The 141164-nt window shown below is 40.3% G+C and overlaps 14 protein-coding genes across 16 annotated transcripts; 5 read left to right on the plus strand and 9 right to left on the minus strand.

Annotated features, from left to right (window-relative positions):
* Nucleotides 1–20555: 20555 nt before the first annotated feature.
* Nucleotides 20556–27905, minus strand: tmem150b (transmembrane protein 150B). 2 transcript variants are annotated; one of them, XR_009395488.1, is made up of 7 exons: nucleotides 27583–27905; nucleotides 26475–26534; nucleotides 26288–26355; nucleotides 23571–23698; nucleotides 23285–23462; nucleotides 20752–21290; nucleotides 20556–20659 (listed from the first exon to the last, which is right to left on the minus strand). XR_009395488.1 is itself a non-coding variant. In XM_059348450.1 (6 exons), the coding sequence occupies exons 1-6, from the start codon at nucleotides 27699–27701 to the stop codon at nucleotides 21079–21081; spliced, it is 765 nt and encodes a 254-aa protein (XP_059204433.1). In that variant the 5' UTR covers nucleotides 27702–27905; the 3' UTR covers nucleotides 20745–21078. The 2 variants fall into 2 exon arrangements, 1 of the variants encoding a protein (XP_059204433.1); XM_059348450.1 differs by lacking the exon at nucleotides 20556–20659 and having other exon boundaries at nucleotides 20745–21290.
* Nucleotides 27906–29039: 1134 nt separating this feature from the next.
* On the minus strand, nucleotides 29040–38559 carry adsl (adenylosuccinate lyase). Its single transcript, XM_059348196.1, has 12 exons — nucleotides 38316–38559; nucleotides 35886–36089; nucleotides 35006–35050; nucleotides 34659–34738; nucleotides 34346–34517; nucleotides 32955–33001; nucleotides 32612–32702; nucleotides 32371–32440; nucleotides 30835–30982; nucleotides 30543–30723; nucleotides 29332–29508; nucleotides 29040–29242 (listed from the first exon to the last, which is right to left on the minus strand). Exons 1-12 carry the CDS (start codon nucleotides 38457–38459, stop codon nucleotides 29156–29158), a joined length of 1446 nt encoding a protein of 481 aa, XP_059204179.1. The 5' UTR covers nucleotides 38460–38559; the 3' UTR covers nucleotides 29040–29155.
* Nucleotides 38560–38761: 202 nt separating this feature from the next.
* si:dkey-110g7.8 (GTPase IMAP family member 8) lies at nucleotides 38762–47800 on the plus strand. The gene is made up of 7 exons (XM_059348768.1): nucleotides 38762–38779; nucleotides 39774–39891; nucleotides 40942–41497; nucleotides 42575–42672; nucleotides 42789–42920; nucleotides 43209–43799; nucleotides 44860–47800. The coding sequence occupies exons 1-7, from the start codon at nucleotides 38777–38779 to the stop codon at nucleotides 44931–44933; spliced, it is 1572 nt and encodes a 523-aa protein (XP_059204751.1). The 5' UTR covers nucleotides 38762–38776; the 3' UTR covers nucleotides 44934–47800.
* Nucleotides 47801–53789: 5989 nt separating this feature from the next.
* Nucleotides 53790–59518, minus strand: LOC131982808 (zinc finger protein ZFP2-like). Its single transcript, XM_059347429.1, has 4 exons — nucleotides 59500–59518; nucleotides 59047–59391; nucleotides 57200–57544; nucleotides 53790–55236 (listed from the first exon to the last, which is right to left on the minus strand). The coding sequence occupies exons 1-4, from the start codon at nucleotides 59516–59518 to the stop codon at nucleotides 54083–54085; spliced, it is 1863 nt and encodes a 620-aa protein (XP_059203412.1). The 3' UTR covers nucleotides 53790–54082.
* A 64-nt stretch (nucleotides 59519–59582) lies between these two features.
* On the minus strand, nucleotides 59583–66308 carry LOC131982809 (zinc finger protein ZFP2-like). The gene is made up of 4 exons (XM_059347430.1): nucleotides 66097–66308; nucleotides 65244–65684; nucleotides 63231–63575; nucleotides 59583–61478 (listed from the first exon to the last, which is right to left on the minus strand). The coding sequence occupies exons 1-4, from the start codon at nucleotides 66266–66268 to the stop codon at nucleotides 60103–60105; spliced, it is 2334 nt and encodes a 777-aa protein (XP_059203413.1). The 5' UTR covers nucleotides 66269–66308; the 3' UTR covers nucleotides 59583–60102.
* Nucleotides 63776–65154, minus strand: LOC131983970 (zinc finger protein 25-like). The gene has a single exon (XM_059348818.1). It carries the CDS (start codon nucleotides 65089–65091, stop codon nucleotides 64297–64299), a length of 795 nt encoding a protein of 264 aa, XP_059204801.1. The 5' UTR covers nucleotides 65092–65154; the 3' UTR covers nucleotides 63776–64296.
* Nucleotides 66309–71268: 4960 nt separating the features above from the next.
* On the minus strand, nucleotides 71269–74113 carry atf4b (activating transcription factor 4b). The gene is made up of 3 exons (XM_059349012.1): nucleotides 73957–74113; nucleotides 72725–73180; nucleotides 71269–72611 (listed from the first exon to the last, which is right to left on the minus strand). Exons 2-3 carry the CDS (start codon nucleotides 73074–73076, stop codon nucleotides 71644–71646), a joined length of 1320 nt encoding a protein of 439 aa, XP_059204995.1. The 5' UTR covers nucleotides 73077–73180; nucleotides 73957–74113; the 3' UTR covers nucleotides 71269–71643.
* A 12219-nt stretch (nucleotides 74114–86332) lies between these two features.
* Nucleotides 86333–94853, plus strand: napsa (napsin A aspartic peptidase). The gene is made up of 9 exons (XM_059347794.1): nucleotides 86333–86491; nucleotides 86845–86998; nucleotides 88743–88866; nucleotides 90360–90478; nucleotides 90631–90830; nucleotides 90922–91044; nucleotides 92129–92273; nucleotides 92379–92477; nucleotides 94121–94853. The coding sequence occupies exons 1-9, from the start codon at nucleotides 86424–86426 to the stop codon at nucleotides 94280–94282; spliced, it is 1194 nt and encodes a 397-aa protein (XP_059203777.1). The 5' UTR covers nucleotides 86333–86423; the 3' UTR covers nucleotides 94283–94853.
* A 2680-nt stretch (nucleotides 94854–97533) lies between these two features.
* Nucleotides 97534–101279, minus strand: mief1 (mitochondrial elongation factor 1). The gene is made up of 5 exons (XM_059347793.1): nucleotides 101144–101279; nucleotides 100756–100909; nucleotides 100453–100633; nucleotides 99729–100000; nucleotides 97534–98931 (listed from the first exon to the last, which is right to left on the minus strand). The coding sequence occupies exons 2-5, from the start codon at nucleotides 100900–100902 to the stop codon at nucleotides 98092–98094; spliced, it is 1440 nt and encodes a 479-aa protein (XP_059203776.1). The 5' UTR covers nucleotides 100903–100909; nucleotides 101144–101279; the 3' UTR covers nucleotides 97534–98091.
* Nucleotides 101206–102732, minus strand: LOC131983158 (mitochondrial ribosome and complex I assembly factor AltMIEF1-like). The gene is made up of 2 exons (XM_059347795.1): nucleotides 102642–102732; nucleotides 101206–101455 (listed from the first exon to the last, which is right to left on the minus strand). Exon 2 carries the CDS (start codon nucleotides 101416–101418, stop codon nucleotides 101206–101208), a length of 213 nt encoding a protein of 70 aa, XP_059203778.1. The 5' UTR covers nucleotides 101419–101455; nucleotides 102642–102732.
* A 2048-nt stretch (nucleotides 102733–104780) lies between these two features.
* Nucleotides 104781–109013, minus strand: LOC131982810 (uncharacterized). The gene is made up of 3 exons (XM_059347431.1): nucleotides 108888–109013; nucleotides 108526–108680; nucleotides 104781–108366 (listed from the first exon to the last, which is right to left on the minus strand). Exons 1-3 carry the CDS (start codon nucleotides 109011–109013, stop codon nucleotides 104781–104783), a joined length of 3867 nt encoding a protein of 1288 aa, XP_059203414.1.
* A 12974-nt stretch (nucleotides 109014–121987) lies between these two features.
* On the plus strand, nucleotides 121988–126913 carry si:ch211-256m1.8 (uncharacterized). Its single transcript, XM_059347432.1, has 3 exons — nucleotides 121988–122251; nucleotides 122576–122730; nucleotides 122890–126913. The coding sequence occupies exons 1-3, from the start codon at nucleotides 121988–121990 to the stop codon at nucleotides 126470–126472; spliced, it is 4002 nt and encodes a 1333-aa protein (XP_059203415.1). The 3' UTR covers nucleotides 126473–126913.
* A 2269-nt stretch (nucleotides 126914–129182) lies between these two features.
* LOC131983956 (thiosulfate sulfurtransferase-like) lies at nucleotides 129183–134771 on the plus strand. 2 transcript variants are annotated; one of them, XM_059348803.1, is made up of 3 exons: nucleotides 129183–129810; nucleotides 131553–131859; nucleotides 134406–134771. In XM_059348803.1, the coding sequence occupies exons 1-2, from the start codon at nucleotides 129222–129224 to the stop codon at nucleotides 131846–131848; spliced, it is 885 nt and encodes a 294-aa protein (XP_059204786.1). In that variant the 5' UTR covers nucleotides 129183–129221; the 3' UTR covers nucleotides 131849–131859; nucleotides 134406–134771. The 2 variants fall into 2 exon arrangements, with proteins under 2 accessions (XP_059204786.1, XP_059204785.1); XM_059348802.1 differs by lacking the exon at nucleotides 134406–134771 and having other exon boundaries at nucleotides 131553–133733.
* Nucleotides 134772–137035: 2264 nt separating this feature from the next.
* LOC131983551 (3-mercaptopyruvate sulfurtransferase-like) lies at nucleotides 137036–139829 on the plus strand. Its single transcript, XM_059348281.1, has 2 exons — nucleotides 137036–137895; nucleotides 139051–139829. The coding sequence occupies exons 1-2, from the start codon at nucleotides 137307–137309 to the stop codon at nucleotides 139347–139349; spliced, it is 888 nt and encodes a 295-aa protein (XP_059204264.1). The 5' UTR covers nucleotides 137036–137306; the 3' UTR covers nucleotides 139350–139829.
* The last annotated feature ends 1335 nt before the right edge of the window (nucleotides 139830–141164 follow it).

Genomic DNA, 141164 nt, shown 5'->3' on the forward strand with positions numbered 1-141164 from the left:
ACATGAAAGTTTATTTTGAGAAGATAGTGTATCAATGTAATGACCGTTAGCTAAAGAGGTGTACAGGCATACATATAGCCTCACAAGCCCTTTTCATACTGGAAAAAATCATTCATTTCGCCTTGGAACATTCATACTGATTCTTCAACAGCGTAATATTGGCGTCCATTCACATTACAATCTGGTATTGTGGAGCGTATTGGGAGGAGACGGTAGTGCCGTGAAACAGCGCAGCAGTATTCGTGTATGATAAGCGACAGCAGCAGCGAGTGCATTCAACACAATGATGGCGCCCGTCATGCTGTTTCTCACTGTAGAGAAGTTGTTCTGCATTTTGCCGAACATGATTTGATTTGTGTCTGACTCGTGAGAAGCATGTATCTGATGATGCATCCCACTTCCTTTCTTATATCCCGAGTGTTGATCGCACAAATAACATATGTCACATTGTTAGAGTAAGTAAGTAAGTAAGTAAACTTTATTTATATAGCACCTTTCACAGACAGAAGTCACAAAGTGCTTCACATAAAAAATCATACACATAACATAAAAATGTACATACAAGTTGTAAAAGACCAAAACAACAGCAATTTAAACAACAATAACAGTCCCAAAACAATTAATCAAAAGCCTGAACAAATAAAAATGTCTTCAGTTAGCTTCTAAAAGTGATAATAGAATCTACTAAGCGCAGTGAGGGAGGGAGGCTGTTCCAAAGCATGGGAGCAACAGCCTGGAAAGCTCGATCACCTCTGGTTTGAAAACGGGTGCGTGGAACCATGAGCAGATTCTGATCTGCAGACCTCAGAGCCCGAGTGGGGGTCTAAGGCTGTATCAGGTCGCATATGTAGGGTGGAGCCTGGCCATGTAAGGCTCTGAACGTTAAAACCAGAATTTTAAAATTGATTCTAGAAAAGACAGGGAGCCAATGTAAGGCTTTAAGAACAGGGGAAATGTGAGACCACCTATGGGTGCGGGTCAGAATTCTCGCTGCAGAGTTCTGTACTAATTGCAGACGCAACAGCTCATTTTTGTTAAGACATGAAAACAAACTATTGCAGTAGTCTAGCCGAGAAGACATCAGGCCGCCCCCACATCCTACATGCAGCCCCTGCCCCTTTTGTCCATGCACTGCAAAAATAGAGCCATTTATCATGTCAAGGTCATTCCCCGATTGCCACAGTAGGTGGCGTATTGGAGAACAGCATGTGTAAATGTATAAGTAGAGGAAGAGGCAATTACTCCTCAGGTGTGCTGCTTACCGGGAGAAGCACACAGTTTTTGACTGCCGTTTGACTGCCAGCTAACCTTTAAGCCCTTTTGTTTGTTTTATGCCAGTTACTGATGTAAGTGTGTGTATAGCAAAAGCTGTAGTGATACATGGTAGTAAATAAATACGTCTTAAGCACAAGTTTGCAGATGTTTGATTGACTACATGGAGCCGCCGCATGACGAAGCATCAACTACGTATCAGTACCAGCCCCTCATTGTGGCTTATAGGTTTTTTGTTTTGTCGAAATCAAGTCACTACACACATATTTTCCGTCTTGCCGGCTCCACCGGTTCACATTGATCCCCTCTCGAACAGTCTAACAACTTTTACATCTCTGTTACTGCCTCCAAAAGCGTTTCAGAGCCGGGATCACTTGGTCCCCCATCTGGCCTCTGGGTCATTCAGACTACGAAAAGGGGCTTCAGTTTGAAGTGTAGGGCCACTGACCAAACTTTCATACCTGACAAGTTGGGTGTGAGGAAGTATTAATGGGGAACATGACAAAAATGCTAATTCTGCAATGAGAGATATGTGTGATTTGTTTCATTATTATTTTGGTCACAGTTTGGTCATTATGTGCATTTCGAGCAAGAAACAGCAATAAACTCCAATTATTCCACGACCTAACAAGGCGTAAATTCAACTTGCATTTGGTGTTCACACAGCGTGACATATTAGACATACTGACAGTGTTTTAGGAAACACAAAAACTCAGTATTAGTAATAACTCTGCAGGAAGGTCAGGTAGCAACTGTTTTCCTCCATTTAAGCACCTGTTGTAAAACTCTTCACACATGCCTGCTGGTTAGTAACTATCACCTATAAGCACCTCAGTGACCCTATGAATCTGTGTTAGGTCTATTAAATGGAAAGTAAAGACTCTAAAGATCCACTGAAAAAGACATAAAATAAAAGGTCAGGAGGTGGCGGGTAATTAATGTGACACACCCGCACTTGACACCTTTGTAATTTGGTAGCGCTTCTCTTTGTTGCTTTGCCATGCAGCTGCTCGCTGAAAGTTAAAAATCCTTAGAGCGCCGTAAATTTCACAGCTGTCAAGTTCTCTGCACAGATTCTTGGAAGGCGTTTATACAGTCAGTGTGCACACCTGCATTCACAGCCACATGGATAATGTACTGCACAAACATGTATGCACACCCATATGCTGTACAAGCACACACACACACACACACCTACAACCATCACTGCAGTCCACACACACAGTCTCTGTACGGTATCTCACACATACTTAGTAGGAAGTTTTAATACTTTAGTGGAGCTGAGGACCCTGTAATCAAAGCGAACAATCAGACAGGTCCAGACAGCACAGGAGTGGTGCAGAGGGAACACTCAGCGAATACCAAACTGCATCCGAAAATGCCTTAAATATCTCTGCCGTACCTGCTTATTACTTTATAAAGGCAATTACTTATCCGATGGATTTGGTGGTGGCGAGTAAAGAGAAGAGAAGGAAAAGAGCAGGCAATGTTGCCACTTTCTATCTCTGTGATTGGTGGTAGAAAGACACAAGAATATGCATATTCATAAATGAAAATGTGCTGGTACCACAACCTCAAAACTAAGGCTTGGGATGTGTTTATAAGATCAGGGATTTTGATGAGAAGATTTTAGTCAGATTAGATGAAAGATGGAGGTGAAATTTACTGTTATAAGTTTCAATATGTAATGCCAGGAGGAAGGGTTCAGGGCAGGTAGGCACAGAGGAAAAGAGGAGGAGGAAGCTTTTTGAATAAAAGGACATAATGGTTTAACAGGGGAGGAGAGGAAATGAGAGGAGTGGTGCTAAATGAGAGGGTGAGATCGAGGCGTTAGTTGTTAAAGAGCTAGGGAGAGTGGAAACGGGGAAATCCAGGCTTTACCTCCCAGAAGATGGGAGGGGTGGAGAAAGGGAGCATGGAGGGGGGAGGGAGGGGGGAGGCAAGAAGACCTGCAACTGACTCTCAGCTGCCGACGAGGGTCGTTGAGTACAAAACGGCTTGGCGTCTACCGCGGCAGTGATTTCCATCCCCTCCTACTCCAGATACAATGAAAATTGTGTCTGAAAACAATGCCATCTGCAGAGACAGAGTGGGAAGAAACTTTGGAGTGGCCCAGTTCAGCTGCATGGCAGCCAGGGAACTGTGTCAAGGATGTGATGTCTGCACAGCGACAACAGAGCAGGACCTCTGTGTGACTTCTTTCTGAGGAAGGGCCTGTCTTTGTGTCAGTCAGATTTTTTTTTTTTTTTGCAGGGTCAATAAAAACAATTGTTATGGTTATTCCTGTTTTTATATGGTATTGTAGTGTTGTTTGGGTCCTGGAACAAACTTACACTTTCATAGACGCCCTTGGACCAAAAACTGTCCGGTCGCCATTGCCGATCGCTGCCACTCGAATCAATGAGATAATAACAAATAAAAATAACAAAATAAAACACAATACGCAGTTCTTGCAGCCTAAAACTACTTCACATCAACATTATGTTATGACCGAGGCACCAGATCAGCAATCAATCAATCAGAGGATCTCAGAGGGTCGGCGACACGGACAACAAGAGACTGATTGTTAAAGTGGAACAGCATACAATAATTTATGACATAACACATTGTTTTTATAAGGATAGATGGTCAGATCAACAGATCTTCCACGCCAGAGAAGCAAAGTAAGCTGTTGGTTGTTGTTGTTTACTTTATACACACAGTTTATCACGGGCAGAAGACGGAGCAAAACCGTGGCGGAGCCATTCCGCGCCCGGTGGAAATCCCCAGTAAAGCTCTATTCTCATGGGACTATTAGGCTTCTACCTGTGGACCTCTAGCAATGACAATTGCAGAGGTCGTCTGTAATCTACATCCTGTTCAAATCTGCCATGTCCGTAATTTGTCAGGTAAAAATTCTACTGCAAATTACTTCTTCAATTTATCAGAAAAATCTCAAAATATGATGAGATGGATGACTTGCATGGCAGCTTGCAGTAGAGACGTTTTTCTACCTTTCAATGACTCAACAGGTAATATGTGGTAGCCTATTAATAGCAACCAATGTGAGCCGTGACATGAAATCCTGGCAGATCATTTCTAAATCACACGAGATCCTCTGGTAATAGGAGTTGTGTGAATAGGGTTTAGGATTACTTCTTAAACTGCTCTGGTCACTTCTTCCAAAGCAGCCTAATCTCAGTGATGCTACACTGGCGTATAAAGCGGAACTCTCTCTTCCTCGGCCGTCTTCCTGGACTCCACACGGCTCCAGCAGCAGCTGCTCAGTCTCTCTCTCTCTCTCTCTCTCTCTCTCTCTCTGTTTAATTCCCCTCCTCATCCTGCCTCTCCTCTCCCTCTTCTTCCTCTTCCCTCCTCTGGGTTTGTTTGTTCTCCCTCAGCTCCCAGGTGTTTTCCTGCGCGGCTCCATGTTCCGCTGAGCAGAGGGCCGCTTAAGCTCCTCTTCCGCTCTGACTCAGGTACAGCATACCGATGGCTTCCTCTGGCCGCAATACACAACACGCTGATCAATACACACGCGTGTGACACACTGGTCACATATTTCAACCACTGATATTAATCACATAGACATAATGTAGAACACCCCCCCCCCCACACACACACACACACACACACACTGGCTTATTCAAGCTCCCTCACTCTTTATCCGTCATCCAACAATAACACAACAAACCTTGCTTCCTGTGTGTGGGGGAACAATAGTGGGATAGCTTTGATGGCCAGAGGTGGTTTGTTGTAGATACTCCCTTATCGGCCCCAACATCAGCAGATCAGCTATAGATCCTGGCAGCATCCGACTGTATGGAGCAGCTTTATCCTCTGACCAGTGTCAGGATGTATGGACGACGTGCAACTGCATTTACAGACAGCACATAAAAAACGGCTTATTGTTATAAGCGTTCTTTTATGAGCTTCAGGTGATTTCAACAGCATGTGTGTACGGATCTTTTAAAGATAAATATCGACTCTATGTGTGCTACGGCTTTGTTTACTTCCATAGTTTTAACTTTATTTTATTTTTTTCTGTCATTCACAGTTTATTTCCTCTTAAACAGCAGATTATCTGGTTGCTTCATGCCTGTTTGCACTAAAGATCAGGTTTATTTTTTTTATAGTTTAGTTATTTAATACTTTTATAGTTTCTATCCTTAATTATGCATTTTCAGGATCGCTCCAAACAACATTTCATTGTACTCAAACAATGAAAATAAAGGCACCCTGAATCTTATTATATGAGCTACTTGTACCACTTTAATTAAACTCATTTGTAATGTAATCAATAGTTCTATATTAAAAAATCAATCAAATGACTTTGTATAATGTGATAGGGTTTGCATGTAGTAATGAACACACAGAGAAATAGCATCTGACTGTTTCCCACAGCTCTATGAAGCATTTTAGCATATTTCAAGTTTTATTATTTTAAAATTTTAAGTATTTCAAATTCAAGTTTTTTCTTTGTTTTTATAGCCCATAACTTTACTGTTTTAGGTAAGTTTCACCAATTCTTCAGCTCTGATAAACTGCTAAAGAAAGTGGAGCATTTAATCAATAAAAAGCTCCTCATATCTTTACGACAGAATAGGTAATTAATGATTCTCAAAATGTCATACATAATCGTTCTATTTAACGTTATGAAACAGTTGCTTGGTGGCAGATTTAAACACATGTTTTGGAAAGAGATTGCGGTCAGGGTTAAAATAACAACATGAGGCAGTACGTAGTTAAAAACTAACCCAGTTACATTCATTCATTCATTACCATTACCCGCTTATCCGCATTCGGGTCGGGGGGGCTGGAGCCGATCCCAGCTGACATTGGGCGAGAGGCAGGGTACACCTGGACAGGTCGCCAGACTATCACAGGGCTGACACATAGAGACAGACAATCACACTCTCATTCACTCCTACGGGCATGTTCTCCCCGTGTCAGCGTGGGTTCTCACCGGGTACTCCGGCTTCCTCCCAAAGTCCAAAAACATGCTTAGGTTTAATTGGTGACTCTCAATTGCCCAGTTACATACAAAAGTTAAAATGATTCATTATTAATGACTTAGATTTACTCTATATGGGACACAAACAATGACTCGTAGGTCAAAGTCCTGGTTGTTGTTTGTTTGATCCATCCACCCACCCAGACCACATTAACACATGGAATTTGTCACTCTTTATAGTATGTCACCTGACTCCCTTCTCGTTATTACTACACCCACTTGAGGTTGCAGATTAACAACAAATCTGAATACGTGTCTTAACAAGCTGCTTGCACAGATGACCAATATTTTTTTCGGGATGTTGGAAGGAGCCACTTGGTCGGTACCAAAACAAAGCTAAAATGAGAGTAAAAATCTGGCTGAAATTGGTAAATGGACTGCATTAATATATCGCTTTACACTACAGACAGCACTCATTCACCCATTCGTAGCCAAGGTTACCCTACATGGTGCCACCTGCCACCATCAGGAATTCATTCACACACCGATGAACGCAGCATCGGGATAGGGATCGAACCATCAACAATCCAATCGGTGGGTGACCGCTCTACCCATTGAGACACAGCCGCCCCAAATTGGTGGGATGGTTTTCCCTATTACTACCACATAGTAGCTGTTGTGAAAAACCCTTTCTATAATGTTTGTATAAAATACAATTAATCCTGGTTGAAGGGAGTGATGTCCTCACAAGGTTAGAGAATACATATGGGCAGTATCTGGGACATAGACAAACACAACACACACACACTCTTTCCACTTTTCATCTCATCACACACACAAATATGCATTTTCAGCTTTTTGTCAAAAACAATAAAAGTACACAAATATGTATAAACTCAGTGAAACATACAGACTCAGCGACTAATCACACACACACATGAACACACACACTGTCCTTCTCTGTCCTCTCAGTTCTCTGTTGTCTCACTCTCTACATGCGTATCAATACTACCATTGATTCAATAAGCCACAGGCGTTACCGGGGTCAGCGCTGTGTTGGGATATCAGTTGCCCGTGGCAACTTCTCCATCAGGCCGCCCCCACATCCTACATGCAGCCCCTGCCCCTTTTGTCCATGCACTGCACTGTATACCCAATGATGCACCGTGTGTTTGTGTATGTGTGCATCACTATGGAGCCCTGGCCGACAGCAGCTGTGTGCGGCTGTTTAAGTATTTGTGTGTGAACGGCTGTGTGTGTGTGTGAGTGTGTGTGTGTCCTGCGTGGGAGAAAGGAGGCGATGAGTCATAGCGCACATACCACCAGGACACAACAGCTCCCCCTGTTGCCGGGGCAGGGGAAGCCCCGGAGGTGTGGGTGTATTGTCTGGGAGAACAGAGCTGACCGTGACATCATAGGACGTCTCGCTCCTACACCAGTCAGTGGAGAAGGTCCGGAGGAGGAGGAGGAGGAGGAGGGAGGGGGGTGGGAACAGGTGGAGGCACTGCTTCTTTCTTTTTTTTTCTTAACATTAGAAACAGGCTGATGAAAGCAGAATCTGTCACTCATTCCTGAGTTGTAGTAATACTTTGATAACTGCAGCTATCATCAGCTATTAACTTTTATGAATGAGCCTCACTGTTAACAGTCTGTTTTTTTTCAGCAGGATTTAGCAAAAGCATTGACTGAGATTTAATGCAGAGGGAAGAAAATTCAGACTGGATCCCACTGCTACTTGCTGTGTGTGTGTGTGTGTGTGTGTGTGTGTGTGTGTGTGTGTGTGTGTGTGTGTGTGTGTGTGTGTGTGTGTGTGTGTGTGCAAGCTTTTTTGTGCACTTCCAGTCTGTTACTGTTGACATTTCTGTGAGATCATATTCATTCATTCTCCCTTGTATATGTCATATTGTTAATGCTCTTTTTCCCCACTGCTACTGATACTTGTTTTCATCTTGTGTTGCTGCTAGATTGTTTGCTGCTAATTGCTTATTTGTACATCAGAATGCACTTCAAGTGCTGTTCATACTTTGACTATCTTATGTTTACTTTTTAATATCAGGGAGGCCATTGTAATTCTGTTGTGTTGTTGTCTTGCAGTATACTGCAGTATTAGTATAATGATAATTAAGTTTCTTATCTCATCTCTGTCATCTGCTTGCTCATCACTGATGATCATTGTTTTGCATTGATACAATAATTTGTGAATTGTGCTTAAGTGTAATTTTGTTCGCTGGAGTCATCCCGACAACACTCCACAGATTAAATAATTTTTAAATTTCAAGGTTCAAAAATAAATAAATAAAAATAAAAGCTCCTCCAGTGAGATAATGGAGGACAAAACATTTTTACAACATGAAGGCTGTTTCCTTGTAGTAAAATTAAAGTTACTACAAGGAACTTTCATTTGTGTTTCCATGAGCAGCCCTGCCTCATGTCATAAAGATCTGCAGCTGCCAGACTCCCTTTAGAAAACCAATCTTTTTACTGCAGCAGAGTCCTACCGTCCCTACCAGTGGTGGACTCAGACTGTTTGAAGGGCAGGGGCGAAAAAATAAAAAGGGCACATTCTGCACAACATGGGGCCCCACCAGCACGCAAAAAGCTATGATGCATCATGTATGATGAAATAGTCCTCATCCTTGATTACGATTAGCATTAAGTTAAAAGGAGATCCAGATCAAAGTAATTATTGATATGGTACTGACAATTAAAACCATTGAACCAAAGCATTAAGTAAAATGCATCAATTTTTTCAGATTTTTTTTCTCATAAAAGCTCAAATTTAGTGGCCTCTCACACATTCTGATGCCACAATTCCATGATATACATTGATCTTGATCATTGCATATTTTAATTAATTATTTAAAGGAGAATAAGAGCTGTTTTATGTTTTATTTCAGGAATCTTATTTTGACAGTATTCTTGTCATTTCTGTTGTGGATTCTGTTAACACACTGTGCTCTAATTTTGAAAGCTGCATGTGTTTAGCCACAGAAAGCAATAGTAGCTTTTTGTGATTAAAACAACTTTAATTGTTAGCTAATGTTAGCTCGCGGCTACCAAACGGTATATAAAACAGTGTGTTTGGATCACCTCTGACCAGCCTGGACAGGTTACTAGATTTTAGTTCACTTGATGTAGCTGTTCGTCATAGCGACGCCACATGAAAGCAACGCCTCTTTTGCATTCCCGGTTCGTCGGCTAACAAAGAGAGGAACGTCTGCACCTCATTAGCTAACCACAACATGTTTTTTCGGATTGCCCTTTTCTTGCTCTAGAGGTCACATCGCCATAATTTATTGTATGAAGGGGCACCCTAGAGGGCGCCAAATGCCAATGAGGCACTTCCCCTCGTGTTTACCACTCTTGAGGACGCCACTGGTCCTTACATTCTTCCCTGCTCAGTTTTGGTACCTGTTCCTCTGTGCCTCACTTCACTCTAGCGGGCCCAGCAATACGGTGCAGCCCTCTAGAAGTGTGGTGATCTGCAGCTTCAGACCCACACCATTGCCCTGCTGCAGCTTCTCTTCATCTGCACGTTGCCAGCACACACAGTGGAACTTTCCGTCAAAGTTGAAATGCAGGTCCTCCTGATCACCACCTTGTCTCTGGCCAGTCCCAGCTGGTTTAGCGGGAACCAGCCAGGGGAAGCCGTGTTACCATGCACAAATTGTAGCCAGATCTAGGTCAATCTGCAGCCCAGCTGGAGAAAGAGCTAAAGGAGTTAATTGTTTAGTCTAATTTCTTATGCAGTTTATATAGAGGCATCAGTAAGAAATTAAGACTGCTTCATAACCATGTCAAAACTCCCTGTAGTAACTTTAAATGACATCACCACATGGTGACAACAGGTGATTCAAGAGTATGTGAGTATATGAACTTTTTATCAAACATTGAAATCAGCAACCATGTGCATATGTGTGTGTGTGTGTGTGTGTGTGTGTGTGTGTGCGTGTGTGTGTGTGTGTGAGAGAGAGAGTGTCCAGTAAGTGTGAAACAGCACGATCACTCGTCAAGCCTCTGCACCTTTGTTGTACGCCGGTTCAGTTCACTAAAACACAAACACACACACACACATTTATACACAAGGACAGGACCCTCGCACACGCATCAACTCATGCACATGTGCGCACACGCAGCAGGGAGAGGAAACTGCAACACAATGATAAGGTCTGGGAACACAATGGGCTCAGCAGTGCACAGACAGAAGCCAGGACCAGTTTAGCTCTGAAAGGTCAACAAGCCTCTCCAAGCTTTCATTCAGTTCCCCCAGTTATTATTGTTCAACATTATAATGATTACTCTGATGGCCTTTATTTTGCAAATGTGGGAGCCATCCGGAAATACCAGTGAAATATGAAAATGCATGCCAGACCAGAGAGGAGAGGGGGGAGGAAAGGTTACTTATTTGGGAGGGTGAACTTCTTTGACGTCAAGTTTCCCATGGCCTGGCCCAGTCTTGGATTGGACTCCAGGTTCATCTGAGATCTCTGGTGAGGTGCCAATTTAGTGCTCATCTGCTTATATACACACAATAGACTAATGATTCCTGTCAAGATGGTGAATGTACTCGATGACATATGAGCGCTTTTTAGCTTGTTGAATGTGCTAAACCAATATGCAGAGCACAAATTGTGAACAAATGTCAGAATAAAATATACTTTAGAGCTGCAGTTTGAGACTTGGTGCACCCTCACACTAGAGCAGAAATAACAGAGAATCCAAACTTCTTGTTAGTCTATCAGCCAACATGGTAACCAGAATGTTAAATAATTTTACTGAAATTATAAAGTTAGACAACAGAGAGACTAGAATAAAGATATTTCCAAATGGAAGAGCATGCAGAGCTTCTCTTTTGAGCTTTTTCCACTATATAAATAAAATAATGATTTATTGATCAACAAATATACCTAATTATGTTGTTCATTTTTTGTCCCCGCAGCCTTATTTTTTTTAATTATTCTGTCATATCAGCAACAACTTATAAAGACATGCTTCCCGCTTCATGTGTCATGCAGTGCTATTTAAAGGTAGAATGTGGAACTTTTTCAAATTCCGATGTTTAAAAAACCAGTAGACTGGTATTTTTTTTTTTTTTTTTTATGTCCCAAATGTTCCCAACAATCTTCAAACCCAGAGAAATCTGTTATTTTAACTGAAGTAATGGTCGGTTTTTTTTGACCATGAGTTAGCGTTGTGGTTGTCTGCCATAAATGAAGTTATTATCGTGTTTTAAGCCACATTTTTAGGCTACACTCTCTAGATCTTGGTCGTTTTTTGCTAAGTATTTTAATCTGGTGAGAAGTTATCAAGGAAACAAGCTGAGCAAATGGTAGTGGCAGCTGTCAGAATGAACAGCATTAGAAAAACACTGATTTTGAACATGAAACTGCTTTGTTCAGTGTTTTCACTCATTTTAATCACCTGATCTGATTGTTTTGTAGAGAATGAGCCCTCTGCAGTTAATTCTGCTCCTGGTAAAAACCTTGTGAAACGTCTAGGTCTTAAGTTTTTTGAGAGAAACTAAGCCAACTTTAGTAACAGCTGTTCACCAAACACCATCGGAGAAATGCATTTCTGAGTGTAGAACGACTTAAGCTTCATGAGGAATAAAAACGATTCAGTGCCAGTCTGCCAAATTAGGTACCGTGTGGCATTAATAATGATGTCTTTGTTATCTATCACCACACAGAATGAGCCTGTGACGAGCCTTTCTACAGTAACTATTGATGCTGCATCAAGACATCAATTCAGCCCACGAGTGGCGCCGACCTCGGGGGTCCGTCTGACCGAATGTCTGACTGATCCTCAAAGCAGTGAAGGAGCAGAGCAGGTCACAGCCCACTCCGAAATGTCACAGCCCTTACATAATCCCTGCATGTATTTTCTGTCGGGCAGAACAGTATAGCTGCCGCTCTGAAGTCTTCCAACAAGACAAAAAGGTCAAGACATTAGAGAGGGGAGAATGGTTCTGGCATGCTCGCCTAGCAGCATGCAAAAGGTTAGCATGGAGAGTGGGAATTTGGAAAATTAGAGGATGACCTTGACTCTCTCGTCTCTGACCTTGAAGCTGACTTATTGATTATGTCACAGTTGTTGTCTGTAAGTGACCTATGAAGTCTGGCTTTGTTAAACTGGTGTGTTGAGTGGGCAACGGGAAGTCTGTAACCTCAGAGGATGGCTCAGATCATTGTCATACAAAGTGACTCATTTGTCAATTTAGTCATTTTATATCGCCTCATTTAGTCATCATTAAAGGTGCAGTGTGTAAGATACAGCCCCAGGCCATCCTGTCCCTTAATAGCCTATCACTTGAGTCACTGTAACATCCAGTCTGCTATCAGTCCAACATGAGAGGACAAAGACTAGAGCTGCCCAGAGGGCTTGTCAATCATGTTAAAGGTACAAGTGCTCTGTAGTACAGTAATCACAAATTTGGCTGAAGCTCTTTGCAAGCAACTTTTGTCGTATTAGAAGCTATACACAGGTATACAGGGTATACCCACCCTTCTTTCTGGCGAGTATAACTACCTATCAGTCAAAAAAGCCATCAGAACAGACAGTATACCCACTTCCTCTTTGGTTACCGACCCATCTATATGTATAGCAGGTACACCCACGTCATCAACTACCACTACACCACTGTATATCACCATCCCACCTATGTGCTCTTAGCAAGAAAACCTTGTTCAGCTGCAAAGAAAACAAGTGATATAAAAATAAGATGTGGCTTTGCACCACTGGAGACAGCTGGTGGTGAACTTGATATGTTTTTTTCAGGCTAAGTGGATGGAAAAACATTGCTAAATATTGTAGATATATAATTTTTGATGTAGTTGTTTTCTTGCTACTATAGTCTTGCTAAAATTAGCCATTGTTACTAGCTAGAATTGTAGGACCTTGGCTGGAAATTTGACAGTCAGCTAGCCAATGTTAACACTTTAGCTTTAACAGATAAATTAACTTCTTTTAGGCTTATTTGCATTTACATGCTAATCTGTTTATTAATAAACCACTAAAAATCATGACAGCACTGGTTGCCTTAGTTATAAATACTGTTAGCATGGTGGCTAACCACCCTTCTCCCTTATGTCTCAGTCTGGCCTTTCAGCTGTCAGCTAAGACTTCACATACTTACTTCTAATGGTTGTATTCTCATAAACATGGCAATCAGCAAAAAACAGTTTGCTAGTAAATTGCTAAAGAGTTGTGGTAGCACTGGGTGCTGTAGTTAACAAAGCTGTTATAATGGTGGCTAACCACCCACCAAGTTCTGACATGTCACCTTAGCTGTGCATTCAAATTTCCAGTCCCAAGCCCCTTTCATAATTTCGTTTCATGCCGGGACATTTACGGCTCTGTAACGTCTCGCCTCCACTATGAACGCGCCAGAAGGGTGATGCCAGGATCAAGTGATTCCACCAATTTTCCACCTCCAGAGGTAGTTATAGAGGCGGAAAATTGGTGGGACTGTTGGAAGTGGGACCACTGTGAAACAGCAATTCTGGCAAGGCGGAATATTTGACGTTGCTTGTGACGTCTAACATACACCTCCCACTTGGTCCGACAGTCATCGAATCACTGTTCAGCAGCTGCACAATAACTGTGGCCACAGTCGCTAACCGTTACTGTAAACAAACCGGCATGCTAACTGTGCACAGAGTGTCCACCGCTGATCTTAATCAAACCGGCATCACTAACTGTGCACAGAGTGTCCAGTGCTTGTTGTAAACGGAGGTCGCTAAGTGAACACATACTGCTGCAGCACATACATACTGTACGGCTACAGAGCTAACTGTGTAGCCTATTAGCGCTGTGCTACTGTGCACCACTGCTGCTGCTCTGTCACATGACAATGTTGTCTCTTCCAACAATCCTCCCACCTCGTTCCGCGATGCAGGACTGCACTACGAAAGGGCACGAAAAGCCGGCAGAGATCTTTTTACAGCATATAGCGTGACATTTGCGGGACCACACTATGAAAGGGGCTTAACATGACGTGCCATGATAAGACAGTTTTATTTTATCTTTAATTCCATGCCAATAAACCTGACCTCTGCCCAATTATTTTTTTTCCTCTGGAAAATGTTTATTAGAGCTCCAAAGCAATGCAATCCTCTGGGGACAAACAAAGCTTAAGAAATTGTTGCCAACATCTAAAAACAGCATGATTAAAAACAGAAAGTCTTAGTAATGGCTGCCATTTCTACATAGACACTAGTTTCTCACCATATCAAAAACGTCTAAAGCCCAAATATAGTTCTGCAGCACAGAGTTACATGTGAATATCTGCTCCAAGCTGGATGAGAATCTGTAATTGAAGAGGGTTGTTTTTGTTGCCATGAGAGTGATACTTTCTACCGTATGAAGATCTGTTTTTTCCATGTGTTCAAAAGCAGTAATCTCACCAAAGAGACAGACAATTGGAGTCTCTTAAGTGCTAATGACTGTTTGCTGATGTTTCAGGCAAACAGTCGCCTGCGGTAAAGCGAGACAAAGAAATTCTTTTTAGTTCCTCATGTGTGTCAGACAGAAAACATCAAAGCATGTATGCATGTGTGTACAAGGAGAAATGCCATATGGATTGTGCCATAAACTGATTCTGCATGTTTTAGCTCATTAACTATGACGGTTCACATTATGTTTCCAAAGCACACCATGCATTCAGATTGATTTTCTACCCTCCAGAAAATGGATGGTTGCCCAGAAGCTAAAAATCAATCTAAAAATCTATGCTGTGACTTGAAAAATGGTCCGAAGTCGTGTAAATTAAGCATGGAAATTGAAAGTTTAATGGCTAGCCACCCAAGTTCAAGTTGTGTTTTGAATGAGCTGAATGACTCTTGAATGCAACACATTCTGTTTTGTTCTCTTGAGGATCAGGAAATTGGGGACACTAGAACGTTTAATCATAAAATAAGTCCTGGGAAACACTAAACATTGCAGACTGTTGATCTAAAGCAGTGTAAAAGCCTCAACACTGTTCATACTGGCACAATGTGAATTTTAATAGGTTTGAATAGATTTGTGCAAGCAGCGTCTTGCAGTCTGTCAGAGGTAAGTTGTTATATAGCCTAAGCTACTGTAAGCTATGCTCTGTGTGAATTTGAGTTCTGACTGTATTTGTCTAAGACTTTTATTGTGAAAGGTAGGAATGAAAGGAGTCTGTGTTGTTTTATCATTTCCGAAAAGACCGGCAAAAACTCGTGACCCTCAGCTACACTAAAGTGTACATTTTAATATGTCTGATCTGCACAACGTGATTGGATGTTATCTTTATTCGCTGTGTGAAAGTTCAGGAAAAAATTCTGAAAAAATTGGATGCACACCGTTGTGAATGTGCAAGCTCTGCTACTGGGATGTGGACACAGTGCTTTTATGACATATCAGATGCCTGGTGTTTGCCGTAAGTCTCTGGCTCTCCATGTTGATCTCAAAACAAATACCACATGTATTTGGAAACACTGAAGGAAGTGTTGTTTGGGTTTGTGTGTGTGAATGAATGTCCAGTGGCTCTACATCAGTGCACATGCATGTAAGTGGGAGGGGAGCCATGCTTCATTGTCCATGTGCTTTTCGCTCGCTCGTTAAAAGCTAATTTCTCCCCCCACCATCTCCCTTCCCAACACCACCCCCCTCCTTCTTCCCCTGCCTCTCTGTCTTGTGTGATCAACAATAGTCTATTCTGTGCTGTCCCGTGCGAGTGGAGACACACCCAAAGCCAAGGCCACGGTGCGAGGGGAGATTGTTGGGTGCTGGCCAACTTAGCGGGACACTGGCTCAATTCTCGTCTGGGAGCGTGGATCCTGCCTCGACAAGAGGGAAGAGGTGGTCTGTTTGGCAGTTCTAGTGGTCATTTAGCACAGAGATTCCCCAACCAGGGGTACTTCTGCAGCTGCCAAGGCCACAGAAAGATTAACAAATAGCTGAACTCATTTGAAAAAATACATATTATAACTTTATATATTACAAAAAATATAACTATATTGAGTCAACTGTAACACCTGAGCACCCCCACCTGTTCAGAAGACATGGAAACTATTAATTATGTGTGCAGAAATGTTTGAACAGTTAGCTAAAAGTAATGAATAAATGGTTAGCATAGGTAGCTAAAAGTAGGCTAATTGTAATGGACACAAGTTTTTTTTTTTTTTTAAACAAAAGGTCAAATGAGTGGCTTAATGTCTGAAATTAGCTAGTTAGCTAGTGACCTTAGTTAGCTAGACGTAATGAAGAAATTGTCAAAAAGCAGATAAATAAACAGCCAAATAACCTAAAAGTAGTGCATAAAAGTTTAAAAAGAGTGGACAAATTGTTGAAATGGCATTTGAAATTTTCTAAAATAGCTAGTTAGCTAAAAAGAAAAAAAGAAGAAGAAGAAGAAAAGACAATAAAAGTACTGGAAAATGGTTTGAATTGGAGCGGAAAAAATGGTTGAAAGTAAAAATTGTAAATTGTTTAAAATAATTAGCTAAAACAAAAAAAGTACTAAACTGTGAAATATATCGGGTAATGAATGATGAACGGATAGTTAGCTAAAAGTAGTCTGATGTAGGCCTAACGAAGTTGAAGGCTAGAAAAAGGACAAATGGCTGAAATGGGAAGTTTCTGAAATAATAGCTATTTCGAAGGCAAAAAATACTGGATGGTTAAAATAGTTAGCTAAAAGACTGAGCAATAGATAAACATAAAGTGGTTATACTGGATAATAAGTGAAAAAGATAAAAGGGTGGACAAAATAGTTAAAATGACAAAGTTAAATGGTTGATAATAGCTAAATTAGCTTGTTAGCTAAAACACTAAATAAAGTATTGGATAAAGTATATTGAGCAATGGATTAACAGATAACTTAAAGAAATGGATACAAGTTGGACAGGCTAAATGCAGACAAATGGTTGGAATGGCAAAAGGTAAACTGCTGGAATTACCTTAACAAAAAGAGTAATTGATAAAAGGTTGAAATAGTAGTTGAAATGCAACCCAAAATTACTTAAAAACAGACAGTTTGCTTTAATATGTAATAATTGTGACAATGTCCACTGTTACACAATCACAAGGGTTAAATATCCAGCAGTGCTATCCATTTAACTTCATCTTCTATGTTTCTCACCTCCTGTCTGGTTGTCAGAGCCCCAAAAGTCCCCACCTCTTCACATCCCAACACACATACACACCAAGGCTCAGCCACAATACAGGCCCTGATCTCAGCCGGGCCACAGGCTAAAGGTCATTCTATTGACCCGTTATTCTCTATCATCACAATCTGTTCCTAAGTGCCACAGCTGGAGCCCCCACACACTCTGCTGCCTCCTCTGATAAGACCAGACTCTCTTCATTGTCCGATAACATAAATATGACACACCAACACACCATCTGAGGGTCCCTGTCTGCACCAGCCAGCCTAATTATATAATTATCCCTTGTCTGATTGTGCCTGTGCAGCTGAGACGAGGGAGGGCCTTTGTGTGGCCGGTGGAATGTGGTGCGCTTGGCATTTTTCAGCGAAAGGGCAGCTTTTTGGAAGCTGCTGCCAGAGCAGAGGAGAGGAGAGGAGAGAGGAGAGGAGGGTGAGATCACGGCTGCTGGTGCCCACTCTTCTTTTTCCCCTCTTTTTCTGTCTCTATCACTCAGTCCATCTTTCTCTTGCCTGTCTCTGGGTCTCTATATCTGCATCTGGATCTAGAGCTCTCTCACTTCTGGACAATTCCATCTCTCTTCTGTCATTCCCGCCCTGTCGATTTCCCCCCTGCCTCTTCACCTCCCTCTCCCCAGCCATTCTCCCCAACACTTAACTCCCCGTTCCTCTCTAAACCTTCAGGTTTGGCAGATCCAGCTGTCTTGCAGATAAAGTGGCCTTTTCGAGATGGAATGCACAGGATTTGGCTCTCCGATGATAAGAGCTTGACAGACTGTTTCAGAGAAGCCGAGCGCCGATGTCTGATAGTGAACTTGGAGGCGACCGCTCCGGCGCATGATAGGAACGCTATTGCTATTGTTTCTGGTGGAGAGCTGTTGAGGGGATAAGAACGACTAGAGCACAAGCAGGTGTTAGGAGAGATTACAGCATAGGCCTAGAAAGCATGCACCTCGTTCTTGAATCAAAGTCAAAAGCAACAAGGCGGGCGTCACATAAACCACGTTCTCCTGCACTACAATACAGGATCCAGACCTTTTTCTGACATTTCCATCAAAAGGGCCCCCCAGTCTTTACATGTCGCTACAGGTGATTTTATGAGTTTTATTACTTTATCAGATGCCTTTTATACTCACTAATGAAAACAGCAGGGCCAAGGGTATTTCGGCGCCAATGCTTTCCCTCTGAATTCCTTCGTATGAGCTCAAGAGCAAGTTGTCATTTCAGCAGATAGCCAAGATAGAGTGCAGTTCCTGAGAAAATATTCACACTTAGTGAACTTATGTGTCAGATCCTTCAACTAGCTCAAAAGTTTTTAAGCAAGGTAGGATGAACCAAGTTCCCTCAACTTTTGGAGTAAATACAGGCATCAGAAGAGCGACCAGAAGTTCATGTTGCCAATCAGCTGCAGTCAATAAGTTTATCAAAGACCTGACGCAGCATTGTTTAACCACAAGTGTAAAACCTGCATGTTGTTTGCAGCTGAAACACTGGCAACCAACAGCACTTGAGAAATTCCCATAGAATTCCAAGCTGTCCGTCTGATCCCTGTGCCCGCCCGTCAAAGCCCCCCTCTGGTGATCACACAGCATGGAGTATGTGAAAGAATGCTGCCGGGACATAGCGGGACACTGGGGGCCCAGTATTCCCAGCTTAAGCTTCCCTACATGCCCCCAGTGATTTGATAATGACATTAATAGAAGATACAAATAAAAGTGAAAATTTGATAACAAAGTACAAGTGAAGACAGTGCCAACAGACCCCGAGACAAAATGTTTAAATAAACAGAGTTGGATGAGAGAAATAGTTTGCGTGCTGGAGCCAAGAGTAGGACCTCTCCCACTATCGGCATGGCTGTGAGAGCTCCATTGTTTTGCCCATCTCAAATAGCCCTGACAAATTGTGCTGAATGTAGAACCTCTGTCTAAACTAGAGGCATCTTCCAAAAACATGCTGGCACCGTGCCAGAGCAGCATTTTCCCATCAGTGAAATGATCGTCAGCCAGGATGCTCCACAGTGCCCCTGCTGGTCAGTGCAGTTACTGTCGATGTAAATGTGTAGATTAAATGTTAAAATGGACTAATATCTAATCATTTTGGGTGGTATCATAAGGCTTTGATTAGCCATTTTTGCAAGACCCTTCAAAATAAAAGCTTAAAAAGTGTGTTTCAGTTCTCATGATATATTATGTCATAAGGAAACTTTTTTTCTCTCTTGCTAACAAAACTTTTCCTGCAAACCTCCATCCTCCTTTTCTGTTCCCCTTCCTCTATTGCGTACCCAGCTGACAGGTGGAGAGTGAGGGAGAAAAAGACCAGACTTTTCCTGGTATTCACTGTCTATGCACTAATCATGAGCTCATGTCACATTGTAAAGATGAAGTCTACTGTATGTTACAGAGTATGAAATACCACGCTGGGAGAGAACAATGAGAGGGGTTTATTGGGCAAAAATATCAGAGGTAATAATGTGCATGAGTAATGATCTGTGGATACATTGTTTATAAGTAGTTCCATTCAAATGGGGATTATAGAATAGACATCAAAACTCTGAGCGTGAATGGCAGTTGAATGGTGCCACCATGTGATAGTTTACATTTATTGCAGGTATGATTTTATAAACTCATTCCCATTACATGCAGCTTCCATTATATGTAGAGCTGAAATATATGGTCAAATAATCAATAACAATTCTTATCTATTTTGTGTATTTTTTTCCAGTAAATATACAGTACTGTGCAAAAGTCTTAGGGAGGTGTGAAAAAAAACACCTGGATGAATGAATGCTGGTTTGATGGCAAAGGGTGCTCACACCAAATATTGATTTGATTTAGATTTTTCTTCTCTTCTCTCACTTTGCATTTTGTTATTTGATTAAAAAAAAACTGTTAACATTCCTATTTTTATAAAGCATTTTTATTTAACCTGCCTAATATATATATATATATATATATATACATATATATATATATATATATATATATATATATATATATATATACATATATATATATACATATATATACATATATATATATATATATACATATATATATACATATATATATATATACATATATATATACATATATACATATATACATATATATATATATATATATATATATATATATATATATATATATATATATATATATATATATATATATATATATAAATCATATATAGGTTAAATTTTATGCAACCTCTCTTTAAACAGATTTATGTAATATCAATAATTAAAAAAAAAAAAAAAAACTCTGATCCGAGCAATAAATCTGAATTGAGCACTAATGGTTGCAGTGTAAACGCAGCCTAAATATCTAGGAGACAAACCAAACTATCAATTTGATTACATTCACTTTTTTTTAAAATACTATGATGAGTATTTTTTTTCCTATTTAAAAAAAAAAACTATTTTAGGGCAAACACATAATTAATAAAATGTAGATAATAGATTATTATTTAAAAAAAACTGGAAAATAACGTGGATAAAGGTAGTAAATCTTATAAAAGCACAAGATAAAAATATTAAAAAAGTTTGAAATACAGCTTTTGTTAAAACTATCAAACTAATTTGTTATTAATGCATCTTTCAAAATGGCAAATACAAAAATACTACAATATCAGATACTGTATATAGCAATGGAATGTGTACATTATGGCTTTGTACCTACATCCAAGACATAATGGTAATTGTAGGTATAAAGATCATTTGTTCGTTAAATGTACTTGTGTGTGATCAGCTCAGTGTATTTACAACATAACCATTAATTTCTATAGTGGAAGGCCTGCAGTCATTCCCGAGAGCTTGTTTCTGTACAGTGAGGCGATGGCAGTCGATGTGTCTGAACTCAGCTGCAAAAAGGCCAAACAGGCAGAAGAAGAACATGACCAGGGCCCACTCACACACAGCTGCTTCAGAGCGGAAGCCTGTGTTGCTGAGTACGGTCACTGAAGGAGGAGCGGTCAAGGAGCAAAACACTAAATAAAATGCACATCATGGTGTATTAAACAATAAATAAAACATGTTGTAAAAATGACGCGTGAGATCTAGTTCATGTTTGTTGTACCTTCTTCTTGTACCTGTAGTTTGTGGTTGAATGGTCGTTTTTTAATCCATCATTAAAAAGACTTATGAAAACAAAAACAGCCATTGCATATTTTTTAAGCAACATGATCTCACAGAAATCCGTGAAATAGCCACGGATTTCGCTTAACTCAAAATCCGTGGAATAGCCACGGATTCGCTCAAATTTCCGTGAAACTGACACGGATTTCGCTACAATGCAAGTTAATGACAGTCATATCCCGTGGCTATTCCAACATACAAAGTGATTATGTACATTCACTGAGTGAATATTTAGAAAATAAAACATATATTTCTTGCTACAAATGTGATAAAAAATCATTTTTTATGCAGAAACTAAGTCAAAATATTGATTTTTCACTAAAAATGAGAGAACTGTCCGCCATGTTTTTTGTTCTGACCGCTGGGACCTTGAAAGTCACGTGACTTGGAACAAACCAATAGCCACGGGATATGACTGTCATTAACTTGCATTGTAGCGAAATCCGTGTCAGTTTCACGGAAATTTGAGCGATTCCGTGGCTATTCCACGGATTTTGAGTTAAGCGAAATCCATGGCTATTTCACGGATTTCTGTGAGACCAGGTTGTTTTTAAGCGATGTTAAAGAGTGTGAAAACTGGCGAGCAATTGACTTTGGAAGTCAAAACAGTCAGTTAAAGTAATGAATACATGGTTGAAATAGTCAAGTAGTAGATGAATGATTGAAATAATACGTAAATTAAGTAAATGGTACATGCTAAAACCACTAAAGATAATGGACACAGGTAAAGCGTATAAAAGTTGCAGTCATAAACTGTATAAGAGAAGTCGATGTAGCCAATGCAGAAGTGTCTAAATCCTGCATTCTTTGCTAACAGAAGTCTAATTATTTAGCAGTCTATGAGAAAATCACCCTACTTCTCATTTGATTTATTACCCCATTGAACATTTTCCTAATGAGTTTATGGTCTTCATTGTTAGTTTTCAAGTCTTCTTTAATAAAGCATGATTTTAATTTAGTAAATTATGGTCCAATTTAGAGTAAAATAGACTAAAAATAAAACTTGAGGCAATGCTACATTGTGATTGACAAGTGACTACAGCGGATCACCCCTTCAATCAGTTAAGAGGCGTAGCAATGCGTATTCATGGTGTATACACTGTGTATAGTTTTTGGTGTTGTATTTTTACCTTTAAAAAGTTATGAAAGTTATTTGTACCATTGAATGTACGGTTCGGTGTTCGATTGTACTAAAAGACATTCTAAGGAGTCAGCTGTTCATTTTTCAAGATTGTTTTTGCTAGCCAAAATTAGCATCACAATTCATATCAGTTTACATAAATTATGGGTGCATCTTGCTAACTAAGCTACAGTGGTGGAAAAAGTATCCCTTATTTGAGTAAAAGTTTTATTACCACACTGCAGAATTACTCCACTACAAGTAAAAGTCCTGCATTCAAAATTTACTCCAGTAAAAGTACAAAATTATCAGCATCAAAATGTACTTGAAGTATCAAAAGTAAAAGTACTTGCTATGCAGAATGGACCCATTTAGATTGTTATATATATTCTAAATATATTATTAGATTATTATTATTATTGATGCATTTATGTAAACAGTGTTTGAATCTTCTCAAGGCAAGGCTGATTTTAATTACTTAATATACTGTTATGAGGTTTAATTTAAAAAAAAATGTCTGATCACTTTAAATTGATCATGTGTTTACTTAGTTATATTCCACCATGCTAAGCTAGCTAGCATTATCTTAGTAATCCATGTCTTACTCCTCCTCCTCCTCAAGGACTCATCACCTTACCTGGACATTACACTTACACTAATATGTTTCTTCTTAATGCAACCTAAAACGAAGGATACTAGCGATGACCAGTATGGTACAGAGGACGCAGCAGGTCGCTCTGGCAGGTCCGACCCAGCATCGGTCCTGAGACGGCTGACCTCTGTAGGTCAGAAACAGCTGGACCCAGAAGTAGGCCAGGCCCACGAAGAAAGCCAGCATGGCTCCCAGAAGGTGAATACTTTTTGACACTGATTGCTAAGTGGTGACATCAGAGGGAGATTTTAGTGAGCACAGAGTGATTATTATGAGTTAGAAAAAGAGTAAAGTTCTTTATTATATTTATTTATTTTTGGTAGCTGCTACCTGGAAGTTGCCAAGGAGGGAGATTCCTACAGAGGAGATGAATCCCAGAAGGATGCTGGCTATGTTGACCTTTCCATGGTCTCCAAAGTCCCTAACCTGCTGGAAACGGATCACCACGACCCACAGGGCTGAGAGCCAGAGAGAGAGAAACAGAGAGAGAGAGAGAGAGAGAGAGAGAGAGAGAGAGTATTTAGGAATTTAGGAATAAAATTAAGTTCAACTGGACACTTTAAGGATGCAGTTCATGAGCTGAGAGAGAAAGCACGCCGGGCTTTCTATGCTATAAAGAAAAATATACAAACTGAAATACCAATTCGAATTTGGCTAAAATTAATTGAATGTGTTATTGAACCAATTGCACTTTATGGCAGTGAGGTGTGGGGTCCACTTACAAAACAAGAATTTACTCAGTGGGATAAACACCCCATTGAGACCCTGCATGCAGAGTTCTGTAAAATCCTTCTACATGTCCAGAGGAAGGCCACAAACAATGCATGCAGGGCAGAATTAGGCAAATACCCACTAATAATCAAAATACAAAAAAGAGCAATTAACTTTTGGACACATCTAAAACTAAGTGACCCCCTCTCATATCATTTCCAAGCCCTGCAATACCAGGAGATGAGCAACAGGAGCCCCCTGAGCCAGCTGGTCCTGAGGCTGAGGTCACAAACCTGCACCACAGACACAGCCCAGGGACAGAGCACTGCACCAATCAGACCCAACCAAATTACAAAACAGCTAAAACAAGACTACATCACCTATTGGCAAACACAAACCAAAACACAGAGCAAAATGCAGTGCTACTTGGATCTGAAGCGACAGTACACCACAGCAGATTATTTGAGCACGGTGACGGATCCACAGCTGAGACGAACCTTGACAAAGTACAGAGTGAGTGAACACAGACTGGCTGTGGAAACAGGGAGACACAGGAAGAGCTGGCTCCCTGCAGAGCAGAGGCTGTGCTGCCACTGCAGCCTCAGTCAGCCTGAGACAGAGCTACACTTCCTCACCAAATGTCAAAAATATGAACTAATTAGAGAAACATATTTCCAAAAATTTGAATCCGTCAAAAAAGGTTTTTTAAAATGGTCAGATGAGGAAAAACTGCCGCTCCTCCTCGGGGAAGGGTCACAGAGCTCTAGATTAGCAGCACTCTATGTTTCTGCCTGTCACACACTGAGAGACAGCCAGTGACACACAGCTGTTGGTTGTTTTGTTTTTATTTATTTTTTAAATTTTACTTTTCTTATTTTTTTTGCTGGGACAGTTAGATTGTATAAATTATATGTTGATTGTAATTCAATGATTGTAAATATTGCTTTCTTTTATTGTTATTAGTTTTTCTTTTCATCTAAAATGAATAACAGAATTATAATTTATTGTAAATATTGCTTTCCTTATCTTGTTATCTTTTTTCTGATGCTTGCTTTGGCAATATATACATTGTTATGTCATGCCAATAAAGCCAATTGAATTGAAAAAAAATTGAATTGAGAGAGAGAGAGAGAGAGAGAGAGAGAGAGAGAGAGAGAGAGAGAGAGAGACGAATTCCTTTAAAATGAATGATAGAATTATAATAAATTTATTGTAAACATTGTTTTCCTTACTGTTATCTTTTTTTTAAACTTCTGACGCTTGCTTTGGCAATATGTAAAGTGTTACGTCATGCCAATAAAGCCAACTGAATTGAATTGAATTGAATTGACAGAGAGAAAGCGAGCGAGAGAGAGAGAGCGAGAGAGAGGAGAGACAGAGAGCGAATGAGAGAGAGCAAACGCGAGAGAGCGAACGCGAGAGAGCAAACGAGAGAGAGCAAACGAGAGAGAGCGAACGAGAGAGACAGAGAGAGAGAGAGACAGAGAGAGAGAGAGCGAGCGAACGAGAGAGAGACAGAGAGAGAGAGAGGAGAGGAGAGAGAGCGAACGAGAGAGAGCGCAAACGAGAGAGAGCGAACGAGAGAGAGAGCGAGAGAGAGACAGACAGAGAGCGAGCGAGCGAGAGAGAAAGAGAGAGAGAGAGAGCAAATGTGAGAGAGAGAGAGACAGAGATCGGGCGAGAGAGAGAGCGAGAGAGGAGAGACAGAGAGCGAACGAGAGATAGAGAGAGAGCGAGAGAGAGAGACAGAGAGAATTATAATAATTTATTGTAAATATTGCTTTCCTTACTGATATCTTTTTTTTCTGACGCTTGCTTTGGCAATATGTACAGTGTTACGTCATGCCAATAAAGCCGATTGAATTGAATTGAATTGAATTGAATTGAGAGAGAGACAGAGAGAGAGAGGAGAGCGAACAAGAGAGAGTGAGAGAGAGGAGAGAGAGAGAACGAGAGAAAGAGAGAGACAGAGAGAGAGCGAGAGAGTGAGAGACAGAGAAAGAGAGAGACAGAGAGAGCCAACGAGAGAGCGAGAGAGAGAGAGAGAGAGAGAGAGAGAGAGAGAGAGGGAGAAGAGGAGGCCAGAAGATGGTGGATGAAGATGCTCGAGAAGTTACTTCAGAGCTATGAGTAAAGTTAATTTCAAAGGAAGCCTTAAAACCCTCCTAACGCTGAAATAAATAAATAAATAAAGACTTCAAATGGAGACTTGAATACTACTGCCCTGATTAATCGTAGCTTTAATTAAAGCACCAAAGCTAGAGCATATGATGGACAGTACTTCAGTAAACGAAGGCTCCAAGGACCAAGAATGGCATGAATATATCTTTCATTACCTAAGACAGAGCAGACGTTGCAGATCTGGGAGAAGAGACAGCTCTGAGGGTTGTAAGTGCCACACTGACTGATGGGAGGATGAGAAAATATGATCATTAGCATCCATTCGTTTTAATTGGGTCGACATGTTGTTGTTTTGCTTTGACTGCTTCAGGCTTCATCAGGTCTCAGTGGAGTCGTACCAACCTGATGTAAGGGAATCCTTCTGTGAGGTTGACGGATCCGTTCGTTACAGATACAGCAAACCTGAAGGGAAGAAAACAACTCTATTGTGACCCAGTGTCCAGTGGTGTGTGTGTATGATAAACAAAACTCTTCATAATTATACTTGTATTAGACACTTGTATAGAAACATTTAAGCAAAAATTTTAAGAGAGATAAAAACATACACCTGTTGGCTTTACTTTAAACAACAGCATTTTTGTATTAAACTCAGGAGCATTGGGTTATTTTAATGTATTATAATATAAATTATATTTTAAAAGTATATATATATATATATATATATATATATATATCGAATACTAAACAATTATATATATAATTGTTTAATATTATATATATATATATAATTGTTTTATATATATATAATTGTTTAATATTATATATATATATATCGAATACTAAACAATTTATATATATATATATATATATATATATAAATTGTTTAGACATGGAATCTCATTTTATTCAATATTATAGCCCAAAGTAAATAAAAAATAAAATAAATGGGCCAATAAATGTATATATATATATATATATAAATATATATATATATATATATAAATCAATATAGCTCAAGAACATTTAGCAAAGGATTGCTTTTATTTTATATGAAACATTTTATTTATTTGTGATATTAATGTTTATTATTTTTATCTATTACACATTGACAAATTTTTAGATTTATATCTACATTCACGTATTTATTTCAGGGTTTATTATATAGCTATATTATTTATTTAATACTTAATAAAATGACACAGTAAGTTTAGTTATTTGTTTTATTTATTGGCTTGTTGCGGCTGTGTAATAATGTCAATATTGCCACCAAAAAAATTAAATATAAAAAGATGTATTAACAAGTTACATAAACAATACTACGCTAAATGTTGCATAGTAAAACTTTTTTAAATAAGTCAGTATATGTTTTATTCAAGTTACACTCAGAAGTTTTCTCAATAAAGCTGACTTCCTTTGTGGTTGAGTTTTGAGGAATGAGATAAGATGATAACAGACAGATTCTATGACAGCAGCAAGAACGTGTTAATGAAGGAGGAAGCTCAATACTCACACAGTCCAAATTCCCACAGTGCCAAATAGAGCCAGACACACAGGGAGCAATGCCCACAGCCACATGTTGCTACAGCTGCTGCTGCTGCTCGGTTCATGGAGGGAAACACACACACACATGCACACACACGCATACCAATGACCTTACACACACACCTCTCCCTTACAAAACAAAGAGGTCATAGCAGGTAAAGTAAAAATACATAGAGGGAAATGGACATATGTCAAAGTGAAAGTGTAAAAATAAAACATAACATGAATGAACAGTGCGAAAGACGTGTACTCACTGTTTGAGATGCAGCTCTCTGTGAAAACTTAACCCACAGGAACTTATTCCATCTTTACTATTACCTTAATGACACTAAACGCATGGTGAGCTCGGCATGCAGTGATAAGTCAACTTTATGTCAGCAGTGTATGATCACAGTGGTTTTAAGTGTGGCGGGAGGAAGGGAGGAGACTGAGAGGGTGAACACAGGGAACATATAGAGATTTAAAAAGTGGAGATACTTGAAAACAAACCAAAAAAAACATCTCACTTAATTTCCTGTAGTGGGAATTATGGAGTGGTGCACTACACCACACGTTACGGTAACATGCCTGGGGCCGGGCTGGACTTTGAGCTGGAGTTTTTTAGATTTATAACCTCTTGAACTAGTTCCTCCCCCTTCTAACAGCGTGTTTCCCCTCCTCAACAGCTTACCTTTTCCTTTCTGTTAACAAAGCAAACCACAAAGTCAAAACACTCCAAACTGGGTCGTAAATTTCAAACAGTTTAAATAATAACAAGTGAAATGCACGCTCAGCAGCCATATTCAGGCTTTGGTACAATGTTAATGTAATAAAGTGGCGGATTAATAATTCACTTAAGTATGTAATTTGCTTTTTTTATTAACAGAGAAGGTTGTAAAAGCTGTTACCGCACACGGCCTTTGGTTCCTGTCAATGATAAGAACGTTACTAATATAATTTATGACCAAAGTATCATTAATGGTTAGAATTGTGATCTATTCAGTGTATGATTTTAAATATACAGTACAGGCCAAAAGTTTGGACACACCTTCTCATTCAATGTTTTTCCTTTATTTTCATGACTACTGACATTGTAAATTCATCAAAACTATGAATGAACACATGTGGAATTATGTACTTAACAAAAAAGTGTGAAATAACTGAAAACATGTCTTATAATCTAGGAAGCAAAGGGTGGCTACTTTGAGGAATCTAAAATACAAGACATGTTTTCAGTTATTTCACACTTTTTTTGTTAAGTACATAATTCCATATGTGTTTATTCATAGTTTTGATGCCTTCAGTGAGAATCTACAATGTAAATAGTCATGAAAATAAAGAAAAACGCATTGAATGAGATGGGTGTGTCCAAACTTTTGGCCTGTACTGTATTTCATCCTGTTCTGTCGTTATTTAAATGCAGAAATTAAAAGATGAGAGATGATATGAATTAATTCAGCGATTGTTCTTTATTGAGTGGCATCGTTCAGCATGGTCACACACCATGATGAAGTCTCATTCTCTTGGTTTGTGTGTAGTCATTGTGTCCGTGTGTGTGTGTGTCAGAGCTCGAGCTCGATCTTGACGTCCATCTTAGCCTTGTACGGCTCCAGCAGGGGGCGCACCTCTTCAGACAGGAACCTGGCCACCTGGAGGACAGCAGATATAAGACAGCGTTAGTGTACAGACGGCAGGATGGCAGCTAGATTAAAGACGGGGGGGCTGTTCATTGTCGTACCTGCTGGGGAGCGCGGCCGATAAAGGTCTTTGGCTCCAGTATGGCGTCCAGCTGCCCCAGAATGGGGGCGAAGTAGGGGTCTTTCTGGACTCTGGCCAGCAGGTCGTTATCGCCGCCCTCCTGTTTGACCACAGCTGCTGCCTCCTGGGACAGGACACGAATCTTCTCGTGGCAGTCCTGAAGGAGCAGAGACGTGATATTTTCAGCACAAAAGGTTAATTAAAGGAGGTCAGGACACACTGGGGCTGTGCCCAGTGTCTTCTATTGTGGTTTTTAAATGAAGCTTACAATGTGCTGTCATAAATTAGGAAAAAGGTCTTCAATTTAAATCAATTCAAAATTATTCTCCTTATTGTAACTAACAGTGTAGGAGCTGAAATAGATTTTTATGATGTTTGTTTGCTTGTGGTATAAATGCACAGGTGCATCTCAATATATTAGAATATGATGAAAAGTCAGTTTCCAGTAGTTCAAGTCAAACAGCTCCAACCAAGTATTGAGTCATATAGATGACATACTTTTCAGATGCCAACATTTCCATATTAAACATACTTTTTAAAATTGGTCTTTTGTAAAAAAAAAAAATAAATAATAATAATCATTTCTGAGACACTGAATTGTAGGTCTTCATTAACTGTAAGCCATAATCATTATAATTAGAAGAAATTAAATAAATTGAAACATGAACTGTTTCACTCTGTGTAATGGATCTATATAATGTGTTATTTCCACTTTTTTAAATTTAATTACTGACATAAGTAAACTTTCTATGATATTCTAATTTATTGAGATGCACCTGTAATGCTGTGGTTGATTTTCTGTTAAACCAGCTGTTAATGCAGTTGTGGGCTACAATCTGAGTAGAGCAAACGTTTTTTTGATCCAAGTGAAAATGTTGTTTCTGAAAGGCAAAATGGCAACAAATATGTAGTAAAGGAGAATATTTTGTTCTGACAAAAATGTGAATTTTGGAAATTATTACATCCAACTCTTTTAGTTCTGTCAAAATAAAAGTTTCTGGCTGTTTTTGGCTGATTTCCTCCCGAAAACGCTCGTCTAAACGCGGAATAAAAAGTGATGACGCGACGCCACTTTTGCGTCTTCTGTTCAGACCGTCATCGTGTAAACGTAGCCAATATCGATATAAAAGTCATCCGGTAGAGCCCACAGGAAACAGTGAGCTGCTGTTACAATACAAACAACACCAGTACCTGTCTGTTTCCTCCGGCCTGCACCATCGCCATGATGATGTTCTCTGTGGCCATGAAGGGCAGCTCATGGCGGATGTGCCTCTCGATGACTTTGGGGTAGACCACCAGTCCCTCTGTGACGTTCTGCAGAGTGCTGAGGATGATGTCGGCTGTCAGGAAGGACTCGGGCAGGGAGATGCGCCTGCACATGAGCGAGGGGTAAAATGAGTGAAGCAAGCAAGAGAGAAGCCTCAGGGCAACAACTTCTGTAATATCTCACACATGCATGTATGTGTGTGTCTGGGGTGCTGACCTGTTGGCGCTGTCGTCCAGCGTCCTCTCCAGCCACTGGACCGACGCCGTCTGCAGCGGGTCGGCCATCAGTGCCACCAGATGTCGGGCCAAGCTGCAGCAACGCTCTGCGCGCATGGGGTTCCTCTTGTAGGGCATGGCACTGGAACCTGGAGGAGGAGGAAGAAAAAAAACTATCATGCTCACATTGGCCCTCATTTATCAAACGAGCATACGACAGAAAGTGAGCGTAAAGTGGGCGTACGATCATTTCTACAAGCCTCGGCATTTATCAATTTAGACGTGAGCGGAGGGTACGATCAGATCTCAGTCTGCTCTCAGCTCGTGTATGCAAATTTGAGTCAGCGTGAAGTGCACACGTCTGGGTCGGAGAATTGATCTTAGACTATTGTATCGATGCCTGGAGCTGATCAAACTCTGCCGTGTTTTGTTTTTTAATGGTGACAAACCAACATGTTTAGACTACATAATTTATCATTAAAACATAATCCAAAATTAAATACACCCTGCGATCGTGAAATTCTTTAAACAGAATACCAGCCGAGGCTATAAAATGTTGTTGTCTTCTGCTATTAAATGTTTACTGTTATCCTGCTCCGACACCGGAGCGTCAGCGTCTCCTTCACCAGCGGTGCTGCCCGAATAGAAACATTTCCAATCAGCGATGCCACATGCTCCTCTGACTAGGACATCATTATTAGTAAATGTAAAGAGGTGAATAATATATCTCCATCATCATAATGATAATGATATTTGGATATTATATAGGCTTTTAGGATTTATATATCACAATGTATAAATGAATTACTCAAACCTCGACGGGACTTTAATAGTCCGCTACTCTGCTGACAGCACCACTGATTTCCTTCCTTTTCACTTTTTAAGCTGCCAAACAAAATTAGTTTGTTGTGTTGCAGCTGTTGGACGTCAGCGTTTCACTTTCTGACTCTGAGAAATTCCCCTTCTTTTGGGATTAAAACTTAATTTAAAACATTGTTTACCTCCTTCAAGCAAAAAGCTGTGAAAACTTCTAAGTCTGTGCTCCAAATGTAAAATATTCACTAAACTTGTTTGAGTTTATAACTATAAGTACTTTTATTTCATAAACCTCTGTTGCTGCGTATTTCTTTAATATGTCTATATTGCCCCTATTGTTAATTGTAACGGTGCACTTTGCTAATAAAGTTGACTTTAGGGGGGGAAATCCTCTTTTTGGCCGTATTGCGTCCTTCGGTGTCGTAAACTCTGGAGGCGAGTCATCTGAATCGGGTATATATTAGGGCGTGACATTTAAATTACGCTTGTTTCGAGCCGCCACATTTATCAACAGCCGATCATTCTTATGCTGTGATTGGAGAGATACGATCGTTTGATAAATCCCACGTGAACCCGGTCGTAAGACGAAATATACACTCGGATCTGCGCTGGTTTCTACGCTCGCTTGATAAATGAGGGCCATAGTCTGTAAAGATACCTGCATTACATTATGTGTCAGAATGTGATCCCACTGTATAAGGCGAGTAGTGCGTGAATTTACCAATCTGCTCCTTCTCAAAAGGCTCCTCGATCTCCTTGAGGTTGGCAAGCAGGCGGATGTCCGTACAGATCTGCAGCAGACAGACAGATCAAAAATAAGCTTCATGGAGTTTCATGCTAATTTCAGATCCTACTTTAAAAGTCAGGTGAAAGAGCAGGTTTATTAGAGCACTTGCAGAGTTCCCATTAGACACCACTAGATGGCAGCGTTACTCTACGTGTCTCCAGCTCCTGCAGCGTACCTTATGAACAGTAGCTCCCAGACTGGCCAGGCAGGACAGAGAGTCCACGTCCACCTTACGGCTGTAGGTCTGTCCAGTTACCAGGTAGGATCTGTGTAGCATGGGACAGCATCATCAGAGCCAATAATAAGAAGCAAGTCTGCATAACCTGTTAAATAATACGTTTATACGGTAAAATCTTCCCAAATGTGACAGGTTTGGGTATCAAATCCATGCTTGTTTGTCTTATATTATTAATAATCACATTTCTTCCATGATTCTGGGAGAACAGATGATATGACATGATTCTACAGAATATTAGAGGCAGGTATTGTGAATCTTATTATTTTGGTACATAACATACTTTTTGAAACCGGCCATCTCTGTCACCATTCTGTCAAGGTCTTCCACCTGGAAGGAAAATGATTAAACATGAGAATTGTTTCACTTAAATACACAATAATAAACTTTTTTTATGGAAAATCAAATCACCATTGTATCTATACCGGGGTTACAATGTACTGGGCACATGGGAGAAAATATGGTCATTTTTAATATATATTTTTTATACTATTTTTGAACTATTTTTATAAAAGACTAACATTGTCAAATCATGTAGATTTGTTTATTTTTATGGATGACTTATGCATTTTATTTCAAATTAAATAAGTCCCATCAATAGGCATCACATGCTTCCTATATTATATATATTTGCTTCTTTTTTTTGTGAGACTGTGATGGGGTACACCTCAGATCTTTTACGAGATTCAGGGGACATGCTCGCCCGAGAGAAAATTTAGTACATTTTGAAATGAATTGGATCAATCTGGTGCAAATTTAAGAGGCTACATCTATGGAGAACTTTTTGCTTTTGTAAACAATTTTGGTAAACAAGATGGTGAGCCATCTACCCGGGGGCCGACCTGGAGCCGGTTGGAGTGAGCCACCACAGAGGAAATGTCTGTGACGAGGGTCAGCTGGTTGATGTTGAATCCCCCTGGGCAGACTACGCGAACCCCACCCGTTGAGAAGTTTAACAATATTTTAAGTTCATTATGAAACCGTAGCGGGACAAATGAGATCGTGTTGGGCCGCTTCAGTATGACTGGAGAGATTTAAATGTATCAGACTTCAACAGATTTTCCAAGGTTTAAAACTGGTAATTACCCAATAATGGAAACTAGGGATGGGAATAATTAATCGATGACTGATTAATGGTCGTTAAGAATTTGGTCGATCACATGGAATTTTTAATCCATCTGTGTATTTTTTTATTTTATTTTATCTCTGATAATTTATGACTGCGTATCAGTACTTACTGAACTGAAACATGGCCAGGCGTTCAGTTCTGCGGCCGTACGTGAATAAGCCAATGAGCTTGAGTTGGATAAAGCTACAGTTTGCAAACTGAAAGTTGCAATAACAATTATAAAACACACAGAAATAAGAGTATTATTTTGAGCAAAACTAGCTTACTTATTAAACCTTGCTAGCATGAATTAGGTTAGGTTTAATTTGATCCAAAACTCATTTAAACACAAAACACTCAGGATCAAGATTCTTTTCGTCCTTTCAAAATAAAAGCATCTGTTATCAAAACAGGCTGTATATATCTTTTATTTTGCCAATGTATGCATGCAGCGATCAGATTAATTGATCGTTGACTTTATAGATAATCAAGTTGGCAGGTTTCTTCCAAACGCCCATCCCTAATGGCAACCCTGGTCTACATGACAACGTATTGATGATGTTTACCTTGTCATGGTCCCCCTGAAACAGCTGCAGGAAGCTGGCCTGGGTGCCAGTGGTCCCCTTAACCCCCCGGAAACGCAGGTCATCACGGGCTCGCTGCAGGTTGCGCATGTCCATGGCCAGGTCCTGCAGCCACAGACATGCTCGCTTTCCTACCGTGGTGAGCTGGGCAGGCCTGTGGGCAAAGGAAGGGGAGAGGGGAAATGTGTAAACACAGCATGTTCTTCAATCACAAACACCAAGCTAAGGAAACATTACTAACAAGATGTATGTGATGAGGCGCCCCTCAGAGAGGTGCAGCTGTGTTCAGACTCACTGGTAGTGTGTGAAGCCAAGCGTGGGGAGGTCAGCGTACTTTTCTGCAAAGTTTGCCAGTCTGTCAATGACTCGGGCCAACTGTGGAAAAAAAAGAGTTTAGCAGTGAATTATTTCATAACACACTGTTGATTTTCAACCCTGGCATGTTGAGCTTATTCATGTATTCCATGTGTGGTGTGACAAAAAAAAACTGCAAAAGAATTACTGTGGTGATTATTTCTACATTGTTGACTTGTTACTGAACAGCTGAGGCTTGCAAAGGAAAAAAAAAAAAATCATATACCAATTTCATAGATGCACAACTGGATGTGTGTGCGTGTTTTCTGGGAAACAGCTGAGCCTCACCTTAGGCAAGAGAATGTCAAATCCGTCACGCAGCATAATCAGATCCTGAGGAGGAAAAACAAAACCACTTAGAGAACATGAGAACTTTTAAAGAAAGCACTACATGCATAACCCCAATGCAGTATTGTGTTCTCCAGATGGGCGCCGTGTTTTCAAGGGCACAAAACAAGTGATCCATGTTATTTTAATCATTAAGCATACACTGTATAAAAGAAGTGGGAGAAGCCATCGTGATTGCACCTATTGGTGTGGACTACCGTTATGAAGCCCCAAGTTTGGTGTTTTAGCTGCCACCATCTTTGTTTTTGAAGAGTTTGGATGAGAGAGTGGAGCTGGGGAGAAGCGAGGGCTGGATTTAATTGAGAACTCAAATGCTAATTTATCAGCTAAGGCTAGCGCCACTCAGCTTGGTTAACAAGGTGTATCCATAATTCACATTAACTTTAATATTAATTGGGATGCTTATTTTGATGAGTGTAAAACAGGCTTAAAATAAAACCCATACCCTGCTTTATCATCTGTTTTACTCTAAATGGGACCATCATTTACTAAATGTATTGAAGATGACTTCAAACTGGCAATTGAGATCATAAACTCTTTAAGAAAATGCTTACTGAGGTAATAAAACAATTGAGAAGTAGGGTAATTTTTTCATAGATTTGTTTACAAACGGACTTGTTTTTTTGTGACCTGTGGAGCCGCCCCCTGCTGGCCATTAGAAAGAATACATGTTTAAGGCTTTTCAGATACAGACACTACATACACTTCTTTTACACAGTCTGTGTCTACAAGACAGGTTGGAGAGAAAAAAAATGAGATTCCTGTCCATGTAACTGAATGAATAATGCAGGCTACAGTAGCCCTGTTTAATTATAATTACAGTGTTGTCTCCCACGTAGCAGGAGGTGGCACCGAGGTGGATGATGGGAGCAGCGGCGGGGCAGCAGTGTGCAAAGGTGTGGACGTGAGCCATGACATCGTGCCTGAGCTTGCGCTCCTCCTCGGCCGCCATGGCGAAGTCGATGTCCACTTGATGGCTCTCCATCTCCAGAATCTGGGCATCTGTGATGGGCAGACCCAAAGCCTGAGGAGGACAACAGTGAAGACAGGGAGAGAGAGGGGAGACACGGTAAAGACTTTGCTGCTAGTCCTTTAGAGTAAACCTTGTTAGATAATGGATTTTATTATCCTTGTTACTTTGATTGCTTTTCTCTTCTTATTCTTTTAAGATAAAAAATAATCAGGTTAAGATGTTTGGAGGAGACGGCCTGATGACATTAGATGTCCTACTGTCTCTTCCACAGTCTTGAAAGGCATGTGCCCTCCTCGTGAGATCCTGATTAGATTGGAGGGTTTTTTTATTGGGATGGAGCAGTCATGTGATGGGACTAAAGAACGAGATAATTGGGAAATTGAGTATCCGCCTCCCTCATGTTACAACACAGCTCAAGACCTAAAAAATATAAAATTCTGAATGTGAGCAGATCATTTCCAATTTCCAGGCAAATGGTGACCCAACATAAGAAATTACATAAAAAACAAAGAAAAACTATAAAGCGTGCAGAAGTAAGGCTGGGCTCGGCTCAGGCTGTTAACATGCAGCCACTCAGGGCTTCCAGTTACTGTGACATTCTCTGCATGCTATTTCCACACATGAGCCACACAGCGGCAGCCACAGGCCTCACGAACTCTGCAGGGAAACTGCAGCAAAGCTCAACCCCTGAAGAAGAACTAAAAATACAGGAGAAGTAGAAGAAATGGACTCTGATGAGCTCTGATTAGAGTGTGTGTGTGTGTCATGTGAGTTAATACATATGAGAGGGTCTGTCACTAGTTAACCCCTGCTGCCCTCTTTAATATGACATATGCAGAATTCGTTTACAGGAATTATAAGATTTGCATAATTAGTGTTTATGATATCCAGAGAGTAAAGTTAATAGATGCTATGAAATCAGCAGCAGCCGCAAAATACTGCTTGGTCTTTCTTCTGTCTTTCTGACAAACCTTCTCCACTGTGTGCTGAACATGAGCTGAGGGATCACATGCATGTTTGGTTTGAGAGCTAAATGTCAAGATGTTTCAGAGGGTATTTTCTAAAGGCAACTGAAGCCCAGAGTCACTCCGTGCGACCAAACACTGTTCAAGCCGACATTAGGGCAGAGTTGTTTATTAGAATTTGATTTTTAAAAATGCAATAGGAGCTTATGTTCATATAGCTTTGTGTCAAAATAAGTACTGTGGTGCTACAGAGATGTCCCAAAATACAAATTATATTCTACAGAGTATGAAACAAATCTCATGTAACAGATCCTTAACATAAAAAAGATAAATACAATTGTATGTATATAAATACAATAACTATATATGATATATTTATATTAATTCCCTCCCAAATTGTGTATCATGTCCCAGGTGCAATATCAGTCAAAATAAACGCAATAAGCAGTAAGGACTCAGCCTTGAATGGGGTGCAGGCCCTGTCAGCTACCAGACATCTCCAAAAATGTTTATAAAATGATGCTATGATTTTCTCTGTCAAAGGACAGATGGTGTCTGTAAAGCCCTTTGAGGTGAATCTGTGATTTGTGGTTCTAGATTATATAAATAAAATTGAATCGAGTTTGCAGTGTTTGTAATCCCTAGATAGCTTTAAAAAAAGATTTTTGATTGCTAAATTTGATATTTATAATGTAAAATGTCAGGGAAAGGGGGGAAATTCATTGCACTTATCAGACGGATTATGCAATACATTCACTTTCACAAGGTTTCTGTGTAAATTGAAGCTGTTATAACTAAAAACACTTTAATAAGGATAAATTATCCCCAGCCCCTCCCACACCTAAAGCTGTTTATTGTTATTGTTTATATTTCATAAAGTGTTTTTATGCTATTTGTATGTTACATGGGGTGAAGAGAGATAGAATTCTTTGTCTTTTTACTTACAACTAACTTTTTCTACTAGACCTTCAACAACTCCAGAACATGTTGTACTTAATAAAAGCTTATGTCTTTTTTTGCCTCTGGGAATTTACTCCTATGCACCTATTACAAATATTTTTTGAAGGTGTGCATTAACCTTCACAGAGAAGAGAGTGGTCCAAGCAGTAGACATGTCTCTGCCCAGTTCAGGCTCTTAAATGGGGTCCCCCTTAAAACTATATTTAGAGCAGGGAACTTGATATGGCTCTCTGAAGGTCGCAATCTTTAGTTCATAAGCCTTACAATAAAGCATGTTAAAAGTGTGCATGAAAACAGAACAAAAGCGAGGACTCAGGCTATGTTTGCTATTCTGCAGCAACATGTGTCAAACCTTCTCAGCCTTGGCCAGGTAGATCCACAGCTTTCTCCAGGTTGTGAATTTCTTCCTGTCACTGAAGTTGTAGGCCATTTCCTTGCTGGCATACCTCGACACCAGCGGGGAACGGTACTTCATGAACTCGTCGGCTCCCTCCATGTTTGTAAAAGACGAGCTGCTGTCCGCTAAAACACACAAAAGTCTGCCCTGCACCTTCACCTCCACACACTAGCTCCCCAAGTAGCCGCGCCGAGCTCTGCTTGTATCACATGGGCAAAGATAGCTTTTTTTTACGACACTACGAGCCGGAGTACGGCGTGAGGTCAGAGTACGACACTTGTGGCGGGGTACGGTAAAGTGGCGTCATCGCCTAATTGCTCTTCAATTGTTTGTTCAAAACAGCTGCGACGCTACAGAAATAAAACAACGCCCCTAAACGTGAAAGTACGACAGCAAACGTTACAAAGTGTCTCAAAATGGTAATGATTATATTTAAAGTGCATACAAGTAATGTTTTTAACCTTCTTTTCCCTGATTTAGCTTCGGTCAGTGAATGTATCTCGCCATATAGCGTACATAATTGACCTGTTTAGGTGCCAAGGATGAGCTCAGACTTTCAGAATTATTTATATATTATTTCGGCTCAGAAATGACTCACACTAACAGTGCTTTGAATTCAATGCAATTAGACAGCGTCTTAGAGTCATGTGCTATTTATGGGAGCTGTAATGTATTATGTAAGCTGTGCCAGCATGTCTTATATCAATATTTAAATTTATTCATGCAGTATACATTCCCTCTCTGCCTCACAATATTTTTATGTCTGCAGGCATCATATAAATAGTTGTGTTTGTGCATGATGCAGCAGCTGGGGAATACATCCAGCTGTAAACAGAACACAGTGCTCCCTCTCTCTCTCTCTCTCTTTCTCTCTCCCTCCCTCTCTGTCTATCCATCTTTCTATCTGTCCTTCTGACTGCAGTCTGCATACAGTGCCACGCTGCTGCTGCTGCTGCTGCTGCTGTGTGATACGAGCAAGTGGGAGGAACAGCTTCCTCTGTTTTGCCTTAAAAAAATGACAAGACATCTTCCTGGAGCTGCTGCAGCAGGGGTGGATTTGGCTTCCAGTCTCCTGCATTGCACAATCTTTCCCCTCTGCTTGGACAGATAAATAAGACAAAAGACGGAGCGCTGGGAGACGAGGCAAAAGGGGAGAGCAGCTACAGAGGAAAGGACGGGAAAGAGGCATAGTGGGGGCGAGGGGGTGTGCAGGATAATAGATTAAAAAAAAGAGGAGGGAGAGGTTGAATGGCATAGGAGGTATGAAGAGAGAGGGAGAGAGGCAGGGTTAGACACAGGAAACAGAGGATAGAGTGAGTTACACTGCAGTAGAATGAGAGTGAAAGAGAGAGCCAAGAAGCATTCGAGCTGCCAGCCTTTCGCACGCCACTCAGAATCTGTCGCTTTCTGAAGGGGCAAGAAGAGGAATCCACCGTGGAGGCGAGAAGGAGAAGGAGGAGGGGGGCTGAGGAGGAGGAAGCCAGAGGTTCTACACACAAGATGGCTGCTGTGTCCTCTGCCTCTGACACTGGTAAGTGGGTTTTCATCCTTTGCTGCACACCTCGCCGCAGGTCCCCCCTCCCCATCATCATCATCACCACCATCCATTCAGTCCAAGCATCTGGGTTTAGAGCCATTTCATGTTACGACCCTCTATACTGGGACACTGTTGCTTGTGCAACTTCCTGTGTTTAGCAGCTCACATGGAGTGTCAGTCAGTGGTGAGTAACAGCGGTAAATTAATAAACTTCCTTCTCCCCCGTCTATGTTCTCCCGTCTTGTAATCCGAGCAGAGCGGACACCGTTCCTCTTGCCATCCTCTGAATATTAATATTCTCCTGTGATGCTGTTTATCAAAACGTTTACCCTCTTTATGTAACTTTTATTAAATCATATTCTGTCCACATGCCACCCGCTTTGGAAGGAGTCCAAGGTTCCTCCTCTCTGACCCAATTTTTCCAAAGGCTAAGGGCAGAGGAAAACAAAAGAGGAGGCATGCTGGGAGGGAGAGAAGGGGGAGAGAAGGGGATAAGGACAAGAGTGAAAGAGGAGGCAGTTAAGGAGAACAGGTATCAGGTAACAAGGAGCTGAGATAAGAAGGGCACACAGGAAATCTAAGGAATGAGGACAAATGAGGGAGAGTGAGTGAGTGAGTGGGAGATGGATGTTGCAGTGGAAAGAATGCAGAAGTTTCCTCATCTCCTAAAAGCACTTTGTGAACAAGACCACACTTTAGAGACAGAACAGGGGATAAAAGAGGACAAGAGGGCACTCTTGGCCAAATGCCACATCTTGCATAGTTAACGAAAGGGAAAAATAAGAATTGTATCCACCCTGTGATTCAGATCCACTCCAAAATGTAATGGGTTCTTTTTTGGTCAATGCTGCACCCTTCCACCAACTTTCATGCAAATCTGTCTGGTAGTTTCTCCGAATCCTGCTGACAAACAGACAAACGAACCAACCGAACCAAAAACATGACCCCATGGTGGAGGTATTAAAAGATAAAAGATCATTTCCTTTGAGGATCAACTGCCATCCTTGTGGGAAACCCCAGTCTAATCTTTCTGTGTTTCAACAGGGGACCCCAGGGGTCGGCACCCCCCAGAGCGCAGGCTGCTGATCCTTGGGGGGCCCCAGTCCGGTAAGACCTCCACCGCCAACAACATCCTGGGGGATGAGGTCTTCGACGTTGGGACAGAGACGACTCACAGCAACGTGGGTCAGACGGAGATCTACGGCCGGCGGGTCACTGTGGTGGACACCCCGCCATGGGCCATCCCCAGTGACCCGGAAGACAGCACAGAACCTGACAATAATGACGACGCCGGTGCTGAATCGGACAACCCAACGCGGCCACCGGCCAGCCTTGATAGCGAGGGGCCATGCATGGGGGCTATTCTCTGCCCTCCAGGACCTCACGCCATCCTGCTGGTGGTGTCGGTCACCCAGCCCTTCGCCGACACGGAGAGGAGGGCCGCAGAGGAGCAGCTGGGGGCCCTGGGTGGAGGGACCTGGAGGTACTCCATGGTGGTCTTTACTGGGGTGGACAAGCTGCCTAAAGGGGTCTTCATTGAGGAGCACATAGCCAACACTGGAGAGGCCCTGCAGTGGCTGGTGGAGAGATGTGGAAGCAGGTATGATGTTTTCCTCCCTGTTTAACCTCTATGAGTTCATAATCACAAACTAATAGGGCCCTTGGAGAGTGCAGACCTCTACCAAGGCCATGCCCTGTCTCAGTGTTAACGAAAGTGAAAAATAATTATTGTATCCTCCCTGGGGTTTGGATCCGCTCCAAAGTATAATGGGTTCTTCTATGGCTCATGCTGCACCCTTCTACCAAGTTTTATGAAACTCAGGCCAGAAGTTTTTTGCATTATCCTTCTGAAAAAATAGACACAAAAAAACAAAAAAAATTTAAAAGTAGATTTTATACATCAGAGTCTCTGTACAGATCTTTGGGAATATCACTGCATATGTGAAAAAAATACATAATGCCTTATTTTATTCCGTTGTAATGCAGTAGTCAAGTGAGCAAACAAGCCAGCAGACAATTTGGTGGAAAACAACCGTGGCTAATTACTGGTGGTAATGCTCCATCCAGATGCAATTTGCCGTTAAAAAGTAAAGTCCAGTAAATCCACAACAGCATTGCTCGATTTGCGACAACACAACCAGGTCAAAATTCATGAACTATGCAAGTAAGTACATTGTGTACACAGTACATTGTGGGAATTGTAAGCGGACTACTCTTTTTGCAGCCTGACTACTGCATCTGTACACATCTAATCTTTAAAAACATAAAATTTTGTTGGTATTGACTAAAGATGTACTCCAGCGATTTAGTATTGCATTTCTCTAAAGTTGGGGGACTTACAAGAGATAGATCTAAAAAATAAAAAATAAAAAAGCAGCAAAGGCTGGGTATATCCTGGCTCTAGTCATTTTAATGTATGTTTTAAGCTCCAAAAATACTCAATCCTACAAGTTCCATTTGATAGTGTCCGGCTTAAGCCCAAACTGCGATAACCCCGATGACATCACCATAAGTTATTATTAAAAATTTTTGAAAAAGCTTGCTGAAGAGCCCCAGAAGACATTATACAACAATTTTCACAGACCGAGTTAGACTTTTTGTGATTAGTAATGTATGTTTAATATGTTAAAAGGGTGGCATGCACCTTTAAAAATGCTTTTTTTCCCCCCACCTGCAGGTACCACGCCTTTGATAACACTCGGAAAGACACAGAAGACAACACGCAGGTACCAGAGCTGATGGAAAAGGTGGAAGAAATGATCACTGACAACCAAGGTTTGTTTTTCAACTCATATTAATATTAAGTAATGTTATTACATTATTAATGAATGCGCCTATTGTGCCGTAGAACTGGTTGAAACAATGTATAATTTATTGTTGCTGTCCCGCAGGCTGGTACTTTGAGGTGAATGAGTTGATTTTACTGGAGGAAGAGCAGGCGAGGAGAGCTCTGGAAGAGGAGAGGATGAGGATGGAGGAGCACGCCAGACAGAGGGAGCAGATGATTGGAGGACCTCCCAGAGGTATGACTGGGCTGTGTGTGTGTGTGTGTGTGTGTGTGTGTGTGTGTGTGTGTGTGTGTGTGTGTGTGTCAGTGAGTTAGTCATGCAGTGAAGGAGTGAGATGGGTGCATATGTGTCATAATGCTGCTCCAGAGAAAACAAAACTCCATAAGTGGTGTTCAAGGAAACAGCTTACTCATTCTAGGCAATCAATGTTTTCTTTGTTTTCTTCCTAATGGTTTCTGATTGTCTAACACTTCTTTCTTTTCATATCTCCCTCTTTCTTTGTCTGTCCTTGTGGGTTTACAGAGCTGCGACTGCTCTTGTTAGGCTGGAAGGGCGTAGGAAAGAGCTCGGTGGGGAACTCCATCCTGGGCCGTCGGTACTTTGAGTCGGGCCAGGAGACGGAGCTGTGTCTCAGGAGGCAGGCGCTCGTTTCCGGCCGTCGGATCACAATCGTCGACACCCCTGGCTGGGACTGGTTCTCGGTGAGGCGGACCCCAAAGCGCATCCGCCAGGAGTCCCAGCGTGGAGCTGCCCTCCTGCGACCCGGACCCCACACCCTGCTGCTGGTCCTGCCCGTCGTCTCGTCCCTCACCGCCAGGAAGAGGCGGACGCTCCTGGCCCACATAGAGACTCTGTTTGGGGACAGTGCGTGTCTCCATACCATGGTGCTGTTCAGCTGTGGTGACTGGCTGGGCCGCACGCCCATCGAGGAGCACATCCTTAGAGGTGGGAGGGAGCTGCAAAGACTACTCGAATACTGTGGGAACTATTACCACGTCCTGGACAGTAAGATTCCTGGGAAGGACAGGAGTGTGTCAGTCCTCCTGGATAAGATGGAGGAGATGATCAGAGAGAACGGGGACAAGGCCTTCCTCCCCATTCAGACCGAGTGGTGTAAGTCAAGTTTATTTTCATGTATAATTTGCAAAGTTAGATGTAATCAGGGCAGTGATACTCAACGGAAACTGGCCTATAATGGGGTGCCAGAAGACCCACTGATCACTTTTTAATTCATAATGAAAATAAATGAATTCACATTTTTTTTCACTTGCCAGAGAGCCACACAAAAGTATGAAAATAGAGTTTGTTGATTAAAAAAAAGGGGGGGGGGGGGGGCATGGGTATTTTCACACAGATATTATGGATAATTTATTTAAATTTCTTTTTTTTTTTTACATTTCTGCACTTTTGCACCACAAATAATGACATCTAACAATGACGTTGAGTTGGATACATTTGATGTTTATAAAACAACAACATGGAGGCTCTGTCTCCAAACCAAAACAGCAAAACTTTAATTAATTTTCATCCTTGAAAAAAAGCAGCGCAAACCACATCCATTTCTTCTGTTTGTACCTTTCACAATAAAAGCCCTAAACATGTAAACTGTTTAATTATTTACCAGAGGGAACTAAAATTTACTCATGCAAATCTATTCAAATCTTTTATTGAACAAATGTCACAGCCACTGATTTGACAGGCATTTTCACAGGCAAGTATTTCATATATTTGAATAGTTTTCTTTGTCACCCACACCCCCCAGGTGTCTAAAAACCGTTAGGCTCGAAAGCCCTCAGATCCAAGACACACACCTGACCTGCAGTAAAAATAAAAATATCTTATTTATCTGTCATACAGGCCTTGTGTCAATCCTTGCTAAGTTAATTTGAAAATAAATGAAGTCTAAAAAGGATAGATGACATATAGGCCTCAGGCTTCATTTAATTTGACAAATATTATTCATGTTTGTTTTTTTTATAAACTGGCCCCTGGCTTCTTGTCATTTTTCAGAAGTGGCAAAGCAAGTTGAGTATCAGCGGGGTTCAGGGTGTTAGTGGCTGATTGACAAGGAGGAAAATAAAAACTATACTTTACTGTGTGTGTGTGTGTGTGTGTGTATAATCACTGAAATGTCACATTATGCATCTGCCTAATATGCCCTCTTGTGTTACAGTGAGCGAGGAGAGCTCTTACTCTTCTGACAACACTGAGCCCGAGGATGACTGTCGAGGATGCCAGCTACAGTGACACGACTGCACTAAAAAGGGAAGTGGTCCGGCTTTTTATCCTTGTTCTGAGCCTCCAACAGGCCCAAACACCACCTCACATAACTTAAACCTCATCAAAAAAGACCCGAAGAACTGATCACTGAGCAAAAGCTCGAACCTGGACTGAAAGTGCAAACTCTCCTCCAAAACCCAAGAGGAAGAGAAATATTCTGCTTCTGCTTCAAGGGACCAGAGCTCGATCCCTGTCCGCGAGCATGTACACAGATATCAACTGCTGCTAAAGAGACCCTGTTTCAACACTGCAGAGTAAAGAATTACTCGTCATTATAACTATATGTTCAGACCGCACTGATACAAGCTGAAAGCATCAAATCAAAACCAAAAGAAGACAATATTATCAAGACCAGTAGGACTCGTATCTGCAGTAAGTTTGTCACTCTTGGTTATTATAAGACTGAGAGTAATGTCTCTGTGTATGACTTGTATCATGAATTTGGACTGGACTTTATAATATAGCCCCCTCCCCCCTTCTACATCAAGTGCCATTCCTGTCATTCGCTTAAAATTAGTTTGAATTAAAAAGGATTCAAAGGAAACCGAAACATGGACAGTGTGACAAAAGATTATAATGTGAACTGTGCTTACAAATGTAAAAAAAAAAAAAAAGGAAAAGGTGAGGAGAGTCTTGTGTTGTTGTGGCCATACGGTATCTCAAAAGAACACATTCATGTGATGAGTGATATTAAAACTCTCGTCATTAAAAGAATACTTCATCTTTTAAAATTCCCTTTTGTAAATCAGTTTCTCAACCTGTGCTACCTTGAATTCTTAAAGAAAAACTTTTTTTCCTGCAGGCCTCCATGGTGAATCTGAAAACAGAGAAAATCCTTCATGAATTCAAGTAAATTGCCATTTCAAAAAGGCAAAACTGAATGAAAACATCTGTTTCAAACTCTCACACAACTGGTGCAGGAAAATCCAACTCTTTTATCCAATAGTATGCTCAGTACTTCCCAAACACATGCATCTTTTAACAAAATTGTACTTACTGCTACTCATCTGGACTTATACAGACCAATTATACATAATGTCATGCCTTAATATGAAGGTAAAAGCTGAGTTATATAAAAATCTACCTCCCTCAGAGTTCTCATGAAGAGGGAAATAAGCTATAGAGACCAAAACAGTTTTTTGTACCAGGCTGTAAACATGTTTATTTCTGCTGTAAAGTTGGGCATTTTAACATGGGGGTCTATGGGGATTGACTCTCTTTTGGAGCCAGCCTCAAGTGGCCAGTAGAGGAACTGCAGTTTGGCACTTAATGTGTGAAAATACATGTTTTGGGGAAGTAGTGAGCATATGACTGGATAAATGAGACTTGGAGCACAACTTTGTGAGAGTTTGAAATGGATGTTTTGATACAGTTTACTGTTGTTACACCTGTCCCTCATTTACTTTAATTCATTAAGAATGTACTATGTTTTCTACTGTTTTCTGATTCTTTGTTTACCGTGTAGACATGCAAGAAAAACAATGTTTTCTTTTACAAATTCAAGGTAACGCGTTGAGTAGCTGATACACAAATGATCATTTTAAGGGTGAGGTAATCCTTTAACATGTGATCTGTTTCTGCTCAGGGAGTCAGGGTTGAGTTGCTTCCTCCAGGGCAAAATCTGGTACATTAACAGAAACGCTGATTAATGCTGATTGCTAAACTGCAGACGTAAGTCACATATTAATTCAGAGTGGAGTATTTGCTTTCGTTTGCTGGAAATAAAAGAGAGCCAGTGTTTGCACTTTGCTTCTTTCGTGCTGAAAAACTAAATTGAATCCATCTACAGAGGTAAATATTCTGATCCCACCTCTGCTGTAGCATTCATAATGAGAACAGTTACAGGAAAGGCTGTATTGAAACTGTGTGCAGTCTCAGATCCCTGCAGAGCAGCTCGGGGCTGGTTCTGCTTCGCTGTTTGCAGTCATGCATCCAGTGCATTTATATCGACAAGGTAGATTCAGCTACGTGCCTCAGCATCAAAGCGTGAGAGTGGGAGTACTGTGCAGCCCTGCGGCAGGGCAGTATCCTATAGGCTACATCAAGCTTTCGCATGCTACAGAAACAACATAACCTCATGAACCATTGGAGCTCACATAGGGCTTTTAATACCTTTTCTACATCAGTGAGACATCTGTTCCTGTGATCACTAGCGAAAAAATTAAAAATATATATTCAGCTCTCAGAGGCATGTTAAGACGACGCATGCAGATAAACGAGTGCCTATAGAGTTGAAGGCAACCTCACTTCTTATTCCTCTGACTCTTGCCCGAGCAAGGCTTTGTGAATTTCTTGTATGACACATCACATCCCTCTACCCTTACGACTGCAAAAAATAAAAGAAAAAAGTGGAAAACTCCCACTCTGAAAGGTACAAACAAAAGCATATATAATATGTGACCGATACCACTGCCATGCTGTAAAATGTTATTTTCTACAAACGATGTAGCCTCTAAAAAGAAACCCTGACACTGCTTCCCCTACGCTTTACTGACTCTGTGCTTCATCTAGTGATGTAGGCTACCGCAGCACTTTGTGTGACAAACGCATGACTTTACAATTTGATATGAGGATGTTTCAAACATTCATTTGGAGTCTTAGAGTCCCACCTCACCTGTGAATATGTCGTATAAGCCGTGTATATCTACAGTGTCAAACATGTTACATTGTACGCTTTTAGCGAAGCATTTTGCACTGTGTTTAAGTCCTCTACCACTTTACTGTGGCCAAAGTGATGTTACTTCCTGTGTGGTCCCTTCCTAAATGGTGATTGCATCATCAGTATTTTGCTCATCCTCAGACAACAATAAAAGATATGGATATATTGTTGTGTAGTTTTGGCTTTTCATCTTATTTCACTTTTGTCTTTTTACTTTTTGTGTACTTTGTTCCTACTGATGGGCTGCAATACCTGTGGTGAGATTAACAAAGTTAACTAACTTTTACTCAACTATTGTACTTAAGTACACATTCTAGGTACTTAACTTGAGTATTTCCTTATTTATTTAACTTTATACTTCTACTACAACATCTCAGAGAAAAGTCTAACTACATTTGTCTGACAGCTTTAGTTCCTTTTTCGAATTATAGTTTCAAACCACTTCAGTGAAAACCATGTATCTCCAAATGTGTTTATTTTGAATGTTTATGATGAAAGGATGACCTGTCTTGTATGTGTTGAGAAAAGTCTTCTACTTCTTCATATTCCTAAATAAACTATAAACTTGGATCAGCTGGAAAATGCATCGTCACAAAGCTTAAAACACGGCTGTCTTTCTGACATCTGAGATTCGTGGTTATCACAGGACAGCCACGCTACAAACATCTGATGAGTTTATAGATTATGATGCTCTGCTGTAGTTTAATCCACTCAACAGAATATAGAGGACCTAAAATAAGAACAAACTTAACTTAAAATGCAACATTCACATCAACACAGCAGTAATATTAATCCAGAAACATCATGTATAATAGTAAAAACCCTGACAAGGAATGATTCACAGCAGAAAGACTACTTATCTTTAAGTACTTAAGATACATTTTGCTGATTATACCTATATACTTTGACCAAAGAACAGATTATGAAACAATGGGTCCCTGGATACACACATGCAAAAGGCCCCACCATCTTTCCTGCAAAGGTGCAAGACTCACAGATTTAATAGTTGTGTAGCTCCTTTTTGTTGTAGCTTTTGTGTGTCTCTTTGCTGCTTTTTTGCATGTCATTGTAGTTGTTTTGGTCTCTTTGTAGTCTTTTTGTGTCTGTTTGTAGTAGTTTTGGTTTCTCTGTAGTCGTTTTGGTCTTTTTTAGATATTTTGCTTTGTGGTCTTTTTGGTCTCTGTAGTCTTTTTGTGTCCCCTTTGTAGTCATTATGGTCTATTTGTAGTCATTATGGTCTCTTTGTAGTCATTTTGTGTCCCTCTGTAGTTGTTTTGATCTCTTTGTAGTCATTTTGGTCCCTTTGTTGTCTTGTTGTGTCCCTTCATAGTAGTTTTGGTCTCTTTGTAGTTGTTTTGATCTCAGTGTATTTGTTTTGGTTGTTTTGTTTTTGTTTTGTTTTTTTGTTTTTGTTTTTGTTTTGTTCAGGAATACACCCAAGTTAGATTTTTAGTGTAGGACAGTTACTTGTACTGTAGTATTTTCACAGAGTAGTATTAGTATTTTGCTTAGTAAAGGACATGAATACTTCTCCCAACACTGTGCAATATATGCTACCTTCATGAATACTGTACATTATGTGTGAAGTGGACAACTGTGGTGGTAAGTAGTACTTCTGCGCTATCGTCACTAGGTGGCACTGCAGCAAGCTGATTTGTCTGCCACCATACAAGCAGAATACTAACCATGAGGATAATTACAGTAGTTTTTAAAATATGCTGTAATATAATACATCCTGAATATGATCTTTTATGCCTTTTTGTTCCATTAATGCTCAGGCAGTAAATACATCAAGGCCAATAAAATCAAGCCTTTTCTAACCTTTCACAAAAATCAATCTGATGTTTACCTTGCCAAAGAAATGCACACAGTAGATGTAGTCTGTAGGGTTTTATTGACCTTGGCTGCCATATGCTGTATGCTACGATGTCTAAACTAACTCTAAAAGAGGAAAAGAAAGTATTCATCTTGATTCTGCCTCTTGCTCTCAAATACAACACTTGAAGAGCGGTATAATAGTGCAAGATAAATCTACAATCGCCCAAATGTGCCCATTTTTCACACTGTACTCTTATAGTGCATGTTTAATATAATTCCTAAAGTAATAATAACAATGTTCTAGGTCATCTGACACCAAATGTTTCCCTTGAAAAATGAGGGCATTTAAAGAAGTAGACCCCACAGCCAAGTTTTTTTTTTTCTGGAGGAAATGTTGAGCTATTGTAAGTGGCTCTGCACCATCTTGACTTTGGCGTGCCTCCAGATAAAGATCGTCCCTAATATAAGCTATCTGGACGAAAGCCTGGACCAATTACAGTGCACACAGCCTGGGACAGTAGTCGGTTGAACGCACACATTTTTGTTGGTAATATTATTCAAGCTGTGCCTAGGTCAGCACTCTCTTTATCTCTCTCTCACTTCTGTTCTCCCACAGACTATGATGAATGCATATGTTGTCTATATAGCACATGCTATACACTTTAGCAGTTAAAGGGACAAAACACACAAACAAGACCTCTTTTTTTTATGATCTGAAACTGGTTTTCCTTGTACTTAAACGTTGCATTTTTTACCTCACATGACTTAAAGTTGATTGAATGCATGCGTCTGTAGCATGCTGCCGGTCAGGCGGGCTCCATTATCCTCCTCCCTGTTTGTTTGTTTGTTTGAAAGAGGCTCCACCAAATGGACATCCACAGCCGCATTGTAGTGTATTATCAGACAGGAACAATGACTGTCTGTGTGCGGGACAAGGTTACATTCTGAAAAGGCTCTCAACACTGGTCATTAACTTGTTTTTTGGTCCATTAGAGCAGAGTGGATCTTCGATCAGACACAATCAGAAGATGACAAAAGCTGCAGAGGATGGCTATCAATATATATAATGATGGCAGAAAAATAAAAGTTAAAGACTACATTGTTGGCAGAATCCAGATTTGCGCGGAGAGTCCCCAATGGATTTCTAGATCATCTCATTAACCACTCGGCCAGGACAACCAGATGCCTGAGATTTGTTTATCACACTACTTCTATATGAGACAAAATACAAAATATTTTATTGCCAGCGAGTTTGTGAAACTTTAAATTGTCATTTAAATCAATTGATTTCACTTAAGGTTCCACTTTAAATGGTTGCCATTTTATTCTCTAACATAAAATTTAACCAGAAACTCATTTGATTAAGCTAACATAAGATATTCCTTTATTAGTCCCACAACGGGGAAAAACCTCATGGTTCCAGAATTGTCATTTATAAGATGACAATGGCACAAATTTGGTCAGACACGTAAATGGGGTAATTTATTAAGAGTGCGGCCCGGGTTCGAATCCGACTCGGAGCCCTTTCCCGCATGTCTTCCCCTCTGTCTCCCCCTTCACTCTGTCCTATCAATAAAGCCCAAAAATGGCCAAAAAAATATCTTAAAAAAAAAAAAAAGATTGCAAAAATAAGGCACATTTCACTCCTCCAAGAATCGCCACCTTAACACGGTGGAGGGGTTCGTGTGCCCCAGTGACTCTGTTGTCGGGAGCAATAGCTCCTGGTAGGGTCTCCCAAGGAAAAGTGGTCCCAGGGGAGGGGCCAGAATAAGATTGATTCAAGACCCTTATGAAGCAGGAACATAAGAGTCGGAGTCGGCGGGCGGATACTCACAAGCCCCTGGCTGATCGCCGCTGTGTTGGAATTCTCACCAAGGAGAGGGTCGCCTCCTTGCGACTGCGACTGCGACTGCGACTTGCGACCCGACCGGGGACTGCAAGTCGCAGGGAGAACGTCTCTGACTGTTGTCTCTGACTGTTGTCTGTTGACTGTTGTCTCCAAACAGCAGTCGGAGAACCCGGCCTTCTTGGAGTCTCTGAGTGGTGTCCTGGAAAGGGTAGCGCCAGGGGACTCTATTGTTCTTCTGGGAGACTTCAACGCTCACATAGGCAACGATGATAGTACCTGGAGGGGGGTGATAGGGAGGAACGGCCTGCCCGATCTGAACCCGAGTGGTGTTTTGTTATTGGACTTCTGTGTTAGTCACGGATTGTCCACAACAACACACCATGTTCAAACATAGAGTTGCTCATAAGTGTACTTGGTACCAGAGTACTGTAGGCCAAAGATCGCTGATCGATTTCATTATCATATCGTCAGATCTGCGACCGCATGTTTTCAACACTCGGGTGAAGAGAGGAGCAGAGCTGTCAACTGATCACCACCTGGTGGTGAGTTGGATCAGGTGGCGGGGGAGGATGCTGGACAGACCTGGCAAACCCAAACGTGTAGTGAGGGTGAACTGGGAACGTCTAGCAAAGGCCCCTGTCTGCAGGGTCTTAAACTCACACCTCTGGAAGAATTTCTCCAGCATCCCGGGTGAGGTTGGTGACATGGAGTCTGAATGGGCCATGTTCAAAGCCTCAATTGTTGATGCGGCTGGTAGAAGCTGTGCCCTGAAGGCCGTCGGTGCCTGTCGTGGCGGCAACCCAAGAGGGAGGGAGGCCGTCAAGCTGAAGAAGGAGGCCTTTTGGGCTTGACTGGCCGAGGGGTCTCCGGAAGCAGCAGACAGGTACCTGTTGCCAGAAGGGCTGCAGCTGCATCAGTCACTGAAGCAAAAACATGAGTCTGGAGGAGGACTTTCGGTCGGCCTCAAAGAGGTTCTGGAAAACCGGGAAGGGAAAGCAGGGCTTGGCTCAAGCTGTGTTCACTAGGGGAGGAGAACTGCTGACCCGACCTGGGGATGTTCTAAGATGGTGGAAAGAGCACTTTGAGGAACTCCTAAATCCAGCCAACACGTCCTCTGTGGAGGAGGCAGAGTCTGAAGACTCATCCCTGACAGAAGTCACCGAGGTAGTTAAAAAGCTGCCTGGCGGCAAGGCGCCAGGGTTGGATGAGATTCGCCCTGAGATGCTGAAGGCTCTGGACACTGTTGGGCTGTCATGGTTGACACGCCTCTTCAGTGTTGCATGGAGGTCTGGGACAGTGCCAGTGGATTGGCAGACTGGGGTGGTGGTTCCCATTTTTAAAAAGGGGGACCGGAGGGTGTGTTCCAATTACCGTGGAATCACACTGCTCAGCCTCCCCGGGAAAGTCTACTTCAGGGGGCTGGAAAGGAGGCTCCGGCCGATTGTCGAACCTCAGATTCAGGAGGAACAATTCAGCTTCCATCCTGGCCGTGGAACAAAGGACCAGCTCTTTACCCTTGCGAGACTTCTAGAGAGGTCAATGGAGTTTGCTCATCCAGTCTACATGTGTTTTGTGGATTTGGAAAAGGCTTACAACCGTGTCCCTCGTGGAGTCTTGTGTGGGGTACTGCAGGAATATGGGGTACCAGGCTCATTGCTACGAGCCATCAGGTCCCTATATAATCAAAGTGAGAGCTGTGTCCACATACTGGGCACAATGTCAAACACGTTCCCAGTGGGAAACGGTGGTAGTTGGCCTCTACCAGGGTTTCCCCTTGTCTCCGATTCTGTTAGCGGTTTAGTGCGGCATCAGCAGGGAAGTAGGGTTTGTACCAGACCGTTGAGGTGAAGAAGGCGCTGAGCCTGAAGGCAAAGCTCTTGATTGACCGGTCCATCTATGTTCCAACCCTCACCTATGGTCATGAGCTTTGGGTAGTGACCAAAAGAATGAGATCGCTGATTCAAGCGGCTGAAATGAGTTTCCTCCGTAGGGTGGCTGGGCTCAGCCTTAGAGATAAGGTGAAGAGCTCAAACATCTGGAGGGAGCTCGGAGTAGAGCCGCTGCTCCTTTGCGTCGAAAGGAGCCAGCTGGGGTGGTTTGGGCATCTGGGAGGATGCCTCCCGGGTGCCTCCCATTAGAGGTGTTCTGGGCACGTCCAACTGGTAGGAGGCCCCAGGGAAGACCGAGAACACGGTGGAGGGATTATATCTCTATAGCTCTAATTAGCCTGCTGCCCCTGCAACCTGGCCCCGGATAAGTGGATGAGAATGGATGGATGGATGGAGGTACATTTCACAACATTTGATAAGATTTCTTATTAAAAAATAATGTTAAAAAGAGTGATACCAATCGGTCTCTAAAGTAAAATCTGACTTCTTGCAAAGAAGTGTAAAAGGCTTAATATAAAACTATCAAATATTATGTGAAGAACATGGGTTTAAAGTCATCTTGTTTATCTGTAAACAAAAAGTAATTCTAACATTGTAAATGGACATTTGGCAAAAATAACAACCATCCAGATCACAGCATGACTGCAGCAGCCACATCTGTGCACTCACTGTGAAACTAAAATACAGAAATACTGTTTGAAAACATACATAGAAGTAACAATGTCATTAAAAAAACGTTACACAAAGATACTGACATCTCGTGTTGGAAGAAAATATTTTACATTCAATTACAAAGATGTAGCAATTGCAACACAGGAGTTTCAGCTCGATCTTCAAATATTTTAAGAATGTGATTTGAGAAAAAAGAACATTTCTACAAGAACTTAAATTACGTGGCTCCTCACTTGTTCTGCTTCTCATCAGTGTGGGCTCTTCTCATGTGGACTTTCAACTGAGCATTAACTGTGAAACATTTGCCACATGTTTTGCAAGAATATGGCTTCTCAACTGTGTGGGTTCTTATATGACGGGTCAGTGTTATTAGCTCACTAAATCTTTTCCCACAGGTCTTGCAAAGGTACGGCTTCTCACCTGTGTGGGACCTCATGTGGATTCTCAATGTATCGTCACGACTGAAATGTTTACCACATGTTGTACAAGTGTACGGCTTCTCACCTGTGTGAGACCTCATGTGGACTCTCAATGCATCGTCACGGCTGAAGTGTTTCCCGCATATTTTACATGGGTATGGCTTCTCACCTGTGTGGGTTCTTATATGACGGGTCAGTGCTGCTGCCACATTAAATCTTTTCCCGCAGGTCTTGCAAAGGTACGGCTTCTCACCTGTGTGGATTCTTATATGACAGATCAGTGCTGTTGGCGCACAAAATCTTTTCCCGCAGGTGTTGCAAAGGTAGGGCTTCTCACCTGTGTGGGATCTCATGTGGACTGTCAATGCATCGTCACGCCTGAATTGTTTCCCACATGTTTTACACGTGTACGGCTTCTCACCTGTGTGGGTTCTTATATGACGGGTCAGTTTTGTTGGTGCAATAAATCTTTTCCCACAGGTCTTGCAAAGGTACGGGTGCTCACCTGTGTGGGACCTCATGTGGATTGTCAATGCGTTGTCACGGCTGAAATGTTTCCCACATGTTTTACACGTGTACGGCTTCTCGCCTGTGTGGGTTCTTATATGACGGGTCAGTGTTGTTGGCGTTCTAAATCTTGAGTCCCCATGCTGGCCTCCGTTCTGATCTTGGCTCTCAGCGGGCATCTCCTCCACCGCAGTCTGAGTGTTATCAATACTCAAGTTCACAGTCTGAGCTTCACCGTGGTCACTTTCCTCATGAGTAGGAGTCAACATACTGGCATCAGTCTGCTGCTTCAGGACAAGCTGCTCTCCCTCCTGACCGGTGCAGAGTTCCTGCTGTTCCCCTTTGTTCTGTGGAGGATCTGGGTCTTCTTGATCCGGACTGGAGTTGCTCTCCTGAATACTGAGCAGCTGGCCGGCGAGAACCTCATCTTCCTTACAGATATGCTGCTGTTGGAGCTCTGAGGGGACAGAAACGGGATACTTCTGTGATTGTAGAAAAGGCCGGAATTATTTGCTCCGTCTTTCTCATGTGAAACCTGCGACCAATCAGTGTCGAGAGGCAGGACGGTAGGTACAGTTGGTACAGTTGGGCTGGTATATACATTTTCTAACTGTTTTTATAATAACTCAAACATGGGACTGAACCGGTATACCCAATTTTAGTTTTAAGATAACACAAGATATTCCTTTATTAGTTCAACAATGGGAAAAACTTAATGGTTTCAAGAATTGTCATTTATAGAGAATAAAAATTCCACAAATTTGGTCAGACACATGAATGAGTTCATTTATTAAAATAGCAAAAAGGACGACATTTCAGGCCCATGATTTCTTAAAAAATAGATGAGTGATGCCAGTCGGTCTCTAAGGTAAAATCTGACTTCTTGCAAAGAAGTATAAAAGGCTTAATATAATACTATCAAATACTATGTGAAGAACATGGGTTTAAAGTCATCTTGTTTAACTGTAAACAAAACAGCAATTCCAACATTGTAAATGGACATTTGGCAAAAATAACAACCATCCAGATCACACCATGACTGTAACAGCCACACCTGTGCACTCACTGTGAAACTAAAATACAGAATTGCTGTTTGAAAACATACATAGAAGTAACAATGCCATAAAAAAAAAGGTTACACAAAGATACTGACATCTCGTGTTGGTAGAAAATATTTTACATTCAATTACAAAGATGTAGCAATTGCAACACAGGAGTTTCAGCTCGATCCTCAAATATTTTATCAAGAATGTGATTTGAGGAAAAAAAAGAAAATTTCTACAAGAACTTAAATTATGTGGCTCCTCACTTGTTCTGCTTCTCATCAGTGTGGGCTCTTCTCATGTGGACTTTCAACTTAGCATTAACTGTGAAACATTTGCCACATGTTTTGCAAGAATACGGCTTCTCACCTGTGTGGGTTCTTATATGGACTTTCAGATGTACTTTTTGGCTGAAATCTTTGTGGCATGTTTTACAAGTGTACACCTTCTGACCTGTGTGGGTTCTTATATGACGGGTCAGTGTTGTTAGCGCACTAAATCTTTTCCCGCAGGTCTTGCAAAGGTACGGCTTCTCACCTGTGTGGGACCTCATGTGGATTGTCATTGCATCGTCACGGCTGAAATGTTTCCCACATGTTTTACACGTGTACGGCTTCTCGCCTGTGTGGGTTCTTATATGACGGATCAGTGTTGTTGGCGCACTAAATCTTTTCCCGCAGATGTTACAAAGGTATGGCTTCTCACCTGTGTGAGACCTCATGTGAACTGTCAATTGAGCGTCACACCTGAAATCTTTCCCACATGTTTTACACGTGTACGGCTTCTCACCTGTGTGGGTTCTTATATGACGGATCAGTGTTGCTGACGCACTTAATCTTTTCCCGCAGATGTTACAAAGGTACGGGTGCTCACCTGTGTGAGACCTCATGTGAACTGTCAATTGAGTGTCACACCTGAAATCTTTCCCGCATGTTTTACATGGGTATGGCTTCTCACCTGTGTGGGTTCTTATATGACGGATCAATGTTGTTGGCGCACTAAATCTTTTACCGCAGGTCTTGCAAAGGTACGGCTTCTCACCTGTGTGGGACCTCATGTGGACTGTCAATGCATCGTCACGCCTGAAATGTTTCCCGCATGTTTTACATGAGTATGGCTTCTCACCTGTGTGGGTTCTTATATGGCGGGTCAGTGTTGCTGGCGTTCTAAATCTTTTCCCGCAGGTCTTGCAAAGGTACTGCTTCTCACGTGTATGGGTTCTCATATGGACTGTCAAGTTATAATTACTTTTGAAATGTTTCCCACATGTTTCGCAAGAATTTGGCCTCTCATTTGTGTGGACTCTTGTGTGTAACTTCAATAAATAGTTATACTTAAAATATTTCCCACATGTGTAACATTCAATAGGCTTTTTACCTGTCCGAGTTCTGCGGTGAATCTCTGACATGTCAGCGTTGTTTACATTGTTACTGTGACTTCTGTTTTTGCGAAGTCTCCTCTTTAGTTGTGGCTCTGCATTTCTAGCTGATCCTGAGTCCCCATGCTGGCCTCCGTTCTGATCTTGGCTCTCAGCGGGCATCTCCTCCACCGCATTCTGAGTTTTATCAATACTCAAGTTCACAGTCTGAGCTTCACCGTGGTCACTTTCCTCATGAGTAGGAGTCAATATACTGGCATCAGTCTGCTGCTTCAGGACAAGCTGCTCTCCCTCCTGGCCGGCGAGAACCTCATCCTCCTTACAGATATGCTGCTGTTGGAGCTCTGAGGGGACAGAAACGGGATACTTCTGTGATTGTAGAAAAGGCTGGAATTATTTGCTCCGTCTTTCTCATGTGAAACCTGCGACCAATCAGTGTCCAGAGGCAGGACGTTGGGTACAGTTGGGCTGGTATATACAATTTCTAACTGTTCTTATATTAAGTCAAACATGGGACTGAACCGGTATACTCAATTTTAGATTTAAAATAACACAAGATATTCCTTAATTAGTTCCACAATGGGAAAATGTTAAATTTATAGAAATAAAAATGCCACAAATTTGGTCAGACACATGAATGGGTTAATTTATTAAAATAGCGAAAAGAATGCACATTTCACAAGATTTCAAGATTACATTCAATTACAAAGATGTAGCAATTGCAACACAGGAGTTTCAGCTCGATCTTCAAATATTTTAAGAATGTGATTTGAGAAAAAAGAAAATTTCTACACGAATGTAAATTATGTGGCTCCTCACTTGTTCTGCCTCTCATCAGTGTGGGCTCTTCTCATGTGGACTTTCAACTGAGCATTAACTGTGAAACATTTGCCACATGTTTTGCAAGAATACGGCTTCTCACCTGTGTGGGTCCTTATATGGACTTTCAGATGTACTTTTTGTCTGAAATCTTTGTGGCATGTTTTACAAGTGTACACCTTCTGACCTGTGTGGGTTCTTATATGACGGGTCAGTGTTATTAGCGCACTAAATCTTTTTCCGCAGGTCTTGCAAAGGTACGGCTTCTCACCTGTGTGGGACCTCATGTGGACTCTCAATGTATCGTCACGACTGAAATCTTTCCCGCATGTTGTACACGTGTACGGCTTCTCACCTGTGTGTGTTCTTATATGACGGGTCAGCGTTGTTGGCTCACTAAAACTTTTCCCACAGGTGTTACAAAGGTATGGCTTCTCACCTGTGTGGGACCTAATGTGGACTGTCAAATGATCTTCACGCCCGAAATGTGTACCGCATGTTTTACACCTGTACGGCTTCTCATCTGTGTGGGTTCTTATATGACGGATCAATGTTGCTTGCACACTAAATCTTTTCCCGCAGGTGTTACAAAGGTATGGCTTCTCACCTGTGTGGGACCTAATGTGGTCTGTCAAATGAGCTTCACGCCTGAAATGTGTACCACATGTTTTACACGTGTACTGCTTCTCACCTGTGTGGGTTCTTATATGACGGATCAGTGCTGTTGGTGCAGTAAATCTTTTCCTGCAGGTCTTGCAAAGGTACGGTTTCTTACCTGTGTGGGTTCTTATATGACGGGTCAGTGTTGTTGGCGTTCTAAATCTTTTCCCGCAGGTCTTGCAAAGGTACTGCTTGTCAACTGAGTGGGTTGTCATATGGACTGTCAAGTTATAATTACTTTTGAAATGTTTCCCACATGTTTCACAAGAATTTGGCCTCTCATTTGTGTGGACTCTTGTGTGTAACTTCAATAAATAGTTATACTTAAAATATTTCCCACATGTGTAACATTCAATAGGCTTTTTACCTGTCCGAGTTCTGCGGTGAATCTCTGACATGTCAGCGTTGTTTACATTGTTACTGTGATTTCTGTTTGTGCGAAGTCTCCTCTTTAGTTGTGGCTCTGCATTTCTAGCTGATCCTGAGTCCCCATGCTGGCCTCCGTTCTGATCTTGGCTCTCAGCGGGCATCTCCTCCACTGCATTCTGAGTTTTATCAATACTCAAGTTCACAGTCTGAGCTTCACCGTGGTCACTTTCCTCATGAGTAGGAGTCAACATACTGGCATCAGTCTGCTGCTTCAGGACAAGCTGCTCTCCCTCCTGACCGGCAAGAACCTCATCCTCCTTACAGATATGCTGCTGTTGGAGCTCTGAGGGGACAGAAACGGGATACTTCTGTGATTGTAGAAAAGGCCGGAATTATTTGCTCCGTCTTTCTCATGTGAAACCTGCGACCAATCAGTGTCGAGAGGCAGGACGTTGGGCTGGTATATACATTTTCTAACTGTTTTTATATTAAGTCAAACATGGGACTGAACCGGTATACTCAAATTTGGTCAGACACATGAATGGGTTAATTTATTAAAATAGCGAAAAGAATGCACATTTCACAAGATTTCTAAAAAAAAATAGATGAGTGATGCCAGTATAAGGTAAGATCTGACTTCTTGCAAAGAAGTGTAAAAGGCTTTATATAAAATTATCAAATATTATGTGAAGAACATGGGTTTAAAGTCATCTTGTTTAACTGTAAACAAAAAGTAATTCTAACACTGTAAATGGACATTTGGGAAAAATAACAACCATCCAGATCACACCATGACTGTAACAGCCACACCTGTGCACTCACTGTGAAACTAAAATACAGAAATACTGTTTGAAAACATACATAGAAGTAACAATGTCATTAAAAAAACGTTACACAAAGATACTGTCATCTCGTGTTGGAAAAAAATATTTTACATTCAATTACAAAGACGTAGCAATTGCAACACAGGAGTTTCAGCTCGATCTTCAAATATTTTAAGAATGTGATTTGAGAAAAACGAAAATTTCTACAAGAACTTAAATTATGCGGCTCCTCACTTGTTCTGCCTCTCATCAGTGTGGGCTCTTCTCATGTGGACTTTCAACTGAGCATTAACTGTGAAACATTTGCCACATGTTTTGCAAGAATACGGCTTCTCACCTGTGTGGGTTCTTATATGGACTTTCAGATGTACTTTTTGTCTGAAATCTTTGTGGCATGTTTTACAAGTGTACACCTTCTGACCTGTGTGGGTTCTTATATGACGGGTCAGTGTTATTAGCGCACTAAATCTTTTTCCGCAGGTCTTGCAAAGGTACGGCTTCTCACCTGTGTGGGACCTCATGTGGACTCTCAATGTATCGTCACGACTGAAATCTTTCCCGCATGTTGTACACGTGTACGGCTTCTCACCTGTGTGTGTTCTTATATGACGGGTCAGCGTTGTTGGCTCACTAAAACTTTTCCCACAGGTGTTACAAAGGTATGGCTTCTCACCTGTGTGGGACCTAATGTGGACTGTCAAATGATCTTCACGCCCGAAATGTGTACCGCATGTTTTACACCTGTACGGCTTCTCATCTGTGTGGGTTCTTATATGACGGATCAATGTTGCTTGCACACTAAATCTTTTCCCGCAGGTGTTACAAAGGTATGGCTTCTCACCTGTGTGGGACCTAATGTGGTCAGTCAAATGAGCTTCACGCCTGAAATGTGTACCACATGTTTTACACGTGTACTGCTTCTCACCTGTGTGGGTTCTTATATGACGGATCAGTGCTGTTGGTGCAGTAAATCTTTTCCTGCAGGTCTTGCAAAGGTACGGTTTCTTACCTGTGTGGGTTCTTATATGACGGGTCAGTGTTGTTGGCGTTCTAAATCTTTTCCCGCAGGTCTTGCAAAGGTACTGCTTGTCAACTGAGTGGGTTGTCATATGGACTGTCAAGTTATAATTACTTTTGAAATGTTTCCCACATGTTTCACAAGAATTTGGCCTCTCATTTGTGTGGACTCTTGTGTGTAACTTCCATAAATAGTTATACTTAAAATATTTCCCACATGTGTAACATTCAATAGGCTTTTTACCTGTCTGAGTTCTGCGGTGAATCTCTGACATGTCAGCGTTGTTTACATTGTTACTGTGACTTCTGTTTTTGCGAAGTCTCCTCTTTAGTTGTGGCTCTGCATTTCTAGCTGATCCTGAGTCCCCATGCTGGCCTCCGTTCTGATCTTGGCTCTCAGCGGGCATCTCCTCCACCGCATTCTGAGTTTTATCAATACTCAAGTTCACAGTCTGAGCTTCACCGTGGTCACTTTCCTCATGAGTAGGAGTCAACATACTGGCATCAGTCTGCTGCTTCAGGACAAGCTGCTCTCCCTCCTGGCCGGCGAGAACCTCATCCTCCTTACAGATATGCTGCTGTTGGAGCTCTGAGGGGACAGAAACGGGATACTTCTGTGATTGTAGAAAAGGCCGGAATTATTTGCTCCGTCTTTCTCATGTGAAACCTGCGACCAATCAGTGTCCAGAGGCAGGACGTTGGGTACAGTTGGGCTGGTTTATACATTTTCTAACTGTTTTTATATTAAGTCAAACATGGGACTGAACCGGTATACTCAAATTTGGTCAGACACATGAATGGGTTAATTTATTAAAATAGCGAAAAGAATGCACATTTCACAAGATTTCTAAAAAAAAAATAGATGAGTGATGCCAGTATAAGGTAAGATCTGACTTCTTGCAAAGAAGTGTAAAAGGCTTTATATAAAATTATCAAATATTATGTGAAGAACATGGGTTTAAAGTCATCTTGTTTAACTGTAAACAAAAAGTAATTCTAACACTGTAAATGGACATTTGGGAAAAATAACAACCATCCAGATCACACCATGACTGTAACAGCCACACCTGTGCACTCACTGTGAAACTAAAATACAGAAATACTGTTTGAAAACATACATAGAAGTAACAATGTCATTAAAAAAACGTTACACAAAGATACTGACATCTCGTGTTGGAAGAAAATATTTTACATTCAATTACAAAGATGTAGCAATTGCAACACAGGAGTTTCAGCTCGATCTTCAAATATTTTAAGAATGTGATTTGAGAAAAAGAGAATTTCTACAAGAATGTAAATTATGTGGCTCCTCACTTGTTCTGCCTCTCATCAGTGTGGGCTCTTCTCATGTGGACTTTCAACTGAGCATTAACTGTGAAACATTTGCCACATGTTTTGCAAGAATACGGCTTCTCACCTGTGTGGGTTCTTATATGGACTTTCAGATGTACTTTTTGTCTGAAATCTTTGTGGCATGTTTTACAAGTGTACACCTTCTGACCTGTGTGTGTTCTTATATGACGGGTCAGTGTTACTAGCGCACTAAATCTTTTCCCGCAGGTCTTGCAAAGGTACGGCTTCTCACCTGTGTGGGACCTCATGTGGACTCTCAATGTATCGTCACGACTGAAATCTTTCCCGCATGTTGTACACGTGTACGGCTTCTCGCCTGTGTGGGTTCTTATATGACGGGTCAGCGTTGTTGGCTCACTAAAACTTTTCCCACAGGTGTTACAAAGGTATGGCTTCTCACCTGTGTGGGACCTAATGTGGACTGTCAAATGATCTTCACGCCCGAAATGTGTACCGCATGTTTTACACCTGTACGGCTTCTCATCTGTGTGGGTTCTTATATGACGGATCAATGTTGCTTGCACACTAAATCTTTTCCCGCAGGTGTTACAAAGGTATGGCTTCTCACCTGTGTGGGACCTAATGTGGTCTGTCAAATGAGCTTCACGCCTGAAATGTGTACCACATGTTTTACACGTGTACTGCTTCTCACCTGTGTGGGTTCTTATATGACGGATCAGTGCTGTTGGTGCAGTAAATCTTTTCCTGCAGGTCTTGCAAGGGTACGGTTTCTTACCTGTGTGGGTTCTTATATGACGGGTCAGTGTTGTTGGCGTTCTAAATCTTTTCCCGCAGGTCTTGCAAAGGTACTGCTTCTCAACTGAGTGGGTTGTCATATGGACTGTCAAGTTATAATCACTTTTGAAATGTTTCCCACATGTTTCACAAGAATTTGGCCTCTTATTTGTGTGGACTCTTGTGTGTAACTTCAATAAATAGTTATACTTAAAATATTTCCCACATGTGTAACATTCAATAGGCTTTTTACCTGTCCGAGTTCTGCGGTGAATCTCTGACATGTCAGCGTTGTTTACATTGTTACTGTGACTTCTGTTTTTGCGAAGTCTCCTCTTTAGTTGTGGCTCTGCATTTCTAGCTGATCCTGAGTCCCCATGCTGGCCTCCGTTCTGATCTTGGCTCTCAGCGGGCATCTCCTCCACCGCATTCTGAGTTTTATCAATACTCAAGTTCACAGTCTGAGCTTCACCGTGGTCACTTTCCTCATGAGTAGGAGTCAACATACTGGCATCAGTCTGCTGCTTCAGGACAAGCTGCTCTCCCTCCTGACTGGCGAGAACCTCATCCTCCTTACAGATATGCTGCTGTTGGAGCTCTGAGGGGACAGAAACGGGATACTTCTGTGATTGTAGAAAAGGCCGGAATTATTTGCTCCGTCTTTCTCATGTGAAACCTGCGACCAATCAGTGTCGAGAGGCAGGACGTTGGGTACAGTTGGGCTGGTATATACATTTTCTAACTGTTTTTATATTAAGTCAAACATGGGACTGAACCGGTATACTCAAATTTGGTCAGACACATGAATGGGTTAATTTATTAAAATAGCGAAAAGAATGCACATTTCACAAGATTTCTAAAAAAAAATAGATGAGTGATGCCAGTATAAGGTAAGATCTGACTTCTTGCAAAGAAGTGTAAAAGGCTTTATATAAAATTATCAAATATTATGTGAAGAACATGGGTTTAAAGTCATCTTGTTTAACTGTAAACAAAAAGTAATTCTAACACTGTAAATGGACATTTGGGAAAAATAACAACCATCCAGATCACACCATGACTGTAACAGCCACACCTGTGCACTCACTGTGAAACTAAAATACAGAAATACTGTTTGAAAACATACATAGAAGTAACAATGTCATTAAAAAAACGTTACACAAAGATACTGACATCTCGTGTTGGAAGAAAATATTTTACATTCAATTACAAAGATGTAGAAATTGCAACAAAGGAGTTTCAGTTCGATCTTCAAATATTTTAAGAATGTGATTCGAGAAAAAAGAACATTTCTACAAGAACTTAAATTACGTGGCTCCTCACTTGTTCTGCTTCTCATCAGTGTGGGCTCTTCTCATGTGGACTTTCAACTGAGCATTAACTGTGAAACATTTGCCACATGTTTTGCAAGAATACGGCTTCTCACCTGTGTGGGTTCTTATATGGACTTTCAGATGTACTTTTTGGCTGAAATCTTTGTGGCATGTTTTACAAGTGTACACCTTCTCACCTGTGTGGGACCTCATGTGGACTCTCAATGTATCGTCACGACTGAAATCTTTCCCGCATGTTGTACACGTGTACGGCTTCTCACCTGTGTGTGTTCTTATATGACGGGTCAGCGTTGTTGGCTCACTAAATCTTTTCCCACAGGTGTTACAAAGGTATGGCTTCTCACCTGTGTGGGACCTAATGTGGACTGTCAAATGATCTTCACGCCCGAAATGTGTACCGCATGTTTTACATGGGTACGGCTTCTCACCTGTGTGGGACCTCATGTGGACTCTCAATGTATCGTCACGACTGAAATCTTTCCCACATGTTTTACATGGGTATGGCTTCTCACCTGTGTGGGTTCTTATATGACGGATCAATGTTGTTGGTGCACTAAATCTTTTACCGCAGGACTTGCAAAGGTACGGCTTCTCACCTGTGTGAGACCTCATGTGGACTGTCAAATGATCTTCACACTTGAAATGTGTACCGCATGTTTTACACCTGTACGGCTTCTCACCTGTGTGGGTTCTTATATGACGGGTCAGTGTTGTTGGCGTTCTAAATCTTTTCCTGCAGGTCTTGCAAAGGTACTGCTTCTCAACTGAGTGGGTTGTCATATGGACTGTCAAGTTATAATTACTTTTGAAATGTTTCCCACATGTTTCGCAAGAATTTGGCCTCTCATTTGTGTGGACTCTTGTGTGTAACTTCAATAAATAGTTGTACTTAAAATATTTCCCACATGTGTAACATTCAATAGGCTTTTTACCTGTCCGAGTTCTGCGGTGAATCTCCGACATGTCAGCGTTGTTTACATTGTTACTGTGACTTCTGTTTTTGCGAAGTCTCCTCTTTAGTTGTGGCTCTGCATTTCTAGCTGATCCTGAGTCCCCATGCTGGCCTCCGTTCTGATCTTGGCTCTCAGCGGGCATCTCCTCCACCGCATTCTGAGTTTTATCAATACTCAAGTTCACAGTCTGAGCTTCACCGTGGTCACTTTCCTCATGAGTAGGAGTCAACATACTGGCATCAGTCTCCTGCTTCAGGACAAGCTGCTCTCCCTCCTGGCCGGTGCAGAGTTCCTGCTGTTCCCCTTTGTTCTGTGGAGGATCTGGGTCTTCTTGATCCGGACTGGAGTTGCTCTCCTGAATACAGAGCGGCTGGCCGGCAAGAACCTCCTCCTCCTTACAGAGATGCTGCTGTTGGAGCTCTGAGGGGACAGAAACGGGATACAGAAAAGGCCGAAATATTTGCTCTGTCTTTCTCATGTGAAACCTGCGACCAATCAGTGTCGAGAGGCAGGACGGTAGGTACAGTTGGGCTGGTATAATCACATTCTAACTGTTTTTATAATTACTCAAACATGGGACTGAACCAGTATACCCAATTTTATTATTTCTGTCATTATAACTGTGTTATTCTGAACAAAGACTTCTAGCCATGATTGTGCTGATTCCTCAGAGGTGCAGGTATTGACTACACTGCAATCAGGAAATTGTTTTTTTCGGTGATGATAAAATTGCAGATTAGTACTACCAGTATATTTTACCTATTTTGATTGTATGTATATCGACCCCCTCTGTTTTATGTTATTGAAATAATAAAAACAAGTATATACATACCTATTCTGTGTAACTTTACTTTGGGTTTCCAGACGATATCCAGCAGTTTGCGCTGACGGTCGATCTCTTCCTCGTAAACGACGACAGTTTGCTCAATAACTCCGAATATTTCTTCTGCAGCAGCTGCCAGCCGCTCGCTGACAAACTGTCTCAAACTCTCAATTGTAGTCATTGTTGCTTAATACAACTTAAACACATTTAGTCATCGCTACAATCACTACGCGCTAATTTAAAACCGAAACTCTATTCAATGAGCTTGTGTAGTTTACTTCTGCTGTCACACTGTTTAGGTTCCGACAGAGGAAGAGGAAGTGCTTTTGTTCCGCTTTCAACTGATGGCATTTTATTTAATAGTAAGCATTTATTACAGCGATTAATCTTTTATAAGCTACTACTTTTTTTTAGGTAACAGACATATTTTTGTCACTTCGCTGATAATAATTTTATGTAAAATAAGAAATGAAAAAAAAAAGTCAAAACAAATCGATTAAGAAAATAAAGTAAAAACTTAAACAAAAACAGCACTATTAGGATTTTTTCCCCCAATTATTTAATAGGAAAACCCACGGTGCATTCAAAGTACTAAGTTAAAAAAAAAAAAGTAAAGTAAGACTAGACAAATGTTTTTACGGAAGCCCTGAACCGCAAGTGAAGAAAAAAAATTTTGAGATGTTATCTCGTTATTTCGAGATAGTATCTCGTAATAACGAGATAAAATCTCGTTATTTCGAGATAGTATCTCGTAATAACGAGATAAAATCTCGTTATTTCGAGATAGTATCTCGTAATAACGAGATAAAATCTCGTTATTTCGAGATAACACACTTGTGTAAAAAAAAAAAAAAAAAAAAAAAATTTTTTAATTTTTTACTGTCAGATATTATCTCGTTATTTCGAGATACTAAGTCGTTATTTCGAGATACTATCTCGTTATTTCGAGATACTAAGTCGTTATTTCGAGATAACACACCTATGTAAAAAAAAAAAAAAAAAATGTATTTTTTACTGTCAGATATAATCTCGTTATTTCGAGATACTAAGTCGTTATTTCGAGATACTATCTCGTTATTTCGAGATACTATCTCGTTATTTCGAGATACTAAGTCGTTATTTCGAGATAACACTTAGGCCTATGCTGTCTCAGTGAACGGACCGGGCTGTCCAGTCCCGGCTTCCTCGTGAGGAGATCCACCGCCTCGTCACGCTCGTGTCACAACACATCCAGAGGGCAACCCGCTGCAATTTTGCCCTCAGCCCGGAGGTGCAGCTCCTGGCCGCGCTGCGTTTTTACGCAGTGGGGAGCTTCCTGGAGGTGGTGGGGGACGGCACCGGCCTCAGCAAGGCACCGGTTTCACGGAGTGTGACAGCCGTGACACCGATCCTCCTGCGCCGTGCCCGGAGACACATCAGGATGCCCACCACGCGGGACGAGGTCCGCCAGTGGGGTATATATGCGTTAATGGCTTGATTACTACTCGGATACACCTGTTAGCTGTGATCACACACACACACACGCACACGTAGCCTTATTGCACAGGTGTGTGGGGTGACTTAAGCGCTGATAAAGTGGTGGGTGATCGATTTGCCTGGCATCGATTGATTTATATTTCAGCACCACGGCGGTGGACAGCTCCCACTAAGAGCTTCTTAAGAAGCTTCTTTGGCGGGATCTTAAGAGCCTTCTTAAATCCTTAAGAACGAGCGAATCTGGGAAACGCGAATTAATTCGAGATCTTGAGAAAACAAAACAATAGTGTAGTCCAGACGCGTAGCCAGTAATGTAATGTATTTGTAACCCGGCCCGTATGGGATGAGCCTCTCCACACCCTGGGACTCTGCGTTGTGTTGTTTATGATGATGGAGGGCGGAGGAGGGACCAGTCGGACACGGGTGGTCGTTATATTGCGGCTCGGACCGCGTCGTGCTTTATTTCTCACAACGGCTGGCAGCTCAACCTTAAACAGTACAAGTAAACACTGGCGTGAGACAACAGAAAGATTAAAGGCTTGTGTTGTGTCCTTACTGATTTCCACAGTAACTGGTTGCCGGAGATCTGCGCAGTTTCTGTTGCGCGTGAGCTGTCCGTGGCACTGAAACAACAACCGCCCTTAATGTGATAATTTTCTGTCTGATGCAGGTCTAAGTTATGCTGTACGTTAACACTTTATCGAGCCTACTGATTGGGTTCATCTGTAGTCGGCACTTTGTGCAATAAAATGATTTATTGTGCCGTGCGATAGAGCCGATACGCATGTTTTGTCTTTACTGTTGTATTGTGTACAGCCTTTATAATGTGTGAAATATTATTTCTGCCTTCGCCACTGGTAGTATTCCCTCTGGGTCCAAAACGGATTGCACTACACACACAAAGTTTCTAGTGACCCGCAATCCTGCTGATCTGCATCTCTCAGTCATCATCTGGTATCCATGGAGACACCCGGTGGCGAAGGCAGAAATAATATTTCGGGTGGGCCAGTACAAAAGTGGATGGGCCATCTTTTCCCAGAAAAAGGACTCGTAAAAATGTAGAACTATAAAAATGACAAATATAGACAAACTGGAAAAATAGTGACTATTTTACTTTGCAACATTATGCATTACAAAGGAAATGACAGCAAAACACTGCCTCTAACACAAGCTCTCCCAACAGAGCTTTATAAAGGCTGTACACAATACAACAGTAAAGACAAAACATGCGTATCGGCTCTATCGCACGGCACAATAAATCATTTTATTGCACAAAGTGCCGACTACAGATGAACCCAATCAGTAGGCTCGATAAAGTGTTAACGTACAGCATAACTTAGACCTGCATCAGACAGAAAATTATCACATTAAGGGCGGTTGTTGTTTCAGTGCCACGGACAGCTCACGCGCAACAGAAAACTGCGCAGATCTCCGGCAACCAGTTAGTGTGGAAACCAGTAAGGACACAACACCAGCCTTTAATCTTTCTGTTGTCTCACGCCAGTGTTTACTTGTACTGTTTAAGGTTGAGCTGCCAGCCGTTGTGAGAAATAAAGCACGACGCGGTCCGAGCCGCAATATAACGACCACCCGTGTCCGACTGGTCCCTCCTCCGCCCTCCATCATCATAAACAACACAACGCAGAGTCCCAGGGTGTGGAGAGGCTCATCCCATACGGGCCGGGTTACAAATACATTACATTACTGGCTACGCGTCTGGACTACACTATTGTTTTGTTTTCTCAAGATCTCGAATTAATTCGCGTTTCCCAGATTCGCTCGTTCTTAAGGATTTAAGAAGGCTCTTAAGATCCCGCCAAAGAAGCTTCTTAAGAAGCTCTTAGTGGGAGCTGTCCACCGCCGTGGTGCTGAAATATAAATCAATCGATGCCAGGCAAATCGATCACCCACCACTTTATCAGCGCTTAAGTCACCCCACACACCTGTGCAATAAGGCTACGTGTGCGTGTGTGTGTGTGTGATCACAGCTAACAGGTGTATCCGAGTAGTAATCAAGCCATTAACGCATATATACCCCACTGGCGGACCTCGTCCCGCGTGGTGGGCATCCTGATGTGTCTCCGGGCACGGCGCAGGAGGATCGGTGTCACGGCTGTCACACTCCGTGAAACCGGTGCCTTGCTGAGGCCGGTGCCGTCCCCCACCACCTCCAGGAAGCTCCCCACTGCGTAAAAACGCAGCGCGGCCAGGAGCTGCACCTCCGGGCTGAGGGCAAAATTGCAGCGGGTTGCCCTCTGGATGTGTTGTGACACGAGCGTGACGAGGCGGTGGATCTCCTCACGAGGAAGCCGGGACTGGACAGCCCGGTCCGTTCACTGAGACAGCATAGGCCTAAGTGTTATCTCGAAATAACGACTTAGTATCTCGAAATAACGAGATAGTATCTCGAAATAACGAGATAGTATCTCGAAATAACGACTTAGTATCTCGAAATAACGAGATTATATCTGACAGTAAAAAATACATTTTTTTTTTTTTTTTTTTACATAGGTGTGTTATCTCGAAATAACGACTTAGTATCTCGAAATAACGAGATAGTATCTCGAAATAACGACTTAGTATCTCGAAATAACGAGATAATATCTGACAGTAAAAAATTAAAAAATTTTTTTTTTTTTTTTTTTTTTACACAAGTGTGTTATCTCGAAATAACGAGATTTTATCTCGTTATTACGAGATACTATCTCGAAATAACGAGATTTTATCTCGTTATTACGAGATACTATCTCGAAATAACGAGATAACATCTCAAAATTTTTTTTCTTCACTTGCGGTTCAGGGCTTCCGTATGTTTTAACCCCTATAGTAAATAAATAAAAAAAGAAAAAGAAGAACAAAAAAACCCTAACTCACTGCAACTGATGTAGACTGGGGTGTGAGTCGTCACCTGAGTTTTTCCCCTAAACAACTGCATAAACAAATAGTGCAAATACACGTGCGAAAAAAATCACAAACACAATTACATGTGATTAATAACAATTGTGGATTCTAATCTATAAATTGTTATGCATTGATTATAGTTGGACTCAGTACTAAATCTCAGCTTATGGTAGTGCCTCTTTGAAGATAACAAAATATATCTACTTAATAAAGAGAATTGTGGAACAAAATGTTAAGAATTATGTTTAAAGAAATCACCCACAGCAGTTAATGTGTATTGATACTTGGTTTTACCAGCTGTTGATATTTTCTTTCTATGTTCTGATCATGATTATTTCATAAATGAGACAGCTTATGTTGAAAATCACGCAATCATAAAGTTTATTTAAAAAAACATGTCCATTTTGATTTATTTTCCTAAGATTTGTTGCAGTCCAAGCCATCAATCAGCTATTGGGTGGTATTCATTAAAACCTCTCAAAATGTTTAAATCATTTTTTAAACGTTGTACAAACTCATTACATCCTCAATGTAAATGTACATTTTCCTAAAAATATGACATTATGTGTGCTACAGGGCTGGCTGCCATACTCCTGTAGGTAACATATGCCATTAATATTGACCTTTTTCATATTCTGTGTATGGACACTTCTTAATAACAGTTTGATGATGCTATTGGTACAAGTCATGCACCTTTTTAAAAAATGATTATAACTATCGGGTAAAAACACACTTGCCTACCTACCGTTGTTCTCTCAATATATAATCTTGATGTCCCAGAAGGAAACACACAAAAAGACTTAATAGTTTAAGACTCTTTATTAAGAGATTCATAATACATATGATCAGGTTATACTATATAATACACAGTTTTTAAAATACATCTACTGGCAGGTATGTGAGGTCCAAAAATAGGAAACATTTAGATAAGTTACAAAAAACACACAAGTTTATATACTGAATGGAAAATACTTGTTCCCATATAACTACTTTAAATGTGACAAAAGCATTCTATATTTAATACCAGTGTTGGATATTTAAAAACATCATTTTTACTGGATTGTGGATCCAAGTCATGCTGTGTGGACAGAACACATGCTTTAAGGATACTCGTTAGCATGAAAGACTTTCTCAAACACATTTGTCATTGTTAGGTTTGCCCACTAGGGGTCAGCAAAGCTATTTTTTGGTCCTAGCCTGGCGGACCTCCTCCATTAGCTCTTTGAGGTACTCGATTTCCCTGGCCATGGACTCAGCCTTCTCCTTCAGCTCCATGTTCTTCCTCTCCAGCAGTGTGTGCTCGGTGACAAGGGACTCCTGCTCCGTTCTCTTCTTCTGCCTGTAACGAGTGGCGGCCGTCTTATTCTGCTCCATCTTCTTCAGTTTCTTGGCCTTTGGTGCCTTCATCGTTTCCCTCTCATCTCTCTTGACTTTGACACTGGTGGCACTGGGAGATGGTGGACTAGCTTTATATGTGGGCTCGGGGTATGGTCTGCTTCTGGAGGGCTTTGGAGGAGGAGAGGCAGGAGGAGAGGGGTGAATCTGAGGTGTGGTGGTTACAGTGGTGGTGATCCCGATTTCATTTTTGGGAGCCAGCACGAGGACGATGCGGGTCGGGGAAAGGGAGAGCACAAGCCTCGGGACCGCAGAGACAACCGGAGCAACCACTGGAGCGACCACCGGCTTCACCTCGCTCTCTGAGACGTCCACTTCACTGCCCAGGTCCAGGGTGTAGGTGGGGGAGGAGGGAGACTCAACCAAGGGGGAAGGCGGGTCGGGAGAGGCAGGCTCGGATTTGATTTCCAGCTCTTGTTGTGGCTCCGGGACACACATGGGAACATCCTGGTCATCAATGTAGGATTCAGGCTCGTCAACTGTAATGACAGACGGATCTAGACTGACAATGGGAGGGGTAGGGGGACGGATACTTGGAGGAGAAGCAGGGGGAAGACTTGAGATCACAGGAGTTGCGAGAGTGGGCATTGGGAGGGAGTCAAGCTCCATGGGGCAGTCCAGGGAGGCTAGGAGGTCTTCTGGAGAGCTGGGGGTCTCTTCAGTAGGACTGCAGGAGCCAATCAGATCGTCCAGGTCAAACTCACTCAGATCCACCCTTTCGGCCATCCATTCCAGGTCACCGAACATAACCTCTGTGGAGGCAAATGAGGTATTAATGAGCCACGGTCAATAATAAGAGACAGTGTTCCAAAACTACTTAAAATATGATGATAAAGGTGTTTTTCTGACTATGATTTATTTTTACCTTTACTGTCATCTGAGACGGTCTGTCTCAGCTGACCAAGTTGGCCCAACCAGGGGAGGGAGAGCAGGTCAGACTCCATCCCAGCTTTGTCCCCCTGGAGGACAGCCGGTGGCGAGGGAGGAGGAGAGTAGAAGGGAGGAGGAGAGGAGGAAGAGGACAGCGATGAGGAGGTGAGGGGCGACACAGGTGAAGTGTCTCCCTCCAATGAGGTTCCTCCTCCTTTCTGTTGTTCTTCTTGGTCAGGGCGTGGTGATAGGAAGCTCATGGCGTCAGCCATGGGAGAGGAAGGTCCCCAGAGAAGGGCCTCCATGTCTTCCAGGCCAAACTGTGAGTTTGTCATCATCATGGTCATAGTGGCTGTTGTTGGTCACAAAAGGAGTGCGTGACGATGAGAGGCAAGTTTTGAACTCTTTTATGCTGTCGAATGCAGCAGTGGTGAGGGTTTCCAAAAAGGACCTGAGGATGGGGAAAAATAACACATTTGTGGTGAAAATATGATCAACAATATTGTAAAAATATACTATAACTAATAAAAACCCATCAAAATACATTGCTATTTAGGCTGTAAAAAATACTGTGCACACACATTTCTGGTTAAATAATAATGTGTTGTTTGTATGAAAATAATGATTCTGATTCACAAGGCAAAATATTTTGGCTCAACACTGCCCCCATCGCTGCACTGCACCCGATGCAGTCACGTGTTTCCACCCAGCCACCAGTCTTGTGACTCTGACGTCAGTCTGTCTCCAAACAGGGTCACAGAGGACGTCACCCTCCCGACTATAAACAGCCTCACTTTTGTTCACAACTCGCCTACCCGAAGCCGCCATTTTAACTAAGAGGAAACGAACCATTTTCTGTCTGCCACGTAAACACTCCTGATATAAGAACACTGAAAATGTATGAAAACGTTATAACGCAGTCATTGACGATTAAACATGCTGAAATGGTCTCTGTGTATTGTATCAAATACCAAAAAATATCGGTAAATACGATTACCACGTGTTACATCATTTCATACGTCATGTCTGTGGGCTGTATTAATATTGCCTGAAGATGTTTTATCCAACTATTTGATTGAAATGAGGGCAGATTCACTGTATATGTTAAAAAATAATAATAAACACATCGTTGCTTCTTGCTAGTTGTGACGTCAGGCTGCCGAGGCGCGCGGCCACGGTAGGCCGGACAGCTGTCATCGACAAAATATTATGAAAAATTATACTTACGACATGTTTGCTGAATTAGAAATGACTCAGTGCACTCGTTGGAGCACTGTTTTGTTGGCGGCGGCTGGGACGCGGCACACGTTTACACTGCCATTTCGGCAAATAGAGCGCTGTTCAAAGCTGTCAGGTCGTTTGCTGTTCCTCGGGAAGGAAAATGGCGAATGTTGTGGCACGGTGCTAATATAGTTAAAGCGAGCCTGGAGGTATCCTTCCGCAGGGCCGACAGTATCACTCCGCCAGTGTTTGTGTCCCACATTCCATGCATACTCCTATTGTTTTCATAAAAAAGTAAACACTGTACTGGTACTACTGGCAATATTTTTTACTATGAGTTCCATTCATTCTGTGGTTTTATTTATTACAATCATAAATAGATAGCAACTAAAATCTTGACCATTCATAAAATAGTACTGGTTAAATAACACCTGTTTTTTGTAAATCATACTTTTAAAATCTTTACAAAAATAAAATGTTTGTAAGAAATATATAGCGGTAGTCACGGAATGATGGTGATTTCACATTTGTGTATATTAAAATAAGTAATAAGTAAGAGAGACTACGATGTATTGAGAAAAAATGATAATTTAATAATTAATATCAAATCTAAATTACATACATACATATGTGTGTATGTATATATGTGTGCATATGTATGTATGTATGTATGAATGTATATGTATATATATATATATATACTCGCACTAATGTACAGTTAGATCTGCATTTATTATTTATTTTATTTATAATCTATACCTATATATATATATATATATATACTGCATTTTTATACAATTCATTCCTGTATATACTGCAATATGATTCACAATTACTGCCTAATGCACTTCTGGTTAGATGCTATCTGCATTTCGTTGCTTTGTACTTGTGACATGTGCAATGACAATAAAGTTGAATCGAATCTAATCTAATACATTCTGTTGTTAACACAATAAAAAAAACAAAGAATTGTTTCATGGATGTTCTTTTATTTGATTTCTGGTAAAATACATCAATAAACTTAACAAACGTACTTCATTTTTTATTGAGCATTTTGCTTAACAATTCATTCATTCATTTTGACATAATCTGTCAAATTAGGCATGTCATTGTGTACTCAATACGTCTTTATTGGTGAATCACAAACCAACTTGAGAGGTGCATACCACCACCTGCTGTATTGGAGTGTGTAGATGCTGGGAATAATAAATAAATAATAATAATTTAGCAGCCCAATATATGTTTAGCATCCCTAAATTGCAACAATGAAATTCTCTTTCTCTCTCTCTCTCTATCTATCTATCTATCTCTCAAACACACACACACACACACACACACACACACACACACACACTAAACCGAAACAAACCAAAAAGTTTGTTTGATTCAACCAAACATTTCCCACATACGATTCATGTAATTCAGGTCATCCTGCAGATTTACAGCCAGCAAGCGAACTCTCTCGGAAAACTTGGTCTTCATCGACTTCTTCAGCCTCTGTGTCTCGTCATCCTTGAAATACTGATCCAGTTCTTTATTAAAAGCCAGAAGCAGTTTCTCAGACGTCCCACTTGTGTGTGCAGCAGAAGTCCGCCTATCATTGGTCATGTTAAACACAGACTGTGACAGATGTGCCACCTTCAGAGCGTCCGGCTGGGTGCCCGCCCTCTGCAACCTGGCGATGTCGTGCCTTCGCAGCTCATTCATCCCAGAGAGGATAAAACCCAGGCACTGCTCCAGGTCGACCACATTGCTTTTATAATCATATACTAGTTTCTCAACTTTCATCCTGCACACAACCTTTTTGTTGGCCTTGGCAGTGTGGGCGCCTATACCCCCAGCGGACGCCACCATACCGGCGCCAATGGCTGTCGCCACCAGCGATGTTCCAAAGGTCACTGGAGCCAAGGCGATACCCAGGATCGCCGTCACCCCTCCAACAGCTCCTGTGGTGCCTCCAGCAATGGTTATGTTTTTGGCCTTCTTCTTTATCTTGTCCAGGCAGTCGGAGATGGAGCTGAAATCCACGATGATGTTCCGCAGGGTTTCATTGCGTTTCATCATGAGGAGGTTGTAGAGACGCAGGGCCTTTTTCACATTCATGGCCCTCTCATTAAATGATCTGCATAGGGACAGTGATGGAAATAATTTAGCCCATTGACTTTAATGTCACATTTAGGTAGTTGTAATGTAATTCAGGCTGTTATGGTGAGCAGTTTGCATGTGGTGAATGGTTTGAACAAAACCAAGACTTTCACCCAGGAGACCAGCATTTGTGTCTCGTGGGAAACCAAAAGTAAACTGTTATTTGAAGTAACCAATGTAACCATGTCACTTCCGGTATTTACGTTCTAACTGCTCGTAACTGCTAAACCGATAACAACCTACGAGAAGGTAGAGTAAGCCCCTACTTGCCCATATTTTGGGATGATAACTGTTTATAATCGCCCATTTAATTGTGTGATAATGTTTTCAATCTTAGACCAGGAGACCAGTAATCACGTCCTGTTTGTGTGCCCTTGGAAGTTAAGTACAGAAGTTGTTTTTTACAACCCAACCCTGTCCTTTCCCCCTAACCTTAACAAGGTAGTTTTAGTGACTAAACCTAACAAAATTGTTTTGTTTCACAGTGATTAAAACAGTGATCATCCCACGTTGAAAATAGCAAGTCCCGGTCATATTTTGTAGCATATCAAATTTCTGTGCATTACTTTTCATAGGAAATCCTACAAACCCATTCATGTGAAAACATTGTGTAGTTATGTGTCAAGATCCAGAAAACTGTAGCTGTGTCAAACTATGCATTTCATTTGCATACTCTGAACTATTTGCTTTAAAAAAAAAAGATGAAGATCACTTTAAATTCCTAGAAATACTTTAACAGGAAACTAACTTCACCAAACCAATATCTCCAGTATATAACAAGGAATTCATGATTCTGTGTGGTCACCTGATTTCCTCCTCTATACTGAGACCATACACTGAGGGAGTCATGAAGTCAGGTTCTGTTGAAGTGACAGCACAGATATTAGATAATGTACACTTTGATTGTGCTCATGTTACTGTGAACAATGTGGTTTCAGAAAACAAAATGTTGTACTTACTTGCCACTTTTTTCAACCATCTCACCATCTCATAGATGCTCTGAGGAAAAGATGCTATTCATGAAACCGCCTCAAATAAAGTTGAAGATTAAATTATGCACAGTTTATCTTCAGGTGGAGGTGTGGAGCAGAAGTCGTACCTCTGGGTCGTCTTTGGTCTGACGCTGAGAAGTGGGCCAGTCAGTCTGGTAGCGTAGTGTTGGCCTCCCAAGAGTCTGGCAGTGTTTAAAGGTACAGTGTGTAAGATATGACCAGATTGTTTTTGTTTACAAAAACAACATTCCAAAGTTGAACCAACGTTATCGACAGTTTTGACTTTATGTTGTGTCTTACCATCTTATCTGTATCCTCTTCTGGCAGAACGTCGAGGTAGGGACGGTGCTCTATCTCATTGTACAGTGAGTCGAATGGCGTCCCTTCTGAAGGTGGGGGTGGCGGGATGAATGAAGGTGGTGGTGGTATGCTCTGTAATGAATGAATAGGGAACAATATGAATAGTTTTGTGTCTTTTTTCCACAAAAGGACACTGTTGGGGCTTTTTTTAAATTTGGCATCATGGGAAGAAAGTGAAACTAGATAATCAGAGCATTTAACCAAGGAAACTCATCTTCAGCAACAAGAGAGATTTTCTGTACACATAGTGAAATGGTTGGGATGGTAAGGCAACTGGCTTTGGGTAGATGCTTGATGTAAAACTAGTCGTCTTCATTTTTCTCAGTCAAAGAGGTTGTTATTTAACTCGATGCACCAAATGTGGATATCACTTCCTGTTATCAGCACCAACAGCACTTGGGCTGTCCTGACCAAAATCTGCAATCACACTGACTAAACAGCGTAAAATGCAGGAAAAAGAATAGTGCCACCTCATGCATCTGATTTTCCATGACTAAACCTGTGATTTTGAACCTTTTGTTGCTGTTTTTAACTGTAGTCTGCAGTTGCTCTCATACCTGTGAAGGCGAGGATTCATATACAGAGACACGGAAGGACGGCTCGAGTTGAGGCAGGACTGCAGGTCTGTCTGTACCATCTGTGACCTGAAAGTCAAACACATTCACATTGTGGTTACATAATGTGGTTAAATATAACAAAACCTTGGATGTATTCCAACGTTTCTTTTCATACAGGCTGCTGAGCTTTAATGCTATTGGTTGTTGAGTTGAAATATTTATTTATTACCCAAAAACTAACGCCTGCAATTTACCGTTGTATTATAAGTCTCGCAGATGGTCACTTCTTCTTCTTCTATGGAGTCTGTTGGTGAGGCTGGAGATTGTTGCACAGAGTTGACGTAGGACTGTCTGGATAACTGACTCCCACCATAGTAGCTCTATGAGAGAAAATATTAACCACCCAGTGAAAATAAAGCTTTATTCAACATATTTCCAATTTTTAAATCAGGAACAGGTTAATAAGGTTTTGGGACAACTCAGAAATGACCTTCACTTGTGTCTCAAAGACGTTTTATGTGTTGCAGAAAGGTTGAGACGAGGTGAAAAATGTTAGCCCTTACCCCAGATTTCAGGCTCGCTGTAGAACGTTGTGTATCGTACTTTATGGAGGGAGGTGGGGGGCGTTTAGGCCGCAGCTTAGAAGGAGATTGTGTTTTCTCAGTACTGACGTCAGGAGGCTAGCAGAAAATTAAGAAGGAGGAAGTAAGTTATAATGTCTTGACTTGCCCATTGTATCATTCAGTGTTGATATTGACTCAAAACACATAACATTTGAAACGTTTTTATAAATGGTATACATCAAGGGTTTGTTTGCTGCAGCCATGTTGGATCCGTAAGAAAACTACAAAACTACAAGCTTCCGTGTGCCGAGTAGTACGCGTCATCGTCTTAACGTCCGTCCCCGCTCTGTGATTGGATCCCTAAAACAGGGCTAAGAAACGGCTGTAGTTTCCAGACTGTGTGGAGGTTCAAAATTAAATTCAAGCACGCAAGGCAGTATGGGTACACCCAGGCTAATAGTGCCTCACATTATGCTCAGAATCGGAAGTCATGTAGTGATTGTCTCCCTCGACTGCTGCTGTGAGTTGTCCTGACGTCCCGTATTTGCTCAGTGCTGGTCGAGGAGGACGAACAGGGCGAGGCGTCTTATTGGGAGCAGAAAATTCACTTTGTTGGGAACTCTGATGACAGAAAGACATGAAAAATGTATATATGCTAATTAATACTGGCTCTCATGAGTTAATCTTAGAGACAAGATCACCACTCACCACAGCGTTTGTTGTATCGTTAGATGTGTCTGCAGGGTCAACAGTGCCATTGATCTTGTCGTTGTTACCCTGGGACTTTGGTAGTATTTTAGACCTGGGGCGAGGCACAGGCCTGACTTTAACCTCCGACGGGCTTTCATTTTCAACAGCAGGCTGACAAAAAAATTTAAGTAATGTGTGAGGACAGCATCAAACAAAGAAAATCTATGCAAAGTCTATGCAAAGAAGTTCAAACTCAAGTCCAAGGACTTTTACTCCACTCTGAATGTCCCTGGTTTCTTTAAAGACGACACAAGACACTAACATGCAACTACCAGCAGACACTTCAAAATACATATAGCAATTCATGCATTCAAATGGACCACTGTTAGCAGGAATTAAGGTTTACCGATGGTGCATCCAGGTCTTCATAGATCGGCTGTTGGACTTCATAGGAGTTGGTGAGGGTGGACTTCATTGCATACTTTGTCCTGGGGGGTTTGGGGGGCTATGGGGACAGAAATCAACTGTTTAATATTAAGATCAGAGCAGAGGCTGCCAAAAAAACAAATCACTGGTTTTAAATTGTGGCAGGGAGAGGAAGTACCAGGTTCCTTGTCTAATTGACAGTTCAGTTCCTGTAACCTTTTTATCACTGAACAAAAAAGCATGGGTGTGGTGGGGAAGTTATATTACTTTAAAAAAAAACCTGGTCTTCAGCAACTCAATACCCTGTATACATTTGGGTTAATGATTACAACATATATTCCTAAGTTTTGGATTCAGATTGTGCTACTCAGCATTTATTACTATCGTTGATGGATAAAGTAAGGGTTCCTTGCGGCAAAAATGAGACAATTCATTCCCAAATCAATTTTCTTGAATGTAATGGAACCAGAAGCTCAGATGAGCTTCAGAATGTCCACTGTGAAAAAAGCTGATTGTAGCTGTCATTATCAGTGTTGTTGATTGTAGACATTTTCTAATCTAGAGCAGTGTAAAATAAAAGCTTATGCGTCATGAGTAGTTAATAACACCCTTACAAGGAAATACAAATGCGTCCATAGCTTCTGAAGCAAGTCTATAAATTATATCTCTTCTGCTGGAGTGTTGGCAGACACACTAATTGGTACTGTGCCTTTAAATGATATGATGATCTCGGAGCACTGTCTATCAAGCAAAGAGAAATATGATTGTAATGCATTGAGAAAAGTATGTGACGAACCAGCGGAGCAGAAATCAACATTGTTTATAAAAACATTGTTGGTCTTGCCAATGAGATGGTTTGCAGGAAACCGCACACACCCAAAACCGGCAGTGTAATTAGTGGTGCCCTACATATTTCACTAGTGGCATATTGTGTCTAGGATTGTGTGCTTCTCTGATGGGGTTGGTGTCTTATTAATACGATAGTTGGATGGCTGCTTGAAGGGTGGAACTATAGCAAAATCACAAATTCTAAAGGGATAGTTTTTGAAGTGGGTTGTCTGAGGTACTTTTCTGCTACCCCGTCCACATTCGTACATTGCTTAGTTTTCGTGTCAGTACTCCTTCTTGTTTCTTCAAACTGGGGGTGTGCTGACCTCCATCTACTGTAGGTAATACACTGATTATGGATACGTGCCTCACATAACCCTACTTCAGAAAAAAATCTAAAATAGCCATTTGATCATTAAAGCTCACCACCACGTGCTGCTGTATTCACAAGTTTTTCACTGGTTTGTGACGTTAAACTAGACTTCCACATTGTCTTTTATTCTGTACATGCAACCAGTGGTGGAAGATGTACTTACCTTTTACTTAAAGCAGCTACAAGTATTCTAACTGGTTCGAAACTTAGCTTAACACTGATGACCTGATCTATATGACCTTCATCAGTAAGAAGATTGAAAAATGTACTTGTTGAATATTTCAATGTCACAGTGAAGTTGATCTTTGACCTTTTGAACATAAAATGTAATTATATGCATAATAATATAAATGTAATCATTTTATCTTACAAAATGTTTGTGTGAAATTAGTTTATGAATTTTTGAGGTCTCTCCAAATTCCCTCCAGGCGTTCCTGAGATATTGAGTTCACAAGAGTAGAACGGACAGACTAACAAAAGCATGGATACGGGCTGTGCCATAAGTTGTGTTTGAAACACTACCATTGTTATTGTCCACAGGGGCCACTAAAATCAGCACAAAAATTAAAGTACCTTATTCTAGCTCTTAGTACATTTACATTTAGTCATTCAGCAGACACTTTTATCCAAAGCGACTTACAGGAAGAATAAAAGCAAACAATGAAGATATAGTGCAATAAGAGCCATTAGTGCATCAATAAGTGCTAGTGACAATTCTTTAAGGAGTAGAATTATCGTGTGGTGCTAGGAGAGAAGATGCTCTCTGAAGAGCTGGGTCTTCAGGAGTTTTTTAAAGGTAGAGAGGGACGCCCCTGCTCTGGTTGGAACTGGTAGTAAAAGTAGCAATATCCAATTTAAAAATACATGAATTAAACATTAAAAAGTCATGAATTCAAAATCTTACATAAGTAAAGTGAAAAATGTTTAAGCATCAAAATATATAGAAAATCTCTAAAGTAAAAGTGTTCATTATGTAATACCTATATATAATATCACTGGATTATAATTATTGATGCATTAATGTTACATCATTATTAGTAAAATTAATTAGTATCACTATGTTGCAGCTACTATGGCACATTTCAAATTCTTATATACCACCGGGTAGCTTGATTCTTAAAATGACATCAATATTTACATGTTGATTCATATTTTGTATTAATAATGTGAACCTACAAAGTAACTAATGTTGTCAGATAAATGTAGTGGAGTTAAAGGATAGCATAGCATAAAATGAAGATACTAGTATGACCTAAGTACAACCTCAAACTTGTACTGAAGTCCTTGAGTATATGTTTATTACATTCCACCTCTTCATGCAACTCTCATGTGAGGCGCCACCGACATGTTTCTGAGTCTGAGAAGGGAGCCGCCAGGTGCAACCAGTTACACCCTTGTAAATTAGTCTGTGATGTATTCTTTCGTCCAAACTCTCTTCTAAAACAAATATTTGACAATTTGTAACAGAAAGAGCTGATTCTTACCGTCATGTTCCACTGTATACCCCTATTCTGTTTGATCCTTTAGTCATGGATCCAGTGTGAGAAATGGCTGGACAAGTCTCTCACACGTTTACATGCCTGTACTCTCGTCTGACAACAAACGCCGGAGATGCCTCTCTCTGTGCCGTCCAGGCTACAGGGGTGATTTCCCTGCAACGTCACAACAGAGAGAACATTGTAGGGGTGGATCCTCTTTTCGCAAAACTTCCACATTTATAAACAACAAGTGAAAAGTAATATGTCAATACAGACATTTACACACGCACACACACCTGTCATCCTCAGCTATGAGGATATTAGATCGACTTAAATTTTTTTCCTGGGGCTTACCCTAACCTTGATCGTCATCATTTCATACCAAACACCAACCTTAACCATAACCTTCACCAAACACCAAGTTTTAACCCTAAAACGTAAAAGTTTACCTTGTAGGAGACCAGCTTTTCTTTTTGAACAGCCTTTAGTCTGATTGATGATGATAGACGGTGTGTGTGTGAGTCTTTATGCCAAAGTTTTTGTGTTTCTTTGTTGAGGAGTCTAAAACTCGTTCAACAGGCCAAGTGAGTGTTATTGTGATCATGTTGGCAAATGCTTTCACACCTTGTCATGAGCATGTATCTGAAAGGGCAGCTTGTTGAATGATGGCTTGAATGACTCATAAATCTGTATTTACTAGAGTGCTCAACCTCCCCCTGACATATTTTGTGTGATCTGAAGAGTAGCTGGCATTTTTGTAAATACACTTACATGTCTGCTTACGTGCCAAGAGGTAGATGAGAAGAATGATAACTCTCCCTGAGCGTCCAGGCTACCAGGGTGTTCCCTGAGGTTTCCCTACATGCCACAACAGAGAGAACATTGTAGGGGTGTATCCCCCCTAGCAAATGTGAAGCTGAAGCCAGCAGCAGGTTAGTTTAGCTTAGCATAAACACTGGAAATAGGGGGAAACAGCTAGCTCTGTTCAAAGGTAACACACATCTGTCTACAAGAGCAAACGTTTACTAATTAGCACATTTTCATATATTTTAATGCAAAACAACCACTAGAAAAAGAGGGAAATGTCATTTTTACACTGCGTTTTTGTATGATTATACAAACAAGATATAACGATGCTAATGTGTTAGCTGTAGAGATGCTAATAGGCTAACTGTTTGAGTAGCAAAGTATGGGCTGGTGTTATTTTTAGATGGCAAAATTAGGCAAACTATTTTCATAATAACACATAAACAATATGATAGCAGTTTATTTGCTGTCGTGTAGTCTTATGAAGGCATAACCCTACCCAGGATGTGGTAGAAAAACATGGGCTGCTTTCCAGTACCCATGCATACTATGCAATGCAAGAGAAAGCATGTCCAAATGCACTGATGTCAGATGCTATTCAACACTGGTGAAAAATAATATGTCAGTAAAGCCATTTACACACAATGAACCAGTCATCATTGAGTATTGAACAAGAAATTGCATCAACTTTTTTCCCCGGGGCTTAGCCTAACCTTGACCACCATCATTTCATACCAAACACCAACCTTAACCCACCCTGACCGTCACCAAACACCAAGATTTAACCCTAAAATGTAAAGGACATGGATTACTCTCCAGTACCCATGCATACTATACAATGCCAGAGAAAACGTTTACGATGTCCAAATACATTGTATGTCCCTTGTATGTAGATCCTTTGCTCCTACAGCCATCAGGCTGTCTAATTCTTCAAGAATTAACAGACTAACTGAATTTCCCCTTGGGGACGAATAAAATAATTTTGAATTTGAATTTGAATGTCGGATTCAATGAGTCAAAAATATAAATATCAAATATTTATCTTCCTAATACTCACAGTTAATCCAAAAAAGTGGCAAAGAAGTGACACAGGAGCAAGCTGAATGCAGCGGTGAGCCACCTGTGAGGGCAGCATTCAAAGCATGGTGATCATAGTTTGGGTTAATGCTGCATTACGTAGCTGTTGAATAATTCAGTTGAAGATTATGTTTTATGTTGTGACTTGATTTGGGACTTGGCATGCTTCGACTAACACATTCCACCAACTCAGGATTCCCTGCTGCAGCACTTGTAGCAAGTTGCCTACCAGTCTGGGATCTGGGCAACATCTGAACTGGCCCAGCAGCCGACACCCAGTCCAGAAGGATGGGGATGGACATTGGATGCAGACAGCCAGGTCTGGCTTCCTGTATGGAGCATTCTACCAATCGCTTCATTAGCCTGCAGTGAACTGGTGTGGTTGTAAAAGTGCAAGTGACTGGTGCAAGGTGCTCATGCAGGGCGGTACACTGGAATTGCAAATATCTTTGTTGTTGTAAATGTAATAAATAATAAAAGTGAAGCTAATAAAGTTTAATTAAATGTATGCATGTTATCATTTTTTCCAGAATACATGCACTGTATATGACCTATATTAATGTCCGACTGCTTAAAAACTGAGTTGGAAATTACGTAAATACATGGCCAAAATGAACATATCTATTTGATCAAATAATCATCTATTGATATTCTCGAAAGCTTTAATGGATTCCATTACCCAGAAAATGTATGTTTTAACACCAAGATTAACCTTCTAAGTGGCTTGGAAGATATATTGGTTCTCATAGATTTTATATGGCTGCCATCTCCGATCCGCAATCTTAATTAAGTGGCTCCCACCAAAAATTTTAACTTATGGTGATAGAGAGCATGTGGAAAATGTGATGCTTTTGCCCAAGACAAAATGACTTGGGACTTATTTGAGACTTGGACCAAATGACTTGAGTCACGTGTGTGATTTGCAGAAATGTACAATACACTTTTTCCCTTGGCTGAATGCATAATGGGTTGCATTATGATCATGTAGAACCCTGTGTTTTTTAAGCTTGATACGAAAAATCTTAACCACTATCATTATGCCCTGTTTCTCTGAGGGCCCAGATGAAATGGAATTACAATGCAACCCCTAAACCACAGGAGTAACTCTTTAATTTGATTAGGTGGGTTGCTATTGTCATGTGTTTCTCAAATACAAGCAATTTTTCATTAAAAGTGCAAGATTTGATAAAGCCGAAAGTATTCTCACGTGTTGCTAAACTTACTTATCTGTAAGCTTTGGTTTGTGTTCAGTCACGGTTCTACGCAGGGGCCTAACTGCCCTGTGAAGAAGCCCTTGGCCCCTGCTGTGGCCCCTGTGTCAAATTAATATTAAAATGATGAATTTCTAACGATGAACGACGGAACAATTCTTACCTATTTTTATTCAAACAATATCTTGTTGTACACAAAAGGAACCAAGAATGTGTGTATTGTATAATAGTTAAATTGTGCAATAAAAGCTTGTGTAAATAAAAAAGATAATTCTCACTGTACTGCACTTTCAAAATAAAAAAATAAATTGTGCACAAAAATGAGAAATGTCATTGTCATACGAAAATAACTGTTATTGTTGGTAATTCTCATTGTTTCAATCAATGTATTTGTATCTTCCATATATACTTAAATTAAATTTTTTAAATAAGCTTAAATAAAGGTTTTGAATGCTTAAATATCATCTTTGCCGTTTTTTAATGTGCCCCTCTGATTAAACACTGGCCCCTCCTTGGCCCCCACAGTAAAATTAGTCTAGAACCGTCACTGTTTGTGTTTATAGACTCTCTGAGGAAAAACTATTCAATAAACTGTATGAAGAATGTTTTTATCTCTATCTGTAGGAAACGTTTTCTCAGCTGAAGTTGTTCAAACATTAACACAATGTGCTATTATGTGCCGTATCATTCATTTCATAGTCACAATACAACTCGTGACCCTACAGGGACCTAGTGCACCGGTTTGTAATGGGGGTGATTGACATCCTCTTCAACCAATAAGAACGCGTTCCTGGTTATTTTCCTCCAATCACAGAGCCGTACAACGGGGAAACCGAGTAAACGCGGACATTGCCGAAGCGTCTTCACTCCACTTTCTGCGTCAGTGAGGATAGTGGTCTCTGTGAATGCGCGCCCCTGAATATCGGAAACAAATTCAAAGTGTGTGTTATTTCTCCGAGGACAGAAATGACACGGCTCAAGATGTTTTATATCATCGGGGCGCTGCTGGTGACACAAAGCGCCGCCATCTTCAGGTAAATACTGTCTCTCAGCTGATGTTTTGGCAACTTGAGTGAGCTAATGTTACGTTTAAGCCTATATTATCACTTAGCAACAGTTAGGTGAGCTTTATTGAATGCAGATGAATATGCGCGCGTGTCAACTTCTTTGTTTTATGTTCTGATAGCGCCGCGTGCACGTTTGTCCAATTAATGTTCAAAGTACACCTGTAGGCTCTTAAAGTGATGTAGCGCCACAGTTTGTTCACTTACAAAATTTGCATGAAAGAAGACGGAAGCGCTTTGTACCAGGAAACAGGCGTTCCACGCGCATGACGCACGCGCATGGTTGTACCCGTGACATTTAATTCAATAACATTTTATTTCAGAGTCCCCCTTCATAAAACCAGAAGCCTTCGCCGCCTGATGAGCGACAATGGGCTGTCTCTGGAGGAGCTGCGGGCTTTAGCGAGCAGCAGCGGAGCAGCGGACAGCGCCCCCTTCCCCAAACTACCAGTGGAAAGGCTCACCAACTTCATGGATGTATGTGTGCTACAGTAGTTAAACTCAGCATGACAAATTAAGTCATTCTCTCCCCATGATGTGAGCAGAAACTCACTGTGGTTTATAGTGAGGGAGTGAAGCCAGTTCTAATGTATGAAACGTCACATATCTTCACTTAATCCAAGAGATTTTGGCTACAAAACGCACAGTCTGTGAAAAGAACAACATTTCAGCAGTTATGCCAGTGAGCGATGGATGGATAGATAGATAGATAGATAGATAGATAGATAGATGGGAACTTTATTAATCCCTCTGGAAGATTCCCGCAGGAAATTGCACTTTCAGAGTGGTGGAATGTAACTAAGTACATTTACTCAAGTACTGTACTGAAGTACAATTTTGAGGTACTTGCACTTTTCTTGAGTATTTCCATTTTATGCTTTAGTTACTTTTCAGGTCAAGATTTAACATAAAACAATATGATCGATTTAAAATTATTTGACATTTGTTTTTAAATGATACCTCATAACAGTATATTAGGTGCTTAAATGTGCCATGGTTTTACAAAATTAAAATGCTGCTTACATAAATGCATCAATACAAATAATGTTATATATTCTGAACAAACAATCTGAGTGGGGCCATTCTGCATAACATAAGAACACTTTTACTTTACTATACTTCAAGTACTTTTTGATGCTGATACTTTTACTACTGTACATTTTGAATGCAGGACTTTTACTTGTAGTGGAGTAATTCTGCAGTGTGGTATTAGAAATTTTACTTAAGTAAGGGATCTAAATACTTTTTCCACCACTGGAAAAAGGAGAGAGTGTCGAGGTAAATATTAGACTTGGGCACCCATGATATTCTTATCTCTCTTTGTTTGGGCCTCTTACTTTAAATAGTAAGGTTTGCATGGAAACAGGAAGACCTTTTACTCTGACTTTGTTTCTAATGCTTATTTTATGGAGCCAAGTGGACAACTTTATTGTTTGATAAGCCTTAACAACTTAGTTTACTGGTTACACCTTTGCAAGTTTTTAGTTGGGGCTGAGTCATTTTATTATATTACATTTTTTATTGCAGTTTGAACATTTTGACTCTCGGCGATTATAATAAAAATAAAAAATAAATAAGGCAATCAAGCAAACGATTATTGTGCTGCATTATGTTTCACAGCAATGCTGTCCTTTTATCTTGTGTCATAAATCCAGCGCTCCCTCTTTATTTTGTAGACTTGATGTTTAATGTGGTTTATCAAAATGATGACTTTTCAGCAGGTTGTGTCAGTGCACTACAAAATATTTGATCTATTATAGTCTAATTTATTCATTTATATTTATTTTTTATAAATGTATTTGTTTTTTATATATTGAATATATATTTAGCAGTTTTAAGTTATTTAAGTTTTTCTTATTTTGATCACATTTTTATATTTATTTAAATTTGAATATACTATATATAAGATTTTTTTTAAACATTTGTGATAAAAAATGAATGTCTGTTTTTTTTCTTTTTTTGCATTAATTTTTACAGCTGAATTTTGTTTAAATATAAGGAAATCCACTGTGAGAAAGACATTTTTGATTTAAAGTTTATTAAAAGCATGACATTTCAGGTTTCAAAGTCAATACGTAAGTGTATTAAATAATTCTGATCTCAATATTGATCCAAATGATTTTGATTATGATTTTTGCAGAATATACCTACTCTAAGTCAAAGTCTTTCCTCTGACAGCTGTATTGGTGGTTTCCCAGCAATGTCCTTGTTGTGTCCTCAGGCTCAGTACTATGGGATGATCAGCATCGGCACGCCCCCACAGGACTTCACTGTGCTGTTCGACACCGGCTCCTCCAACCTCTGGGTCCCCTCCATCCACTGCTCCTTCTTCGATCTGGCCTGCTGTGAGTTTGGGGAACTGACTCATTCAGCATGCTCAATTTGTGTATCTGTTGGCTACTTCCTGTAATGCTTTCTATATTTACTGAGCAGTAGAGACTAAAATATCACACCTCTTCTGGATTTTCCCCTAGAGTTGCTTTTACATGAAGTATGTATGCAACAGTTTCACTGTATCTTAGGCTGTTTGACTTCTTTAGTCCCATGTCCATTAACAGTTTAGTACTTAGTACTTATGTTTAACTAACTTCACTGTACAAGTCAGCAGTCTGACATAAATGTTGTCGCAGTACAGTACAATAAATAACATTACAATGCAAAGTAGATTGTAAGTAGGACAACAGTTCAAAAGACAAAAGTAACAAGAAGGAATGACCCTTTGCCCTAATTAAAAGGATGTAAAACCAAACCATGACCTTTGACCAAACTGTCTGTAACATTCTGAAAGAGTCACTGACAGAAAATCACTTTAGTCTATCTGTAATACCATCCGCTCTGTTCAGGATAGGGTAGAGAAAGTTTTTCATGTTGTCTAGACGGGCAGAGATTCAAAGCCTGGGGCACCTTTAGTAAAAATGACTCAATTTAAATCCCTTAATCTTGGTAACAATAAACAAAATTATTAATAGTTTTATTGTTTATTCAGTGTAATAACTAAAAAAACTTTAAACATTCTAGTATTAGAGTGTTCCCGGTGGCACACCTGGTAAGAGCGTATACCACAGAGGCCCAGTCCTCGTTAGCGGGCGGCCCGGGTTTGAATCCGGCTGGGTTCCCTTTCCCTCTGTCTCCCCATTTAACTCTAAATATCTCTACTGTCAATAAAACTATAAAATGCCCCAAAACATATTTAAAAAGACATTCTACTATTAAATCATAAATCTCTGCTATTTGTCGCTCCAAATCGCCTACAGCCATGAACAGATTTTGAGACAATAAGGCCCTGAACACAACGGTGTTAAGGCCCCCACCCCTCTTAAATAAGGGCAAGATCCCCAAATCAAAAGACACAAAACTGTGTCGTCTGGCATCTCTTTGTAGTTTTTTGTCTCTTTGTAGTCAATTTATGTCTCTTTTTAGGTTTTTTAAATCTCTTTGTAGTTATTTCATCTCTTTCGACTCTTGTTTTGTCTCTTTCAAGTTGTTTTTGTTTGTCTTTTTGTCGTTTTTCATCTCTGTAGTTTGTGAGTCTTTGAAGTTCCTTTTGCTTGTTGTTGTCTTTTCTTATTTTTGTCTCTTTATAGTTTTGCGTCACTTTGTGGTCCTTTGACTTTCCACCAAGGAAAGTCAGCAGTCACTTTATACGGAGGTTCTGATACTAAAAAGCCAACAACCTCTCATCTTCTGACTCGGGTAGGGTCAGATTACAGCGGTTCCTGTGCCTCGCCTCCAGCCACACGTTTGACTCTGTTTCAAACTATTATCGGTGTGTTATCACAAACATTATTCTGTTTTCTAAATCTGCATTTTCCATTTTGCTCGGCCATCCTCTCTCTAGGGCTTCATCACCGTTACAACTCGAAGAAGTCGAGCACATACGTGAAGAATGGCACCGAGTTCTCCATCCGGTACGGCAGAGGCAGTTTGTCTGGCTTCATCAGTGGAGACACTGTCTCTGTGAGTTTGAGAAACTCTCACTCACATTCCTTCGCTCACTCACATGGCCCTTTGTGTAACTGAATTCCTCAATTTTGGTAGTCACGCCATTCCTATCTTTTCATTAAAATGCTTTTTTTTCTCCTTTCTAATCGTCTCTTTCCTGCTCGCAGGTTGCCGGGCTTCCTGTTCCTGGCCAGCAGTTTGGTGAAGCAGTGAAGCAGCCTGGCATCACATTTGCAGTGGCGCGGTTCGATGGGGTCTTGGGCATGGCCTACCCCTCCATATCAGTCGCTAATGTCACCCCGGTGTTTGACACGGCCATGGCTGCCAAGCTGCTGCCACAGAACATTTTCTCTTTCTACATCAGCAGGTTGGTGTCCGACAGAAGATGCACAGAGTTATACATACGAGTGTTTATTGTGAATACAGCCAGTTATTCTTCTGTCCACTGTGTGTCTTAGAGACCCGACAGCAGCAGTAGGAGGAGAGTTGATGCTGGGTGGGACAGACCCCCAGTACTACACCGGAGACCTGCACTATGTCAATGTCACACGAAAGGCCTACTGGCAGATCAAGATGAGTGGGTGAGAACAAACCTTTTGTGGCATTGAAACAAGGAACTTGAATAGTTTGGTGAGGTTGACTCACTTTCTGTTCTGTGTTTGTCATTGACACAATGTTCACTTTTGGTGTCATGCATTCCTTTCCCTGGTAACTGATATGGGAAACTTGTACTTCTGGTTAATGTTTCCTTGATGAATAATAGGACAAACTGAATGAGCCTCAGTTGTCCTTGAATATGTTTTTAAATCACAAATCTGACATGAGAAGATCTTGATACACCATGGAGGCATACCATGAACTTAAAGTAACATTACATTCCCTTAGCTTTAAACCGTATATCCCACAGCATGTAGAATCATATGTACAGTACAGGCCAAAAGTTTGGACACACACCTTCTCATTCAATGCGTTTTCTTTATTTTCATGACTATTTACATTGTAGATTCTCACTGAAGGCATCAAAACTATGAATGAACACATATGGAATTATGTTCTTAACAAAAAAAGTGTGAAATAACTGAAAACATGTCTTGTATTTTAGATTCCTCAAAGTAGCCACCCTTTGCTTACTAGAATATAAGACATGTTTTCAGTTATTTCACACATTTTTGTTAAGTACATAATTCCACATGTGTTCATTAATAGTTTTGATGAATCTACAATGTAAATAGTCATGAAAATAAAGGAAACTCATTGAATGAGAAGGTGTGTCCAAACTTTTGGCCTGTACTGTATGTAATCACACCATGAGAGACTAGATAGTCAATAGCTACGTGGTATACCAAGAAGTGTCTGGTAATTTTATTAACAGGACTACTTTTCAAGGTACTACAAGGTCTTTCAGCCTGTTGTTATCCAAGTTTTCATAGCGGTCTAAAGAGCTGCAAAAAAAAATTGGCAAATAAGCCAGTCACTTTACTTTTTATTATAATCAAACAAAGAGAAATGTTATCCCCTCTATCTGGGTCTTTTGGATGGTGTAAAAGGCTATTATAGTTTACATAAATATTCTCTTGTTTTTAAAGGCTGCATTTGGAAATGAACTGATGCGTTTTGTCTCTCTGCCCCACCCTGCTGCTGCTCCCTCTCTAACCTGCCCTGCAGAGTTGAAGTTGGCAACCAGCTGACTCTCTGCAAAGCCGGTTGCCAGGCTATTGTCGACACTGGAACGTCCCTAATTGTAGGTCCTCTGGAGGAAATCCGGGCGTTGCACAAAGCCATCGGAGCTCTGCCCCTGCTGATGGGAGAGGTACAGATCACACAGGATGTCTGTGATGCAACTTTAAAACCTTCACTGGAGCAATTTTGTTCTTGAGATCACTCCAGCATATTCTCCTCTCTCCCTCCTCTCTAGTACTGGATCGACTGTAAAAGGATCGCATCTCTCCCCGTCATCTCCTTCAACATTGGAGGGAAGATGTTTAACCTGACAGGAGAGGATTATGTCATGAAGGTAGATACACTGACGTCAGATGGATGACATCCACTTTAATTTTGTCACTGCCAAAACCAATTAAAGGTTGGGGTGTACCCAAGTACTTTCTATATTCTACAAACAGTTTTAGATGACCGTATTGATGAAAAATACTTTATTTAAGTCCATTACAGAGTGCAATATCTGCCTTAAAGGTATTAAAAGTTTAACTTTGAAGGACACTTCAAAGTGGAAGTGGAAAATAATTGACAGCAGCTGTTATTATGTTATTGTTTATTGTCTACTGGACATCGAAAAAGAGAAGTCTTGGTGAAATGTTGCAGTTGTGTCACTTTTTTGTACTGTTCCTCTGTTGGATATTATGAAACCATCTCAAGTCATGCTAATGCCTTAAAGTATAAGACTCAGCTGATTTGAAACCTGCAAGAATTACACTTGGGGGCAGCAAAAATCAGGCTGTATCAACGACCATCAAGGTTAATTAATGTACATGTGAGGGTTTTTGGAAGATGCCAATGTTAATATATCCAGAATATAATTCTGAAAAAAAAGTCAGATCAGACATACATTTTTTTTGTCCACAAATCCCATAAAATTACCAATTTTAGCACTGCATTCATCCTTTTATAACAAGTGTTTTCCTAGTGAAAGCCTAAAGTAGCTAATTTCTCTGTGCCATAGAGCTCCATTGTTGTTGTATTACATAACGCTTCAGTGAGTCACAGCGCTGCGCTGGGCGGCATGTCCCTTAATTGATGACCATGGGTGCTGTAGTTGTCCAACAATTCCACAGATGCTATGGGGGTGTTGTAATAACCAAGCGGCAACCTCCGGGGCTGAAAAGTAAAGCCAACCAAGAATTGACAAAAACTGCAGTTCCCTTCAGTGGCCACTTGAGGCTAGCTCCAAAAGCGAGTCAATCTCCATAGACCCTCATGTAAAAATAACCAATTTTAGAGCAGCATTAACACATTTCCCTGTTTCCTGACAACTGTGAGGTCTTCTATAACTCACCTGTTAATTTATATCGAGGCTTAAAGTTATGCATAATTATGACTAGTCTACGTTTTCATTAGTCATTTATTTGGGGGGAAATGCAGGTATAAAGCAATACTAGGTCTTAAGGCATGTTTTTCGTTAAAAGTATGATTGAATTATAACCAGCACTGCATTCATAATCACTCTTTCATCACATGTTCAGATCATTTGCCAACATCCCATTAAACAGGAATCCAGTAAACTGACAACCCACAGTACATGTCCCATCACTGTCTGAACCAAAGGACTATATGCTTCATGTACCTTTTGATTATATCACTTAATTAAATATATTTAATGTTTTTTTATATTTCAGTTAACCTGCAGATCGTAGCATAAAGCAAAATACTAGCCAACTGTAACCCTGTAGCTTGGTTGAGCTATTTAATTTTGAATTGATCTTTTTCTATTTGTTCTTTATTGTAAAACAAAAATTAAATATAAATTACTTGTTCACTTTAAATCCTAATTTCCACAGTCTCAAATTTTCAAAATGCCTGCATATGACATAGTAAATGAACCTAGAGCAAAAAACTACTGTAGTTCCATTTTATTCCTGTTATTTACAATAAAATGTCACCACTGAATATATAAAAACTGAAAAGTATTTGCTTTTGTTGCAGGAGACTCAGATGGGTACATCCATCTGTCTGTCAGGCTTCATGGCCATGGATATCCCGCCTCCCGCAGGGCCCCTGTGGATCCTGGGAGACGTATTCATCGGGAGATACTACACCGTGTTTGACAGGAACGCAGACCGCGTGGGGTTTGCACCCGCCAAGTAGATAACTGAGCACAGTTTGTGTGAAATATGTTGCACTTCTCATTTCTAGTGGTTTTCTGATTTTTCACAACAAGCAAAGCTAAATTTCATCATCAATGTTGCATTGTTTCATTTGCAACATTAAAGCATTTTATGTTCCATCACTTCAAGACCTAGCTCACCATATAAATCTCACATTTGCTTACAATATTGTTTACATGACACTAGCTGCTGATGAGCAAGTATAGATGCTATATTAGCTAGTTCCACATATTGGCAACATGTGTTTTGTGCCACTGAACAAAGGGACTGTTGAATTCAACTTGTCTTATAAGCCGCTTTTCAGTTTGAGCTCCATCTTTGATACAGCAGCATTCAGTCAGAGCTTTGCATTTTTGTTTTTACAGTTTCATTTTTGTAATATAGATGCTTGAGGGGGTTTGAAGCACATTTCCAGTTCCCAATATTGAATAACACATTTGATTAGGGCTACTTTTGTATACTGAAACTCTCTAAGGATGTGTCACCTTTGTGAATTTTATTACCAAATCTCACTGAATAAAGCTTTAAATAAATGTTTTGTCAAATTTGAATAGATGTTTGAATTGAGATCTGCCATATTGTAGTAAGTCATCCACACTGCATCAACAGAAAAACAACATAAGCCTACAGAATGTCATCTGTAACGTTTAATGAAGTATACAAAGTGCTGCAACGTTCAACTCCAGAGCTGAACTAAAAAAAAAAAAAAAAAAGCTGGGGGAAAATACACAGCATGCAACAAAGCATATGGCTAGTATGAACTCCACAAGGTAGAGGTAGTGATCTACTTTGGGTTTTTGTTTTACAATATTACAAATGTGGCACAGTGACTCCCCTCTCCTTCAGCACAGCAGTAAGTCGTAGCATAAACTTGGTCTGCAAAGGAAGACGCTTAATATGCAAAAAAAGACTGTGGATTAATTTTATATCGGTACATCCAGAACAAAGCACTTAATGAAGCACGAGAAGTGATACTTTACATGTTGAGTTGAATGCAAATAAATAATCGGCTCTTTTTGGTTACAAATGTACAATAAATACAAAAATATTCACCTGTTTCTCCGTTATCTGGATGACGATTATTAATTGAATGCACAACAGAACTATAAACCTGAATCCCTCCATATTGTACACGATACAAACCGTGGGGATCGAGAGGACACCTGCTCTATATCACTGCATTTTTTTTTCTCCATTCTAAGGCTAAAAGTGAGAACAAAAAGCAACCATGTGATTATTTTGGGTAGTCATTTAGAGACACAAACTTGACAGTGTGGCAGCTATTGTTGTGGTGACTCCACCTACTTTCACCTGCACAGAGTCGCAGTCCAGTCTAGCATCAGGAACCTCGGCTATTAAAGCTGCTTGTGGATCCGCAGACAGATCCCTCTCAATCTGATCATGATCTTAAAGAGATTAGCACCTGTAATCTATTTATATACACCTGCCAGGCAGCACAGATCATATGTTGTTGGTACTCTTCATGTACAGGACCAGAACTGGCCTGTGGCCTAGTATACTGCACTAATCCATGTCTGGCTTCCTACTCTAGACAGACCGGGCACCCATACGTTAATCAGGGTTTAATGTGGACACAAATACAGAACTACAGAGGTAACGAGCTCCATGCTCTGACTGCAATCAGGCCAGGAAGTTAATACTGAGACTAATTCACCTAATGACAAACGTTAGTACCATGTTTACTGCAGGGTGTTGTGGGTAATGTCCAGTACTGAAGGGAATGACGCTAAGGACAGAGGATCTGAACTGGAATTTAAATTAAAGCAACAAAAAAAAAACTTAGACAAAAGCATGTCCTGCCAAGACACGTTTGACCAACTTTGTAACATTTTGACAGTGCAAAAATCACCAGGGTGTCACGTTATAATTATTAATAATGATCATTTAATTTCCTTATTTAAGTTATTTTACCGTTTTTACGATGAAATAATTAATACTTTCCTAATTACTTGTAAAACTATAATTTGTTCATTTAACAGATTGTTGCACATATAACATTTTATATACCATAGTATTTCATGTCTACCAAATTACATTTAATAATTTCATCTATTAACATTACAAAATAGATGGATTAGATATCAGTAAAATATATATCATGATCAATTATAAATTAGTTTGTAAACCATATATACAGACTTAAGTTTGCTATTATAAAGTTGCAACAAACTTATAATTAAAAGGTTTATGAAGAATCAAGATACATTCATTTGGCCTCATTAAATATTTAATTGGCTATCTATAAACATGATTATTTGGACCCAGATAATATCTTTATAAAATAGAAATATTTATTAACAATATAATGGGTATTATAGGCACTAGTTGCAACTTTATAATGCAAATAATTATTCGGTTTACAAAAAAATTACTTACCCTGAAAGTGTTACAACTGTCTGGTCCATCTATTTATGTAATATTTACAGATGTTTTTTGACACATTCCTTTAAGGCTGACAATTTGGAAATGATTAACAAAAGACTTAATATAGTAAATGAAATGTTCTAATAAGTGCTCAATAAACTGTTGAATAAACTACATTATAGCATTACTAATAATTAGTCAACCTAATTTTTTCATTATTACCAGTATAATAACGCAAGTTTAACAAATCACTACACCTTTTTTAAATAATGGTCATTATAAAGTGTGACCATAACACGTGATGGTCTTGTAAGATTAAAAAAGATGATTAAAGCATATCAGACCTGTGCACCAAAGCAACAAATGTGAGAGTGAAGAAGAAACCTTTTCATAACAAACAAAGAGCAGCTCTGTATTGCAAACAGTCACATTGAAACATTTTCCGTTCTCGCCAAAATAAGGGTATGACAAAATGGTGGTACTATATTGTTTGAACGTCATGGTCACCAACGAATCAGAAACTTCACAATTCCATAAATGGTCGAATGTTCAATTTGGTGATGTATATTTAACTTCCCATCAGCTTCATGGTTGAATGACTTGAGTTAGAAATATTACAAATAGACATCAACATATAATGTATATGTGTGTATTCACCTTAGAGGATAGGTAGATAACACATGCAAGCTGCACACATTCCAATCACAGCCTAATGTTTGTTTACATAGATCCTTGGAAAGCATACATCTTGAACACTGCAGCCACTGTATTAATGAAGTTCTCTCTATCAAACACTAGCAGTATTTAATATTCCTTGTGATAATAAAAGGGAGCATGAAAAGACAGTTAGCTTGTCTCTCTTACTCTCAACAATTTATTAGCTTTTGAGTTGGCATACACACAATCAGCATTACACTCATGGACCCATCTCAGAACAGAGTAAACAACATTTACTCCCACAGTGACCCGCCAACAAGTTAAAAAGAGCTTGAATAGGATGCAGATATACACATTGACTTCCCTTCCTATTCTGAGATGGAGCGACCAATGCAGAGTGCAGTCTCTCCATCGTAAGGTATGAGGCCCTAACAGCATGTCTACTCTTTACTTCATTAATACAATGGCTTTAGTGAGAGCCATGAGCGGTCACTTTCATCTGAGATTAAAATAGTATTTGCAGGACAGCTTTCATGTCGAGATCTCAACATTACATATCTGCTACAGTGTGTATCACTTTTTTTCTCACTGATGGCATCTAAGACTGTTTCAAGAGAGCTGATGATTCCATGCAGTTGTTTTTTTCCCCCCCTTGAAACCTCATTATGGCTCGAGGTCATTTCCCACAAAAAGTGGCTCACATTTCAAATCCATGTTGCTATGCGGTGACGTTCTTATACGAGGTTGTCAGGGATGTGGCGGCTGAGCCACAGCAGTCCTCAGCAGCCCCTCTGGATCTGAGAGGGCGCAGTAGAGCGTGTAGCCCAGCTCGTCCACTTCATGTTCAGTCAGCTCACAGAATAAGTTCACTTTAGGGCTGAGGGCGCACGGCAGCCTCCCGGCCTCTAGGTGTCCCACTAGCGCTCGCAGCAGCTGGAGGAAGCGGTCGGCCAGCGCCTCCTGGGTCCAGTCGCCTTCTTTTTCGCACAGCAACAAGATGGCATTGGTGAGCTGGCTGGCGTTGAGCCGGTTAAGGGCGGGGTTGAGCTTGCACACTGCCTTCGCCAGCTTGAGGCAGGCGCATCGGCAGCCTCCGTCCTCCTGGTCCAGAGCCCTGAGTCGTGCCGTCTCTGCCACGCGAAAGCTCTGCCGCCAAAGGTTTTCATGGCGCTCCGCGGCGAGCCGATGTGGTTTGGCGATCAGCGAGGTTGCGTCCTCCATCACAAGCAAGGGCAGGAAGTCCACGTAGAGTTTCCGGTCTGTCTCGTACTGCACCTCCAGGGTCAGTGTTTCTGAGGGAACAACAGGACGAATGATGTAGTCGAGGACGCTCCCTATAGCTGGCCAGTTGATGGAGCCAGCCACCAGCTTGTCAAAGACCTCGAGGACTGATTTAGGGGAGAGGTAGCCTCCGACCATGCAGCGGTCCCAGTAGCTGCTGTTCCGCGGGAAATACTCCAAATTCTCCCTGCGGACGAGCCAGAAACCTGGGACATTCATGATGGTGTCCTCCCCGGGGATGGACGACCACAGGTTCTTCTCCAAGATAAGAGGCACCATGAGCTGGGCGTGGTCCGCTGTCACCACCTAAAAGATGAAGGAAGGAGATAAAACTAAAGAAAGCATGGCAATGTATTTATCTTTCAAAGACACTGCGTCATTTGTTTCAGCTAAAGCGTACACAGCTGCAGCAGAGCACGCTCCCAAGAACTGAACACTGTCTAACAAAAAAGAAAGAAATAAAAGCAGTCAAAAAATATTTAAGTTCTTTGAAAGAGAGGAGCACCACCAGCCGTCACATCTCCGTAGACACACAAGCTGCAGCTAAAGTTTAAACTTGTGGTATGTTATTTATATTTATTTATTTATTTATTTATAAGTTATTATAACTTATGGTAAATCCATTGAAACAGCCCAGGATAGTTGAGACGGTCTTCTTTTCGAAATGAAAATACATGTATGGAAATTAAATATAATAATAATAAATTATTATTATTATTATATTCACAGTAAGAATAAAACATTATCAGTGTCCCTTAGAGATTAAGAAATCCAACTAAAAATGATGATGAAAATTACTATATTCTTTAATTTTGGGGTGCAGGAGAAGCCCAATCCTAACAATGACTGATAAATTGAAGTCCTGAAGCCGCTTAGTAAGGAGTTGATCTTTTTAAGCATTGTCGGAGCAGGGAGAAATTTAAAAACATGCTAGACAAGTGGTACTCCAGGAGAAGGTTTGGAAACGGTGATCAGACCAAATCTTTTTAAAATGACCTTACTATAAAAACAAACTGTGATGGAAAGACAGACGTAAAGTTGAATATTCGTCTCAAGCTAAACTTAAAACTGTCAAATAGTAGGAGGATTTAGTAACTTCTTACCTGCAGGTCATCATACAGACTGCCACTCAGGTACATCTCTCTGAGCGGCATGTCAGGCAGTTTGGCGTGAAGGAACACTCGGAGTTCGGCACAGATGTCCAGCGCTGCCCTCCTTGCCACAGCCTGCTCGTCAGCAGGGATGTTGACATTATTTTGGTAGAACTCCCACAGATGTTCCTGCAGCGACAGACGCATTCTGGCACGCTGCATGTCGGACTGAGTGGCACCGCCACCTCCCACAGCAGCTCGACCCAAAGCCCTCCGCAGACAGTCTGAGGAGATCAGAGGAAATTTAAAGCTAAAATATATATTGTGCAAAATGTCTTTGTGTATATGCAAGAGAGTGTTTTTTTAATCTTCCCTCTTCCTCCTTTTCAAATAATCATTTTTGAAGGGGAGGGAAGACAAGAGAGGCATGTGTGTGTTTTTAAATATGAATCTAAAAATACTACTTACAGGGCTTCTACAGTATCTGAGAAATTATGACATCAGGTTTAACTACACCATTACAAACTAATATCAAACAGCTGGCTGACTAACTACTGCACCCACTGTAAAGAAAGAGTAAGAATCCTCCAAACAGGCTGACTGTCAACAGATAAATAGACAAGATGGCTGAGCCAAAATATGGGCTGATCAACACTGCACAATATAACATGAAAAAGACATTGAGGCAATGGCTTGACACATTTTATTGAAATTTTAAAGGGGACTGTTTTCTCACCTGGTTCAAAAGCATGTGAGGAAGTGGGCAGAGACTGCAGAGACCTGCTAACTCCTGACTTCATGTCATGGTTAAGTACCCGAGGTGACGAACCCATCCAGGCGGGCTCCTCCCAGCTTCTCTTCCCTGACGGCTCCATATTAGTGGGGCTGGAGGGAGCACTCATGGCACGGTCATACATCTGCAACAAAGAATTGTGTGCATATTGTTGGTATGGGTGCTAAAGTAAGAGACTTTTTTTGTCCATCATACATGAGAATGAAGGATGTGGAGAAAATGAAAAGTTGGAAATAAACTGCTTACTCTTTTGACAGCAAGTGTTGCAATGCCGAGCATGGCTGCTCCTCCCACTCCCAGCACAAGCTTGGCATTGGAAAGCATGAAGTCAATGGCTGTGCCAATCCCATTGTCATCTTTCTTCCCTTTACGGTCTCCATTCACCCCCGCCATCCTACCACTGAATACGAAGACAGAGAGTAAGACAAAGAGGATGGGGACAGAAAAAGTCCTTTTGTTTGTTCTGTTGCTGAACTTATATTGAGTCTACAGAAGGAGAATCTATAAATAGCCACACCCAACATTGTACTAGTCCTGACCTGTGATCTTTAGCCCTATCTTATCCCCCACAATAGTGTATGACAACTAAACATTTTCAGTGCTGACTAAAAGATTACTTCATTTGCAAACCCACCTTGGAAATACACCTCCAGACGACCTTTAACCCACCTCCAGACGACACGTGACCCCTTCTCCCTACATAAGACCACCCAATCGGCTGTTGAGGAAGAACTGGCCCCTCTTCAGTGCGTCCTCCTTATCTTCAGGTATTGTCAAGGCTTGGCAGCGGCGAAACTCGCGAGCCACGGCACGGCGATAGTAGTTGCGGTCGGTGTACTGAAGGTGGCGCCCTGCACGGAGCAGCGCCCGGTACAGCTCCAGCACGGCACTTCGAGACCAGCCGCCCATCAGGGAACACACATGGAGAGGGGGGACACCCTGGGACCTGGAGGAAAGGAGAGTAGAAGTTATCAAGGCTATTTAAAAAAAAACAACTGATTGACAATCATATTTTCTGGCTGCACAGATCCAACAAGCAGAAAATGAAGTGGTCCTCAAGCTGTAGCGCCACTGTGTGCAAGTTTGTAATTAAAAAAAATATATATATATATTCTATAATGTGTACTTGAGTGGTATTGAAAAAGGCACCAGTGTCATTTTTTATAGTAGGTTGAGGTTAAAGATTTTGTGACAAGCTTAGAAGGGACTGGTATTAACCATAGACTGTATAAAGTCTATTACCATAGATGTAGCCTATGTTGACAGACAGCAAAGTTGCATCATTTTTTACGACATGAGCAAATAGGATGACAAAGCAAAAATGACTCTTGTCATCACTGGCTCAATGCTTATGGAAGGATATAACTGGAAAGTGAAATAATGTGGAGTCACTGTCCGAGAGAATGGGTGGAGAAAGTTTGCAGAGATTCATTAATTTAATCTGTTTATGTCTTGCACTTGGAAGGCTACCAGTGAAAGCTATCTGCCTTTCACTCGTGGCTAGTAATCACTCTGTTGTGGGTTATTAAAAGTATTTAAGGATGCAAAAAGTCAGCACTACTCCACAGTTCATCCATAACCAGTGCAGCAATGGTTTTGATCAATCTGCCTTTGCCTTAGAGAAACTATGTAACAGTTTAAATGTACCTGTAAGAGCACGCCGCCTGTATAAAATCAGAAGTCAGAACTACCTTTGCTGGTTTATATTACATCTGTAGCACTAAGGGGTCACATTCAACAACATGACTGGTGCAGTGTAAGCATGTAGAGACTGTAACGTTAACGCTCGCTAAAGTTAGCAACCATTCAAATGTGACCACTTAGCTACACACATACACAGCGACTGGTACTATGTGAACATTGTCTCTGCAGACTGGGAAATAATTGCAGTGTAATCTACCGAGGGTTTCAATTGTCTTCAGAAAATGGCTGGCTCAATGGAAAGTCACACACTTGCTCACTCTTGACTAGCACGTTAGCTTAACACGCTAACTAGCTATTAGGCTAAGAAAGCGCTGACCTTACCTTCAGCCAGCCCTTCCGACTAGACACACACACACACAAAGTGCAGGGGGCAAAGCGGGAGCAAAACACAAGTACACACAGCAGAAAGGAAACCCGCTTAGACCTACGTTTCAGAAATTAGACCAAAGATTATATCTTCAGACAGAGGCAGGGCTCTGTTCAAGCCGGGGTCACAATCGACAGTTATAACCGGAAACAATTAGGAGTCAAATACTACATCCGGGTGACTCATAGACCGTATAAAAGGGGTTACTGCGATTTTGTTACAATATAGTCAGTACAATGGACTACAATAATATCAAGATGGTTTTTCATTTTATAATTTTGTGTGCTTAATTTATTGTAACTCTACTTTTATGCTATATTTTGCAAGTTACAGGTAAGTCCCAAGTCCTACACATTGACTTTTGAGTCCAAAACAAGTCATAATGCACTTTTCCCTTAAATGTATTGCCATTTTAACACCATACTAATATTATATTTAATGTCCAAAATCGTGAATGCTTTTAGAAATGTGTATTTCTTTGTTAAAACAAGTGCAACTATCATCATGAAAATCATGGGAAAAAAGTAGGGCTGACTCAAGTTATTGATGACAAAGTCCAGTTGCAATTTGATTTAAGTCAAGTTTCAAATTTGTGACTCGAGTCCAAGTCATGTGATTTGAATCCACACCTGCTATTTCTATACTAATGATCTATTATCTATTATCTATTGTCTATTTGCAATGTCTAGAATTTACAAGACGCCTTTATTATGCAAATTGTGCGTTTCTCTATCACTGACTTTGTATGGGATAATGTTTACTCTATTGCATGAACCAGTCAAGATGAAGTGAGGATGGGGAAAAAATAGAGTGGTAATGTCATCTTTCTTTTCTGAGTTAGTCAAGGATAAAATACTACTTTTTAAGTTCTTATGCAAAGTTTATGTGAAATATCAATTATATCCTACAAGAAATCTAAACTTAGCATCCTGCACTGCCTTTCTATCGCATGTTGCCAAATATTGTTACTGAACTGATCTGATACAGGGTGGTACTCCACTTTGCCCGTGATGTATTTTATTTATTTAGGTAATGTAGTTTACTGGACAAAATGTGAGTGGTATACTTGTGCATACTACAATTTCTGTGTTTGTAAATGGTCAATAAATGTGCTAGAAAGTTTTGATACACCTAATTAAATGCTTTCTGATGGCATACTGATGCATTTCAGTTAATATTCATCATAGCAACACAACTTGCAGTGTTCTGGGCGACAATTTCAGAGCTTCTCACATTCATGATGCTGCTGAGCCATTTTCTTTAGCCCACTTACCATTTGTGGTGAATTGTCAATATTCAAACAATATTTAAACATCTATTAAGGTTAATATTTCTCATCCTTCATAAATACATTGCATTTATTTAAATACTGGGTCAGTTTTGAACATGAAGTCAACTCTGTGAGTTTTCTTCTGTGTTGCAACATGGATTTGCACTTGTGTGGAAAGATCTGTGTGGCATTCTTAATCCCTGGAAAAATGTGAACATTACATTTCGATGCACATTTTGTACATTCTTAATGAAAAACATCCCAGTTATCATCAAGTGGCATCAAAAGATATTTATTAACTCAACACCAAGTCAATTAGGTGACAGACTGATGCTATGCTGTGGGACCTTTCCCCAGAGGTCCTGGGTAAAGGTCCCATTGACCTTGTCAGGAATCCATCAACCAGGTGCCTGATATCTGTCAAAAGTTTTTACTACTTCTTTAAAAAAAGAGCAATGATACATGATCCATACAACTTTTAAAAAGTCCTTTAAATACAATCAGGAACAATATAACCTTAACAATATTAACTTGCTTGCATGAATGAAAATGCAACATTTATGACCAAACATATGTGTTTCTTCATGTTGTCCTCACATAGTCTGAACAATGTATCCATATACATTATATCCTGAATATCATTTTCTGTCACTTGTTATTTTGAAATACCAAAACAAAAACATTTAAACATTTTCCTCATAAGGGTACACGGGTTCGATAGGATTAAGGGCTGTAGGCAGTTTTCTCTAACAATGGACTGTTCAGGAAAGATCATTGGTGGCGATTACAAGGCACTCAAAGTTGGATGAAAGTCCCAAAGTCTGGATGATTGAGGCTTTTTAATGTTAAATTATATTATATTTTCCACTTCTGCCCCATTACTACAGTATATCACATCTAATGGCCTGCAGACCTGTGGAGTACTTAAGATCAGGGCATGTACTTCATTCCTTTCATCCTAGGGATGATATTTATATCTCTGATGTCATCATGCTGAAGCAGCCAGCACAAATAGCGCTCCGTCCCCATTCCCCATCCACTGGTGAGGAGTGGTTTCACTTGCCGCATGCTAATGTACCATTTGTAGGACTGCTCTGGCACTGCATGGTGCCTGAGGGCCTCCTGCACCATCTCAGGGGTGGAATGACGCTCACCGAGACCCACAGTCTCCCCCAGCCCCAGGAGCAGGTCAGCAGCTTTGGCTTTGCACCGTCCAGTGCCCTCCACATAGGCCTGGTAGAAGGGAACTCCAAGATGGTCCATCTCAGTCAGCCAGACAGCGCCACCATATTTCTCTATCAGGACATGCTCTCCTTTGCGTGTTAGCTTTCTTCCAAAGTGTGGCTGGCCATCTTGAACCCACTCTAAGCAGTCAGCAGAGGGCATCATGGGAATGGCCTGGTCTAATGGGATCCTTGGGAGTGGTGTTTTCCCATCCAGCTTACTCAGCATAGCTTTGACATGTGTAAGGGTCCCAGCAGTGTTGAGGATTATATCAGAGTGTTTCTTCAACATGGCCTTGGTGAGATAAGCCAGGTATCCCTCTGCTATGGAAATGGCATTGTCCATGTCACCCAGCAGTTCACACTCCACGTGGTAGAACTGGTTCAAGTGTGTGGCATCCGGATCTTCCCCTCTGAAGCTGGGAGATATGTAGTACGTCCCCGGCAGGTTCTCCTGGAAGCGAAGGAAGTATTCAAGCACAAATTGCATCGAGTCAGCCAGGTAGATGTCCTGGCCCAGCAGGTTGACAGAAACTGGCTCTGAGTCAGATCCCAAGCCCATCGGTGAGGAGATGGTGTCTGTGGTGAGAGGGGTTAGAGCGTAGGAGTACTGGCAGGAACTGTGGAAATATTCCACTGTGCTGTGGAAAAGAGTGTTTTGAATCTGGAACAGGTTGCGATACCACTGGCTCTTGATGGCCAGTGTGGAGTGAGTCTCGGGGTCCTGCCATGAATGAGGAGGCCTGGACTGGGTGATTTTGGAGTGGATCTTTTTGAGGGCTGCAGGGTCAGCAGCTGGGCCATCCAGTGATGACACATATCCCGGGTAGCTCTGGAAGCATTCTGGTTGCAGCTTAGCTGGTTTAGTGCCATCTGGTGAAGGTAACAGAGGGATCAGCTTGGCATGAGCATAGTCAATCTCAAAGCCCTCGAAGATCAATGCAACACCTCGAGCTCTCATCCCCTCTTCCAGTAGTTTGGCAACTTTGTAGGTGGCTAAGATCAGTGCTTTGTAGTCAGACTCCTCCAGTTTGAAGATGTCACTGGACAGTTGTTTGCGTGGCACCACAACAGTTAGTCCAGGACTGTTTGGGTACGGTGTCAGGAAGGCAACATGCTCACTGTCTTCCCACACTCTCCACTGCTGCTGCTCTCCACGTACAATACGACTGAACAGGTTATCATTGGAAGCATCTCCAAAGAAGTCAAAGCAAGAAGGGGCATTTGGTGTTGGCAGCCCGTTTCTAATCTTGGCTTGAACCTGGGACAGTGCCTCATCATCCCAGCGTGGGCCACTTCTTGAGGTGCAGTAGCCGGGGTTGTAAGAGTGAAATTCCTCTTCACTGGCAAGATGGGGCTGCCATTTTGGCTCTAGGCCATGAAGAGGGAGCAGTCTGATTTGTGCTGGCTGATCAGAGGTTGGATTGAAAACCAAGGCACATCGCTGCACTCCCAATCGCTCACATAGCGAGCTTGACACAGCTCTAGCTCCTTGTAGCATTGCCACAAAATCAGGTGTAGCCAACTGGAAGACGCTGCTTGCCCCGCTAAGAGCTTTTCTCGTCAGAATGGTTGTCCCAGGGGTCCAGGGGTTGGGATGCAGGTAGGCAATCAGCTCATCAGTTTCCCAGATGACATCAGAAAAGCTCTTCAAGGGCCTGAGGACCTCAACTCGTGAAATGCCATCAGTCATTGAGGCCACAAACATCACTCCAGCATTTGTTTCAATGATGGCATCACCTTTAGTGTCCACAGCAATGACTCCTGCACAGATCCCATCTAGATTTTCAGACATCACTTCTCTGCATGCCTGCCTAAGGCTATAGCCTGTGTGATGGTAGAGACTGGCTATTTTCTGTGCGACTGATTGTCTCAGAAATACATCCCCATCTCCAGAGCAGGCAATGGCTAACTTGTCATCAGCATATATTCCTGCACCTACCACTGCTGTATCCCCAACTCGCCCTTTCAGCTTTCCTACTACCCCACCTGTAGATGATGCAGCAGCCAACCCATGCCAACGATCCAAGGCCACAGCTCCAACTGTCTGAGGGTGATTGTTTTTTGAGGTATTTCCAGCAGTGAGTTTTGCAGTTAACTCTCTGTGACGTATATCAGTGTAGAAATACTCAGGCCCAACAGGTTTTTCCTTCTCCTCTAACCCTTGCAGAAACTCCTCAGCCCCTTCTCCCACAATGAGTGAATGTGAGCTTTTCTCCATGACACATCTGGCTGCTTTTATTGGGTTCTTCACACTTTGGACACAAGCAACAGATCCTGACCTCATTGCATTGCCATCCACAATGGTTGCTTCCATTTCATTTTTGCCATCTTTGTTGAATACTGAGCCTTTACCTGCATTGAACAGGAAGCAGTCCTCCAGAGCTTCTACTGACTTCTGAACTGCATCCAGACTCCTGCCACCTTGTTGAAGCACTTGGGAGCCAAGGGTTAGGGCTGTCTGGAGAGCAAACTCAATAGCCCCAATCACTTCAGGGTTCAGCATCATTTCTTCTCCAGCGCCACCATGGATCACCAGAGTGTAGTCTGTGTTCATGCCAGAGGTGGAGTCAACATTGATTTTGCAATTGTTTTGCCTTTTTGGACAGTGGTTTGTCTCTCCATTTATTTTCTCAGTTTGACCCAGATTCAGTAGATGCTCCAGGGCTCCCATTTGGTGTGCAATGGCATATCTAACAGCTAGAACCATCACTAACTTCAGGTTTATCTTCAGACTTTCTTGAAGCTTCTCCAGTTGCAGAGCAAAGCTCCCTTTCCCATTAAGCACAATGCGAACCTTGTCTTTTTTCCCAAGGTAGGTTACAGCCAGCTGATCTTGGGCATACACATTCCCTACTCCCAACTCCGCACCCTCCACCAGATCTGTACCTGTGAGGTACACAGAGGGACATCCAAAGGGGTCCAGGTACTTCTTCAGTGGGTTGTCAGGCTGCAACGATCGACGCAAAGCAGCTAGGTGTGGCCCAACTCCTCGACCACTTTTGGTGTTTCTGATGAGGTTCTTATGCTCCAAAAATGCGACATGGAAAAGGCGTAGGAGGTCGGCAGTGTATTGGATTGTGTTATCTGGGCCAATACCAGATACCAAGGCACCTACTAACTTGTGAGAATGCATGGTGAGGGAGTAAGTCGGGTCACAACGGCCATGTTTGTAGTGGCGCATATGGGTAGGTGTTACAAGCATGTGATTGGAAGCAGATTCCCCAAGAGTCTGCCTCAGGGAAAGCTGCAAAGAGAAGTTGATCCAAGCATGAAAGAGGCCCCTCTGCCCTCTGAGAGTAGAAAAGACATCAGGATAGGAGGACACATCAAAAGTGAGAACTGGGTGTGTTGCTTTTAAGTCACGGCTCAGTTTGGGGGTATTTACATCTTGCAAGGGGAATGATAGGGAAGCTGGGCAAGCAGAATTAACATTGTTTACTGTGACCGACCCATTCACGGTGTCAGCATGAATAATGTTTAAGTCAACAGTCTCAGACAGATTGTACACAAGCTCAGTAACAAGCCCAGCCACCATCCCATCCACAGCACTGTGCTCAAACACCATCCCAGCTGTGCTGTCCTTGAACACCACCAGGTTCACCACCTGTGAAAAAAAAAAAATTCAAAAATTGGTTTGTTTGTATTTATGGTTCATTGAAAATCAGTGACCTCTGAACACCTCAAATAGCAATCATAACGTACTGATGTGTCTCATTTGTTGAATTATTACATATTTACTCAAATGTTTTTGAGCTCAAAACATTTTGCTAGTTTGGCGGTTTAAAATCCTTATCCATATTCTGTCCAATACCTTGTCATAGTATCTCAGACATGGAGCGTCTCCTCCTCCTCCCAGCCTCACTGCATTGAGGATATCAGCCAGTTCAGAAGGTGCGTTGCAGTCTTCCAGACAGAGCGTCAGCACGGCACTCTCCATCAGCCCCAGCGATGCTGCTGCGTCCCCTCCTTGCCCCAGGATCTCTTCCCTGGTGGCAGCCCAGACTTTGCGATCCAGAGCCGACAGGCTGCAGATGAGTGAGGGATCATTCTGTTTTCCTGCACTGGGTTGATCCATCACCTGAGCCAGCTGGTTGTAGATGTCAATGAAAGGTAGAGCAAAAACCGGCCCACCATTGCTGGGACGCACCAGTATGTCAACAGGGAACACTCCGCCAGCACAGGTGATGATGGCATGGAGGCTACCTGGGTAGACCTGGAGTAACAGAGCTACAGATTAGAAATAGAGCAGACTTGTCATACCGATCAGTTAAAATCTCTAATTTACATCTTGCTTTGATGAACCTCACTAGTAGTGCCCTGCCAGTAATCTCACCTTAATCTCATCTTGACTCCTTCCAGGAATGCGGCTGGCAGCGAATACCTCAGACTGCTGTGTGCGCTCCATTGGCACATTGCCCTCCAGTAACATGGGCTCACTGTACAGCTTTGCTGCTGCCCAGAGCAGAGCGGCTGCCCTTCCCAGTTGGTCACATGTTTTTGCTTTGGAAGGAAGAAGAACAACAGGAAGGGTGGTGGAGGTGGGCAACGGGTCTGCACAAGCCAGCAGAGCTCTTTTAAACTGCTCCGTCACCCAGTTCTCTTGGCCTGAAGCAATGGCTCCCAATTTTCGCTGGGCCTCTTGAAGGATCCCCTTCTGCTGTTCCAGGGTACTTTTGAATTCTGGGTAAAGGTCAGGACTTAAAGTGAGCTGCAGGACGCGGCTCACTTCTTGCAAGGTAACATCTAAGTCTGGAACAGGGTAGTTTAGAAGGGACATCCTGTTGATATGGAGGAGGCTTGATAGAGAAGGAGAAAAGAAGACAAAGAATGAATGGTGACGCCAGGTATTGGATCTTCATTGGCTCCACTCTGTATTGTTCCTAAAACGTTTTCAAAGCAATTAAAGAACACAGAAAAAGAAAAACAATGCACCAGCACTGAAAGTGTCTATGTATGAATGGCAGCTAAAACTGTACTGCAAGCTTATTTTACATGCCGGCCAATATAATGACAGCAACCAATTCTTTTTCAGTGGAAATCAAGTGGAAACAAAATGTTCTTCCATAATTACATTAAATTAGTCAGTCAGGACTTAGTAAGTCAGGAGTGGAACTATGGTAAATGCAACGTATAGCTAATATGATTTATCAGTTAAATTAGCATGACAAACTTGTTTATCTTTACAAGCTGCTGAGCAGGTTGTGTTCTCTTGAACACAACAAATTAGCATATAAATATAGCATAATTATTATTGATATATTAGCAGATATTATTACATTTTGCCTGGACATTACTGTTCTCCCTGGACGAGTCACCATGCCATCATCAGGTAAAAAGTTTTTCCTATGATCAAACACCTACAACACTAATGACCATCAGACAGTTTCCAATCACAACTTAAAACCCACATAATTTAACAGTGATAATTAGCAAATCCACATCTTACATAGCAACGTATAATATGGTGAATATGGTAAATATGACCCAATAAACATCAGCATGTCAGTGCCGTGGTGAGCATGTTAGCATGTAGATGTTAGCATTTAGCTCAAAGCATCACTGTGCCTACATAGATGGCATGGTGTCACGTTTACTGACATACAGTACACACACACACACACGCACAAATACACACACACACACACACACAAACTGGCACGTGCCCCTTCTCAATGCTGTTTACATTTCCCTCACATGATGTCCAACCTTTCTCACATTAGTGGAACCAGTAATTGAATTATCTGATTATTGGATGAGGGACAGCTGAGTCTAACACAGGTCTCTTTGTGCACTATTGTAGTAAACATGAATGTAATGCATCCATGTTTTACTTCTGTGTGAGACAATACCCCCTGGACTCAGACCAGAGTAATGACTGATAACTAATCCCATCTGCTCTCCCGTGAAAACACTTACTCTCTTTTTACCAGTCCTGTGCGCAAAACTCAAATTTGGACATTTTCCTGTTGCTGGTTGTCAAGGCAACACATCCCTCTCTGTGTGGCTGTTGGAAAATTAAATTTCCCCTGATTTGTCTCATCAGTCCAAGTCCTCCACACAATGCTGGCTGTCTGTTTCCATCTGACGATGGATTCAGGTTGTGCAAGGATACTGGTCTTGTGATTCCAATCACTCATTTACTGAATACAAGCTGTACTACAAGTACTACTACTACCATGTATTACAAAATACTTTCAATGTACCACTAATAGGAATTTGGCTTATATTGTGTAAGATTCAAATAATCAGATTTTATAGACATAGTTGTTCTTAATGGTTCTGACAAAAAAGGCAAAGTGAACGAAACCGCAAGAAAATGATTAAAAATGACATTTTCTCTTTATTTCTAATTAATTTACCTTACAGGGACAGTTCACCCAAACTGCATAAACACATTGTCAAGCCTTGCAGTTCATTATCTGCTGAGCTATCCATTACCAACATTTCTGTCATTGCTCCACAATAATCAGTGAAGTACAGTCAAGAAGGAACTTAGTTTGTACCACTCAAAACCTTTAAAAGAATAAAAAATAAAGTTTAAAACAACAACTTTCTCGGACCAACATCCCAATTACTCTTGATAAGCCTGGCTGTCAACAATTAACAATGAGAAAAACTTTTTTTAGAAAATAGTCCTGTACCCTGTCCCTGTACTGTAGTTAACGGGATATTGTTTCTGTCTATATGTAATATTAATATATTTCAGCTTTTCTTCTGGTCTATTTTTTTTTATTTCAATCCTAATTAAATGTATATAAAAGACAATGACTCAATTGCCATTGAAAGAACTGTTTATGATTATAGCGACAATGGTATTAATGTATTTTTTGTGTTCATTACTTTTGTGTTTAAGGTCCCATTTAAACTGCCAAGAAATATTCCCCAAAACTTTTTCTTAATTTTGGTCTTTAATTTAGTGAGACATTATATAGTGACATATCCCTCAAGTATTAAAATATTTTATTTTACTTTATATAATACAGTACAAAAATAAAAACTTACTGATCACATACATAACAAGTGAGTACATTATTATAAAAATCCATCATCTGTTTTCTATATTATTCACATATTTTCTGTGTCGGATAAAAAAAAATCTTCTTACCTCAATATGGAAATTTCTTTAAGATCTGGCCAGTTGGTAGGATGGAAGAACACTCAGTGGGTGACTAAGTTGGTTGGACTACAAAAACAAGGGTTGCCTATAATAAAGAAGCCGTGACTCCAATTAAGTCATTTGGTTTCTCTCTCTCTCTCTCTCTCTCTCTCTCTCTCTCTCTCTCTCTCTCTGTCTATCGCTCCCTATCTTCCGTGTTTGTTCATGTCTCTAATATACTTTTACATGTTTGTTACATGTTTATCTTCACTAAAGTCGAATCACATTCATCATGCTGATGTTAAGGCAACATTTTGTGCTGTTAACATAGTAATATAAGTATTTGGTATGCCTGGTATCAATGCTACAATCTAAAGCCATTAATGGACTCAATGTGCTTCAAATTTCACCTACCAAACCATGCACAGAGCATAAACTAATTTAATATGATTATTGATTAAAATGATAATTGTGTTCATGATATACCTTTGAGATTCACACGCTCAATAAGTCGACCTCAGAGGTCCTCCTGGCACATTATATATATATATATATATATATATATATATATATATATATATATATATATATATATATATATATATAAACTTAAGAGTATTACCAAGATGAACACATCCACCTAAACCTATTTTTACAAGAGGAAAATATAATTATAATTTAGGTGGATGTATATGTATGTATGTATATATATATATATATATATATATATATATATATATATATATATATATATATACATACATATATATATATATATATATATATATATATATATATATATATATATATATATATATATATATATATATATATACTTACTTTGTTTGCCAAGATGAACACATCCACCTAAACCTATTTTTACAAGAGGAAAAAAATTAAGGAATTATACTTACTTTTACAAGTAAAAGTAAAAAACAATCCAGAAGTAGCCTCACAGTACACAAGTATTATCATCAAAACATACCAAACGTATATATGCAGAATGTGCATTTCAGATTAATTAAAAAAACAACAACTATATAATAAACTATATTTATTGTTCATTTTTGCATTCCATTTGAAATATTTAATGTGTTTAAACAATTAACACAAAATAAAAGTTCCAGGCTGTAGTCAGCTGAAAGATACAGTGGATATTATGAATATATATTTTTAAGCATTAATGTGCACATCACTTTAATATTGCAGCTGATACATTGTGCAAGGTAGATTAATCTATAATAATGTTTCATAATGCATTCATTCATTTGGAGGGTAACTAATAACTAAGCTGAATGTGGTGGAGTTAAAAGAGCAATGTTGCCAGAAACTACAAATATTTGAGTTAATATATTCCGTTACTTTTCACACTGCCCACATAAATTAGGAAGCTGCTTTAACATGCTACCACATGGTGGTGCAAATCAGTTTGTTAGGTGATATGGGAGATCAACCAACAGTAAGAGTTTGTTTCAGATGAAGAAGCTGCTGAGGCTGATAGCACAGGGAGTGGTGACAGAGGAAAGGGCTGATATACAAGAAAAAATAAAATGAATGACTGAGGAGCGAATACTTCAAATGGGGTGGTGGTTTGTGGGTTTGAGTACATTTTTAGTTGTGTGAAAGTACATCATCTTTGCTGTAGAATTCCTCAGTAACACAATAGAAAGATGAGACTGTGTAATGAGGAAGAGCCTGATACACAAGGAAGAAAAAGCAAACACAAGGAGTAGTTCAAGAATTAAGGGCTGATTGACAAAGAGGAAAATCAAAACTATACTATACTGTGTATAGGTGTGTACAAGAAATTGCACAACTGAGGTGATGGGGTCAACCTTGTTTCAGTTTGACTCCACTGTATGACTCAGGTGTCGTGTGTGTGTGTGTGTGTGTGTGTGTGTGTGTGTGTGTGTGTGTGTGTGTGTGTGTGTGTGTGTGTGTGTGTGTGTGTGTGTGTGTGTGTGAGCAAGGTAGGTTAATCTATAATAATGTTTCATAATGCATTCATTCATTTGGAGGGTAACTAAAAACTAAGCTGAATGTGGTGGAGTTAAAAGAGCAATGTTGGTGTTGGTGGTGCTGAGGAGGGACGCAGACGTCCCCAGCAGGAGTTACCTTCAGCTCTATGACAGCACAGAGACCAGTGACAGGGACCTGGGAGGAGGGTGGGCAGAAATAACAGAGCCTCACACTGAACCTGGCAGCCATAAACATGAATTACACGCAATTGAGTGAAGGTCAGAGATCATCACAGACTGAACAAGCACAAATGTCCACTCCTCTTTACTCCAAAAACCTCGTGATCTGGAGGAAAAGAAAGGGAAAAGAGCCAGCCTGCTGACCCTGGCGTGGCCTCTGCCAGCTGCTTGGTCATTCTGAAACTAAAACTGGATTATTCAATTAGACACAAGGAATTAAAGGGGATTTTTTTGTGCTTTTTGTGTTAAAGTGACCAATTGGGGAAAGAAGCATTTAAAATTGGTCCATGTTACAGCCATGTAAACTAAATGTGCTTGTTTGCTTGGTGTTTCAGCAGTAGAGCAGTAGCTTCTGCTGATGTAAGGTAACACCACATGGACAAGAGACATTACAGTACACTGTAATATTAGAAAAGGGAGTAATAATATTGGTCAAGTCAATTTTTGATTATGATTTAATTTGCAAGGGATCATTTTGGATGGCAGTGTATGTTTTCCTGCCTTAGTATAGCAGCTTTTTGTAATCACGGGGAAAATTATTCTCAACCAGCATACTGTCATTACTTCCCTCTGCTCATGTGATATTTATCTGACGTACAACAATGAATATATGTGTGAGTGACTCTTGATTTTGCTTAAAATAAATCAATAAGGCACATGATATTTAATTTTTATTCTTTATTATACACACACACACACACACCCACACACCCACACACACACACACACACACACTAGTGTTAACTGTTGAACTGTAGAGATTATTGACCATGTGGAGCTCATCTGAGACTGAAAGTAAGGCACAAGTTTCATATGTACTCATGTCATTATTAGCGCCGTACCTTCTTACGAAAGAATGTGACCTCCACAGCTCAATGCGAAACTATCTCTTATCTCATGAAGTTTTACTTCTTCAAATCTCAGTGTTTTATAACAGTATATGCTGATCATGTCTTCCCTTTGTAGGATGAACATACCGATAAATCAGTTTGAGACACACCCAGTGACAAAAGTACAAAAGAAAAAAGAAAAATATAGATAGAAAGCAGAAGTACTGATTTCTGGTTTGTATTGTGATTTTTCATCATACATTTTATTAACATTTCTTACTTGCAGATGTTTAAAAAAGACTGGGCTAAATTTAATGTATTTGATATGGCTTCAAAGGAATCAATCTTATTTCTAATTAATATTTGTGAATATATTTGCAGTCCTTTTGATGACAAAACTTTTAAAATGTTAACCATTTCTGTCTGGTTTGAACTGAGGGCCCCATGCCATTTCTATTCTTCTATTTTGTTCTTTAAATTATTTATGTCATCAATATTATAATATAATATATTTCATTTTAGTACTAATTTGTGTTGCTTGAAAATAATTCTCTAAGTCTGGAAGAGCTAATCCACCTTGTTCTTTCGATTTTGTCATCATTTTAATTGCATCTATTCTACTGAAAAAGTAAAAAAAAAAAAAGTAAAAATAACGTCTCTCAAATGCAAGTTGTGAAGTATAAAGGCCAGAAAATTGTACTTTACAGTATATCTGTTGGTAGGTATTTTTGTAACGAGGGTGAAACTTCTATGTTGAAAATAAATTGCATCATTGCCTTTTCAGAAAGTATGAATTTGATGATAAATACAGCTGGGATGAGAGATGTTAACATAAAAATCAGTCTTATAAAGATCTATAAGGAACCAACAGTAAGAGCTTCAGTCCAGTTGCTGATGTGTGGTAAAATAGAGTAATGGGCTGATTTACAAGAAATTGCACAACTGAGGTAATGGGGTCAACCTTGTTTCAGTTTGACTCCACTGTATGACTCAGGTGTCGTGTGTGTGTGTGTGTGTGTGTGTGTGTGTGTGTGTGAGTGAGTGAGTGAGTGAGTGAGTGTGTGTGTGTGTGTGTGTGTGTGTGTGTGTGTGTGTGTGTGGTGGTCAGTGATCTGTATATAAAGGCTGTCGTTATTATGGGAGAATGTACACAAGGCAGCAGTTATCAACGAGCCATTAAGAGAAGACGAAAGAAAACGTAAGTTCATTTCTATTGTTTGTTTTTTGTATGTTTTTTATTTTATAAATGTATATATTTTTAACTTGTCTCAAAACATATACTAATATTGCACAAGTAAAATAAATCCATGTGCACTTTATATCAATAAATCAATATATATATATCAATATATATACCGTCTATATATTGATGATATTTTTCCTTACATAATTGTATATTATATATATGTATATATATATATATATATATATATAAATATATATATATATATATACACACACACAATTATGTAAGCTATTAGGTAAGGAAAAATATCATCAATATATAGACGGTTGCTCATAAATAAATCCATGTGCACTTTATATATATATATATATATATATATATACAGTACAGGCCAAAAGTTTGGACACACCCATCTCATTCAATGCGTTTTTTCTTTATTTTCATGACTATTTACATTGTAGATTCTCACTGAAGGCATCAAAACTATGAATGAACACATATAGAATTATGTACTTAACAAAAAAAGTGTGAAATAACTGAAAACATGTCTTGTATTTTAGATTCCTCAAAGTAGCCACCCTTTGCTTACTAGAATATAAGACATGTTTTCAGTTATTTCACACTTTTTTGTTAAGTACATAATTCCATATGTGTTCATTAATAGTTTTGATGAATTTACAATGTCAATAGTCATGAAAATAAAGGAAAAACATTGAATGAGAAGGTGTGTCCAAACTTTTGGCCTGTACTATATATATATATATATATATATATATATATATATATATATATATATATAGATAGATAGATAGATAGATAGATAGATAGATACACACACACACACACACACACAAAATAAAAAAAATATAAATAAATATATAGACGGTTGCTCATGAAGTTTGAATCTGAAATTGTTTTTAACTCTTTCCATGGAATGATTGTACAATGTGATTTATTCTTGACAGATAAAGAATATATCTTCTCAAAAATGTATTAATCAATCTCTTCCAAATATATCACAATGAAAATGAAACCACAGTTAACAGAGGTTTGTGTCTGGAAACAAAATTATTCCAACTTTATGAACAACCGTGTATGTATTATTTTTTTTTTTTAATTACTAGAAATAAAGCATGTACACTACATGTAATTAATTAATGCATTTCAAGCTGTTGGAGAGTTGCATATTTTAATATGTTAATATATATTTTATATATATATATAAACATGTAGGCTGTTTTGTCTATTGCTATCATTAAAGTGATACTGCTTTTTTTACATTAGGTCATGGGAAATATACTCAATAAATGTATGCACAAACAATACAACATCATAATAACAAACTACAACAAACTAAAATACAGTGATATTTCTGTTTAATTTTGCAAAATAAGAATCACATCCCACTTATTGGGGTAGCTGAAATTATATTGCATTTTAGAGTAATATGCAACATATTTTATAAGTTTATATACAGTATGTAATGTAATTTTGAAATATAACAATATGAAGTAGCCTATTTAGAAAAAGTACACATGCCTGGAAATTATGCTGTATATTCATGTGTCCACAATAGTTAAATTAAAAAAGGTGTTTCTGTCATTGGTGAACCTGTAATGTGCCTTTATCTGAAGAAAACATAGGAAGTATGAATTTGACTATACATAGTCGAATGAAGCAACAACAAATCAGTTTGTTAGGCGATATGGGAGATATCAACCAACAGTAAGAGTTTGTTTCAGAATGAAGAAGCTGCTGAGGCCTGATAGCACAGGGAGTGGTGACAGAGGAAAGGGCTGATATACAAGAAAAAATAAAATGAATGACTGAGGAGCGAATACTTCAAATGGGGTGGTGGTTTGTGGGTTTGAGTGCATTTGAAGGTGTGAAAGTACATCATCTTTGCTGTAGAATTCCTCAGTAACACTATAGAAAGATAAGACTACGTAATGAGGAAGAGCCTGATACACAAGGAAGAAAAAGAAAACACGAGGAATAGTTCAAGAATTAAGGGCTAATTGACAAGGAGGAAAACTATACTATATTATACTGTGTGTCTGTGTGTGTGTGTGTGTGTGTGTGTGTGTCTATAGTGATCTGTATATAAAGGCTGTTGTTATGAGAGAATGTACACAAGGCAGCAGTTATCAAAGAGGCATTCAGAGAAGAGACACGAAAGAAAACGTCTATTGTTTAGAAATATTGTTTGTTTTTTTGTATGTTTTTTAATTATATTATTATATACATTTTAACTTGTGTAATAATATATATTATTGCACAAGTTTTAAAAAATCCAAGTGATTTATTCTTGACGGATAAAGTGTATATCTTCTCAAAGATCTATTAATCAATCTCTTCCAAACATATAACAATGGAAATGAAATCACAATTAACAGAGGATTGTGTCTGGAAACAAAATTATTCCAGCTCTATGAACAACCGTGTACGCATTTTTTTAAATTACTAGAAATAAAGCATGTACACTACATGTAATTAATTAATGCATTTCAAGCTGTTGGAGAGTTGCATATTTTAATATGTTAATATATATATATATATATATATATATATATATATATATATATATATATATATATATATATATATATATATTCAATATATGGAACAATTTTTCCTCTTGTGATTACAATGTACTGCACTCTCATTAATGTGACCTCATCTTAATCCCACGATGATTCAGTCAAACTGAATGTTGATGTTCTGACTTGTCATTATTATCACTAAAGCTGATGTGATGGCAAAAATAATTCACAACTGAACCATTTCATTAATCTATCTAACTATCTAACTCAAATATATTTAAATAATAATAATAATCTTAAAAAGTAAAAAGTACAATATTTCTCTTTGGCATGTTTGTGGAGCAGAAGTAGTATAAAAGAGCAGAAACTCAAGTAAAGTTGCTACACCACCACTTTGGATCAATCAGGAAACTGTTGTAGTACAATGCCTCACCACCTGGTGCTGCACACACACAGATATCACCAGCAGCAGTTTCCTTCACATCTCAGAGGCCAGTGACAGAGACAGAGCCGGGCTGTGAGCCTCACATTGTCCCTGGCAGTGTCAGGGAGTGGTGTTCAGTGATCACTTCCCGCTGACAGCTTCAGCTCCTTATTACCCCAAGACCTTGTGATCTCAAAAAATAGGATTAGCTGTTTTTTCCGTGGCACATTTACATTTAAACCTTTTTCTAGCAGTGAAGCCCTTTGGAGTCTTGGGCTATTTTGTCCGTTTTTGAATCCTTTTCTTTCTGACTGCATATACCACTTAAAAAAAAAATGTTTACCATGCCATGTTGGTATCTTTAGCACAATTTCACCAATATGACCTGATCATTGTTGTTTCACTTTGACTTACATATACATACATTATATATATATATATATATATATATATATATACACATACATATTTGTGTGTGTGTGTGTGTGTGTGTGTGTGTTTATATATAACACTATAGAAAGTAGAAAGATGAGACTGTGTAATGAGGAAGAGCCTGATACACAAGGAAGAAAAAGAAAACATGAGGAGTAGTTCAAGAATAAAGGGCTGATTGACAAGGAGGAAAAGAAGACTGTGGGGAAAATATAAAATATACTATACTCTGTGTGTGTGTGTGTGTGTGTGTGTGTGTGTGTGTGTGTGTGTGTACTAGGAGGTGATGCTGTACTGCAATGAGGAACAGCCTGATTTACAAGGAAGAAAAAATAAGTGGGGATGTAAAGGAACTTTACTTGAGTGGGTGGTGATAGGGGTCCAGGACCACAGAGCTCTGGGAGCTGTCCAGGGTGCTCCTGGTTATCAATAAACTGTCACCAATAACAACGACAAGAACAAAACTATTTTTTATTTTACAAAATGAGCCAATCAGTGTTCTGTCTCTACTCAACAGTTCATGTGGGCTGCACTAAGTGCTACAATGACGTAATAAACATGAAATGCAGTAATGATATTGAAACCACTTAAGAAATAAATAAATGAATAAATAAATACCCAGATATTAAAGTAGCTCATGTTTCAATACAATTGAACTAAGGTTTAATTTGTGACTCTAAATTGCCCGTAGGAGTGAATGAGAGTGTGATTGTCTGTCTCTATGTGTCAGCCCTGTGAAAGTCTGGAGACCTGTCCAGGTGTACCCCGCCTCTCACCCAATGTCAGCTGGGATTATTTAATATATAATTTAATATCCACAATAAACTGCAGAGACAAGATAATGTGGTAAATGTTAGATTATATGCATTATCATTTTGCATTTGTTAATGAAGATTATAATTACTGCATAAAATGAAAAATAAATCTTGCATTTGGAAATGTCTCAGTAAATTAAACTGTAAAAACCCTTAACATAATAATACAAGTCAGACAATCAGATAACGTACTCAATATAAAACACTTTACAATGTAATATCTGCTCATTATGGAAAAAATAAAAAGGGCACCAGCCAAATGCACAGGTTCACCAGTGCGAACATTCTGTGACATGTATCAGCCTGTATGGTGTTGCAGTGTGCCTATGAAAACACTCACTTTCTCCACGGATTAAGTGCATAATTTTTTCCATTTCTCCATGTATTTATCATGTTTTCCAAACTGGAAGGGCACCCAAGAGATCACATGATGTTTTCTCCATTTAAAAAGGCACCCATGAGAACATTCTATTGTGTTTTAACTGGGATCCGACATAGAAGAGGGCACTTTTGTGGTGTTTTTTTTCCCCCAATTGATAATTGTGCAAGGTTTTAGAATGTATTAATACAGCTTGCATTGAAGTGTCATATAACCAAATTATTAGAGTTGAACACAGGCAATAAAAAGCAGCAATATTAATGACATAACTCTCTCTCCCACCCAAGCCTCCTCAATATCAACAAGATGACTCTTCCAAACTACCCTGTTCCAAAGCTGGATGTTACCTTGGAAGAAGTGAGCCGTGTCCTGCAGCTCACTTTAAGTCCCAACCTCTACCCCGATTTCAAAAATACTCTTGAACAGCAGAGGGAGATCCTTCAAGAGGCCCAGCGAAACTTAGAAGCCGTTGCTTCTGGCCAAGAGAACTGGGTGACGGATCGGTTCAAAAGAGGTCTGCTGTCTAATGCTGAGCCCCTGCCTACGTCCACTGCCGTCCCTGTTGTCCTGCCCTTGTCTAAGACAAAGACATGTGGCCAACTGGGAAGGGCAGCCGCTCTACTCTGGGCCGCAGCAAAGCTGTACAGTGAGCCCATGTTACTGGAGGGCAATGTGCCAATGGAGCGCACACAGCAGTCTGAGGTATTCGCTGCCAGCCGCATTCCTGGAAGGAGTCAAGATGAGATTAAGGTGAGATTACTGGCAGGGCACGACTGGTGAGGTTCATCAAAGTAAGATGTAAATTAGACATTTTAATTGATCGGTATGACAAGTCTGCTCTATTTCTAATCTGTAGCTCTGTTACTCCAGGTCTACCCAGGTAGCCTCCATGCCATCATCACCTGTGCTGGCGGAGTGTTCCCTGTTGACATACTGGTGCGTCCCAGCAATGGTGGGCCGGTTTTTGCTCTACCTTTCATTGACATCTACAACCAGCTGGCTCAGGTAATGGATCAACCCAGTGCAGGAAAACAGAATGATCCCTCACTCATCTGCAGCCTGTCGGCTCTGGATCGCAAAGTCTGGGCTGCCACCAGGGAAGAGATCCTGGGGCAAGGAGGGGACGCAGCAGCATCGCTGGGGCTGATGGAGAGTGCTGTGCTGACGCTCTGTCTGGAAGACTGCAACGCACCTTCTGAACTGGCTGATATCCTCAATGCAGTGAGGCTGGGAGGAGGAGGAGACGGCCCATGTCTGAGATACTATGACAAGGTATTGGACAGAATCTGGATTAGGATTTTAAACCGCACTGAGATCAGATTCACACCCAGATCAATCAGAACAATAGGGTCTAAATTACAATTTCAAGACTAATTAAAAGTGAATACATATCAGCATATCTGCCACTTGGACATCCAGTCTCAAAGTTTGATATTAGCCAAATGTTTTGATCTTCAAAAACATTTAGGTAAATAAGTGTATATTCAACAATTTCGACACGCCAGTATGTTATGAGTACTATTTGAAAAGGTCACTAATTTTCAATGAACCGAAACTAACAAAGAAACCCATTTTTGTATTTCTATTTTTTCACAGGTGGTGAACCTGGTGGTGTTCAAGGACAGCACAGCTGGGATGGTGTTTGAGCACAGTGCTGTGGATGGGATGGTGGCTGGGCTTGTTACTGAGCTTGTGTACAATCTGTCTGAGACTGTTGACTTAAACATTATTCATGCTGACACCGTGAATGGGTCGGTCACAGTAAACAATGTTAATTCTGCTTGTCCAGCTTCCCTATCATTCCCCTTGCAAGGTGTAAATACCCCCAAACTGAGCCGTGACTTAAAAGCAACACACCCAGTTCTCACTTTTGATGTGTCCTCCTTTCCTGATGTCTTTTCTACTCTCAGAGGGCAGAGGGGCCTCTTTGATGCTTGGATCAACTTCTCTTTGCAGCTTTCCCTGAGGCAGACTCTTGGGGAATCTGCTTCCAATCACATGCTTGTAACACCTACCCATGTCCGCCATTACAAACATGGCCGTTGTGACCCGACTTACTCACTCACCATGGATTCACACAACTTAGTATGTGCCTTGGAGTCCTGTGTTGGCCCAGATAATAAAATCCAATACACTGCAGAACTCCTCTGCTTGTTCCATGTCGCATTTTTGGAGCATAAGAACCTCATCAGAAACACCAAAAGTGGTCGAGGAGTTGGTCCACACCTAGCTGTTCTGCGTCGATCGTTGCAGCCTGACAACCCACTGAAGAAGTACCTGGACCCCTTTGGATGTCCCTCTGTGTACCTCACAGGTACAGATCTGGTGGAGGGTACGGAGTTGGCAGTAGGGAATGTGTACGCCCAAGATCAGCTGGCTGTAACCTACCTTGGAAAAAAAGACAAGGTTCGCATTGTGCTTAATGGGAAAGGGAGCTTTGCTCTGCAACTGGAGAAGCTTCAAGAAAGTGTGAAGATAAACCTGAAGTTAGTGATGGTTCTAGCAGTTAGATATGCCATTGCACACCAAATGGGAGCTCTGGAGTATCTACTGAATCCGGGTCAAACTGAGAAAATAAATGAAGAGACTGACTGTCCAGATAGCACAGCCAATGACAATGCCACTGTTGACTCCACTCCTGGCATGAACACAGACTACACTCTGGTGATCCATGGTGGCGCTGGAGAGGAGATGATGCTGAACCCTGAAGTGATTGGGGCTATTGAGTTTGCTCTCCAGACAGCCCTAACCCTTGGCTCCCAAGTGCTTCAACAAGGTGGCAGGAGTCTGGATGCAGTTCAGAAGTCAGTAGAAGCTCTGGAGGACTGCTTCCTGTTCAATGCAGGTAAAGGCTCAGTATTCAACAAAGATGGCAAAAATGAAATGGAAGCAACCATTGTGGATGGCAATGCAATGAGGTCAGGATCTGTTGCTTGTGTCCAAAGTGTGAAGAACCCAATAAAAGCAGCCAGATGTGTCATGGAGAAAAGCTCACATTCACTCATTGTGGGAGAAGGGGCTGAGGAGTTTCTGCAAGGGTTAGAGGAGAAGGAAAAACCTGTTGGGCCTGAGTATTTCTACACTGATATACGTCACAGAGAGTTAACTGCAAAACTCACTGCTGGAAATACCTCAAAAAACAATCACCCTCAGACAGTTGGAGCTGTGGCCTTGGATCGTTGGCATGGGTTGGCTGCTGCATCATCTACAGGTGGGGTAGTGGGAAAGCTGAAAGGGCGAGTTGGGGATACAGCAGTGGTAGGTGCAGGAATATATGCTGATGACAAGTTAGCCATTACCTGCTCTGGAGATGGGGATGTATTTCTGAGACAATCAGTTGCACAGAAAATAGCCAGTCTCTACCATCACACAGGCTATAGCCTTAGGCAGGCATGCAGAGAAGTGATGTCTGAAAATCTAGATGGGATCTGTGCAGGAGTCATTGCTGTGGACACTAAAGGTGATGCCATCATTGAAACAAATGCTGGAGTGATGTTTGTGGCCTCAATGACTGATGGCATTTCACGAGTAGAGGTCCTCAGGCCCCTGAAGAGCTTTTCTGATGTCATCTGGGAAACTGATGAGCTGATTGCCTACCTGCATCCCAACCCCTGGACCCCTGGGACAACCATTCTGACGAGAAAAGCTCTTAGCGGGGCAAGCAGCGTCTTCCAGTTGGCTACACCTGATTTTGTGGCAATGCTACAAGGAGCTAGAGCTGTGTCAAGCTTGCTCTGTGAGCGATTGGGAGTACAGCGATGTGCCTTGGTTTTCAATCCAACCTCTGATCAGCCAGCACAAATCAGACTGCTCCCTCTTCATGGCCTAGAGCCAAAATGGCAGCCCCATCTTGCCAGTGAAGAGGAATTCCAAACGTTTGACTCCGGCTACTGCACCTCACGAAGTGGCCCACGCTGGGATGATGAGGCACTGTCCCAAGTTCAAGCCAAGATTAGAAACGGGCTGCCAACACCAAATGCCCCTTCTTGCTTTGACTTCTTTGGAGATGCTTCCAATGATAACCTGTTCAGTCGTATTGTACGTGGAGAGCAGCAGCAGTGGAGAGTGTGGGAAGACAGTGAGCATGTTGCCTTCCTGACACCGTACCCAAACAGTCCTGGACTAACTGTTGTGGTGCCACGCAAACAACTGTCCAGTGACATCTTCAAACTGGAGGAGTCTGACTACAAAGCACTGATCTTAGCCACTTACAAAGTTGCCAAACTACTGGAAGAGGGGATGAGAGCTCGAGGTGTTGCATTGATCTTCGAGGGCTTTGCGATTGACTATGCTCATGCCAAGCTGATCCCTCTGTTACCTTCACCAGATGGCACTAAACCGGCTAAGCTGCAACCAGAATGCTTCCAGAGCTACCCGGGATATGTGTCATCACTGGATGGCCCAACTGCTGACCCTGCAGCCCTCAAAAAGATCCACTCCCAAATCACCCAGTCCAGGCCTCCTCATTCATGGCAGGACCCCGAGTCTCACTCCACACTGGCCATCAAGAGCCAGTGGTATCGCAACCTGTTCCAGATTCAAAACACTCTTTTCCACAGCACAGTGGAATATTTCCACAGTTCCTGCCAGTACTCCTACGCTCTAACCCCTCTCACCACAGACACCATCTCCTCACCGATGGGCTTGGGATCTGACTCAGAACCGGTTTCTGTCAACCTGCTGGGCCAGGACATCTACCTGGCTGACTCGATGCAATTTGTGCTTGAATACTTCCTTCGTTTCCAGGAGAACCTGCCGGGGACGTACTACATATCTCCCAGCTTCAGAGGAGAAGATCCAGATGCCACACACTTGAACCAGTTCTACCACGTGGAGTGTGAACTGCTGGGTGACATGGACAATGCCATTTCCATAGCAGAGGGATACCTGGCTTATCTCACCAAAGCCATGTTGAAGAAACACTCTGATATAATCCTCAACACTGCTGGGACCCTTACACATGTCAAAGCTATGCTGAGTAAGCTGGATGGGAAAACACCACTCCCAAGGATCCCATTAGACCAGGCCATTCCCATGATGCCCTCTGCTGACTGCTTAGAGTGGGTTCAAGATGGCCAGCCACACTTTGGAAGAAAGCTAACACGCAAAGGGGAGCATGTCCTGATAGAGAAATATGGTGGCGCTGTCTGGCTGACTGAGATGGACCATCTTGGAGTTCCCTTCTACCAGGCCTATGTGGAGGGCACTGGACGGTGCAAAGCCAAAGCTGCTGACCTGCTCCTGGGGCTGGGGGAGACTGTGGGTCTCGGTGAGCGTCATTCCACCCCTGAGATGGTGCAGGAGGCCCTCAGGCACCATGCAGTGCCAGAGCAGTCCTACAAATGGTACATTAGCATGCGGCAAGTGAAACCACTCCTCACCAGTGGATGGGGAATGGGTACGGAGCGCTACTTGTGCTGGCTGCTTCAGCATGATGACATCAGAGATATAAATATCATCCCTAGGATGAAAGGAATGAAGTACATGCCCTGATCCTAAGTACTCCATATTTTCAGGCCTTTGGATATGATACGATATGATTGAAATTGAGTTTGGAAAGTTAGAAGCAGAACAAATTAGAGATGTAATCACAAAACCAGAGATGATTCAAATCAATTTTGTTTTCTGATTTGCTTAAAATATATGCATTTAGTGTGATTTTTGTGGATTCATTATCATTGCTGCTCTCATTACTACTGATCAAATAAATTCAAATTACTGACCATTTGTCTATAGATTTACAACTGAAAATATGTTGACATGCCTCGATAAATGTCCAGATCCTGCTCTAATCACATCAGATGAATGACAAGTTGTGAATTTAAAAATGCTATTTTTTGTTCGAGCAGTTTGTGATCCCTGTTAATGTATGCATATTGTATTATTGTGTTGGTTCGTACTGTTATCTTAATTGTTATGAAATCATCAATAAAAGAAATCACTTAATGAAATTATTGTCATTGCCATTTGAAGCCAATTTTAACTACACGTCTTAATATAAAAATAAACATGCTCCTCTAAAATCAGGGTTCTCATAGCAGTAGAAAGCACAGTATAGAAGTGAACTCACTCTAAGGTCACCCGCCCTAAAATAGCCAAGCATGGCCAGCAGCATTGTTGCGAATTGCTGTTCAAGTGTTGCTCAAGTGCTCGTTGATGTAGTTATGTTGTCATGGCCTTTAGGTGTGTGTCTGCGAACATAGAGGTTAGTTCAATTGATCATAATTTGTAACTAAGACTTGGGTAACTAAGGTAACACATAGCGCCATACATACCAGCACTCCCTTACCAAGGTGACAATGACTAAATAATACTAAATGGGGTGAATAATGTTATGAAAATACACATTTCCAGTTCAATTCATGTGTTGCCATAATACAACATACATGTGTCTGTCTACACCACACTTTCCTCTCCTTTGAGTCCTCCATTTCCTCTCCTCTTCTCCTGCAGGAGAGCCAACTCTGGCTGTCTGCATATGTATTAAATTAAGTTTGAATCTCATGAATATTAACAGTAATATTAACAATATGAATAAAATCTATTGCCTTGACATAACATGAACTTGTAGCCTTGATGCTGTTTTAACGTCAGTCCACTTCCTTCATTTTTGTTTAATAGAAAAAAAAACACATTGAAGACATATCCCTTCACAATGTAGTGCTAATTAGATACAATTCCCTTGAATTATTGATGAGATGATGGTGTAATGTCCAGTAAACAAATACCAAAATGTCACCCAACGTACTTTTTTATGTTTTCCAAATTTCAACATCAATATTTTACTGAGTCAAGATCAGGTCTAACTGAAATTAAACTTTTCACTGTAAGAATGGACTCTCTGAGTTTTGCCCCCCAAACCCCAAATGTGAACAAATAATTCAGTAAATTGGTCAAATACATTTTGTATTACAAAGTCAAACGTGTTCTTTGTTCTATTCAAGTGTTCCAGTAAGCAATGACAGTCATTCAATTTTATAAATGTTTTGTTCTTAGAGTTATGTGGTTTTTCATCAAAGGTTGCTTTATGTCTTCACAAGTCTGTAGAATGTCTACCTGAATTCTTACCACATGCATTAGAGCAGTGACAGCAAACTTTAGTCAGACAGAAATAAAGAGTGTGATGAAGTCAGACTGAAGGAAAACTGTAACCAAAGTGAAAGACAAACAAAGTTTTGGGTTAAAAAGATAAGAAGATATAGGTAGAAGCAGGTTTATATCAGGGTTTAGACTAAAAATCAAACTAGCCCACACAAAAAGATAAAGAAACAGGAATAAGTCTGGCAGCAAAAGTTGGCAAACATTTACCATCAAATAACAGTAAATATGCAGGTTATTTACAGATAATTTCTTTAAAAATATGGATTATATACACTAAATATCTGTTTTAAATATATATTTGTAGAAAAACTAAAGTTTTTTTTGTTTTTTCTTACTTATGACGGTAAGTGTGTGGCAACTCTTGCTACAAGACTTTTTACGATTTTTTTTACATTTTTTTACATTATATTTTAAAAAGTACATTCAGCCTTATGTTTGGATTTTTTCTATTTTTACATAGAATTAACTGTAATTCAACATTCAAGACCATGGTTATCATTATCATTTGTAATAAAACTTTTTTATGGCATCTGCACTCAATGTAGAAAAAAAAAGTGTATACTTAGTCATACAAAGTGTTTAAGATAGTAATTCCTATCCCTTATATAGCTACTGTTGGGTAATTTAATCTATAGCATGCATGATCTATTCTAGAAGATCATCATATGTTCTACTGTCCTGTGAGAAACAGATTTCTCTAAAGTCAGGAAAAAAAGGAGTTTTCAACTTTAAGACAGTGCATTTTTCAGTTGATCCAAGAGGTTCTAAGTAAGTTTATTTAGCTGAAGAAGTTGGAGAACACTTCATCCTCATTCTTCATCCTTCAGTTTATCATAAACATTCAAAATAAACACATCTGAGAATAATATAAGAATAAGAATGTTTTTCACTGGGCAGGAAGGGGTTGTAAAACTGTAATCTGTAAAGTAACTAAAGCTGTAAAATAAACATAAATGAGGTGGAATAAAAAGCATTTGTCTGTGAGATGTATTACAATATAAAGTAGCATAGATATAGTTAACGTACAGGCCGGCCCAGCTGGTGGAGCCTCTGCGCTGATTGGTTGTTTGCTGCCCACTGACAGGCACTGGGTGAAGGGGCACAGCACTTTGTTTAGGTGCAACCAGTCTATGGGTGCAACATGGGGTTGCAAGCTCAAACTCTTGTTACTGCAAAATGGCTTGCAAACATGGTGAACCGCAGCCTTGTCGGACCCCGTTTACGGATCCTGGACACGTCCTGGTACTTACCCATGATGAAACGAGACGGCAAGAAGGAATTTGCACAATCTCACATCCCAGGAGCGTCTTTCTTCGACATAGACGAGTGCACAGACAGGAGCTCGCAGTTCGACCACACGCTCCCCAGCGAGCAGTATTTCGCAGACTATGTGGGGAACTTGGGCATCAGCAACGACAGCCATGTGGTGGTTTACGACGCCAGTGACTTCGGGGCGTTTTCCTGCACCAGGGTCTGGTGGATGTTCCGCCTGTTCGGCCATCCTCAAGTGTCGGTACTAGACGGGGGATTTAGGAAGTGGACCAAGGAGGGCCATCCAGTCACAGGCGCGTACACGCAGCCTGAGGCGGCGCGCTTCAGCGCCACTATGGAGCGCTCCTGGGTGAAGTCATTTGAGGACATCACGGAGAACATTTCCACTGAGCGCTATCAGGTGGTGGACGTCAGGCCATATGAAAGGTTTCGCGGGCGAGAACCGGAACCAAGAGAGGGTAGGTCCAGTTGTGGGTCATTCTGAGGTCCACCAGACTTGGGCTACTTCAAAAAGTTTCCTATAAATAAAACCAAATAATACATTGTAAAGCAATCAACTAATAGAAAAGCTATCTTTGCATTTTGTTTTAGAAGAAGGGATTGTTTCAATGATCATCAGTGGCGGTTCTAGACCAATTTTACTCTGGGGGCCAAGCATTCAAAACCTTTATTTTATCTTATTTAAAAAATCCCGTTTAATTATATTTGGAAGATACAAATACTTTGATTGAAACAATGGGACTCACCAACAATAACAATTATTTTTGTACAACAATGACATTTCTCATTTTTGTGCACAAAATGTTTTTTTACAGTGAGAATGATCTTTTTTATATATTCACAAGCTTTTATTGCACAATTAAACTATTACGCATCTCTTTTTTTGTGTGCAATGAGATATTGTTTGAACAAAGAATAGGTAAGAATTGTTCCGTCATCATTCATTTTATTATTAATTTGACACAGGAGCCACAGCAGGGGCCAAATGCTTCTTTACAAGGGCAGTTTTTTTCTTAGCATACTTATGATTACTTTTTGCCCAAAACTTCAACTCTGCACTATGAATGCGGCAGGGTTGAATGTGACTTTGTACATGACTCAGTTGAGTTAAATCCTGGTATTTATTTGTTTGTTTTTTAAAATCTACTTAGAATATGTTATCTTAAACAAAGGGACACCTCTTTAGATAAATTTACTTAAATATCATATTTGCATGTATTTTCTTAAAGGTTTTTTTTAACAAGACTTACTCATTGAGATTTTATTTTGGGTCTACAAGGCTGTCTTTGTTAAAGTGACTAGAATTACATTTCATGTGAGTTTCATTTGTGTATATACATACTTTAATGCCTAGGCTGCATGTGTCAGCAGGTTTTCTAGACAAAGGTAATAATTAGTCAGATGAAATCTCTGCAGAATCCACCAAGGGCTCCATAGCAAAGATAAGCAGTGTTCTTTAAACCTCTTAAACAATAATGCAAAGACAAGTTATTACTACAGTGAGTCTGAGTGTCTGCTGGTTAACAAAATGTGGACTAAAGAGTCTGCAGACACTAAATTGTAGACTTGATCTCAAAGTTCATATGTAATGGAGCCATGTTCTTTGGATTACATCACTTTGTCCTCACATGATCCATTGAACCGGTTTGAACCAGTATTTTGATGGAATTTATTTCCAGTAGATAATCAAGTCTTAATCTGCTTATTTAAAGCCGCAGGAAAAATAGGTTTCAAATACTTGTTTTTTGTGTGTGCAACTTTTGTCCCTACGGTTCAAAATTGACTCTATAAAGCACAGAGAATAAATAATCTCCCAAGTCTGTATAACACCTTCTTAACTCCAGCTCATTACCACATATTTTACACTTCTTTTTAGAATATATGCACATCATTTTGCCATAATTAGATGAAACGGATCCACATATCTGATATGAAAATGGTCAAATTTGGCCCGAGACAAATGAAAATTTTGGACAAACACATCCATAATCATTTTTTAAAGTTATTAACAGTCTGAAACTGCTACATCAACAACACAAAAAAAACACAAAAATACAGAAATCTTTCATGCAGGATAACCAAAACTGTTGTAACTTAAGCAGAAAATGCACATGTAGGAGAATTACAAATATATGTGATCATGGCCTTCTTTAACCTCTGTTTCTGCTAAAAGATAAACAATGATGTCATTGTCCCACAGGTGTCCAACCGGGTCACATCCCAGGCTCCAAGTGCATGCCTTTCTTACAGTTTCTCGATGATGATGGCATGATGCTCTCCACAGAGAAGCTGAAGAAGTTCTTTGCAAAGTCCCAGGTGGACCTGAACAAGCCAATGTGTGGAACCTGTGGCTCCGGTGTGACCGCCTGTCACATGGTGCTGGCGGCCCATCTGTGCGGCGCCCCCGGAGCGTCTGTGTATGATGGATCGTGGTATGAGTGGTTCACCAAGGCGCCGCCAGAGCACATTGTCTCCGACGCTAAAAGCAAGCTTTGAGGAGGATGAAGGTGTGACAAAGTTTGCTTTTAAATTTAGCATTAAAAAATCGAGTGTGATAAATCGATGATGTCACTTTAAAGGGACAGTTCAGATTTATTAAAGTGGGTTTATGAGAGGTACCTACTCTAGTCACCCTGTTATCGACCAACAAATCTCCAACCTAAACGACAGAATTGACCATGTAGTGGCAATTTTGTTCGAAAAAAATAACAAAATTAAACTTAAAACAAACTTAATCAAAATGCCACTGATGCACCAGGGGGGTGTGGTGTACGCTGGCAAAGAAGCTGCAGTCCATGCATTACATTACATTAGATTACATTACATGTCATTTAGCAGACGCTTTTGTCCAAAGCGACTTACAATAAGTGCATTCAACCTGATGGTACTAGACATAGACCATAGGAATCAAGTAAGTACATAACTTTAAGAGCTAACTGTCATCGCTACAGGAGTGCTATATGTTAAAGAAGAAAAGAGAAAAGAAGAAGAAGAAGAGCATTTTTTTTTTTTTTAAATATATATGTTAGGTGACCATGACTTAACCGAGGTATTGTTGGAAGAGGAAGGTCTTCAGCCTGCGGCGGAAGATGTACAGGCTGTCTGAGGTCCTGATGTCGGTGCATGATTGTTAGTTCCAAAAGCTTTTTTTTATCCATTGCGAGCAAGCAAACAAAGAGAACAAAGAAACATGGCTCCTGCTGCCTATCTTCGCGGCGGGACAGAACCATCGGCCCACCCTGGTGCATGACGGCCCTCTGCCTACCCAACTACCTATATAACATCAGGCGCCCATGGTGCCAACCCAAATTCCATAAAACACAAAAATGATATGTAAACTAAATATGCTAAACAATAATGATTATTAAACTAAACAATTAACTAGCAAAAGAAAATATTATCAAAACAAACAAACGTCTAGAATAATCAAACAATACTTCCACTTTCCAATCAAATCCACTTTATTTATATAGCACAATTTAGCACAAACAATAAATAGATAACACAATGCAAAGAGATGCAGTAAACAATAGAACAGTAAAATGCAATAAGATAAAATAAATTAAAAATGGGATAAAAATAAATAAAATAAAATGTAAAATGTGCTGCCCGCAGAAAATAAAATATGCATGTATACAAATAAAATAAAAAATACTTATTGTTATTAATAAACAAACAGACAACTAAATACTAACAAGAACTAAATAGCTACAACAGACCATTTGTCAATACCACCCATAACGACACACAAAATACATAAAAATAGCACACACACCATTATACATACACGTACGGTTCAGAAAGGCTGCCATTTCGGTGAATTTAGGCTGCAAAACTACTGACCTAGTTTTAGGGCAAAAAATATCCTGGTTAGGCATTATAAAAGACAGTTTTAGCAGTAAATAAATGTACAAAAATATTGGAAGTGAAGTAGTTACAACAGTGACTACTGTAAGTTACGTTAAAAATCACTTACTTTTGTTTTCACACAGGACACAAACCCCGTTCTCCTGGGTGTTCGACCCATCCACCTCAAGTGTCGCATTCACCATTTAAACTGTGCATCGTTGCATTCACTGCTACTACGGCACAAGATAGCAGCAGAGAACAGTCTAAAATGTAAATATGAGTCGAATTGTGCTGCCTGTACTAATGCCCCATATTGACGTTTTTTAAGGGGGAAACCAGTCTGTGTATAGTAGATGGTACAAAAGTTAAAGAAATATACTGCTGTGGAAAGGTGCAGCAGCTAAACGTATTTAAGCCACCTTAAATGAGATATCAGATTAAGTGTATGCTTTATTTTAAAAAATGGATGCTGCTTTACCTTGCCATCAGACAGCTCTGTTTAAGTTTATGCTATTCAATGGTTTCTTTAAAACCCCCAGGCTCCATTGATAAAAAATAGTCATTTTTAGTTGAGTTTGAGTTGCTGACCATCAACTCTCATGTTCTGAAAAGTGAAATTACTGTTGTTATCAAAGGAGGTTGGTAGCTTTGAAGAGAGTTCAGTTCCCCCCATGTAAATTTAAACAATGTTGTCTGATGGGAAGATAAAGCAGTGAAAACAGTCGAAATATAGCATACACTGAAGCTGATATTGAGGTTTATGTTTTTTAGGTGGCTTAAATACATTTTGCTGCTGCCGCTGTCCGCAGCAGTACAAATGTTAGCTTCTGTGTCGGTACTCTTGCCTGCTTCTCCAACCTGGGGACATGATGACACTGACTATGGATTAGTACCTCTTATAAACCCCACTGTAAAAAAAAAATGAAGTATCCCTTTAAGCTTGATCACATTTATTTTGACATCAGAAATGACTATAGATATAAACTTTAAACCGAATGTCTGTGGGAGCCTGGAAGCAGGTCTGAATGTTAAACAAAAGTTAGATTTTTGTTGGATCGAATGTCAAAATTCTCTCGTATGTCGAAACATTTTTTTTAAAATTACTGTTACTACTGTTAAACTACGTATGAAGATGGTGCTAAAATGTATAATTTTGTTTTCATCAAGGTTTGTTTATGCTCTTTTTCTCTGGCTCCTATTACAGGCTTTTCCCCCCATTATTTGAATGTACCATTTTATGAGAATAATTGCACATTTCTGTAATTTTCTAGCTCATTTGAGATGATAACTTCAAGTAAGTCTCATTTAAGTCTAGTCTAGCAGCTGCCCTCAGTGGGTGAATGGCGCAGCCTACTGGTGATCCAAAGGAAGTGCACTTTAAAAAGATGTGCCTTGGAAGACTTAAAGTCTAGTTTGTATATTATGGCCTCTATTTCACAGTTTAAAACTACCTTAGATAAAGCATTTAGTAGTAATACATTTGTTCCAATGAGTTTTGTTTTGTGATTTAAAATCAATCTATTTTTCATGTTTATAATGACTTAATATTAAAAGCAACTGTACGAATGTGTGCATCTTTTTTATTTAAATTTAATTTGCAGGAAAGCCTATTGTTGTTCTACATGTTGAATATGTAAAGATCATTGCAGGGTGTTTATTCCCAGTGTTGGGTAGTAGTGGATTGCATTGGATTGTAATCAGATTACCAAAATAAGTAACCATAATTCACCCAGATTATATATTTTTTAAATGTACAATTTAGATTATAGTTACATTTCTAATGTTTAGTTGATTACATTTTCGATTACCAGCTTGTCGGTTTTGTTAATGAGTTGAAGATGAACATTACGAGTGCTTCTCATGATTAAAAACAGCAACAAAAACAAACACAAAATAAAAGTCATCCCAAATTTTCTACAGTACAGACAGAACACCTGTAGTCTACATTTGATTTGAGCAACTTGGAAATTAACTTGGAAAATGTGTTTTATTAATTTAAAATGTTTTGAGATGATAGACGAAATATATTTGTGGAACTCAAATTTTTGTAGCTGCATCCAGGTGTTATATTTTTAATGTTTGATGATTTGAAGTATACAGAAGTGTGATGCATTTATTTGCCGTTTATCACTTATTTAGAAAACTACTAACTAATGAGCTATTTATCTGAGATTTTCTGAATCAATAAATTATGTAAATTTTCAGATATACTTAAATTCTGCTTTTAAAATTGATAAGATAAACTTCTCATTAAGTCAGAAAAATAGATTATATTTGCATGAAAGGTTTGCCTTGATTCAGAATTAATGAGAAACACTCAGATAATTATCTTACTGAGGGGAAAACAGGTTTTTGTGCTCCTTTTTTCTGAATAAATGATAAACTGAGATAATTATCTTATTAGTCAGAAAGGTATTCTGAGATAATAATCGAATTAATTCAGGAAAAACTGTTGAACTATTGCAAAATGCTTAAGTTGCCTAAACCAGAAGTAGCCTATTAAAATATCTGTAGTCTACCGAAGAGGATTGAAGCTAGGAGAGAAAAAATAATGAGAGGAGGATTTTTTTTTTTCCATTATGCAAAAGTTGAAATGACGAGAATAAAATAAACTTTTCGTTTTTGGTTTGTTGGAAAGATATTCACAGATTTGTGGCAATACGTCATCAGAGCAACATTGTTTCAGAGAAATGACACGTCTATCCAAACTGTTATGTAGACTGCAAGCTACAACCTGATTTTTTATAAATGTCATAAAATGAGCAATAACCACAATATTAAAAGTGTAGTAGCACGAAAATCCCCTGACACACAAATGAGCTATTCTTGGTATTAGGCTACTACAACTATTGTTTTGGGGCTTTTATGTAATTTATGTGATTTTTTTTTAGACATATATTGTATTATATTATATATTTTATACTTTTTTCTCTATTTTAGTATTTCTACTTTTTTCTCGACATTGTATTTCTACTTTATTCTCGACATTGTATTTCGACTTTATTCTCGACATTGTATTTCTACTTTATCCTCAGCATTGTATTTCTACTTTTTTTTTTCGACATTGTATTTCTACTTTATCCTCGACATTGTATTTCTACTTTTTTTTCGACATTGTATTTCGACTTTATTCTCAACATTGCATTTCTACTTTATCCTCGACATTGTATTTCGACTTTATTCTCGACATTGTATTTCGACTTTATTCTCAACATTGTATTTCTACTTTATTGTCGACATTGTATTTCTACTTTATTCTCGACATTGTATTTCTACTTTATTCTCGACATTGTATTTTCGACTTTATTCTCGACATTGTATTTCGACTTTATTCTCAACATTGTATTTCTACTTTATCCTCGACATTGTATTTGTACCTTTTTTTCTCGACATTGTATTTCTACTTTATTCTCGACATTGTATTTCTACTTTATTGACATTGTATTTCTACTTTATTCTCGACATTGTATTTCGACTATTCTCAACATTGTATTTCTACTTTATTCTCGACATTGTATTTCTACTTTATTCATGACATTGTATTTCGACTTTATTCTCAACATTGTATTTCTACTTTATTCTCGACATTGTATTTCGACTTTATTCTCGACATTGTATTTCTACTTTATTCTCGACATTATATTTCTACTTTATTCATGACATTGTATTTCTACTTTATTCTCGACATTGTATTTCTACTTTATTCTCGACATTATATTTCTACTTTATCCTCGACATTGTATTTCGACTTTATTCTCGACATTGTATTTTCACTTTATTCTCGACATTGTATTTCTACTTTATTCATGACATTGTATTTCTACTTTATTCTCAACATTGTATTTCGACTTTATTCTCCTCATTTCGATTTTTTTTCTCGAACTTAATAATGTTTTCTTTTTTTCTCCTACCTGGCACTAATCCTCTTCCGTAGTCCTCATAACAAAAAATGTCATATCATTTCCAGACTACATTTCACAGTAACCCGACCCAGCCCTGCCCACTAGTTTCTCCTCCTGCTGTCCTTTAACAGCTCGACTCAGTCAGCTCAGGACCAGACCAGGTCCCTCTAGCGCCCGGACCTTATATTACCTAACGCCTCGTCATGGCGGCTCAGACCCGTGCTCTCGTGTCAGCTCAGTGGCTCGCTGATGCTGTCAGAAACAACCTCGTCGGTCCCAAACTTCGCATCCTCGACTCGTCATGGTATCTCCCCAAAATGAAGCGGGACCCGAGGGCCGAGTTCGCGCAGCAGCACATACCGGGCGCCTCTTTCTTTGACATAGACGACTGCTGTGACAAGACCTCAGCGCTGGATCACATGCTGCCGACTCCCAGTCACTTCTCCCGGTATGTGGGGGACCTGGGTATCGGCGGTGACACGCACGTAGTGGTGTATGACACCAGCGGCTTCGGCTCGTTCGGCGCGCCCCGGGTCTGGTGGATGTTCCGGCTGTTCGGACACAGCCTGGTGTCGGTGCTGGACGGCGGCATGAAGAACTGGCTGGCGGACGGACACCCTGTGACAGCCGAGTACACCAAGCCGGAGAGTAGAGAGTTTAAGGCGACTTTGAACCAGTCGTGGGTGAAGAGTTATGAAGACGTGCTGGAGAACATCCGGAGCAAGCAGGTCCAGGTGGTGGATGCCCGGTCAGCAGGGAGGTTCAGGGGCACCGAGCCGGAGCCCAGAGAGGGTGAGCAGGAGTTTAAAACTAAAAGTCTCTTTTCTGTGAGCACAGATGATAATTTTGCTTTCCTAGCATTTTTATGATAAAGATCTTGATGTAATGAGTGCACAACTTAGAAAAGCTGCAAAAATATAACTTACAGTCTGCAAGTCTTAGCAATTACTCAAGCAAATTCTAATTGCAAATTTTAAATATAGGTTTTCTGACACCATACAGTCATGGAAAAAAATATTATACCCTTTTCCATGGTTTTCTTGGTAATGATTTTGGTTATCATCAAGAAAACCATGGGAAATGTCTAGATATCAGCTCTTAAATTAAACTCTTATGAGATATTTTTGTTGTCATTATATTTGTCCAAACAAATGTACCTTTAGTTGTACCGGGCATTTAAAATAACAAGAAATTGAAGAAAAAGGGTGGTCTAATATTTTTTCCATGACTGTAGGTGAGGTAATGAACTAATGTGTCATTAGTGTTGCCATTCTATGGCCTTATTATTCCTTAAGAGAATTCCAGATGGTCCCCAGAAAAATAGGAAAGTTATTTTCACTATTTAATTCCACCCATTGTGAGTTAGAGTCATAAGAGTAACTCACAGGTTTCACTTCCTCAACTGTAGTTTACAACAATAGAATTCTGGTCTTGATAATATCTAAAAGTCATCCAAATCTTCAGGTGGAGGTCCCTGAAGCAAAATCTTATCACATGGGGATCAGTGTCCTCGTGTCTATTATTTTATGGGTCCTTGACACAACAAAGGGTTGATTTAAATAACTGATTGTGTCAAAAGTTATTGATGAAGAGTCATTTCATTTATACTTTTATTATCTGTTGTGCAGTTACATCAAGCACAATGCCCCACTTTTAGTTATGAAAAAATTGATTAAAAATATAATTATCACAAGAAAACAGAGGAAATGCATTTTTTAAACCTTTGCCATATGGAGGTACTGTATGTAGTACTCTCTCTAGTGCAATTAGTTTGACCAAAATAAAAAATCTCCAATCATTATAATTTTTCTATGGCTTTCATGTGGCTGAAAGCTCCACAACAAGGCTATAATGTGAACCTTGAGGAGTGTTTTTCTTTCTTTAGTCATGCCAATATTGATCAAAAATGTTCATAATGTTTCTCCCTCCTCCGTCTCTCCCTCACAGACACGCTGCCCGGCCATTTCCCCGGCTCAATCAACATGCCGTTCACTTCCTTCATGGACGCCTCGGGGAAGGAGCTGGGGACTGAGGCTCTGTCCAAACTGTTCAGAGAGGCGGGGGTGGACCTGGAGCAACCACTGTGGGCTACCTGCGGTTCTGGTGTCACAGCGTGTCATGTTGTTCTGGCCGCTCACCTGCTCGGGCACCCTGGGGTGTGTGTTTATGACGGCTCCTGGTCTGAATGGTTTAAAAGGGCATCCCCGGAGCTTATCATCTCTGAGGGAGAAGGGAAGAAGATGTGAAATAATGACTGTTACAAGCACAGAAGTGATGTGGCTTTTATAGTGGAGCAGGTGTGTTTACTGCCTACAAGACTATAAAACAAGCCTGATAGTGTCCTTTTTACTAATACTGATGAGATAGTACGCGCTGTATGTGCACAATGAGCTTGTTTTGAAACCTTATTACTAACTTAATAGTTGCAAGTTTAAGCAGCTGTCAGAAACCTGTAATGAATATCTCCTCTGCTTATGCAAACTGTCTGATTTTCTTGAATAGGAAACACCTAGGAAATACCTCTTTTTTTAGAAAGATTAACAATATATTAGAAATAACATGATGGTTCTGTTATGAACTGTTGTATATCTCAACATGTTAAAAATGTTAGTTATGGGAGTCTATGCACTTTTTTGATAAGAGGAGGTTATGTGAATACATTGATGAAGTCTATTACAAATGTTAAAATAAATATAAAGGGTCTTGTCTCTTATGCTACATGTGTATACAGTGTCATATCTTTTTTCCCTTGAGCCCATGTCATGAGATAGACATGTCTCATGACATGGTGGAAAAACTCCTGTATTCAGTAACCAGAAAAGTAAATATTTAGCTCTTTTTAGAGGGCTAGAGGACAAAGACAGAAGGGCAAAATAGTGTAGGTGGAAGATATATTGATTGACCAAGTCTCCCTCCCAATCCATGAGATTATAGAATACTATTTTCTTTTTTTCAGATAATCTAGATAATTTTGATGAGAAATATTTTGCTATTGTTGTTTTTTTAAACAACTTTATAACATTTTAATTGTTTAAAAGTTATCAAGTTTTAACTCAGTGTTAACCCAGAAAATAAAATAAAAAATGAAGCAGATTAGAGGCCCACAGAAGGACTGCAGCCTTTGCAGGGACTTGATACAAGGCATAAAAAAAGAGAAAAAAATTGGGATGCTGACGCAGAGGAAATCAAAACCAGTTCAATCCGGTTCCTGTGCTTGATTTGAGGTGTCTGGCAATATGCCCGATTTTCAGAACAAAGTTTATGTAATTTAGCTTTTGTAACACCATAGTGGTACAATGTGTGCCTGTACAATGTGCAGTATCCAATTCATGTGTGATCAAAAATGTGTAGTTTGCAGAAAAAATATATATATAAATTGCTGAGGAAGTCAATTTTCAGAGTGGTTTAGACGATTGCAGTAAGAGTTGTGCATTTATTCCAACCTGCATCATCATCTTTTGTGACATGCAATCTGGCATTGAAATGTGATAATCTGGTAATCATTGAAAGTAAAGAGTTATTCTAACCAATGTTTGTGATGTCAGCTGTTGCTATGTTCCACTCGGGCAAACAGACATGAACAAAAGAGCATAACCACTGGGCAGAACAGAACGAACAACTTTTTTGGCTTCGGACTGCAACCACTAATGCACAAGTCAACATATGCAGAGTGTGATGGTAAAAACTGTCAATAAATATCTATTTACATTATAAGGTAAGTACTGCTCACACATTTTTTTTACATTTTGATTCTTATGTTCATGAAAATAGAAACGTAGTAAAACAAAAGCACTGGATAGTGAAGAGGCTGCAGTTTAGTTTTACTGAACAAAATGTGTAAGCATAAAAAAACATGTATTTGCCACAGAGCTTATTTTCTGCAATGATCAAAAATCCAAAAATGCCATAGGTGAATTCTAGACCCCACGGAGATGCTAACCTACAGGTTGGCTTCCAAAAATACGTAATTTCGTTTGACCACACCCATCCTGCACGGTTGTGACTCTATTGTGTTGACAAAATCTGGTAACAAACAGACAAATACACCTTGCAAGGTAGTC

The sequence above is a fragment of the Centropristis striata genome, chromosome 13, assembly GCF_030273125.1.
Source record: "Centropristis striata isolate RG_2023a ecotype Rhode Island chromosome 13, C.striata_1.0, whole genome shotgun sequence".
NCBI classification, from domain to species: Eukaryota; Metazoa; Chordata; class Actinopteri; order Perciformes; family Serranidae; genus Centropristis; species Centropristis striata.

Excerpts from the sequence above, each read along its gene's own strand:
- LOC131982809 (XM_059347430.1), bottom strand. The coding sequence starts at position 66,268 with ATGACTACAATTGAGAGTTTGAGACAGTTTGTCAGCGAGCGGCTGGCA. Across the intron at positions 63,576-65,243 it reads TCACCGCAGAACTCGGACAG|AGCTCCAACAGCAGCATATC; the intron begins GTAAAAAGCCTA and ends CTGTCCCCTCAG. Across the intron at positions 61,479-63,230 it reads TCACCGCAGAACTCGGACAG|AGCTCCAACAGCAGCATATC; the intron begins GTAAAAAGCCTA and ends CTGTCCCCTCAG.
- LOC131982808 (XM_059347429.1), bottom strand. Across the intron at positions 57,545-59,046 it reads TCACCGCAGAACTCGGACAG|AGCTCCAACAGCAGCATATC; the intron begins GTAAAAAGCCTA and ends CTGTCCCCTCAG. Across the intron at positions 55,237-57,199 it reads TCACCGCAGAACTCGGACAG|AGCTCCAACAGCAGCATATC; the intron begins GTAAAAAGCCTA and ends CTGTCCCCTCAG.
- LOC131983956 (XM_059348803.1), top strand. The coding sequence starts at position 129,222 with ATGGGGTTGCAAGCTCAAACTCTTGTTACTGCAAAATGGCTTGCAAAC. Across the intron at positions 129,811-131,552 it reads AGAACCGGAACCAAGAGAGG|GTGTCCAACCGGGTCACATC; the intron begins GTAGGTCCAGTT and ends ATTGTCCCACAG.
- mief1 (XM_059347793.1), bottom strand. The coding sequence starts at position 100,902 with ATGGCGGGGGTGAATGGAGACCGTAAAGGGAAGAAAGATGACAATGGG. Across the intron at positions 100,634-100,755 it reads CAACACTTGCTGTCAAAAGA|ATGTATGACCGTGCCATGAG; the intron begins GTAAGCAGTTTA and ends TCTTTGTTGCAG. Across the intron at positions 100,001-100,452 it reads CTCACATGCTTTTGAACCAG|ACTGTCTGCGGAGGGCTTTG; the intron begins GTGAGAAAACAG and ends TGATCTCCTCAG.
- LOC131982810 (XM_059347431.1), bottom strand. The coding sequence starts at position 109,013 with ATGGAGAGTGCCGTGCTGACGCTCTGTCTGGAAGACTGCAACGCACCT. Across the intron at positions 108,681-108,887 it reads GTCTGAGATACTATGACAAG|GTGGTGAACCTGGTGGTGTT; the intron begins GTATTGGACAGA and ends TTTTTTTCACAG. Across the intron at positions 108,367-108,525 it reads CATGCTGACACCGTGAATGG|AGGGCAGAGGGGCCTCTTTC; the intron begins GTCGGTCACAGT and ends TTCTACTCTCAG.
- tmem150b (XM_059348450.1), bottom strand. The coding sequence starts at position 27,701 with ATGTGTGTGTGTGTTTCCCTCCATGAACCGAGCAGCAGCAGCAGCTGT. Across the intron at positions 26,356-26,474 it reads GAAGGATTCCCTTACATCAG|TCAGTGTGGCACTTACAACC; the intron begins GTTGGTACGACT and ends TCCTCCCATCAG. Across the intron at positions 23,463-23,570 it reads CCCTCCTTGGCAACTTCCAG|CAATCAGTGTCAAAAAGTAT; the intron begins GTAGCAGCTACC and ends GTCACCACTTAG.
- atf4b (XM_059349012.1), bottom strand. The coding sequence starts at position 73,076 with ATGACCATGATGATGACAAACTCACAGTTTGGCCTGGAAGACATGGAG. Across the intron at positions 72,612-72,724 it reads CGTCTCAGATGACAGTAAAG|AGGTTATGTTCGGTGACCTG; the intron begins GTAAAAATAAAT and ends TTGCCTCCACAG.
- si:dkey-110g7.8 (XM_059348768.1), top strand. Across the intron at positions 41,498-42,574 it reads GTGGAGAGATGTGGAAGCAG|GTACCACGCCTTTGATAACA; the intron begins GTATGATGTTTT and ends CCCCACCTGCAG. Across the intron at positions 43,800-44,859 it reads CCCCATTCAGACCGAGTGGT|TGAGCGAGGAGAGCTCTTAC; the intron begins GTAAGTCAAGTT and ends CTTGTGTTACAG.
- LOC131983551 (XM_059348281.1), top strand. The coding sequence starts at position 137,307 with ATGGCGGCTCAGACCCGTGCTCTCGTGTCAGCTCAGTGGCTCGCTGAT. Across the intron at positions 137,896-139,050 it reads CGAGCCGGAGCCCAGAGAGG|ACACGCTGCCCGGCCATTTC; the intron begins GTGAGCAGGAGT and ends TCTCCCTCACAG.
- napsa (XM_059347794.1), top strand. The coding sequence starts at position 86,424 with ATGACACGGCTCAAGATGTTTTATATCATCGGGGCGCTGCTGGTGACA. Across the intron at positions 90,479-90,630 it reads TCAGTGGAGACACTGTCTCT|GTTGCCGGGCTTCCTGTTCC; the intron begins GTGAGTTTGAGA and ends TCCTGCTCGCAG. Across the intron at positions 92,274-92,378 it reads TGCCCCTGCTGATGGGAGAG|TACTGGATCGACTGTAAAAG; the intron begins GTACAGATCACA and ends CCTCCTCTCTAG.
- adsl (XM_059348196.1), bottom strand. The coding sequence starts at position 38,459 with ATGGAGGGAGCCGACGAGTTCATGAAGTACCGTTCCCCGCTGGTGTCG. Across the intron at positions 34,518-34,658 it reads CTTGGCTTCACACACTACCA|GCCTGCCCAGCTCACCACGG; the intron begins GTGAGTCTGAAC and ends CTTTGCCCACAG. Across the intron at positions 30,983-32,370 it reads TTTTGAGAAGGAGCAGATTG|GTTCCAGTGCCATGCCCTAC; the intron begins GTAAATTCACGC and ends CTCCTCCTCCAG.
- si:ch211-256m1.8 (XM_059347432.1), top strand. The coding sequence starts at position 121,988 with ATGGATCAACCCAGTGCAGGAAAACAGAATGATCCCTCACTCATCTGC. Across the intron at positions 122,252-122,575 it reads GTCTGAGATACTATGACAAG|GTGGTGAACCTGGTGGTGTT; the intron begins GTATTGGACAGA and ends ATTTTTTCACAG. Across the intron at positions 122,731-122,889 it reads CATGCTGACACCGTGAATGG|AGGGCAGAGGGGCCTCTTTG; the intron begins GTCGGTCACAGT and ends TTCTACTCTCAG.
- LOC131983970 (XM_059348818.1), bottom strand. The coding sequence starts at position 65,091 with ATGACAACCCACTCAGTTGAGAAGCAGTACCTTTGCAAGACCTGCAGG.
- LOC131983158 (XM_059347795.1), bottom strand. The coding sequence starts at position 101,418 with ATGGGCGGCTGGTCTCGAAGTGCCGTGCTGGAGCTGTACCGGGCGCTG.